The 103,569-nt window shown below is 47.2% G+C and overlaps 15 protein-coding genes across 15 annotated transcripts; 7 read left to right on the forward strand and 8 right to left on the reverse strand.

The window, feature by feature from the left end:
* Window positions 1–3,076: 3,076 nt before the first annotated feature.
* ACET3X_003681 (uncharacterized protein) lies at window positions 3,077–4,111 on the reverse strand (the record flags this gene model as incomplete). The annotated part of the gene is made up of 3 exons (XM_069448983.1): window positions 3,077–3,771; window positions 3,834–3,968; window positions 4,024–4,111. The coding sequence occupies 3 exons, from the start codon at window positions 4,109–4,111 to the stop codon at window positions 3,077–3,079; spliced, it is 918 nt and encodes a 305-aa protein (XP_069310228.1).
* A 2,080-nt stretch (window positions 4,112–6,191) lies between these two features.
* Window positions 6,192–7,323, reverse strand: ACET3X_003682 (uncharacterized protein; the record flags this gene model as incomplete). The annotated part of the gene is made up of 3 exons (XM_069448984.1): window positions 6,192–6,234; window positions 6,291–6,880; window positions 6,937–7,323. 3 exons carry the CDS (start codon window positions 7,321–7,323, stop codon window positions 6,192–6,194), a joined length of 1,020 nt encoding a protein of 339 aa, XP_069310229.1.
* A 4,404-nt stretch (window positions 7,324–11,727) lies between these two features.
* Window positions 11,728–14,149, forward strand: ACET3X_003683 (uncharacterized protein; the record flags this gene model as incomplete). Its single annotated transcript, XM_069448985.1, has 4 exons — window positions 11,728–12,709; window positions 13,509–13,558; window positions 13,605–13,851; window positions 13,917–14,149. The coding sequence occupies 4 exons, from the start codon at window positions 11,728–11,730 to the stop codon at window positions 14,147–14,149; spliced, it is 1,512 nt and encodes a 503-aa protein (XP_069310230.1).
* Window positions 14,150–16,296: 2,147 nt separating this feature from the next.
* Window positions 16,297–17,409, reverse strand: ACET3X_003684 (uncharacterized protein; the record flags this gene model as incomplete). Its single annotated transcript, XM_069448986.1, has 1 exon — window positions 16,297–17,409. One exon carries the CDS (start codon window positions 17,407–17,409, stop codon window positions 16,297–16,299), a length of 1,113 nt encoding a protein of 370 aa, XP_069310231.1.
* Window positions 17,410–17,947: 538 nt separating this feature from the next.
* ACET3X_003685 (uncharacterized protein) lies at window positions 17,948–18,705 on the forward strand (the record flags this gene model as incomplete). The annotated part of the gene is made up of 2 exons (XM_069448987.1): window positions 17,948–18,029; window positions 18,080–18,705. The coding sequence occupies 2 exons, from the start codon at window positions 17,948–17,950 to the stop codon at window positions 18,703–18,705; spliced, it is 708 nt and encodes a 235-aa protein (XP_069310232.1).
* Window positions 18,706–19,157: 452 nt separating this feature from the next.
* ACET3X_003686 (uncharacterized protein) lies at window positions 19,158–21,090 on the forward strand. Its single transcript, XM_069448988.1, has 2 exons — window positions 19,158–19,309; window positions 19,358–21,090. The coding sequence occupies exons 1-2, from the start codon at window positions 19,264–19,266 to the stop codon at window positions 20,539–20,541; spliced, it is 1,230 nt and encodes a 409-aa protein (XP_069310233.1). The 5' UTR covers window positions 19,158–19,263; the 3' UTR covers window positions 20,542–21,090.
* A 948-nt stretch (window positions 21,091–22,038) lies between these two features.
* On the forward strand, window positions 22,039–23,352 carry ACET3X_003687 (uncharacterized protein). The gene is made up of 3 exons (XM_069448989.1): window positions 22,039–22,330; window positions 22,384–22,772; window positions 22,829–23,352. Exons 1-3 carry the CDS (start codon window positions 22,076–22,078, stop codon window positions 23,307–23,309), a joined length of 1,125 nt encoding a protein of 374 aa, XP_069310234.1. The 5' UTR covers window positions 22,039–22,075; the 3' UTR covers window positions 23,310–23,352.
* Window positions 23,353–25,898: 2,546 nt separating this feature from the next.
* On the reverse strand, window positions 25,899–27,617 carry ACET3X_003688 (uncharacterized protein; the record flags this gene model as incomplete). The annotated part of the gene is made up of 4 exons (XM_069448991.1): window positions 25,899–26,198; window positions 26,251–26,356; window positions 26,411–27,025; window positions 27,598–27,617. The coding sequence occupies 4 exons, from the start codon at window positions 27,615–27,617 to the stop codon at window positions 25,899–25,901; spliced, it is 1,041 nt and encodes a 346-aa protein (XP_069310235.1).
* A 1,253-nt stretch (window positions 27,618–28,870) lies between these two features.
* On the reverse strand, window positions 28,871–31,122 carry ACET3X_003689 (uncharacterized protein; the record flags this gene model as incomplete). The annotated part of the gene is made up of 10 exons (XM_069448992.1): window positions 28,871–29,360; window positions 29,412–29,500; window positions 29,545–30,106; window positions 30,163–30,223; window positions 30,270–30,281; window positions 30,338–30,582; window positions 30,629–30,761; window positions 30,812–30,917; window positions 31,001–31,028; window positions 31,085–31,122. 10 exons carry the CDS (start codon window positions 31,120–31,122, stop codon window positions 28,871–28,873), a joined length of 1,764 nt encoding a protein of 587 aa, XP_069310236.1.
* A 1,120-nt stretch (window positions 31,123–32,242) lies between these two features.
* Window positions 32,243–33,782, forward strand: ACET3X_003690 (uncharacterized protein; the record flags this gene model as incomplete). Its single annotated transcript, XM_069448993.1, has 5 exons — window positions 32,243–32,363; window positions 32,412–32,502; window positions 32,550–33,306; window positions 33,353–33,526; window positions 33,573–33,782. 5 exons carry the CDS (start codon window positions 32,243–32,245, stop codon window positions 33,780–33,782), a joined length of 1,353 nt encoding a protein of 450 aa, XP_069310237.1.
* Window positions 33,783–33,820: 38 nt separating this feature from the next.
* On the reverse strand, window positions 33,821–37,275 carry ACET3X_003691 (uncharacterized protein; the record flags this gene model as incomplete). The annotated part of the gene is made up of 6 exons (XM_069448994.1): window positions 33,821–34,228; window positions 34,274–34,472; window positions 34,524–34,672; window positions 34,723–36,561; window positions 36,606–36,767; window positions 36,823–37,275. 6 exons carry the CDS (start codon window positions 37,273–37,275, stop codon window positions 33,821–33,823), a joined length of 3,210 nt encoding a protein of 1,069 aa, XP_069310238.1.
* Window positions 37,276–69,061: 31,786 nt separating this feature from the next.
* On the forward strand, window positions 69,062–72,409 carry ACET3X_003692 (uncharacterized protein; the record flags this gene model as incomplete). Its single annotated transcript, XM_069448995.1, has 4 exons — window positions 69,062–69,287; window positions 69,337–71,764; window positions 71,811–72,339; window positions 72,389–72,409. 4 exons carry the CDS (start codon window positions 69,062–69,064, stop codon window positions 72,407–72,409), a joined length of 3,204 nt encoding a protein of 1,067 aa, XP_069310239.1.
* Window positions 72,410–73,705: 1,296 nt separating this feature from the next.
* On the reverse strand, window positions 73,706–75,175 carry ACET3X_003693 (uncharacterized protein; the record flags this gene model as incomplete). The annotated part of the gene is made up of 1 exon (XM_069448996.1): window positions 73,706–75,175. One exon carries the CDS (start codon window positions 75,173–75,175, stop codon window positions 73,706–73,708), a length of 1,470 nt encoding a protein of 489 aa, XP_069310240.1.
* An 18,646-nt stretch (window positions 75,176–93,821) lies between these two features.
* On the forward strand, window positions 93,822–97,169 carry ACET3X_003694 (uncharacterized protein; the record flags this gene model as incomplete). Its single annotated transcript, XM_069448997.1, has 5 exons — window positions 93,822–94,047; window positions 94,097–94,709; window positions 95,016–96,524; window positions 96,571–97,099; window positions 97,149–97,169. 5 exons carry the CDS (start codon window positions 93,822–93,824, stop codon window positions 97,167–97,169), a joined length of 2,898 nt encoding a protein of 965 aa, XP_069310241.1.
* A 1,296-nt stretch (window positions 97,170–98,465) lies between these two features.
* ACET3X_003695 (uncharacterized protein) lies at window positions 98,466–99,935 on the reverse strand (the record flags this gene model as incomplete). Its single annotated transcript, XM_069448998.1, has 1 exon — window positions 98,466–99,935. One exon carries the CDS (start codon window positions 99,933–99,935, stop codon window positions 98,466–98,468), a length of 1,470 nt encoding a protein of 489 aa, XP_069310242.1.
* Between the last annotated feature and the right edge of the window lie 3,634 nt (window positions 99,936–103,569).

Consider the following 103,569-nt stretch of genomic DNA (forward strand, 5'->3'; position numbering starts at 1 on the left):
CGACCCTGAGGTCGGCACATTCGTCTCGATCCTGCCTCATTCCTTCACGCCTGCGCAATTTGTTTACATGTCCTCCTCCACCCAGGAAACAGACTTCAGCCTTGTGCGACATCTCCGGCTGACCAGTTTCTAGCATTTACAGTACATTTAATTGAGTCTCACCTCTACACACCTTCCACGTTTGTATTGCTCATACTATGAGTGGCTTATCGCTCCTGCGTCATCGAATACTATGGTCAGCTGACAAGGACGTTATGACTGGGGTATAACACATCAGCTGCGAAACTAATGGCGTCTGTCAGTGGCTGTTGTGTATTTGTGTCACCCAGGGCTTACGCGCCGGCGGCTCGCCAGCCTGATGCTTGGGGCGAAAGTGAAGAGTTCACCGGAAAGCCAACGCACACGTTTATTGCGCATGGAATGATGATGACTGCTTAAATGCACGCGTTAGGCCAAATCATCTGGTTGAAGTTCCTGATTTAAGACATATCAGGCTCGGAGTTCCATGTCGCAGAAAGGCAGACGCTTGCGATTCCGACCCACTCCAGATTCCGCGCATTCTCACAGCATGAACGAAACTAGGCTACAAGCTTATCTGGAGCCACTGGCCGGAGACTCGTCTTGGACAGCAAAATGTGTGAGCCGGCTTCTCAGGGGAGTCAAGAACGGCGATTTCGCTAGAATAAATGAAAGCCTTTTCACGAGACATGGCGACGATGTCGCGAAGCCATGGGGTGTCAACCTGGCGATCTGCTATGAGTACTGCGGCAGACACAAATTCCCTATGGTATTTGGAATCCCCTTACCAGTCCCCTCTGTCAAGATCTCGAGTTCCCCAGGTTGAACCGAGCAATCTGGATTTTGGACGGGCGCTGTATGTTTTCGACGCTAAGGTCTCGCAGGTCTTTGATTTCGCAGTCTTTACAGCCGGTGTGACGAATTACTTCCTGCCATGGCTTGGTCTGACGGCGCAACTGCCGTACGAGACGGAGTCCACAGCGAGTAACTTTGAAAGTTTTTGCCTCGCAGTCGGCAGCCCGATGTTGACTACGTTCTCTCTAATGTCAACAGCCATGAACGCGCACACAACCTCGAAAAAGTTCGACGACATTCTCAATAACAACAGGGAGGTATCGCGGGAAATGCGAGAAGCGATATACTCGGCCGAGTACTTCCTTTGTGGCTCTCAGCAGTCTCCTATCAGAATAAACCGGGACAAATTGCGAAAAATATTCGAGGGAGATACAGAGTTACTGCGTAATCGATGGCTGCACCTCAAGCAAGGGCTCCACTACACACGACGGGAATATACCTTCTCCCTCATTGCGCAGACATTCTTTGCAGTTGTTGCTTGGGCTTTGACAATCGCTGGATCATACGTCACGTCACTCGGTCAATACTCTGAAGCACTTTTGCTCTCTTCCGGCACGCTTTGGACTTGGTTAGTTCCAGTAGTCTTGGGTTGGATGGCTGTCGGGACACAATCGGGAAAGAACACGGTACAACACGCGATCAAAGGCGAAATGATCAAGGGAGCTACCCCATTCGAAGCGCTGGAAGCCAGATCCGGCTTCATGAACCCTGCGACAAACGTCTCCGACGCCTTGTGGGGCCGAGTGGAGGGAGATGAAGCTTGTCAGGGCCCTGTTTACAACTATGCGCGTATCTTGACCTACCCAAGGCTACGAGATATCATCTTCTGTGAATTTGAAACGAAAGTGAGATTACCAGAGAGCCAAGGGCATCAACAACTGCCTAACGGGCCTCCGGACAACGATTCTGCTCGTACGACAGCTAGTGACTCACCCTCATCTCGTTTCCAAACTCTTCCCACCGAATTCCAGCGTCCAGGCCGAAATCGCACGAACGGGATCGAAGCCGGCTCATCCACCGACACAACTCCTGATGTCTACCAGCCATACATGACATGGGATGATATCCGCACGAGCTCCACGCTGAAGCGGAACTTTATGGCCTCGAATGCTGTTGCCTTCATTCTTCAGTGGGGCACTACTGGGTCTGCCATAGTCATATCGTATCTGACAGAGGTGCGTGGACTCGGTTGTCGCTCTGGGAGCTACCTGTTGTATGGAGTCCTAGCTACGACTGCCCACATTCTTTTACTAATATCAGTCTTTCTATCGCATCACGTAATGCTTGCATATCAGACGGATCCTCAGGCAAGAAAGAGAGAATTGCACACGGAAACCACAGGCGTAGCGCACAAACTTCCCCGGAGTGTTCACGTCAAGTGGATTGGTAGACTCGCCGTCCTTCTGCGGATCTGCGGTAAATCTATTGCCGTCATCAACGCCACATGGATTATTTTGAGTTCTATATTTGAACTCATCGGGTTTTACAACAGCTGCTGGTGCACTGGAGTGGCCTTGGGGCTAGGGAAGAAGAGTTGGGTCGTCCTCTTTGTTGATGGTGACAGGCTGAGAGAAGAAGCACAGGCATCATGGATCGGCGGGCTTGCTATGAGCTTGTGTACAATGATCTTCACGTACTATGTCTCCAAGGCTTTTGCCAAGGGAAGGATGGTTTGACAAGAGAGAGGGGTCTCGGTCGACATATTCTTTCGCGTCAATTGTTAGTAATACTGATTCGTTTTCGTTTTGTCAGACGTAGAGTCAAATATATACATTAATTACCAGACTTGTTAATAATTAAGCTGGTGCATTAAGCTAGCTATTTAATTAAGCTAAGCTAGAGTAGAGGTATAAAATAATTAAGCTAAGCTAGCTTATAGTAACTTAATTATTTAGCTTAATAAGCTTAATAGAATTAAGAAGGTTAGATAAAATAAGATCACGTAGAGATAAGATTATATAGAGATAAGATTACGTAGAGATAAGACACGTGATCTTAACCCCTTTTCCTCCTCCTTTTCCTTCTCTTTTAGGATATGCTTTAGCTATTAAGCTAAGTAAGCTAATTAATTAAGCTTATTTATTTTAACCTATTAAGCTAAGCTAGAGTAGAGGTACCCACTAATTAAGCTAAGCTAGGGTACCCAGCTTGCTTAGCTTGATTGTTGACAAGTCTGTTAATTACTCATAATCATAAACTTTATCTAAACCTTGATCTCAATCCCCTCCTGTCCCTCACACGAGCTAATCGCCCCAAAATACCACAAATGCGCATCAACATCGACCCCAAAATCCCCCTCATTACCGTTCAAGTTCAAGTTGCCCGTCAGCACATTGACATCCGCCGCCGTGACCGCGACATCATTTCCACTCGTAACATAGTACTCTGGCGAGATATGTCTGTAACCCAACAACGCCGGCGGCAACTTTGGCACGGGATCATTCAAGTGCGTAACACGGTACGTGTTTCCTTTTCCCGTCGCAGAAATATAATCAGATAGCCCTGCGAGCCCGATCTTCGGCGCTCCATACGTATACAAATCGATGGTCACGCCAGTCGATCGCAGATACCCTGCTGCGAGACTGGCGAGTGCGCCGCCGAGACTGTGGCCTGTGGCTACGATCTTGTAGCTGGGGTACTGTCTGCGTGCGGTGGCCAGGGCGGCCAGAACGGGTCCTTGAGCTTCGAGCCAGGAGTTCCAGAAGCCGAGGGAGGAAGAACATGTAGAGCAGATGCTAGTAGGTAGTACTGGGAACTGGATGTTGGTAAGCCAGTTGCGGACGCTGCGGCTGCCGCGGAAGGAGATGACGATGAGCTTGTTGGTTGTGTCGGTTGCGACGAAGCCAGTCACGTCTGAGGCGATGCTGTTTTCGAATTCAGAGAGCGTGGTAGTGTTTGCTGGTTGGGGGTGTTAGTATATGGATCACGTGGACTTGGTAGAGTGGGGTGCTGGTGCTTACCTGCTTCTACGCGGGCGCAGTTTCCTTGTGGGCAGGTGACTTTGGTGTTGGGGCTGTTGTTGTTGCCGAGGCAGTAGGCTGCGGCGGAGTACTGGGAGAAGAATTCCAGTTGGGAGAGGACGGATGTTGATACAGCTGGAGGGTATGTGTTAGTTAGAGTTGACATATATGCCAGTGTTAGACCATGTACCTCTACCGTTGAGTTCAACGGGCACTGCGGTGACAGAGTGAACTGCACCGAGCAACAAAGCGCTCAGGCGGAGAATGGAAGATGCCATCGTGAGGTAGCTGATGTGTTGCGGAGTGTAGCGGATCGACTCTACACAACAAGAATACACCGACGAAGCAAGCAAGCAAACCCAGTATTCGCACGACAGGAGGGGGATAGACCACACGCGAACGAACTGACCTAAAGCCTACCACACAGGCGACACGCAACACTCTATATACAAAAGCCAATTCCCACTAGAGTCCAACGGCTACACCTAAGCGCAGTCCAACGGGCTGATTACACTTCCGACTGTCAAAGCAGAAAGGATAAAAATCAAAATCTACCGCAGCTCTGGATATGTGGACGGCGCATCCCTGTACAAGCGCTATTGCTACAACCCCGGCTCCCGCAGCTGTGGTGTGGGTGTGCCGATCTTGACCAGGATCTGGGATGGTGTCTGCGTGTCACACAACGTGGCTTTACTAAGATTAGCAAGTTCGCCGCTGGATCCAGAGTCGCTGGTAACTTGGTGCAAGCCACAAGAAGCGATGGCATGAACGTTGGGCGTAAGCCACAGAAATCTAGTGTAGGTGAAATTACTCAGCCTTGCGATCTGCTCCGCGCAAACGATACACCTTTTGTGTTGCACAGCTCAGAGTGGATGCAGATTGTGTCTGTTCGCAAGTCCTTCGTTTTCGGTACTCGCAAGCCCACAATATGCCCGTCGCATTACTCGCGTCAACTGCCACTGCCGGCTTAGGACATAGTTGATTACTCGGCGACGTCGATGGAAGCTCGGCGCCTCTCTTTTTGAGCACTGCACGCGAACGCATGATCCCGCACACTGCCGCATGCAGCGTGCGTGCATGGACCGAGGGCGTTTACCTGTTTCCCGTTTGGGGCTGCACACAAACCACCACCACCACGAGCTTGTTTTTTCCCATCCAATAAACGGACATGCCCAAGCATAGAGGGTGTGGTGGTTCTGACATCAGCGATGGACGTTCGCATACCGGGGGACCGGAAAGGCGAGAATGTGATCGTCAGGGCGGACAGTAGAGCTGTCTTTCGATTCGGCCGTTACGCTGTGTCGCTCAGCTGTCGTACATCGTGACTGTCCTCGCCCTCACCGGTACCCCGCGGGAGCTGAAAAAAACGCACGATGGTAGCATGGATACAAGACGCGATGACCATCGCGATTGATGGGGTTGGAAGTTGCGGGGTAGAGTCGTGACGTAGCCACGCCTTTGCGCCCCGGATTCTGCTTCAGGCAGGTACATAAGCATAGCAAGCGACGAACTCCACGGAGCAGACCAGAAGCTCTTCACGCCCCGAAGTATGTGGTGTCGTACAAGCAAAGTTATTCGGTGTCAGCACCATCTTTGCCTTAGTGTTAACACTACGCTGTGCGGGAGGAGCGCGATTGTCGGGATATTGCTATGCGCGGGCGGGCTGACTGTACCCCAAGAAAATGGCGTTCCTAGGTCAGGCCGTCAGCGGCTAACGATATATCTCCGAATCCTTCAAGAACAACAAAGTCGCATGCTTACTTGCGTATGCACCCGAAAGTCAGCTGCCCACGGACATGACTAAGAAAGCAGGCTAGATAACTGACAGTTTTCTTGTTTCTGCAGCAGCGGCGGAAGACGCGAAGAATCCCTCATTTCCACCAGCTGCGACTAGAAGGGCGCTCGTTACGGAGCCCCCCTTTTTCCCAAATCAACAACCCAACTCGCGTGCTTGGATGTACTCTTGCAACCGCGACAACAAGACGATGAATTGGAGGGAAATATAAACAAAAAGGGAAACAAGTTTTTCTCAGCTTTGACTCCCATTGGACAATTGACGGGTGTTTCATTTCCACCGTGCGCGATAGATCGCAGCTAGTCGCTAAAAGTACAAAACTCCGTGCTGCCCGAGTCGTGTTGTGGGGGAAACAAGGGCGATATCGCAGAACCACATGGTATCGCAAGTTTGTGCACTGGAACGTGCACGGTTACAAGGTTAAAGTACGGTGAACAGTCGGCAAAGAAAATGTGGCATCGCGGTATCTTCAGCCCTGTCGCTGCCTCGAACGCAACGCCAAAGGGGGTAGCAAAACGCAAGCCTAGCCCTATGTGCGACCATGTTTGACAAATAGCACGGGCCTACTGCGGTGGGACAAAGGGTTTGACGAGCATTTCACTGAATCTAGAATCTCTGTTAGCACAAGACCTGAATCGCGATACGGTGTGCTGGATACGCACTTTTCGAGCTTCTCCTTGCCCCGCACCTCCTCGACCAACAGCGGCATCTTGACCACGTTGAACTCGTCGTACAGCTCCTCAATCTGGTCCAGGTACTTCTTCTGCATCTTCCGTCGCGCATTGCACTGCTCGCAGGGATTATCTTGCTTGGGGAACAGCAGCTGGTTGACGACAATGGAATGCGTGTCAATCTCGTAGCTGTTGAGTTCCTGAATCATGCGCTCCGTCTCGTACAGCGACAGGAACTCGGGGATGCAGACACACACAAACGTCGTCAGATCCGCGTCCTTGAACTGGCCGTTGACCTCGCCAATGGTCTCGCGCAGGTTCTCCATCTTCTCGACGAGCTCGTCCATGTTCTGGCCGTTGGGCAGGCGGCCCGAGGAGCCAAGGAACGAGTTGAGCATGGGACCGAATTGGCGCGAGAGCTGCGAGACCTTGGACAGCGCCTTTTCCATGACGGTAGGGAACTGCAGGAAGCGCAGTGTGTGGCCCGTGGGCGCCGTGTCGAAGATGATGACTTCGTACGACATGGACTTTACTTGCTTGAGCACTTCGGCAAAGGACATGGCCTCGTCGACTCCGGGGATCTGGTGGCGGTAGTCAGCATTCGTGCCATTGGGACATGTCGTGTGCCTCAACATACGCTAAACGCCAGATCTTGCATCATGCTGCCCATGCCGCCCAAGCCCGCCATGGGATCTTGGCCCTCTTCCGCTCCGCTCGCCAGCAGATCCTGTATACTGCCATTGGGGTCAATCTCCATGGCGCTGAGGTTGTCGAAGCCGTTGACGAGTCGCGCGTCCTTGCCAAACTTCTGGTTGAAGGCGTCGGAGAGGTTGTGGGCGGGATCCGTGGAGATGAGGAGGACGGACTTGCGGTGCTTTGCGAGCTGGATGGCGAGCGAGCACGATGTCGTTGTCTTGCCTACGCCGCCCTTGCCGCCGACGAATATCCACCGGAGCGTCTTTTGGTCGAGGATGGACTGCAGCGTGGGCGCCATGTCGGCGTCGATGAGCGCGGTGGAGGCCATATCTGCGGTCGTCAAGAATGTGTGGCGTATAGTGCGAGTTTTATCGTCTGTGTATACAAGTGGCTGTCAGTGGAATCCTGTGCAGCTCGCGAGCTTCCCGAAGCTTCGGAGGGGCAGCGCGGGCGCCCATCGTTCGAACCGGCGCAACGCCCTGTTCTTTCTTTTTGGAAGGCTCGAAGACTTACGTACGAGTGAATGCGAGGTAGGTGTTGGTAGAGTGAGCGGTTATGTGGTGCGTTGACGCTGCTGCAGTGGTAATACGCGCAAGAAAGTTGACAGAGTGGGAATGCGGGCGGGCGCGTCATGCGCTCGTGCGTCACTGCACAGCCACAAGTGGCGGACATCCCCCGCACACTTGGTCGCCCAGACGCTTCACAATTCACAACAACACTCACTGTATCATCCATGGCGACCTCACATGCGTCACGTGCGACTATAGACATGTTGAAGCTTCCACACGACATCGAGAGTCAATGCTTATGCAAACGCGAGGATTTGGTTCCCATGTCGCAAAAGATACAGCCAACTTGTTTTGTAAGTCATCGATTTCTAAGAACTATACTATCACAGTGGGAATCACTACAGAAATCGTCATGGCAATGCAGGCAATACAAGCGCCCAACAACTACCCTAGGAGCTACCGGAAGTGAGAGCCCATTGGTTGTAATGGTCCGCCATGGTCTCCGCCAAAGGACGATATCTTATCTTCAACTCCTCAACGCTCCTGTGATTATCGACCTTAAACCCTATTCCCACGTTCTTTGAAACTTACCTAATAGAAAACCCCATAAATGGAGCTACAACATACATCATTAACTTAGGCATGTGCTTTGTAGGCAGAACACTTGGCGTCTTATGAATAGGACAGACGGCATTAGTAAATTCTAAGATACTTAAGCTCTGGGCGCTGCTAATAATATATCTACCTTTTGTTGACGTATCTTCTCCCGCAACAACATGTGCCTAGGTAACCTTACGCATATCTACTATAGGAAAGTGTAACTCTAGAACGCTTATTTTGTTTTTACCGCGATATATAGCCTTAACTATGTGTATAGATCCTGGGATAGTTTCAAGAGAAAGAGAGGGGCTGGCGATGAAGCTGGGGTTAATAGTAATAAGTTGCTACTAGTCTTGCGCTTTGTATATCTTCTAGGCTTCCCGCTTGGCGGCGACTTTAGAGAAGCTGTAGGTATTTGTCTTGGCTGTGCTTGTGGTGTTCTAGTGCTCCTCTAATAGAATCTAGTTGTCTAGTTTTTGGACGTTAATGCTGTCGCTGTATATGGCTACAACTGCGTTGATCGTTAGTAAGTTATTATAGGCTACGCTAATATGTTACTTACCTGAGGACGTTAAGACGACTTGCTGGACGCTCTCCGTGTTATTAACGGATGCGAGAATATTACAAGTCCCTTATATAGCTGGTTTGACGTATTCTTTTATGCTATCTTTAATCTGTTGTAGTACTAAGAGGGGCGAGGTAATGTGGTAGACTATATCGTAACTCTGCATTGACTTTGCGAATAAGCTAGGTCTTAGAAGATTAGCTTTAAATAAGGTGAGCTTGTCTAGGGACTGAATTTAGAGATTGAGAAGCGGCTTGCACTTCTTCTTGTTTGCTAGGCTACAAACTGTTGTGTGGACGTTGTGGCTATGTTTGAGTAGTATCTTGACAACCTAGAGTGCGATGTAGCTAGTTACGCCCGTTACGAGTGCTGTCTGCGCCATCTCAGAATTGGTTAATTAAGCTTGAAGAGGTTTGGTGGAACTGTCGATGCTAGGGTATAGAGTGGAGTAGAGGGTAAAATGCAGTGGAGGCGATGATCTTGTCATCAGGTATCCTTATATCCCGAATGAGCCGGCGCATCATTGCACCATTCGTCGTGACTCGCGCCCGGGGTCTACAATCTCCGTGAGAATCCGATTGCGTTGCTTATGACCCAGCGAATCAACACCACGGCCGTATAACCAACCGCTCTCCGGAGCCCAGCTCCATGATCATTGCCGCACAAGGCCTTTACGTGGAGACCCGAAGGTAGCTTTATACACTCGTGGAACGCGTTGATTAATATGTATATCTAGGTACCTGGGGAAGCCAATGACCTCCGATGCCATCTCGCCCGTAAGATACTTTAGCTTCGGCCCAACTGTCGGGATCGGCCACCACGTTGGACCGAGGCCGCGCTAAGAGGAGCGTGAGAGGCGTACTGTGAACCCAAAATTCCTGCACGGGCTCGAGAGTCCTAATGACCGCGGCTTTGTCTTGTTCACTAATCGTGCCTTAGGCAACCTGAACCAGTAAACAGTACCTACGCACATACCACTTTTATGCGCAAATGGCAGACCAAATCACGGCCTGGAGACAAAATGCATGTGCATTCAAAGTCCGATGTTGTCAGAATAAGGTCGGGGACCAAGCCAGTGAAGATCACATGCTTGGTATCTCTTAGTATCTATCAAACGTAAGCAGATCAGAAGGCAACTTCTGGTAGTACCGCGTATATGAAGGTAAAGCGGAGAGTGAAGCGCGACAGACGCTTTCGCTGTCGCATGTATTGCAGCTCAACTCACGGCGTTGAATGATATTGCATCAAACCCTCAGCGGCACGCTCCGCTCGCCAACGTCACTGCGCCAGTGTTGAGCATTCATACGAACCAGGGTATCCTTACAGAAACGGGTGAAAGCTTTGTGGCCCAGCAGCGACTGCCAAATACGGTTCCTGCATCGCTGAGGACTGCGCAGGTGGAATATTACGAGATGCCTGCCTGTGTACCATATGGGAAGGCGTGTTGTGACACAGGCTCTAGTCCGGGTTCCTTTCATTCCGGTAATGCGCATCCCGAGTCTCCAATCTTACAGCGCATATGTTCCTAGTGCTTGAGGACCCTTCTAATTCCTTCTTCTACTTGTCATGAAGTCGCTCTGTGAATGTGTCCCTTTTGGTGTAGTAGGCACCCGGATGTAGCTGATCAGTGTGAGAAACTCGAAACGCGACGAAAAAGCTTTATCATGAGTACAAGTCGCGCAGAAAGCTGGTGGTGGTAACCGAAACGATGGTTCAACTCAAAGAAGAAAGGACGGGTCAAATCACGTCGTGAAAAAGGGAGCTCGGGAAGAATCAGAATGTCATCTTATCAACGGAATGCCAAATGTATGTTTGTAGGGCTATCGAGAAACCCTTTCCATGTAAGGCTGGAATGACTAATGATCGCATCAGGTAGCGTCCGTACGATACGTGCCGCGACAGGTTAAGTACCTTTGTGCTCAACGCCGGGAATTACGTGAATGTAAGAAGCTCTTGTTACTCTGGATTACTCTTCATTATAAAAACTACGTCCGTTACTGAAGATGACATGTGATCCGTGAGTAAGAACGAATAGCAGGCTGGCATTGGGTGGGTACTGCTAAGACACCGCGGGCCGACACCAAAGGTAGTGTTTACTTCCACCGTGCTCGAAGATCTGCTCTCTTCGCACTCGACTGAATCAATAAACACATTTCTCCCAGCGCTTCAACGTCCATTCTTCCTCTCAGCAGTCAATTTTCAACCTACCTACGACTCGCTATACATTTTCAAGATGAAACACATTTCAAGCCTCTCTATGCTCGTCCTAGCCGCTCTGCCCTTCACAACGATGGCTATGCCAGTCGGACAATCATCCAAATCCCTTGTTCAAACTCTTAGCAAGCGTCAGTCAACCTGTGGAGCACAGGTGAGTAGTCTTATCTCTATAATCTTGCTCCGTATCGGCTATCTGTGCGACGTGTAGGAAAATCAAAAGAACACTACTATGAGAAGTGCGATGTCTAGACTTATCCAAACCCAAGCGGTGTGTGTATTACCTGCGTGCCTAGTATACAAATTGGAGTTTTGTGTATTGATGGGGACCGCAACGGGGCTATTAATAACGGCGAATGTAGATCGTTTAATTGCTCGTAGTAGACGGCATAATTCTTATACGTAAGGCGGCTTCTATGAAGCTGTTGTAGCAGGAATCTATGTTATGTGCAAGTAGACAATTCTGGTTGCGTAAGCAGATATTAGCAGAATCCTATTCAACGTTCTACTACTCTAGCGGATTTATGCCTATTTTTGAAGCACTAACAGAGCTGTAAAGTTGCATAGGGAAGTAACTAAATCGAAACGTTGACATGCTCATGAAGGCCCCTGTACTCTGCGGGCAGATGCATTGAAGGATTGCGACGTGGGGGACTGTCATTCGAGCAACGCCGCGCCACCGGCGGTAGCGAAGCGCGTCCTTTGACCGGGGAACTGTACACAACAATTTCTGGGCGCTTCCATGCCCTTCAAAAGGGCGTAGGCATCAGCTCGAACCTACAGATCATTCCTGCAACATCCTCAGTGCGTCGACCGCATAGTGCCATTCTTCTTTGTTTTTGTCATGTCTCTACAATCACACGAAACGAAAGACCTTTTGGACATTGTTGATAGTCTCCGATCTCATGGCATCAACCGATACATCAATCTGCCCGAAATCATTGTGTGCGGCGAACAGTCTTCCGGCAAGAGCTCAGTCCTTGAAGCAGTTTCGGGCGTCAAGTTTCCAAGCAAAGACAACCTTTGTACTAGGTTTGCGACAGAGCTGATCCTGCGGCGAGGCGCGAATGCACCGATCAAGGTTAGTATCGTTCCAGGGTCAAGAGAGAGAGATCGCTCAGAAAGCGACCTGGAGAAGTTGCGAAACTTCCACTACTCTGTCTCGGCAGATGACCTGCAAATTGAAGCGGTTATTGAAGCAGCCAAAGATGCAATGGGTATTTCGCATGGAAGCGACAGAGTATTCAGCTCCGATATCCTTCGCTTAGAGCTGTCAGGGCCTGATCAACCACACCTTACCCTTGTCGACCTACCCGGCTTGTTCCAAGCCGGGAGCCGTTCCCAATCAGATGCAGATGCCGTGACAGTCAAGTCACTTGTACTTTCCTACATGAAGAATCCACGCAGCATTATACTCGCCGTCGTATCTGCTAAGAACGACTTCAACAATCAGTCAATTACGAAACACTCGCGTGAAATCGATCCAAAGGGACACCGCACCCTTGGTTTGATCACAAAGCCAGATACTCTCGACAAGGGATCTGATAGCGAGAGCTTCTACCTGGAGTTGGCGCAGAATAAAGAGGTCAAATTTCGCCTTGGTTGGCATGTGCTACGCAACAGGGACTTCACGACTAGAGACTCAACTACAGAAGAGCGCGACCGGACCGAAGCACTGTTCTTCGAGAATGGGATATGGAAGTCACTTTCGGCAGACCAAACTGGAGTTCATAGCCTGAAGCTAAGGCTCAGCAAAATTCTCAAGGATCATATTGCAGCGCAACTACCGGATGTTCTAGTGCAAATCAAGGATGGCATTCAAGAATGTACAGCAAGACTGGATGCACTAGGTGCTGCCAGAGCCACGGTGCGAGAACAGCGACGGTACCTGCTCCAGGTCAGCCAGTCGTTCAGCACACTTGTCAGAGCTGCCGTGGACGGACAATATTCAGACACTTTTTTCGGCGACGCTTCCACAACTGAAGGTTACCAAAAGCGTCTACGGGCGGTTCTCCAGAATACACTGACAGAATTCGCATCTGACATGCGCGAAAAGGGCCATACCTTCACTATATCAGACGAAGGCCCGACAGACCAACCTCATCAGATATCTCGCACGGATTACATCTCGAAAGTTACCAAACTCATGAAGCAAAACAGAGGCCGAGAGCTTCCCGGCACATTTGATTCACTTATCATCGGGCATTTATTCCAAGAACAACGAAAGCCCTGGGCAGGCCTTATCGATCGATATCTGGAACTTATTCTTTGCGCTGTTCGCTTCGTGGCACGCCAAGCTCTCGTGCACGTTTGTGACGAAACAAGTCTTGTTGGTATATCGCAGCGGTTTATTTACGCCAGATTGGAGAGGTTTACGGCGGAGCTCCGTACTAAAGTAGCGGAGCTACTGAAACCTCATGAGACTGGTCATCCTATCACGTACAATCATTACCTCACGGAAACTGTACAGAAAGTGCAGAGCGCACGTCGAACAAAAGAGATCAAGAAGGCTTTGGAGAGCGTTCTTGGCGGGGACCATACAACGAGTGGCGTCCGCTCTTTCTCGATCAACGTGAACGTTATGATCAACGCACTTGTTTCGAGGACCGAAGCTGACATGAATAGCTACGCTAGCTCTACCGCTACAGATTTCATGGAAGCTTACTATAAAATTCGTATCTTTCTCTTCCTTGTTGTATATCGCTCGCTCATGATTACTAGGTCGCACAAAAGAAGATCATCGATGACTTTAGTGTCCTCGCCATCGAGGCGCGTCTCATCCAAGAGCTGCCCTCTTTGTTTTCGCCAGCCGACGTCATTGATATTGACGATGTCATGGTCTCCAACCTAGCTTCAGAAAGCGAGGAATCGTCAAGAGAGAGGACACGCTGTAGTGAGAAGCTTAAGATCCTAGAACACGGGCATAAAGCTCTCCAGGGAGTTCAGGACATCTCGCCACCGCGACCAGGTGCGTCACTCCGAACATAGACGTTGACAGATTCAGTCGAGGCAACAAAAGCTCACGTTGTGTAGATATCAAGGAAGGCTGCTTACAGAACAGTGTACATTTGGAACACGAGCGCGAGAGTCAGGCACTATCAGAGACTGTGTCTTACGACGAAGAGGAACATCCGCAGATTGCTAAGGAGGGTTCTAGTCCTCACGAAGTCCACAGATCTGGAAATCGATGGGACTCCTCATTCACATTTTCTATGCCGATAGTCAAAGAGAAGGGAGTGGATGGTACAATGCCGGTTGTTTGGTAGGAGAGTTATTTGGCATTCTGACTACCACCGCGATAGAGCAGACTGTTCAAACAGGTTTTTGATAGTACGAGCTAAGCTATGGTTTCACACAGAAATCAAGGGCTACAAGTACTACAGTCTGGTTTAGAGGCTCCTTACGAGGAAGAGATGTCGCAAAGAAAAGGAATCTAGCTCTTGCATTAGCTCTTAGGTGAATAGGAAAGACGTTAAAGGATCGTTTGGCTTCCACAACTTCCCTTCCATAATTCCGTCTGCTGGCAGGTACGCTGGAGCGATCAGTTTCCACTCGGTACCCTCTGGACGAACTACCATAGGCAAGTTGCACCCTTGAAGAAGAACAATTGAGTCGCCACTCCCAACGTTTTGTGATGCAATACCTAGGCGTCCACACTGCGTTTGAAAGAGCTTCTTGCGATCGAGTCTGCGACACAGACCTGCATGCAAGATAGAGCTGTGTCGGAGGAACCCTTCTGTAAAGCTATTGTTGTCCGAATACCCTATTAGCTTGCATATTTTCCGCTTCTCATCTCTCAGCTCGGCATCCTTCTGTACCCACTTCCAGTGGATGCATTCTCTTGGGCTTCTTACGTCGTCATTTCCCCAAATGTCAAGAAAAATATCCTAAAGTAGACCCAGGTATTGTTCTGTAAGTACGTTACTAGGAGCACGGAGGGGTTGAGCAAGGCTTTCGGTCAAAGTGTTTGCTTCAGCTAAAACAGAGGTAGCAGCAAAAGCGATGTGCTCATAAGATACAACATCGATAAGTTCGCCGTACGCGAGTAGCTCCCCCCCCCCTGAATAGAGAGTTTGGCCTCGTTTGAACCGCCCGCTTTGTGATCTGTCCACTTGGCCACTTTGGTGATATGCTGATGGTCTGACCAGTCCGGGCACCAACTAGGTAGGCTAAAGTTTGATACTCCTGTAAGACCTTCGAATACATGGACGCTACGATCGTTGTGAATTGCTGCTGCACTTGCTTCCGAGTATACATCTTCAACAGATCTCGAGTAATTTGGAGATCCTAAATAGACTTGCAGGTGCTGTAGGATACCGTAAAGAGCGAAGACTTTATCTCGTGGCTCAGAGGCCTGGTGGCTACGAGCGTGAAGCAAAATTTCGGAAGCTGGATATGTGCTCGTCCTTAAAGTTGCGCTCGAAACCTCGGAACTTGATTGGAAGGATTCCAATAGCCTTCGATGGAGGATGGTAACTCTCTCATACTGTTTTCGTAAGGAGACAAGCTCTTGAGAATCTGAAGAAGGATGTTCGCAGTACGATTTAGGATGTGGCATCAGGAGGACCGATCTGATATCGACCTCACTACCTGTGTCTACAAGTATAAGACAGCGTTGAGCAAATACAATCTCTTGCAGAGGCCATACTCGAGTGAAGTACGATTGCTGGATCAGCGTACGCAAACGAGGTATATTTTCTTTATCGACTAGGTTTTTTCATGTTAGCATGCAGTACGTAAGCATCATTCCTTAAACCTACCCCGTTGCAAATTGGAATTTAGCGTCGATTCACAGCCCACCCATGGTTCCAAATGACCAGGCCAGACAATGACTCCAGCAGCCTTCTTGTAAATAGTAGCCATCATAGCCACTTGGTGGCTACGCTCTCGCTGAAGACTCTGGTCGATACACAAAGCATCGATCCAATAGAAATCATCTAGCGCACTACAAGCTCCCTTCGCCTTGGTGCAGCGATCAGTATTTCGCCTGCGCAATCTCAAGAGAAGATCATAGCAGTTCTCTGTCACCTGCAGTACCGCAGAACCACACTGAACTCTCTTCACTAGAGCCGCATTACCCCATGTATAAGAGGCGGCCTCGTACACAGGGTTGCCATCCAAGGATGCTTCATACAGGTCAACCCTAGGCACAAAAAGGGTAAACCATTTACAGCAAGGCTTCGTACACCGACGGCGCTCCTCTTCTTCTTGAGCACGCCTATCATTTCGCACGACACAGATGTGTTGAATCTTGAGTAACCTTATCGTGCGAGGTTTATCCTCCAGAGAGGCGTACTGGTATGGGGGGAAGATTCAGAAGGATGTATTTCACCTACCATCGATTTAGCGTCACGACAACATACTGTATGTAGCAAGGAATGCACCAGCAACTATACTAGGTATCCGTTCCTCTTCACAGCTTCATCCCCGCAACCTTGCCCTTCTCAGGCTCACCCTCTTCGTTCTCATAAAGCGGATTGACCTGCACTTCCCTTGCCCACAACCTGAAAGACTTGTCCAGCGTCTTCTTGTTCATGACCGCACAATCCTTAATCTCCTGCGCACTCAGATACGATACCGCTTCTGCATCGCCGCCCGCGATAGCGATCGCGCGTTGCAGAAGTATGCAGTTCTTCTGAGTATATATCGACCGGTACACCGCCTCTTCGATGCTGGCTCCGAACGTCGTAAACCCGTGTTTGTGCTGGAGTACCACAGGGTTCTCCAATGAGAAGCGCGCAGCCAGAGCTGCACCGAGCGTCGCGTTCTTGATCAACAAGTCGTGCTCCGATGGCGCTCGTGCCGTCCCATACAGACTGTCCATTGTAAACACCGAGGCGCCGCCCTGGCCAAGGAAGCCAGCCATGTGGAAGACCGGTCGCACAGGATGCGGCTCTTGCGCACCATGTCCCACAGTGAAGGGAATGACGTCCTCGGAGTGCGAGTGCACCACACAGTTGGTTTTCGGGAACCGTCGCAATATCTCGCCGTGTATGTAGCGCTCGCTGTAGCCCTGTGGTGCGTCGGGATCGACGGGTGTGGAGTCCTTCACCCAGTACGATATGAAGTCGCTCATGTTCTTTACGAGCGCCGGGGCGCCGGGGTCGTATGCGGCGATGATGTATTGCTCTTTGTTGAGCGGGTGTCGCACGGATATGTGGCCGAATGCGTCGACGAGGCCGTGGTGGTGGAGGATGTGGTTTGCGCGAATGAGCAGGCGCAGTTGCTGCTGGAGTTTGGGTGGGATGGACATCTTTTGGTGTTGAGGTTTGCGCTCTATGGGGTGGTTCCCTTGAGCGGTCGCAGCTTCTGGCGATCTTGGTGATGGCGGTCCAGTCTTGAGCGATTCGGCCTTGAGCGACTCAACCCTTGCCTCCTCGATGATCCAGAGTTCGCGTTCTTTTGATGGCTGCAGATAGCCCCGGAGCTGTATTGGGGTGGGTGGATGAGATGCTAGAGCATGTGGATGTGGGCTCTCGGCCTCACGTTTACTCTTTTCAGCGGCGCAAACGTTGCAAAGTACCATCGGTATGTTCAGCACTTATGTGTGTACATGTTTCTAGATGTGAACGACGGAAGCCTTGACTTATGAGGTTTGCAGGCGATGTTTCAAGGCGCTGGCGGGAATAGCAGCCTTTGAAACCGCGGACGCCTTGGAGTTGCTAGCTCTTTAGCTGGCTTCAGGTAGTGCGTCGCAAACTCAACAATAATAGCCGTGACGGAGCTGCGAAACTCGATTGTAGCGTGCGCATAGTGTGCGCGACAACGCCTGAGCATTGTGACATGTTGGTGCATGTGGTCGCGGAGGTGTTGCGGGGAGGAAGTCGGGCGATTGGGCGATGATGAGGGGATCCGATCTCTTAGCGCCGTTAGACTTCCCGCCCGCGACGCCCTTCCGACCCCACATCGAGCTGACGCTACGACCCAGCACCTCCGATACCTGGATTTTGGAACGGATCCTGCAAACGTCCAGGAACAAAGTTTAGAAAGCGACCTCTTGACTGTTTCATCAAGCTTCATCCGCGCAATCGTGTTTCGTTACCCGTCGCATAGCCTCGTCTGGAATGGTGGCCCAATACATACTGGCTGTCGTCGCTGCTGCGGGACTAGCCTTTTGGTATGACTTCAAGAGCTGGCAAAAATTCGGTTCGCAAGCCTCTATATGTCCATGAAGTGTGGTTGTTAAACCGTCGCAGGAACCGGAGGCACACCACCTACTTTGGAAGGCTACATCAAGATCCGGCGCTGGGGACTGTACCTGCTGTATACGCGCCAAAATCTCCTGGATGCCTCACCAATCCCCGATTCAGGTGTTTCCTACATCAAGCCCCAGAAGGTCCCGAATCGTGTTGGCCGTAGACCAGGACTCACGCGTTGGACACTGCCCCAACGCCAGTTCCCAGAAAAGATAACGCCCGGCGCCTCCGCTACACTTCACAATCTGATGCAGGAATTTGCGGAGGCAAAGGCCTACTCGAAGTATATTGAGACGGGTCCAAGTAAGACGGAGGGCGGCACTGGATCAGCCATCTACGTGAAGCCAGAGGTCAAGACCATCAACCCGGTAGCACACAAGATTTTCTTCGAAGTAGCGCACGTACATCCAGCAGAGAACTCACTGCATGTGTATGTGAGTCCCCAAGACGCCAAACTGGTGATGAAAAGAGGCTGGGGACAGCGCTTTCCAGTGACTTGGCTGGCGCCCCCGAGCTGGATCATGGTGTATGCACCCCGGAACGAAGAGGAAGTTCAGATTGTGAGGGAGATAGTGCGGGCTGCTGTATGCCATGCGGTTGGCATGAATGTCGACACTGAGGTATAAAGAAATGCATGCGGGGGAGTTATGGCACATGATGCCGTCGACAGCTATCGTCTTGCCAAGCTCCCTGACTGGAACTGAGTCTTGTAGATTCAGGTCATCCCTAACCCTACTAATGAGTTCTTTCAATATATTTGATGACATTCCAATCGCGTGGGAGAATGTGAAACTGGAGGTTCCGACTAATCCTTATAATTTAGGCCTGTTCACGATATGTGCTTATATTGATAAACAACAACCCCGGGTCATGAACGAGATGACGATAGATTCGGCATTGAGTTGAGCGCTTTGACACAAAAGTCATCATCCGTGTAGGTGGTGTTTGCGTACGGCATTGGGGAGGCGGAGAACCGGCGTCAGGCACTAGCGTGGTTGAAATGACGGCGCCCACCGCTTCGGCTGCAACTGCATCCCACCCACTTTAGCGATATCATGCACATGTCGGACGGTGCGAACGGCTTTGCAGCATGGTACCAGCTTTTTGTTCAATGTTAAGAACGCTCATGTCTCGACGATCTCTGGACCACATTGCTCCCTTATCGCGGACCGCAACTTCTCGTTATGGGTAACGTGGACAAAAACATCAAGGTAATCGTGATCGGCGCCGGTACATGATAGCCTCAACGACATAAATGACGTTGACTAACACAAAAAGGTCCTGCCGGTTGCGCGCTTGCCCACGGTCTTAAGAAAGCTGGCATACCCTTCAGCATATACGACAAGGGTGCGGACGTCTTCCGACATCGCCATTGGGCTTTCACCTTGGGCTGGGCACGACCATACCTATTTGAACTCATCCCCGAAGAGCTCAGTAAACAGATCAACTCTTGTCAAGTCGATCCGTACGTCGACTGCGCGGCACTCGGCGAAGACCGGATCGTCATCTACAACGGCCAAACGCGGGAAGAAGCATTTGCATTTCCGATACCAAAAGCCCGAGAGATCAACATTCGAAGATTGCGTATACTGTTGGCCGAGCAGCTAGATGTCAAATACAGCAAAAGCTTCTCGCACTATGAGTTGAAGGAGAATGGTGGGGTCAGGGTGCACTTCGAAGACGGCTCGAAAGATGAAGGCGACATTGTCATTGGTATTGACGGCGCCATGTCGAAAGTGCGCCGATGCCTCATACCGAAGGACGGCAACATGGACACGCTTCCGTTCGCCTTGATGAACTTCAACGCCTCCTACACAGCGGAGCAAGCGCATTTCATCAAAGATCGTCTTCATCCACTGGTAGATATTGCGATCCACCCTGCAGGACATTATATCCGTGCCAACGTGCTCGATATGCCGGATGAAAAGGACGCGAGTACCTGGACGTTCCAGATCCTGTCAACGTGGCCGCTGAGATATGTTGAAGACCACGACAATGAGACGGATCGCCTGAAGCGCCTCAAAGCGCACGTGAAAAGAGACGGATGGGCTGAGCCCTACAAGAGCGCAATCGAATGGATACCGGATGACACAACGGTATTGCGCGATCAACTGAAGATATGGAAGACGGTTCCATGGGACAACCAAGGCGGACGAGTGACTCTGTGCGGCGACGCTGCGCATGCCATGACCTTTCATCGTGGCCAAGGCGCCAACAACGCCTTCTACTCCGCTCATTGCCTGGTCGAAGCGCTAAAGAGCGTTCAGAGCGGGAGTGCAACCCTCAAAGATGCGGTCACGGCTTACGACGAAAGCATTTGGAAACGTGGCGCGAATGAAGTCCAGATATCAAAGGCGCAGACTTTCTTCACACACGATGGCTTGGACAACTTCATTAATAGTCCTGTCATGCAGTTGGGGACGAAACCAAGTCATGCTGCGAAGACAGAGGGATATCAGTAGCTCGCGAGCCTGGCTAATGTGTGTGCCCTAGGGAGGCGGCGGGTGTTTCGTTCCGGTGCAGCCCACATCGTCATGTTAGCACTGGATTCAAGTAGAATAGTGTATTGCGAGCTTTGACCATTGTCCTTGCCTATCTTGTACAGTCGGGTGCAGTTGTGGCTTTGTGAGGTCTTAGCAAAAGCGGTCCGACCGCTTGTGTAGTATGCTCCATCGATTTGCGACCACGTTGGGAAGTGTTGGAGGAAAAAGGGTATGGCGTTGACAGGACGAGGAGGGCATAGCCAGGCACATGCTGCTTGATGTCGGAGACTAATGCTTGGAGGGGAAGAGCTTCCGACTGAACGCGCATCGCATTTCTCTGGATGATGAGCACTAGGGACATTCCGAGAGTCTGGATGAAAATTTGTTACGTTACACCATCTGCCGAGGCAGGCTAGAGATGTCATCACCGATGGCGTCGAAGCGGCGCCCATTACCGACAGCCTGGATGCATGTCACCCGGCCATGAAAAAAATGGGGTGGGCTATACTAAATCTATTAGGACTAGCGCTTAACATACTCTAAACATATTCTAAATATATTTAGATATATCTATCTTTATTCTTATCTATATATAATGTATTTTATAAGAATAAAGATATGATAGATAATACTAGTATTATCTATCTTAAAATTTAAAAAATCTTTTTTTAGATAGAGATATTAAGAAAAAGAGAACTTATAAAAATATCTAGAATATATTTAGTATATTATATAATCTGTACTAGGCTATGCTAGCGTGCGCACAGACCCGCTTTAAGATTAATATTACCTAATATAGCTAGGTCATGGCCGACCCCATTTTTTCCATGGCTGGGTGACATGCTGCCTCACCGACAGCGGAATAAGCCGCAAGTCGCCAGGGGCTTCTGTCCCGCACGCACGGATCCGCAGATGTCTCTGACAGCGGAGATTCGTGATCCACAGTGACACAGTCGTATCAGACTCGTGCGCGCCACGCAAACATCATAGCAACATTGACAACAAGTAAGTGGCGACCATAAGGACAAAGTTGCGACAAATTCGGAATGCTTGTCGTTGAAATATCCTCAACATATTCGGCTGACTCGGCAAGCCTATGTGGACCAGCCCGGATTTGGAGTCGCCACATGGAGACGGCTGGAGCGACGAAAAACGTTTGACACAATCTTCCCGGACATCTTACCCGCTTTTCAGTCTAGAAGGCATTCTGCGGTTGCCAACCCGCGTCGACTATACAATGGTTGGTTGGCAGCATATTAGGCCCCCGGGTCCTGAGTCAGGGCTCAGTTGCTGTGGATAGGGGATCGTGGATCATCTCGCTCGCTTGCTTGTTGCCCGCCCTGCGGAAATTCCTTCCCCCACATGCCCCTGCGTGCGTGGCGTTCGACCCCGAGTCATGTCCATCCCTATGGAAAATCACGAGTAGAAAGTTCGACAGACTACATAGCCGTCTCCGCTGCGCGATGGGTTTCAAGTTGGGGAAGTCCTCGACACTACCTTTTTGCCGAAAACGATGGCGCGAGACGATCGTTCTGGAGAGTTCACCGGTGTCTTGGGCTTCTTCATCTGTATCTGCACCCTTCTGGTACTGCTCCGATGCTATTGCAAGCTGGTCCTCGTGAAGAACTTCGCGGCCGATGACTACTTTTCTGTCCTTACCCTGGCGTCCTTCTTGGTCTACTGTTCCTCCGCGCTGCTAGGTGTTCACAATGGAACTGGAAAACGACGATACCTCATCCCGGATGATAAGTATCCCGTGGGCATGAAGGTGTGTAGTACCACGTAAGCAGCGTACTCCACAAGGCTAACAACTCGTGATAGTGGTGGTGGACCTGCGAGCCTACATACGTCGCTACCAACATCTTCCTTAAATTTAGCATCGGCATTTTCCTGCTGCGTATCGCCGTTGACAGGACTCATCGCACCATCCTTTGGGTCAGTCTGATCGTCATCCAGCTATACAGCGTGTACTTCTTCTTCCTATTCACCTTCCAATGCTGGCCTGTCCAGTTCTTTTGGGAACAGTTCCGCGGCGGCAAAGGCACCTGCATCCCCTCCAACCTCGTTGTGAACTCCTTCTATGGCTACTCTGGATTGTCATGTGCCGCGGACTGGATATTCAGTATCGTTCCAATCTTCATCGTGCGCAAGTTGCAGATGGACAAGAGAAAGAAGATCACTGTAGCCATTGTACTCGCTTGCTGCGCTGTGTAAGATTGTCTCACCTTCACGCGGTTCAGTGCATCTTAAGCTAACTCAACGCCAGAGGATCTACTGCAACAGTCATCCGCATTCCGTACATAGACGGTCTGAACAACATACCTGATTTCCTCTACTCTACCACTGACGTCGCAATCTGGTCCACCGTCGAGACCGGAATCGGCCTTGCGGCCTCTGCCGCCGCCACTCTTCGTCCCTTGCTCCGCCAGGTCTTTGGCGACATGTCGACGCATGAAAACACCTCCCGCAAGCATTCGCGCATGTGGAATTCGGGCCACCGATCTCGTTCGGGGTACCAGGAACAAGCAAGTCGGCATACCGAAAATGATATTCAGCTCAGTGATCATGGTTCCAAACACCAAACTGTCCACACTGTTCACGTCGTTGGTGGAGATGGATCGAGTCCGAATGGGAGTACGAGCGAGTTGAACAAGGACTGGGCGCAGGGCAGTGACAGTGGGCCGGCTGATGTGGGTGCAGGGGGTCATATGGGGATCATGAGAACAGTAAAGATTACACAACTGTAAGAAGGGACCAGAACCAAATAGAACGATATCGCCTTTCGTCACGATGACACTCATCCTTGCCCCATTATACTTTGTGGAGATGGACTTCTCTGTGAATTGCTTCTTGCGTCATCATGATCACCTTTGTGGCGCAGAGGGCGGGCACTAGTGACGGTAGGCTTGCCGGAGTGGCGCCGATTTTCGGCGGCTTTGCGAACATCGTACGGCTCCTACAATCCAGATCTCCCGCATCCTCTCAGCGGACATCACACCAGCCTTAAAGTAGTGCACGAATTTTCTATTGCGACATTCATCTCAACGCGTGGAGTTCAGCTTCGCGACATGGCTTCTTCGGCCCGCTTGCGGCTTCCCGCGTTGGGTAGCTCCACTCGTTTGGTCCAAGCGGGGACCTTTTCGACCGCAAAGCAATCACGAGCTTCGAAACCATCACTGTTGCTCCATACGATATGCAATATCGCGCATCGTATCTCGCTGTCTGTCCCGTCGGACATGGTCCGGAAGACCTTCTTTCCCTGATTTGCTACTCGTTTGGCTCGCTTCCAACGCTACACTCTGACCGGTCTCGAAGCATGGCTTGTGCGGTGAAAATGCTCGACCAATCGTTGCTCGCAGTGAATCACTCCTCAACATCATGATGAGCACCTGCTCGTCGCGAAACCTCATTGACACGGATACTGCGCTTCACCAGGCGCCTACTGTGGCTTAGGTTGCTTGCCTTCGGTTCGTGTTCAAACTCGTCCGTTTCTCGCCCCCACCTCAAACACGCGGTCGCCCACCACGTAAGCTCGCGCTACTGCGGCCGCTCCCTCTTCTCCCACGAACACTGTCGCTTAGAAGATGTCAAGCGATGCGCGACGCGCGATGCGGCAATGCCCATGAGACCTCACCGCTCGAAATGACCTGTGCCGGATTCAACTGGGGTGACTGCTGCAGTCAATTCTCATACTGGTACGTTCAAGCCATGTATTGCCCCATCGCATGCTTCCGTATACTCGTGCGACACAGCGGTAACACCGAAGTATACTGTAATAGCGGCCGCTAGCCAGGCTTCGGCAATTGCAAGCCTGCATCCTTGTCCACACCCGCGAAGGCCCCAATCACACCATCACGCGCGCTGCCAAGCACGAGCCCATCTGCCTCTTCATCAAGTAATGCGTTGTCGTCTATTCTATTACCTAGTATCTCTCTACGAGCTGTGCTAACATAACTAATACGTTCTTATTATACTCATCCTTTCACCACTCGCACACCACCACAGGTTGCTGATACACTGTTGTATCCTCTCCATCATCCATCTTCCCACAATCCTTCATCTCTGCATCATTCTTCATATTCTCCCCTTTGCACGCGATACCAACGTCGCCGCACCACAGTGTACCAGGATTCCCCCAGTCAGCGTTCTTGTACGTGCAGTCTTGTCCGTGGAGGCCCTTCATCTCGACAGTGCCCGTAGGAAACGGTGGCTTGTTTGAGTCTCGTGGGTCCTTTTCCAATGATACATCGGCTGATATGGCTTCCAGGTCGCACAGCTTGGATACGCCTTGGTCGGTGGCGAAGTAGCGCCAGGACCAGATGTCCTTTTCGATCTTTGGGAGAGGGTGAGGGCCAATCGCGGGGTTGTGATCGATGCCGTAAGTGACCTCATAAGCCTTTTGGAGTAGGACCGTGAGTGCCTTGCCCTGTGGCTGCGCTGGTGCTGGCTCCGGTGCTGCCGAGTCGCTGTAACCATTCGCGCCTGAGCTCTTGTGGTCTTCTTCTTTCGCACCGTTCCATACCACACGAACGTCATTGCCGTCCGGATCCTTGGCCCCGCTTTCTATCCAGCTGGACTTGCCGCTGATGAGATGTTTCAGGATTTCTTGCACCCGCTTGACGCCTGTCAAGCCGTCCCATTGTTCGCTAGTTTCTGCATGTGACAGGTATGTCGCAACGACGCCTGCTACTTGAGGCGCAGCTGATTCCACCATGTCAGAACATATTACATCTGTATTGCGTCCAGGTCGACTTACCGAAAGATGTGCCCGAGACAGTTGCGTCCACTTTCGTGACTTTAGTCATCGCTCTGATCATGTAACCAAGTGCATACACGTCGACGAGGGGCCCGTACTGCGAGAAAGGTACGCGTCCCCGACCCCTGTTGCTAGCGCCGACATTGATTATGGGAAGGTCGGGAGTCTTCAGGATGCTAGGAAGGGTGTCGATGAGCAATGCGCCTTTCTTGGGTGGCATTGGATCTGCTTCGTTCCCGGAAGCTACTACCAACGGCACCCCAAGAGCGAACAGATCCCTTATCGGTTTGTTGTAAAGTCTGTCCAGTTGGAAATCGGCCGATATCTTCAATACATCCGAAGCCACCCAGCCGTAGCCCATAGATCGTGATGTTTGAACAACGCTCTTCAATTCGCGGCCCTTGCTTTTGATGTCGGCTGTGACGAGCTTCAACCCTTCGTACCAGTCCATAGCGTCAGATCGTCTATTAATCTTTACTGGTATCAGAATAGCCTACTTGTCCGTCAGCACTAACACACTACTCATATTTCGAGATAACAAAGCATGAGCCCTTCTCCGCTGGCAGGTCTGCGAGCGAAATCATAGACCACTGGATCGCAGGTAGGTCATCGAAAGCGAGTGGCTAAGCATTCGGTAGCCAAGAGGAGAGGTAAGGAATACGACAGGACCACGCGCGTCTTGCGATAGCCTTGATCGTATGTCACGTACCTTTTTCGCCACACCAAACTTCTTACCAACGGCTTTGGACGCCGTGTTGGTGCCATGGGAGTCAACCTGGGGTGGGGCATCGTCGTCGCCTGCTTCGAGTCCTTCTGAAAGACTGGCTGGGGTTTGGATGATATACCTGTCATCCGTTATGAATTCTTTGCCCATGTCGTCCTATTTCACGAGGTCAGCGTTTGCCATCCTGGTGAGCAAGCCATGCACTTACGCTTTCAACATCTATGTTGACACCCGAATCGATAACGTAGACGTATATGCCCTCACCAGGATCTGGTATGTGAACATAGTCGTGCTTGTCTTTCACATCCATGCCTCTATCAATGGCGTATTAGCTTCAAAAAAGCCTAGGCAACTCGATCGATACTTACTCAAATTGGCTGACATATACCAGAGAGTCGTCGGCGGCCTCCTGCTTTTCCCACTTGCCAGATCTCGCGTTCAGCGCGCTTGGCCTCGCCGTCGATATGGGGGTCGTGAGGGTGTCTTTCTCGTCACTACGCGTGAGAGCTCTTGAGTAATTTAGTCCAGGATCTTCAATCACTTTTCCCACACCCTCATGGTTTTCGACCGCCTTCTTTGCGTCGGCATCCAGACTTAGACCCCACCAAGCTGTGATCTGCCCGTTGTCGCTGAAGTGATATATTTCTGAACCCGATGGAATTTTGGATCGTAAAAACTCCTCGGTGGCATTGGTGTCAGTGCTCCCATCAGGCAACTTGGGGAAGACAATGTAGTGAACCTCCTCGTCCCGGCGGCTTAGTACGCCACTATCTTGACCCCGGTGTACCAGACGAACCGACTCGAGGGCTTCAATGTCTTTGGTGATGTCGTCGCCTTCCGATGTGATGGTCCATGACGAATCGTCGTATCCATCGGTGATGACCACGTTGTCGTCGCGATAGAGGTTCTTTAGCTGGGCTTGGGTATCTGCGGTCTTGGTGTGATCGGTTGCTTCTACCGTATAGCGAGTAACAGCAGGAGTGCTGATTAACTTGTCAGAGGGATCACCCAAACTAGTTGTTGCCAGGATGAAATGGGTGTATAGTAGGAGAATTAAAAGGAAGTGCGTTGTTGATCGTGCCAGTAGTAGATAATGTAAAGAACGTTTGGATTTGAGGATAACGAGCGTATTCCTGAAGTTCTTATACCTCACTGGCCTCCGTAGGTAGATCTGACGTGCCAGGTTGCTTCGCTACCTCTCGCAAGGTATCTTAAAGGCATCATCGAGCTGCGCCGAATGTCTCATCTCGCTGTCATACCATGAAATCATACCGTGATATCATACCGGACTGTGCCATCACCGCAGAGCCGGTTGATACCAGTCGAAATACACCATAAGCGAAGTCTCCCATGGGTTTGAAACAACTTCAGTTCGTGTAGAAGAAGGTTTCGTCGTGCTGACGCCTCGCCTCAACCGTGATTGAGGCGTGGAAACATAGGTAACAGACATCGCGATCGAGGAAACGCAGACCGGAAAAGACGGAGGATCGAGGCGTAGGCCCCAAGGATGTTCTTGAAACACGATTTTGAGGCTTAGGAAAGAAAAACAGCATACTCATTGGATGAGCTCTCCATGCTCTGACGGAGCCGTGGGTTGCCGGGATTGGTGGTGAGAATTAAGTCTAAGAGAGCCGTTCGGAGGTGTCCGTCTGCGGCGTGGTGGACCGTAGAATTGGTCCTTGTTGCAAAGTTCAGACGATGAAGTTGGGGATGGTCAAGAAGCGGGGCAGGGGCAAGTGACGTACAACTTGCTGTGCCGCAATCAATCAGCGCAACCCGATGATAGCTTATGTGGTTCGCGGCCTAGGATACCGTTGGATCGCAGACTTAGCATGCTGTGAAACGTGAGAAGAACAGGTGTGGCCAATTATGTTGGATCGGAGGAAGGTGCTGACCTGCTCCGATCCTATACCCACAACACGCTTACGCTGTCCCACCAACCACTCTTGGTACAACTCCGACACTCGAGAGATTTCTTAGAATGATGTAGCTGCGCGAGTCCCTGAGTTCATGCCCGGACATTGAGGTGCAGCGAGGCAGAAATGGTGCGTCAAACACCACGATCGGCACAAGACTGTGTATGCCAACTCAAGCGATCATTTCAGAGAACATACTGAAGGATTTATGCGCGCCACACGCCCAGTTATCCATCGATGCCACCGACGTCAGACCTCACATGTACGTGGAGAAGCGAATGTTGTAGAGCGCGACGATGAACAGACGACCGACAAGACTGGAACCCCAGACGAACAACGTGTTGGTAGCAAGTCATGCTGAGTCTATAAGCACAAGACCTAGTGAAGAGGCATTCGTGTGCGGAGTGATTGATCATCGGAGAGACGGGTGTTCGAAGTACAAGCAGCCAGCTCATGATGTTGAAGCTATCCCACGGCTTGACTATAGCAAGATCTTCGCTCTAGCGATAGTGGTTTAGCCGCGCCGTGGGGACCTTGAGGACGTAGAGGGACGACAGTCCGCGTACGCCGCCGCCGTCGAGCGACAGCAGGCAAAAGCCGGTAGTGTCACGTGGGGTCGGGTTTGCTACCGTGCTGGGTCGCGAGGCGCATCGCCATCAAGATTCTTAGTGATAGACTGCACTGTCAACGTTGGACGGACAGATCGCGTCCATTGCGGGCGAACGTTCTCCCTCTTATACCTAATGTCTACCTTATATAAACTTATAGAACGCAATGCGTCAAAACAAAAGCGAAGTAGACTATATAGTAAGTAAGAGTAACACAACACGAAATAATGTCTCTACTACTAGAACAACATGAACAAAAAATGGGTGTTGTACTCGAAGTATCATATTTTTACGCACTAGTAAACTATTTCTCCTGCTCTAGCCGTCTAGCATGCTGATTGCTATCGTTCGCGATCGCTATATTGGATTGAGAGGACTCGTTTCTCGATTGAGACGATGACTCTGCCGGGTCCGTCTCTGCAGTTGGCTCTACAGAATCATCTCTGATAAGCCGGTTCAGATCATCTAGATTCTGACTGAAACCGGTGAATCCAGGATGTTTGAACGCCCAGAAGCTACCAGTTCGCCAAAGCCTGGTGACCTTGAGCGCGGCTAAGATAACCAGGACAATAACCTGCGCTGCGTATGCGATGAAGAACTTGCCGACCGTGATATCTGAGTACCACCAAGTCGCACTACCAAACGCAAAGATACACATGCATCCCAGAACTGTAATGATCGCAGGGGCTGGCTGGAGCGACATCAGAAACGCGTGCGCTTTGTTTTCCTCTGACTCGCGTTGGAATCTCGCGTAATGCACGTTATCACCAAGGTCCCTGTCGTACTTTCTTTGGCTGTGATAGATCAGCAGTTGGCAGATCCAGGAGCCGGGGAAAGAAACTTACCTATTCCAGAACTTCAAGTACGCCACACAAAGCGATGCCCACACGACCAGACAGCCGATGCTTGACGCGAGCTGGATGATTTCGACGATCTAAAAAGATTAGCGCGCAACTCAGTTAAGAGGCTGCTACCTACGTATTGGATCTGTAACCTGTCGTTATTGCCGAGACTGAGAAATGGCACCCATATGAAAGACACCCAAGACAAAAGAAGAGCCCGGAGAGGTACCCCAGTCTTGTGATCGACCTTTTTGAATGCCTTTGCCGCCTTTCCGAGCACGCTACTGTCTTGTATACGCAGTGCCATCCCGTATAATGTACGCGACGAGATATATAACGCCGTGTTGCTTGCAGACAACACACTGAAGATGATGGCGCCATTGATAAATCCGTCAAGGTTATTTTTGTCCCATTGTCTAATCGCCATGATGGCGAGGATGTTGGAAAATGAGGCATCCGACCCACTATCGTCGTCTCTTGTCTGGATCTCTCCAATGCCGCCGTAGATTTCCGGTAAATCTGGATTGGTCCATGGGATATTGAGGCATTGACTGAGCAGACAAAGCAGATACATCGATGACGCAATGTAGGCGACGAAACGCGAAGGCCAAGCCAATGATTTTGGAGCAGCTTCAAATGCTGTGACAGAGATAGCTTCTAGTCCGATGAACCCGAAGGCAACAATAGGGATCACGGAACTGTCCCCAGGTCAGCTTCGATCAATGCATCGTAAGCTGCTCCTGGCTTGACTCACCATACAGCAGCGACGTCGTTCTTCGCAAATTCGGGATTGTGTTTGAATCCAGCTTGAAGTTCTGGCAGAGTTAGTGGTATACCAAGAGACACTGTGGTAAGCTGTACCGTTGTTTCGTTCTATCGCGCAGAAGTTAGGATGACAGTTTCCCATGAGACAATGCCTTTCTACTTACTAGTGCCGGCCATGATCCATAGTGCCAAGGTGGTACCGGCAACGAGCAACATCTTCAGAGCTCCACCAACTGCTTCGATCCAGCCGAACCAGTGCACCCCGGCAGTATTTATGACGAGCATGACGATTGGAGACGCGACATAGAAGACCGCCGTTCGGTAAATTTGTCGGTTAGGCCCTCCCCAGTATTCAGATAAGCGCGAAGCGGCCATATTCTGGGCAGCGAAGATCGATGCGTATGTGAGCCTGAAAAAGATCAATATCGATTAATAAAGACCTCAGTGATACTGACCAGTACGCGATTCCAATGGCCCATCCAAAATCCTCATCGATGAATTTGCGAACATACTCAACGACGGCGTTTGGTACAGGAAAGAGCTGGGCGAGCTCACTGATACACTCCGAGACGCAGATAGCAATTATGCCTGATCATAGTAAGTATTGGGAAATCGCCGGTGGTTTTCCTGGAGCCTACTCATAACAAGAAGCGCTACAAGAGCACCTGCTGGACCAGCGACTCGCATAGCAGTTCCGCCATTGCTGAAGATGCCGGCACCAATGACAGTACTGATAATGATGAACTGCGATAGCACACCATCAGCGTTCAAGTCAAGTAAAGTTGAGTTACAGGCCATGAGCCTGATGCCTGTTGACAGGGACGTACAAATATCATCCATCCCCGGAGGCCCTGTCTGATCGTACACGATTAGTACTAGCGCTTGCGGTCCGTTCCGCGGAGTCAACTTACCTTAGACTCTCGTCACGCGGTGCTCGGCGTTCAGGCATCTTGTGCTTGTCACTAATTCAGTCTTTGTGCAATCGGAATTTCCGTGACCGCAGCGCTTACTATATGCTTTGCCTGACGTGAAAGTCAAAGGGCAGGCTGAAGGACTCTTTGCGATCTGGTGGTGGCTGAAGGATCAGGGCGCATCTGGACAGCCCCCAGTCTAACGCATTTCTGGGTAGCGGCTGTCCAGGAAGTGTGTTGTGTGACCGAGGTCTGTTGTGATTGGCTGGCTGTGGTGGCCTCGGCCTTCATGACTCCAGACTGTCAAGCGCTAATGCAGTGATGGCTGACCGGTTCGAGTGTCCTCCATCCGTGGCCGCCCTCTTATCTGTGCCCCTGCAGGACTCATTGTGTATCGAGCGACTCTGCCTGACGCTAGGCGGGCGGGCGCATATAGAGGTGGTGAGGCTCACTTGTGCTGACTCTCGTAGAAGCTTTCCAGGACCATAGTACATCATTCAAGATGGTCCTCAACGTGCTCAGCCAGCAACAGACCCGCTATATCTTGAATCTCGCCGACCTCAAGGCTTTCTTACAGAGCAAATATGGCACCAGCCACAACTTCAACATTCAGGTTTGTACGCCGAACGTCAGAGTGGACGTGCGCGAGCTGACAGTGCCTTCAGCACAGCTGCGACCGATGGTCGTTCGATGCGCCAGAGACTGTGAGTGAGGTATGTCACCGCGTTCCAAACGCATTTTCACTGCTGATAGGTTTCAGGAAGATATAAGGTCAGTCGGTTAATTCTTGTAGCTCTGCGAGCACTTACAAATGCGCAGAGATCTCATCGACTCGATTGATACGTGATGAGCAAGGCATGAGGGCGTCGTGGCAATGGATAGGTAGCGTGATTGGGTGGCTGAACATGTGCGCAGGGATAAGCAAATGGCGTATGTAGCAGGCGCCTAAGTTTGAATGGTAGCTAGGCAGAACTGTGCTTCCTATCAGCGCTGCCTCGAGGGAGCTTGGTGCATGTAGCAAGCCGGAGCTGCAGGCGGACTCGACGTAAGGAAGTGGTTCCGGGATCTAGTCCTCACCGGTGCACCCTGTTTATTAGTCGATGTCAACCGTGACAGCCCTGCAATCAATTCTGCTCCTACTAAACCTTCATTGAAGCAATGATACGTTCTGTTCCGAGAACCCAACAATCTGCGCGTGCTTGGACTTATCCGGCGCACAGGGCTTTGCTGGACGAGAAGAGCAACAAGGTCAGCATCCGCATAACTGACTTGTCCAACGGTGAGGACATGGTTTACAAATCCAAGAAACAGCGCTGACGTTTTGCAGAAAATTATACGTGTACACATTTTACCTCCCCCCAGGACCTTGCGACGGCTTTGACCTGCAAAAATCTCGCTAATACTCGCGTTCGAATAATGTATGTCAAGCCTTGTCTTGAGTCTGAACGAGGACTAAAATTTTCAGTTCTGTTTTCTCAAACAGAACAATAGCTCCCTTGAATATAACCTCAGGGCTACTCGAGCGGGTGTTCTCCGAGTACGACATTGCTCCGGAATTTGCTGATGTAGTCGCCTCGTTTGGTCAAGAGCCCAATATCGCAGAAGGAAGCAGCAACAATGCAACAATACACACAAATGGCAGCGGCGGCTCGATGTTGTCGTATCAGATTCGGTATGTTGAGCAAAATGGTCGCGGTGCGCAGGGTTCCTGGTCCCGTCGCCATACTGGTGTTTATCATGACCATAAAGCCGGGGAGGAACTGGATGTGGTAATCATGCTTCATCCAATCCGGGACCCAGCATTCGAACATGCCATCGCAACGCTGCAAGGTGATACAACGGGGCGTGCGGAGGTCTGCAATAATCCACTTCGACTCCATGAGATCTTGTTCGAGTGTTATATGGACAAATGGCGCTGGTATCTGCGATACCTGGGCGAGCAGTTTAGCAAGGCGAACGACCTCGCAATGGTCATCAAACCAGAGGGAATAGAGCCAAATTCGAGTTTCCTCCGTGTCCAAGAATTGCGCAATACCAACGACCTCGTCCTCCTAGCTCGTGCTGGCTGCGCTGGCGATCTCGATCTTCTCGAGCGAATATGTGTGCTCTATCGCAGAACTAGCGAGTCGACAGACGCTCTTGACACACTTCAATCGAAGATGAGGGGGTTTATAGAGAGTACTGAAGTCTTGAGAGGGCGCGTACAAAATCTGATAGACCTGGTAAGTGCCTAATTGAGCCAATCGATCCGGTATTGACGTGTTATAGGTTGGCTATACATTGACGCTTCATAACCAACTCGAATCTGCAAAAGTCGAGAAGAAGATCCACGATCTGACTGAAAGTCTCAAAAACCTGACGCAGGATACTGTGGATGACAGTGCAACTGTAAAGGTCATCACATTCGTGTCCGCAGTGTATTTGCCGGGGAGCTTCATTGCCGTTAGTACTTAGTCCCTTTGCTTCTGGATATACTGACATTTGGCAGACTTTGCTGGGCATGAACCTGTTTGTTTTCGACGAGCCAACGGGAAAGTTGAGGATATCGCCTGACTTCTGGATCTTCGTTGCTGTCTGGCTCCCTCTAACGCTGATCACTGGAGGCATATACGTATTCATCAAGTTCAGGACGAAGCGAGGTGCTTTAAAACGCGAGACTGGCAGTCATAAACGCTTTCGTTCGACCAGCACCGTATAGCCGATATGTTGAGGATGACTGGTCTGAAGATGCTGGCATCATGTTGTGACAGGAACGAGAGTGATTCGTCCATTTTTGGCGACCGCGATGAGAATCAAGCCATCTCTAGGCGGCATAGAAACCATTCTCATGTCAGCAATGTCATCGGTCGAAATATTGATGTGCGCCCTGAAAGGTCGCATAGCCCGTTCAATGCTGCATCCTGCTCCTGTGATGCGTCGTTCCCTGACGGACGTGCCAAGGATGGAGGTCTCGGTCAAAAGTATGGAAGATCCATCGTAAACATGGACTTTTGATCTTTGACCGACGCTGTCCGTGGTCAGTGAGAATATGCTGCCTGATGTTTCTGCGGGGGTAAAGAGATAGTCGTCTCCATCTAAGCGGATTGCGCATCCCTTGCGGCCGTTGTACGGAAGGACCATGGCGTTAAAATCCCCGTGTGTTCGCTTGGAATGAATCAGCGCAATAAGACCAAGTTCGGAGTCACTTACAGCACGATATCTCCGTCTGCCTTCAAAAACGACAATCGAGCGACCATCCGCATCATTTAATCGCCATACGCTAAGCTCTTCGACTTTTTTACCACATGACCAAGCATAAAGTATGCCTATATCATTGTCTACGGCAGCATGCTTGAACGCATGCTCTACTGTGGTACCGGGTAATACTTGTGGACTCAGGCTCTGCGATCTGTGCGCGTTCAGTTCCGATGTCTCAGCTGCCAATGTAAGAAGACCTTACTTTAGATCAACATAGAATATGTCCCGGTTACAAACAAACAGAACGCGCTCTTGTCTTGCTAGAATTACACTGCGCAGTGTCGATAACCACGAATATTGGGAGGCTGCCCACACCTCGGGCGGACTAGACCCGACTCGGAATAATAGGACCTATAACTCTATCACGACATGCACGATCAGCAATTGACTGTGTTACTGACCTGTTTCACACCTTTAGTGTTGTCGCCCCAAGCTGCGATGAGGCCCGAGTGAACAGACACGTTATCCCAGGAGTTCGCTTTCGGCAATGGCTTAGAGGAATGCGCCAGCACACCTAGATCCGTAGGAGAAATTTGATGGCAACAAATCGTGTACTTCGTCGATTTGGTAAAGATCTTTGACGGTTTGGTGATAGTCGCGACAAAACCGCCAGATGAGCACAGGGCGATGCGCAGGATTTTCGTATCTGGTGTCTGTAAACTGTAGGTTGCTTTCGCAGTTTCTGGCGTACGAAGTACACTATGGTAGCCCGAGTCTATAGTGGATGGTTGTGGTGCTAGAACTAGCCTTTCTGGTTGATCTTGGGGCTGGTTCGGCTGAATGGTATTATCTCTGCTAGTGCCAGTGTTCGTGTTTTGGACATCCGGATCAGCGTAAAGCTCATCGCTTTCGACGCGACGAGGTGGTGTGAATCCTGGATCGTCATCGAGGGGCAAATCCCCCGCTTCAGATTCTGGAGAAGGATCATCGGGTGGTGTGTCTTCGACCTCAGTTCCACCTGTGTGCGTCACGGTCCCCGCATTAGCGGTGTGAGCTCGTACGATGATTCGAGGTGGCACCTGTGCGGTTGCCATAGAGTCTTGCGCAGGGTAGGGCTGCGCAGGTGTAGTTTGCGTATCCGGAGACTGTGGAGGCGGGGTTTGTCTAGGTGGGGGATGTGGACCTGGAGGTCGTGCAGGTGCACATCGTGTGGGTGGAGGTAATGCTTGAACGGCACAATTAGGGCCAGGGCGGAAGCCGTTGTTGAAATGACTTGTGAGATGCTCCATAGCTTGTCGAACTTCTTCGGCGCCCGGCCGCTGCTCGATCTTCAGAATGTCGAAGACTTTTGCAATCGAACATTTGAGGACTCCATGAGCCATAGTAGGTGTTGCCAGATTGTCGGTCATGTTCATTAACCAAGCTTTCATCTCAGGTCGAAGTTCTGGAGTGTGGCCCGAGACCCCTGGGGAGAGATTTGAGCTGGATAACTGTCGGTAGGTGTAGAAATAATCGTCGTTGTGTGTGCCTCGTCGCGCATCACGGAAGTCAGACACCGCAGCTCTTCTACCCGACGAGAAAGCGACGACTTCTGCAAATATGCACCCAAAGGACCATATGTCGCTCCGCCGCCCGACTACCCGCTGTGGTGGTGTGTTGCTCGATCCGTCTGCCGCCCGACTCAGACGCTCCATCTCTGGAGGCTGGTATGCCCCCGCCTCACGTCGCGCATGCGTGTTGAGTGTCAGGTTCTGCTTCTGCTCTACGTAATCTCTGACCGTAACATGGTTTTCACCCTCCTTCTCGTCGGTTTCTTTGAACGCAGAGATCCCAAAGTCTGTGAGTACCCATTTCCCCACTGCCGATGGGTATTGTGGAGAGTCGTTGTCTATGAGGATGTTGTCGGGTTTGAGGTCCATGTGTGCGAAATAAATTTTTTTGTCAAGGGGCCTAACGTCCTCATGAAGCCACTTGAGGGCAGCTGCAATATTTGCGATTTGCTTGTACGTGTCGCTCACGAATTGTGGTGAGTGACAATCAAAGACCGTTTGGAAGTTGTAGACTTGATTTCCCCACTGGTCGTGACCCTCGAGGAGAAAATGATGCAAGTCATACCTGTCCGCCCACGGAAGCAGAATAATATGTTCCCCTTTGTGGAACAATGCTGCTAGGTGAGTTCGGATATATCGGTGACTTGTTATGCTTTCTTTGAGCACACTGAGATTACTGATCTCCTGTCTCGAATTCAGAACAGAACTGGGGTTTTGCGCGTGGAACCGCTTGACGGCAACCACAGTATTCTGCGATTGTAAGTGCAAGAAGATATTCTTCCAGGTGATCATACCTCTGAGGCCTTAACACCAGCTTCCGTGACAAAGTATTTTGGCGAGATTGTAACTTTCGTCACTCTGCCAAATGCGCCTTCCGACGTAGTCGCGTACGCTTGAAACGGTAGACGTCGATCCCGATCGATAATGGTTGGCTCTGAAGACTCATATATCACCACCTAGCCCTTGTCAGTCAAGTTGCATCGTGCGGTACCGTGGGCCAACTGTACTCACGGGGCTGAACATGAATTGCTCAAAATAAAACCGCGTTTGTAATGCTTCGTCTCCAAGATCGGGCAGATCTTGTCGCAGAAGTGGCATTTGTTCGTTGGTGCACAACGGGGATCCATCGTCTCGAATCACGTATGATCTGAACCGGTCGAGGTGTGTGTCGGCACCCAGCCAGACCAGAACAGACAGAAACAAGAGTAGCTTCTCTTGAATGAACGTCACGTAAACTGGGTCCAGGATGTTTGGGTAGAGCGCTCTTTCGATGGTGCCTTCGCCAGACCAGGCCTTCTCTATATCCCCGATACGGATGTAGGCGTTGCTGTACTCACTGGATGCATCCGGAAACCTCTCTCCTCCTATGACCAAGCAGTTCGAAAAATGGGCCTTGATTCGATTGCGGGCAGCCAAGCTGTCGCAATGCGGTTGCTTGTGGTCTGGCGGCGTCGCCTCGGCCATGGTGCGACTGGCATGTCAGTAGTGTCCGGGGGAGTCATTGGGAAGGGAGTCGCTGGGATCTTGCTTGGGATGCTACAGTGCCCGTGCGCGTGACGAGCCACCCCACCATCCCAACATTGCGCGGAGGCAGCATATCACCTAGCTATAGAAAAAATAGGGTCAGCCATAACCTAGCTATATTAGGTAATTTAACCTTAAAAATAGTCTGTGCGCACACTAGTATAGCCTAGTATAGATTATATAATATACTAAATATATTCTTTATATAACGTGTTTCCTAAGTAAGTTAGTAACCTAAGTAAGTTAGTAACGCTAAATTAGTATACTACCTATACGTAATTATTATATAATATCTTAACTATAATAATCCTAAAAGATATATACTAAAGTTAACTTATAGCTTACTATCTCTAATATTAAAGTATAATATATATAAAGTATTAACTAAGCTATAATAATATATAATATAATTAAAAGTATACTTATTTACTAATATACTAGAAAGTATATATAATATAACTATAAAGTAAACTTAAAGCGCCTAATAAGATTAAAAGAAAAAGCTAAAGTCTAGAAGTGTTACAAGGTAACAAGGAATTGCTTCCCTTTTATGCAGGTCGTATGAAGGAAGACTATCGGGCGGACACGATGGACGAAAGTGGATCTAGGGCGGGGCCCAGATCACGTGAAAGGAATAGCATCCCGCTAAGACCTAGCCTCCGGGAGGCCAGTGAGGATCGGGAGGTTACGGCCCTCCTAGGCCTCCCTCTTAGAAGGGAGGGCAAGGAGGACAGGACCTAAGGCAATAAGTATAAGAATGTGTTAGATCTTATTATTACACTCATTGTAGTTAACTTAAATAGTTTATCTCTCACACAGATTGTTAACTAGTTATTCTATCGTTTATGGAATTAGTATTGTTTATCCTTTAGTTACAACAATAACTCTTTTCTACCTAATCATTCCATACAATACCTCACGGACTACCGCTTTAGTCTACCTCGCCTTAGTACGGACCAAGCCTAGAGAAGTATAGCCTAACCCCGTGTAACACTTTAACCACCTTAGATATCAGTAGACGTTTAACCAACAGGACAGCCCAATTAAGATTCAACAATAGCTCATCAGGGAAACGCGCAGAACAACAGGGCTCAGGGTCAGGGACCCTCAACGCCAGCACGCCCTACCCCAGAAAATGATAAGATACTAGAAGCATCCGATAACGAGGGAGAGAACCCTAACGTCACTAAGCTCAGGAATCTTAGGCAACACACAACCACACAGGCTCAGCAGATTACTAAGATGCAGGCAATAATCAATCAGCTTGCAGGGCAACTGATAATAACCCCTAACGAACGACCCGTTGCTACAAAGAAACCTAAGATAGCGTCACCAGAGAAATACGGTAGAGAACGAGAAAAGCTACAAGTATTTCTCACTAACATCGACCTGTACTGCGAGTACAACGAGGTACCCAACAACCAGGAAAAGATCCTCATAGCCAGTACATACATGAAGGATAAGGCTTCCAATTAGATGCAACCCTATGTGGACGATTATCTGCTAGATGCAGAACACATAGGCACCAAAGAAGGAACCCGTACCTTATTCGCAAGTTGGACAGAGTTTAAGCAAGAGATAGGACGCATCTTCAGAGAAGTAGACGCTCAGAACCAGGCAGAGAAGAAGATCACTCGCCTAAGGCAGACCTCGTTAGTATCGGCATACACGGCGGAATTTAAGCAACTACAAGCACGGATCGATTAGGATGATGCGGCACTTCGAACGGTATTCGAAGCAGGCCTCAAAGAGAATGTCAAGGACGGCCTTGTACACCACGATAAGCCCGGGACGCTACACGCTCTAATCGAGCTAGCCACGCGTATCGACAACAGGTTATAGGAACAAAACGATCAGAAGAAATACTTCCGACCTAACCTGCCCAACATAAAGAAACAGCGTAGTAGATTCGACAGGGATAGCGACGCCATCATGACCGGCAAGGTACAAGAGAAGGCCAAAGACAAGAAAACCCGAGGAGGTAAAAGACACGACGGTCTCTCCAAGGAAGAACGCCAGCGGCGTTACGACAACAAAGCATGTCTCCAATACGGGAAGACAGGACACTTCGCTAGGGATTGCGAAGAAGAACAAGTCAAACAGGCAGCTGTCAAGATCCGGATAATCAGACAAGGCACGCCTTACCCGGCCAGGATAGAGCCAGATAACAACCTAAGCGACTTAGACCTATACGAAGAGGCACGCTTAGAGGATAAGGAAGGCTACGAAATCGTCCCAAGAGTTAAACCAGACAACGAAGTTCTCACCATAGGCCAGCCAAAGAAGACTGACTAGAAGGTCAAAGGCACCATCGTGATAGAACGATTAGCCAACAACCAGTATTAGGTATGTAGTAACAAGACACACTACGCCGACGAATGCACGGTTCGCGAACGAATCATGATTACCGGCCCAAATGCCGAAGAAATTAGGTATCAGGCGATACACCAACAACCCTACTTCGATAATCTAATGGTTGAGGTCGAGGACCAAGAAGCCCACGAAGTAGAAGATACCAAGGATCACAAGGATTTGTGTTAGTATGACTGCAAGATAAATTGCGAGTTCCATAAGCAAGATAAGGAGGATTACAGGACAGACCAGGACCGGTGCTGCCACCTAAACCTCTAGGCAGACGAATGTCTAGCAGACATCTGCCATCTACACGAACTAGAGAAAGTGGAGATCTACTACAGACTTCTATGGACGCAATGTAGGAACGGGTGTAACTTCTATCGTAAGCAGCTTAAGGAAGCATATAAGGTAGATGACTATTACTATCGCACCCTATCATCAAACATCTGCGAGGTAGTAGATTGTAAGATTCACGAGGCTAAGAAGGCTCAACTAAGGAAGAGGATCACTAGGGAGGAGATACCTCACCAGAACATTCATTAGAGCTTCTGTTACGACGACAGGTGCTTAACGCACTACAGCTCAAAGAATAACACAGGCTACTTTCCTAAGTACAGGAAAGGTAAGCAGTTAAAAAACTAGGATGCCGCTAGGGACAGGGTCACGCTAGTGAAGGCAGTCCTAAAACGACCCTTAGGAAGGTGCAGGATACTGATAGTCAGGTAAAGTAGCTGCTTACGACCGTATCTATATAGGGACGAAACATCGAGGCGCTCGTAGATAGCGGGGCCGCACGAACGATGATCTTACCTAGAGTAGTAGAGAAACACGAACTACCCTACTGGGTTAAGAAGAACCTAGTATCAGTACTGTTAGCCGACGAGAAACCTATGGAATATAGAAACGGCATGATACGGATGGAAACCGAATTAACAAAGCTACGGATAGCTGGCATAGAGTGCTAAATGAATATCGACATAATAGAACTAGGAGGACTAGACATGTTAATTGGTTATGACTGGCTAGATGCCTATAACCCCGCCATCGACTGGCGAATGAAGACGATACTTAGAAGAGAACCTGTGCACAAGGTTGCTAGAGTACGCTAAAGAGTGAGCCCGAAGGACTAGAGCTTAACCTAGGACGGGAGGTTCGGTAAGATCTCGCCTTATAAGATCATGAGAATCTATGAGAAGGACCCTCAAAGAGTAGGAGTCATATGGATAAGACGAGTCGCGACTACGAAGGAAGGACCCTTACCACTAGAGATACCAAGAGAGTATTAGACCGACGAGTTTAGAGAACTCTTCGAGGAAAACGAAGCCACGGACTTGGTAGACCATCAGGATTAGGATCACGAGATCATCCTAGATGAAGGGGCAAAGTTAAGCCCAGGACCTATGTATCCCATATCGCCCGAGCACGATGCTGAGCTAAGGGAGTACATCTAGAAGAATCTGAAGAAGGGATTTATCTGACCAGGATCAGGCCTAATGGCCTCACCCATCTTGTTCGTAAAGAAGCCTAACGGGAAGTGGCGACTATGTGTCGACTTCCGAAGGTTGAACAGCGTTACTTAGAAGAACTGATATCCCTTACTACTAATAACTGAGCTTATGGATCGACTCTAGGGAGCTAAGTGGTTTACGAAGTTCGACGTTTGGGAAGGATTTCACCGAATTAGGATCAAGGAAGGACACGAATGGATGACAGCGTTCAAAACGAAATATAGACTGTTCGAGTACATAGTAATGCCTTTTGGGTTAACGAATGCCCCGGCAACGTTTTAGTCAGTTATTAACAACGCTCTTCACGAGTACCTTGGAATCTTTGTTATAGCGTACATCGACGATGTGCTGGTATACTCTAGCGGGACGCTAGAAGAACATGTGGAACATGTCAAGAAAGTGCTTAGGAAGCTTAAGGAATACAAGCTGTACCTGCAGCTGGGGAAGTGCGAATTTCACACGAAGGAAACGGAATACCTAGGCTTTATAATATCTACAGAGGGGGTGAAGATGAACCTAAAGAAGACAGCGGCTGTATAGGAATAGCCAACGCCTAAAACAGTCAAGGACGTGCAATCCTTCCTAGGATTTGCCAACTACTACTAGAAGTTTATTAAGGATTACTTAAAGATTACAACACCTCTCTCTGAGATCACGAAGAAGGAAGTTGGTTTCAAATGGAATGAGGAACATTAGGAGGCTTTTGATCGAATTAAGCAGATATTCCTTGAGGCACTAGTACTAGAGATGTACGACCTAAAGCGAGAGACGCGAGTTAAGACTAACGCGTCAGATTATGCACTCAGAGCTGTATTGTCACAGCAGTGCCCAGATAAAAAGTGGAGACTAGTGTTCTACCACTTAAGAAAGTTCTCTGGAGCAGAACTAAACTACGACGTTCACGATAAGGAGCTACTAGGAGTAGTCAATGCCTTTGAACAGTGGGAAGTCTATTTGCTAGGACTACTACACTAGATCGAGGTTTTTACTAATCACTAGAACTTGGCAGGTTTCATGACAACGAAGAAACTCAACCGACGACAAGTCCGATGGGCTGAGATGCTAGCTCAGTTCGACTTTAAGATAACTCACCGCGCTAGAACGCTTAACGGAGCTGCGGATGCTTTAAGCAGGAGATCCGACTTACGTGAGGAAAATCATAAGGAACCACATAACGCCATGTTCAAGAAGATGCCTGATGGCACACTACGTTACAACCAGCCGGAACTAGCTAAGATAGCTAAGGTGGCCGAGCGGGTAGAAACACTTCAGCAGCAGTGGCAGCAGAGAGCGGCCAGCTGGCAGTTCGAGCCTGACGAGAACGGCTCCAACGAACTGTTACAAGACGAGCGAGAGTACCGAGATATGATTCGAAGCGATCGAACATATGTACCCCCACACATGAGATTGAGTCTTATTAAGGAACTGCATAAGTCCCTAGAGTATAGATATATATCGCTAGAAGAAATGGTCAGGCGACTATCAAAGGTGTTTACGATACTACGCTTGCGAGCGAAGGTGCAGGACGTCCTAGGCAACTGTTTAGCTTATTATTAGAACAAACCTAAGAGATATAAGCCCTATAGCCTGTTACAACCCTTACCGCCACTAACAAGACTATAGAGTAGCGTAACGATAGACTTTATAGTGAAGCTCCCGAAATCGTTAGAACTAGGATCTAGAAGATTATGCGACACAGTCCTAGTCATCGTGTATTGTCACACGAAAGGAGCAAAGTTTGTGCCTATAGAAGAAACTATTACAGCAGAAGAATACGCGTATGAGGTTAGTAAGGCACTTATGTTAGAACATAGGATACCTAAAGAATTTATCACTAATCGTGATAAACTGTTCACTTCTAAGTATTAGAATATATTCCTAGCAAAGCTGGGTGTGAAGAAGAAACTATTAACTAGCTTCCACCCCGAAACAGATGGCCAGACGGAACGAACGAACCAGACACTAGAACAGTATCTAAGGATGTACGCTAATAAGCTGTAAGATAATTAGGTTGAACTCTTACTGACAGCATAATTAGCCTACAATAGTACTAGGTCTGCGACGACTAAGTACTCACTACACTACGCGAATTACAGATATAAGCCGGTTACTTATTAAGATCCAAAAGATATAGAGAGTATTATAGTAGGTGCAGACGACAAAGCCCGCTTAATGCAAGGACTGTATAAAGAATTAAGTAAGAATATAGCTTATAGGAACCTTATAACAGCTAAGGCGGCTAATAAGCAAAGGATTAAGGGACTAACCTTTAAGAAGGGGGACAAAGTTTTCCTGTCACGTCAGAACTTGAAAACTAAGCGACTAAGCAAGAAACTGGACAACCTCCGAATAGGACCATTCGAGGTTCTAGAGGAAATAGGTAACATAAACTACAAACTCTAACTCCCACCAGGCATGCGCATCCACCCTGTCTTTCACAAGAAACTCCTAGAAAGAGCACCTCTAGATGCCGAGCTAGCTACCGACATAGAGCTCGAAGACGATAAGTACGAGGTCGAAGAAATCAGGGACCTGCAGAAAATCGGTCATCAGTGGAAATACTTGGTCAAGTGGCTAGGATGGCCAGAGAGCCAGAACACTTAGGAACCAAAAGAAAATTTGACGAACTGCAAGTCACAGGTACGTAAGTACCATCGGAAACACCCAGAGAAGGGAGGACCGGGTCCTCAAGGGAAGAAAAGAATTCAGAAAAAGGATCGAAAGAAGCGTCATCCTGCAACCAGCCCAAGTCAGTCGACAGTCCGGGTAGCGATAGTTCAGTTGGTTGAAAGTCCGTACCAGGGGCAGAGTTCCCCTCAGCTTGCTCTTTCGCGCGATCCTAAAGACTTAAAATAGCGTGATCTCAATCAGCGAATGCTCGCTCTCGCGCCTCAGTCTCTGCCACTTCTAGCCGAAGTCAAGCGACCTCAGCCTCAGCTTGAAGAAGCGCCAAGCGCTTCTCGCGCTTTTCAGCCTTAACCTTCTCCTACTCTTCCTCAGTCACAAATAAGCTACACTCAGCTTTCACTAAAATATAGCCCGCACACTGCCCAGAGGCAGTGTCCACAAAATAACGAAGATTCTTCTCCTTACACCGCTTACAATAAAAGGTTATCTCGTTCCCTTATTAGCGGATATGGTTAGCACGAGCCTAGCGCTGTTAAGTTAAGTTCTAGGTACGGACGCGTCGAGAAGTCTAAACCTTAGGTATAGTCAGGGAAAGTGAGGAAAAGAGGAAAGAGAGGATACGACACCACCAGAGTAGCTATACCTCTACCACCGCCGCCAGACTAGGCGCGGGAAAACGATAATCCAGAGTATCAAGACGATACGCCTAAGAGGGGGGGTAATGTTACAAGGTAACAAGGAATTACTTCCCTTTCATGTAGGTCGCATAAAGGAAGACTATCGGGCGGACACGATAGACGAAAGTAGATCTAGGGCGGGGCCCAGATTACGTAAAAGGAATAGCATCCCGCTAAGACCTAGCCTCCGGGAGGCTAGTAAGGATCAGGAGGTTACGGCCCTCCTAGGCCTCCCTCTTAGAAGGGAGGGTAAGGAGGATAGGACCTATAGCAATAGGTATAAGAATATATTAGATCTTATTATTACACTTGTTATAGTTAACTCAAATAGTTCATCTCTTATACAGATTATCAACTAGTTATTCTATCGTTTATAGAATTAGTATTGTTTATCCTTTAGTTACAACGATAACTCTTTTCCACCTAATCATTCTATACGATACCTCACAGACTACCGCTTTAGTCTACCTCGCCTTAGTACGGACTGAGCCTAGAGAAGTATAGCCTAACCCCGTGTAACAAGAGGGTTCTTAAGTAATCTATATAAGGTCTTATACTCTTAAGGTCTATTATATAAGAAATAGTAAATAAACTCCTTTAATTATAAGGTAATAACCTTATTAGTAAGAACTAAGTTAATAACTTTATTAAGTAGACTCCTAAGCTTTAAAAGTACTAGAGCTAATTATATAACTATTAGTAAACTACTTATAAAGATCTTATAACTATCTAGTATAATAAACTAAAGCCTAATTAGCTTATTCCTTAATAGTATCTTAGTTATATATATAAGGTATATAGTTTATAGTTAATATATTTAAATAATACTTAGACTAAACCCCTAAACCTTAAACTAAAGGATAATCTAAGCTATCCCTAATTAACTTTTAGGATAAAGTAGCTTATAGTTCTCTTTACTATTAAATATAACCTTAGTATACTTATATAATAGCTCTTATAGTATAGCCCTTTATATTTTATATTTAATCTTAATTAGTAGACTTTTACTCTAAGACTTTATTAATATAATATATATTAAGCTCCTTAACTAACTCTTTTATTATATATAAGTAAGTTTATACTTTATATAAGATTAGTATTACTCTATTACCTAAAAGGCTTTTAGATAATAACTAAGTGCTAGCTATTATTATAATAAAGTATTTTATAGGACTAATTCTCTATTAAGAATAAGTACTTAATATAGTAAGTAGATATAGAAATATTAAAAAAAGTATATATTATAGTTATTATTTTATAGCTAAATACTATTTAGCTAGTTTTTATAAGGCCTCTTTTTCTTTATACTATCTTTATACTTAATAGTTCTTTAGCTACTTATACTTCTCTTAGTTCTATTACTATATCCCTCCTTTACTTAAGAAGAAAGCCTCCTCTTCTTTAATTAAAATAACTTTTAGACTTACTACTATATAATAAAATTAATATATAACCTTAATAAGTAGACTTATAAATCCTAAACTAGATACTAAAGTCCTCTCTCTTAATATAATTTACTAACTATCTCTCTTATACCTCTTTATACTAAGTCCTCTAATTCTTATTATAATCTTAATTCTTCTTTACTATACTATCTTTATTCCTTTCTCTTTTCCTTATAGTTCTAAGGATAAACTACTTCTTTTTCTAATAGTCTTTTAAGATTATTAGATATTACTTTAAGCTTAATTAAGTTCTTACTACTATTTACTATTCTTTTTTATTTAATTCTCTTCTTACTCTACTTTAGCTAATCTTTATACTATTTAGAATACCTTTACTTCCTTTAATAGTATAGTATAGATTACTTTTTATATTCTAAGTATATTCTAAATATCCTTTAGTACTAGTAGTAAGACTTACCTTTTTTATAAATCTTAATATTACTTTAGCTTTATTTATTACTAAAGGCCTTTTAGTACTTAGTAACTAAATACTAAATAATAATAATACTTACTAAGAAGATTACCTTAGGGTTACTAGATCTAACTAAATTTTAGTAAGATAATAAAGGCTAATAAGAAATTACTAGTAGGCTTAAGGTTAAAAAATCAAGTGGCCCTAAGGTACTTAGGGTTAACTTTATAGAGGTAAAAAAAAGAATATAAAGAGACAGTTTTATATAGATTTATAGCGCGATTCTAAATCTGCGCTTAGTTTTATAGTTGCGAGTTTAGTCATAAAGTTATCTATAAAAATAGTTTTTAGTAAAGTTTTAGTATTCCTTACGTAATTCTAGCTAGTGCTGTAAGCTACCCTAGGATTTAAAGCTACTATAGCCCTAGAATTTTAGTCTACCCCCTAGAATTTTAGCCTACTACCTAGGATTTTAGCTAGCTACCTAGAATCTTAGCTTACCGCCTAGAATCTTAGCCTACCGCCTAGAATTTTAGCCTACTACCTAGAATTTTAGCCTACTACCTAGGATTTTAGCTAGCTACCTAGGATTTTAGCTAGCTACCTAGGATTTTAGCCTACTACCTAGAATCTTAGCTAGCTACCTAGGATTTTAGCTAGCTACCTAGAATTTTAGCCTACTACCTAGGATTTTAGCCTACTACCTAGAATCTTAGCCTACTACCTAGAATTTTAGCTAGCTATAGTAGCCTTACCTCTATAGTAGGGCTCTACTCTTAAAATTTAGCTTCTTAGGGACTATCTATACTACCTACTAGAATACTAAGTTATTATCTATAAAGACTATAGCGTAGTGCGAAACTAGATAACTTACTTAAGAGATTACTACTCTACTTAGAAAGGAGAGAGGTAGGCCTTAGATAAATTATATTAGATTAGTAGCCTCCTACTTACTAACCTAAGGGATATTACTTCTCCTCCCTTAAACTAGCTACCTATCTTAGTGTTAGGCGCTCTTATCCTAGTATTTCTTTATTAGTATAATAATACTAGCTATTTATTTATTATAATAAGCCGCTATAAGATTTAAAGACACTATAATAAGAAGTACTCCTAGAATTTAAGTAAAGAGGATCGCTAGCTATAGGCCTATATTTAAGCCTAGACGTTCTTCTCTTTAGCTAGTTTCTAGCGCTACTTTTAAGTATAGCCTCTACCTAGTAGTATATTAGCACTAATTTTAACTACTAGTAACGTATTATATATAATAAAAGAAATTTAAGATTTATAGGTAGTCTATACCTAGTTACTCGTAATTACTAACGCTATAGTAGTAAAGACTAACTATACTAGCTAGTTTAAGCGAAATAGGTAGGTAATTTATCTTACCTACTATAATCTTACCTACCTAAGCTAGGTAAGCCGTATACCTAAGAAGAATAATACGCTACTTTAGGGCGCAGTAGACGTTATTAATAAGGCTATTAAGTAGGTAGTTACTAGTCTATCTACCCTTAGACTTAAGAGCTAGCGCTAGCTAAGAAGCGCTAAAGCTAAGGAGGCTAATACCTACCTAATAGCGCGCCTCTAGAATCCTAAAAGTTAGAAGTAGTACGCTAGCTATATAAAGCGCTTTATCTACTATATCCTATAGGTTTACTCTACCTAAGAGATATAGTATAAGGATAGTAGGAGTAATACTTTATCTAGCTAGTTAAGCTTAGAAGAGCTAGACTTAGATATTAAGGGTTAGCCTAGCTCCTCCTATTATTATAAGGATAAAATGTATAACGTAAAGTAGCTATTTCTATAGTCTAGTAACTAGAAAGACCTTACTATACTTTTTTAGCACTTACTACACCTAGACTCTATTAGCTAATAAATTACAAACTTACTATAGCTGTTTAAATCCTTTATCTTCTAAATAGTAGGGGATAACCTATTTTAAAGTAGATTAATCTACTTTCTAGTAGTATTAGGTATTAATAATACTATAAACTACTTATAAGAGGCCTATAATTTCTCCTATATACTAGTAGGAGTTATATACTATACCTATATACTAGCTGTTAAAATTCTACTCCTAGCCGCTTAGCGCCTAGCCTAGTAGTAGGGTAAGCTAGAGAGGGAAAACTTTATTAAGAAAAGAAAATAATACTTAGTTAATAGCTTATATAGCCCTTTTAGTAAGATAATAAGCCTCTTAGCTTACTTAAAGTATATTACTATAAATTCTACTAACGCTCTAATCTTACTATAGTTAAAAGACTAAGGGACTCTCTATATAAGGGGTTAGCTAATTTATTTAAAAGATGTCTAGGCTATAGTTACTAGTGTACTATAGTAGGTAGAAGACTACTTATAGCGCGACTTACTATAGACGTTAGCTAAGGTAGACTACTTTTAGATACTACTTAGGAAAATCTAGGATAATATTACCTTTAGCTAATATAGCTACTCCTTTCTTTCCTACCTAGATAATAAGTTAGCGGGTAGTCTTAAATAGACTATTTAAAAGATAATAGATAGTCCTTAGGGATATAGGCTACGTAACCCCTAGAACTTAGCCTAGTAGCCTTAATTAGTGCACTACTATCTTTATTAGGTAGAAAAGTTCCTTAAATACCTCCTCTTTTTAACTTATATTATAGGAGGGCAGCCTACCTAAGGAACTAAAATTACCTCTACTTACTACTAGAATAGCTATATATAAGACTAGAATATTTATATAATAGATAGCTAAGTAGTTTTTATAAGCTAGTATTATAAAAGCTAGGCGCTATAGGATACGCCTAAGGTAATACCGCGTTTTCTACCCTAGAGAGTTAGTTAGTTATTTATAATATTTCTTACATATATATAGCTACTTACTAAGCACCTAAAAAGTAAGCGACTAGGGATTAGCTATACTAATTACCTCTAGGCTAACGCTACTAGCCCCTAGGAGACTAGTTAACTTAGCGAGATTATTATATATAAAATAAGCCTCTAGCTAGGCTACTAGCTTACTACGCTAGAGTATTACTATACAGCTATTACTATTAGGTAGGAAGTTATTAGTAAGGAATTTAGTAAAGGTACATAAGAGGCCTTAACTAAGGGAGAGTAGGAGGAGCCTAAAATATAGCTAGAAAGTAGCCTTAACCTTTAAGTAGGCCGAACTAAACTTACTAGTACTTTACGCTATAGGGTTAAAATAGGTATTATATCCTACCTTAGCTACTAGTCGCTTTAAATATTCTAGCATTTAAGTAGTAAGTAGTACTACTTTCTCTAGCTATTAAGCGCCTTACCTCTAGCGCTTACACCTAAAAGTGTTAGTAGAAGCGTAATAAATTTAACTAAGACGTAATAAAATTTACCTAGAATAATTACGCTAGGCTAGTACCCTAAAAATAGCGCTACTTCTACTATAATTTAGGTAATATACACTAGGCCACCGCCTATAACTATTAGTAACTCTAATCTAAAAGCACTAGTTTAGAAGGTATTAAAAAGAGAAGGTCTAATTACCTTTAAATTACTTAAATAAGAGATTACTTTACGCGTAATTCTTTTAGGGGAAACACTACTAGTTATTATTCTCCTAATAGGTAGTAGAAAGAGTCTTCTTTTTATAGCACCTACCTACTAATTAAATCCTAGGGTTACTATTATTATAGTCCCGTTTTACGAGCTTATTCGAGACCTAATAAGGTAGTTAGTAGAGGTAAATATACTAGTAACTAAGTAGGTAGCTAGGCGTACTTTAAATGCCCTAGCTACTATAGTTATAGTTAGCGCTAATACTATAGGGGAATATAGATTCCTTACCTTTACTACTATCCTTTCTAAGGGAGGCTAGCTAAAGCGTATTATTGTAGATAAGTGTTATTTAATATTTACTAGCTATAACTAGCGCCTAAAATTAGCCTACCTTAACTAGCTGCGCGTAATTAAGGTCTAGTTTATCTTACTTACTACTACGTAACCCCCCTTACTTAAGTATAAACTTAGATAGGCTATAAGCCTACGTAGCCTATAGTATATACACGCCTCTACTATACGCCCTAATATCTAGTATCTAGTCTAGTAATATTAGCCTAGGGTATTAAATAAAGAGGTAGAGGTAATTAGGCGCCGCTAGTTAGTATAGATCTCTAGTAAGTAAAAAGTAATTATTTATTACTAATATAGGAATTAGTGTAACTTACTTAGAGGGTAGTTAGGCTACCTATTCTTCTATACTAGTATAGAGGTAGACGACTAAAGCTAGGCTCTAAAAACTTAGCTTTAAAATAGGGGGCTTATCGCTACTACTTTATCCCTTAGTACTAGTATTAACTACCCTAATATTATCTATACTCTTTACGTTAGCGCGCTATATAGGATAATTAATTTTACTTAAGAGTCTAGGCGTACTAGAAGAGGAGGTAAGCTTATTAATTTAATTATCCTAGTAGAAGAACCTTAATAGGCTATACTAGTAGTAAATAAGCTATTAGATTACTAGTAGTGTATAGTAGATTAGGGCGCTATTTATAAATTTATCTACACTAGCGTAGGTGTATATTAATAGAATATCCTAAGCCTATATCTAGATAGTTAGTTAGCTATCTATACCTAGATTTAGGTAGCTTATTATAACCTTTATAGGGAGGGTATATCTAAATAGGCTATTACTTTAAGGTAGTAAGCCTAAGAGGAGGCGAAAATTTAAGAAGTCCTAGTATAGTTAGTAAATAGTTATATTACCTATTAGCTTATTAGTAACCTAAACTAGTCTTAACACCTATATCTCTACTACTATAGAGGAGGGTATACTATAGAATTATGCGAGTAGTATAGGGAGGAGTATATAAGATAGACCCTAGTAATATATACCTACTATAAGTGTAGCTTAAGCTAATATTTCTGCGTAATAGGCTAGGATATTACTAAAAATTATTAGTAGCTAGGTATTATAACGCCTATACTATTTTTTATTCTTTAGGAGGGCGGTAATATACTAAGAAGGCTAGGGTATATACTAGATAATCTTCTTAAGACTAATAAGTAGTTTATATAAAAGTATAGTTATTAAAAATAGGGTGCTATTATAAGTAACGCTATAGTTATCCTTACTACTATTCTAACTAAGCTAGAGGTGCTATAGTAGATTCGCAGTAATATATGTCTATAGGCCTCTACCTCTATCCCTATTCCCTTACTATCTTTTATTAATCCTCCTATCTTTCCCTACTCTTTTACTTTCTTCTCCTCCTATCTACCTCGTAACTTATATATATTTTTCTCCTTTTTCCCCTCTAGTAAGGGATGTCTATATACTATAAAATTAATAAATAAAAACTATATAAGTTTTAAAAAGATAGGCTGCTATAGATATCTAGCACCTTAGAGGAAAAGTCTAAGGCGCCTTAGTATAATAAAGATAAGGTGTAGAAACTTTAATAGGCCGCCCTATAGGACTAAATATACTAGCGTAGTAAGAAATATACTATACTATAAAGGCACCCGCCCCCCCGCGTAGATTTATTATAATATCCGCCACTAAAACCTACCTTATAGTAGAGTTCTAACTCTAATATCTCTAATATATTTAGATTTAGATATAGTATAGTAACTTTAATAGGCCGCCCTATAGGACTAAATATACTAGTGTAGTAAGAAATATACTATACTATAAAGGTACCTACCCCCCTACGCGGATTTACTATAATATCTACTACTAAAACCTACCTTATAGTAGAGTTCTAACTCTAACATCTCTAATATATTCGGATTTAGATATAGTATAGTAACTTTAATAGGCTGCCCTATAGGACTAAATATACTAGCGTAGCAAGAAATATACTATACTATAAAGGCACCCGCCCCCCTACGTAGATTTACTATAATATCCGCTACTAAAACCTACCTTATAGTAGAGTTCTAACTCTAATATCTCTAATATAATTAGTCCTAATCTATCCTAGTAGCTATTTATTCTAAAGGGTCTTACTACAGGTAGATAAATACTAAAATAGTAGTTATAGCTATAGTAGAACGCTTTCGCCTAAGAAGTTTAATATCTTTCTACCCTAGTTAGCCTAGATAGGGCTAAGTTTAGGTAGATAATTCCTTAACTTTAGAATTAACGCTTAGGGGTTTACTAATATAAGTGCGTTTTTCGTAGACTCTAGGCCTACTATAAAGCTAGCTAGAGCCTACCTAAGCCTACCTATAGGTCGCCTATCTTAATCCGCAGCTAGAACCTGTAACGTAATCCTTAGAGTTAGTAACTAAGCACTAAACTAGTTACTCCCTTTTAGAGCTACTTTTAAGAGAGATAAATCTACACTAGTAATATACTATAGCTAAAACTATAGGTTATTAAAACGCTACCTAGACTATAAATAGTCTAGGGTTAAATAGACCTACACCTAGGGACCTAATACCTAGGATTTAGGCTATAGACTAAGTCGTAGTAGGTTATAAATTAAGACGCTTCTCTATTACCTAGCTACCTAAATAACTTAAAGCTGCTAGGGTTAGCTCTAACCCTTAGATCTTAATTTACACCTACTACTCATCGGCCCCCTATATTACTAAATTCTACCTAGATTAAGGTTACCCTAGATCTAGGTAAGGGATAGGAAAATAGATAATAGTCTCTACGATTTAATTTTAAACACTTATTAAAGGCTTTAAAGAAGCTAGCTATTACTATCTAAGAGTATAACGCGTGCTACACCCCTAAGACTAGTAGGCTAGCTGTTAATAAATTTAAGGTAAGTCTCTAGTAAGAAGAGATAAAGACACCTAACACTAAGCAGAGCTTAAGTATATAAATAAATAATTAGTAGTTATACCTTTTAGAAACTAAAGGGCGCTACGTACGTTTAAAATTTAGTAATTACTAAATAATATTATTTCCTAGTCTATACTAGCCTTCCTTATATGTAAACCTCTATCGCTAGAGGTCTCTAAAAACTAAACCCTTATTTTTTACTACCTATAATTACTTATAAAGAGGTAATCCTATAATTTACTAATAGGGCAGAAACTTAATTAAACTATCACCGCCTAGGCTGCGAAAAGTAGACACCTATATAAACCTAGAAGAGCTACTGTCTACGCCTATTAGATCCTATTTAAGTAGGTATAATTAAGTTAACTATAACTACGTTAGTAGAGCTATTCGCAGTTTTACTTCCTACTTAAGCCTCTACAGCTTTGTCTTTAAGATAAGTATATACTAACTAGTAGAATTAACTAAGTAATAATTATTTACTAATAGCGCTAAGGCGCTATAGCTAAGCCCCTAAAGGAGCGAAATTATACTAAGAAGGGGATTACTAAAGCTATCCTAATCGCCCACCGTAAATGCGCGTAGGGTATAATTACTATAGGTAACTATTTATTTACCCCTACTAAGTTCCCTAAGGCGTAGTCTACTATAAAGCCTAATTAGCGTTACTACTAATAATAAGCCTATAGTATATACGCCTTAAGAGGAGTACTATTATTATAAGCCTTATATATATAAAGCGTAGATAGACCTACTTTAACGTACCCTAAAGATAATTTACCTATCTACTATAAGGTTTCTAGGGCTTTTTAGTTACTAAAAGTAAGTTTAGGTCTAGTACTTAAAAATCTTACGCTATAGTTTAGGTAGATAACCTAACCCTTTTAAAAACTAGCTATAATTTACTAATTTAAATAGGCTTTCGCTAACCCTTATAAGCTGTTAACAGTCGCCTAGACCCTAGTAGCGCGCTAAATAGAGTTAACGTCTCTAACTACTACCTAGGTAATAGGGCTTATAAATATAAGACTAAAAATAGAATATAGAAGATATAGCTACCTCTAGGGGCGACCTACTATAATAAAGTAATTAGTATAGCCTAATAGCTAACTATCCGCGACCTAAGGATTTACGTAGGTAACTAGCTATAGATAACCTACTATACTAAAGTAACTAGTATAGCCTAACAGCTAACTATCTACTACTAAGGGAGAAAAGTAGGTAGTTAGCTGCGGGTAACCTACTATAATAAAGTAACTAGTATAGCTAAATAGCTAACTTTCTGTAACCTAACACCTATAGCGTACTACTAGCTATAGATAACCTACTACACTAAAGTAACTAGTATAGCCTAACTACTAATATTTAACCCCTAAATTTAAGTAGGTAGCTAACTATAGGTAACCTACTACACTAAAGTAACTAGTATAGCTAAATAGCTAACTTTCTATAACCTAACACCTATAGCGTATTACTAGCTATAGATAACCTACTACACTAAAGTAACTAGTATAGCCTAACTACTAATATTTAACCCTTAAATTTAAGTAGGTAGCTAACTATAGGTAACCTACTATACTAAAGTAACTAGTATAGCTAAATAGCTAACTTTCTATAACCTAACACCTATAGCGTATTACTAGCTATAGATAACCTACTACACTAAAGTAACTAGTATAGCCTAACTACTAATATTTAACCCCTAAATTTAAGTAGGTAGCTAACTATAGGTAACCTACCGCACTAAAGTAACTAGTATAGCTAAATAGTTAACTTCCCCTCCCCTAACTACGTAAGTAGGTAGTTAACTATAGGTAACCTACTATAATAAAGTAACTAGTATAGCTAAATAGCTAACTTTCTATAGTTAGATAATAAGGATAGGTAGCTAGCTATAGGTAACTTACCGCGTTAAAGTAACTTGTATAGCCCTACTACTAACTTCCCCTCCCCTAACTGCGTAAGTAGGTAGTTAACTATAGGTAACCTACTATAATAAAGTAACTAGTATAGCCTAACAGCTAACGTTCTGCGACCTAACACCCGTAGTAGTTAGTAAACTATAGGTAACCTACTATAATAAAGTAACTAGTATAGCCTAATAGCCCCCTTAACTATATAGCTAGAGTACTATCTTTCCTTAAATTAAGGTTACGTTTACGGAAAGGTGTTTTAACTCCTTTAGGCACCTAATAAATTAAGATACCTAATAGAATTACGCTTCGCCGCCTATAAGGATAAAGTATTAGCTAGTTTAACTACCCCCTTTAACTACTAACTTAGCTATTTACCCCCTAGGTTACCTACCCTACTATACTACTACGCCTAGCTATATTACCTTTTTAGCAGCTAACTTAGCTACTCGCCCCCTAAAGTTACCTACTCTGCTACACTACTACGCCCGTCTATATTGCTAACCTTTACCCTCTTGTTACACGGGGTTAGGCTATACTTCTCTAGGCTCGGTCCGTACTAAGGCGAGGTAGACTAAAGCGGTAGTCTGTGAGGTATCGTATGGAATAATTAGGTGGAAAAGAGTTATCGTTGTAACTAAAGGATAAACAATACCAATTCTATAAATGATAGAATAACTAGTTGACAATCTGTGTAAGAGATGAACTATTTGAGTTAACCACAACGAGTGTAATAATGAGATCCAACACATTCTTATACCTATTGCTATAGGTCCTGTCCTCCTTACCCTCCCTTCCAAGAGGGAGGCCTAGGAGGGCCGTGACCTCCTAATCCTCACTGGCCTCCTAGAGGCTAGGTCTTGGCGGGATGCTATTCCTTTTACGTGATCTGGGCCCCGCCCTAGATCCACTTTCGTCCATCGTGTCCGCCCAATAGTCTTCCTTCATACGACCTGCATGAAAGGGAAGCAATTCCTTATTACCTTGTAACATTACCCCCCCTCTTAGGCGTATCGTCTTAATACCCTAGATTATCGTTTTCCCGCGCCTAGTCCGGCGGCGGTGGTGGAGGTATAGCTACTCTGGTGGTGTCGTATCCTCTCTTTCCTCTTTTCCTCACTTTCCCTGACCATGCCCAAGGTTCAGACTTCTCAACGCGTCCGTACCCAGAACTCGACTCAACAGCGCTAGGCTCGTGCTGACCGTATCCGCTAATAAGGGAACGAGATGACCTTTCGTTGCAAGCGGTGTGAGGAGAAGAATCTTCATTATTTCGTGGACACTGCCTCTGGGCAGTGTGCGGGCTGTATTTCGGTGAAAGCTAAGTGTAGCTTATTTGTGACTAAGGAAGAGTGGGAGAAGGTTAAGGCTGAAAAGCGCGAGAAGCGCTTAGCGCTTCTTCGAGCTGAGGCCGAGGTCGCTCGACTTCAGCTAGAAGTAGCAGAGACTAAGGCGCGAGAGCGAGCATTCGCTAATCAAGATCACGCTATTTTGAGTCTTCAGGATCGCGCGAAAGAGCAAGCCGAGGGGAACTCTGCCCCTGGTATGGACTTTCAACTAACTGAACTATCGCTACCCGGACTGTCGACTAACTTAGGCTGGTTGCAGGATAACGCTTCTTTCAATCCTTTTTCTAAATTCTTTTCTTCCCTTAAGGACCCGGTCCTCCCTTCTCTAGGTGTTTCCGATGGTACTCACGTACCTGTGACTTGCAGTTCGTCAAATTTTCTTTTAGTTCCCAAGTGTTCTAGCTCTCTAGCCATCCTAGCCACTTAACCAAGTATTTCCACTAACGACCGATTTTCCGCAGGTCCCTAATTTCTTCGACCTCGTACTCATCGTCTTCGAGCTCTATGTCAGTAGCTAGCTCGGCATCTAGAGGTGCTCTTTCCAGGAGTTTCTTGTAAAAGACAGGGTGGATGCGCATGCCTGGTGGGAGTTAGAGTTTGTAGTTTACGTTACCCATTTCCTCTAGAACCTCGAATGGTCCTATTCGGAGGTTGTCTAGTTTCTTGCTTGGTCGCTTAGTTTTCAAGTTCTGACGTGACAGGAAAACTTTGTCCCCCTTCTTAAAGGTTGGTCCCTTAATCCTTTGCTTATTAGCCGCCTTGGCTGTCGTAAGGTTCCTATGAGCTATGTTCTTACTTAATTCTTCGTGCAGTCCTCGCATCAAGCGGGCTTTGTCGTCTGCACCTACTGTGATACTCTCTATATCTTTTGGATCTCGATGAGCAACCGGCTCATATCCGTAATTCGCGTAGTGTGGTGAGTACTTAGTCGTCGCAGACCTAGTACTATTGTAGGCTAATTGTGCTGTCGGCAAGAGTTCAACCTAATTGTCTTGCAGCTTGTTGGCGTACATCCTTAGATACTGTTCTAGTGTCTGGTTCGTTCGTTCTGTCTGGCCATCTGTTTCAGGGTGGAAGCTAGTTGATAGTTTCTTCTTCACACCCAGCTTTGCCAGGAATGTGTTCTAATACTTAGAAGTGAACAGTTTATTACGATCGGTGATGAATTCTTTAGGTATCCTATGTTCTGATATAAGTGCCTTGCTGACCTCATACGCGCATTCTTCTGCCGTAATAGTTTCTTCCGTGGGCACAAACTTTGCTCCTTTCGTGTGACGACACACGATGACTAGGACTGTGTCGCATAATCTTCTAGATCCTAGTTCTAACGACTTCGGGAGCTTCACTATAAAGTCCATTGTTACGCTGCTCCATAGTCTCGTTGGTGGCGGTAAGGGTTGTAACAGGCCATAGGGCTTATGTCTCTTAGGTTTGTTCTAATGACAAGCCAAACAGTTGCCTAGGACGTCCTGCACCTTCGCTCGCAAGCGTGGTATCGCAAACACCTTTAATAGTCGCCTGACCATTTCTTCTAGCGATGCATGTCCATACTCTAGGGACTCATGCAGTTCCTTGATGAGACTCGATCTCATGTGTGGGGGTACATATGTTCGATCGCTTCGAATCATATCTCGGTACTCTCGCTCGTCTTGTAACAGTTCGTTGGAGCCGTTCTCGTCAGGCTCGAACTGCCAGCTGGCCGCTCTCTGCTGCCACTGCTGCTGAAGTGTTTCTACCCGCTCGGCCACCTTAGCTATCTTAGCTAGTTCCGGCTGGTTGTAACGTAGTGTGCCATCAGGCATCTTCTTGAACATGGCGTTATGTGGTTCCTTATGATTTTCCTCACGTAAGTCGGATCTCCTGCTTAAAGCATCCGCAGCTCCGTTAAGCGTTCTAGCGCGGTGAGTTATCTTAAAGTCGAACTGAGCTAGCATCTCAGCCCATCGGACTTGTCGTCGGTTGAGTTTCTTCGTTGTCATGAAACCTGCCAAGTTCTAGTGATTAGTAAAAACCTCGATCTAGTGTAGTAGTCCTAGCAAATAGACTTCCCACTGTTCAAAGGCATTGACTACTCCTAGTAGCTCCTTATCGTGAACGTCGTAGTTTAGTTCTGCTCCAGAGAACTTTCTTAAGTGGTAGAACACTAGTCTCCACTTTTTATCTGGGCACTGCTGTGACAATACAGCTCTGAGTGCATAATCTGACGCGTTAGTCTTAACTCGCGTCTCTCGCTTTAGGTCGTACATCTCTAGTACTAGTGCCTCAAGGAATATCTGCTTAATTCGATCAAAAGCCTCCTAATGTTCCTCATTCCATTTGAAACCAACTTCCTTCTTCGTGATCTCAGAGAGAGGTGTTGTAATCTTTAAGTAATCCTTAATAAACTTCTAGTAGTAGTTGGCAAATCCTAGGAAGGATTGCACGTCCTTGACTGTTTTAGGCGTTGGCTATTCCTATACAGCCGCTGTCTTCTTTAGGTTCATCTTCACCCCCTCTGTAGATATTATAAAGCCTAGGTATTCCGTTTCCTTCGTGTGAAATTCGCACTTCCCCAGCTGCAGGTACAGCTTGTATTCCTTAAGCTTCCTAAGCACTTTCTTGACATGTTCCACATGTTCTTCTAGCGTCCCGCTAGAGTATACCAGCACATCGTCGATGTACGCTATAACAAAGATTCCAAGGTACTCGTGAAGAGCGTTGTTAATAACTGACTAAAACGTTGCCGGGGCATTCGTTAACCCAAAAGGCATTACTATGTACTCGAACAGTCTATATTTCGTTTTGAACGCTGTCATCCATTCGTGTCCTTCCTTGATCCTAATTCGGTGAAATCCTTCCCAAACGTCGAACTTCGTAAACCACTTAGCTCCCTAGAGTCGATCCATAAGCTCAGTTATTAGTAGTAAGGGATATCAGTTCTTCTAAGTAACGCTGTTCAACCTTCGGAAGTCGACACATAGTCGCCACTTCCCGTTAGGCTTCTTTACGAACAAGATGGGTGAGGCCATTAGGCCTGATCCTGGTCAGATAAATCCCTTCTTCAGATTCTTCTAGATGTACTCCCTTAGCTCAGCATCGTGCTCGGGCGATATGGGATACATAGGTCCTGGGCTTAACTTTGCCCCTTTATCTAGGATGATCTCGTGATCCCAATCCTGATGGTCTGCTAAGTCCGTGGCTTCGTTTTCCTCGAAGAGTTCTCTAAACTCGTTGGTCTGATACTCTCTTGGTATCTCTAGTGGTAAGGGTCCTTCCTTTGTGGTCGCGACTTGTCTTATCTATATGACTCCTACTCTTTGAGGGTCCTTCTTATAGATTCTTATAATCTTATGAGGCGAGATCTTGCCGAACCTCCCGTCCTAGGTTGAGCTCTAGTCCTTCGGGCTCACTCTTTGGCGTACTCTAGCAACCTTGTGCATAGGTTCTCTTCTAAGTATCGTCTTCATTCGCTAGTTGATGGCGGGGTTATAGGCATCTAGCCAGTCATAACTAATTAACATGTCTAGTCCTCCTAGTTCTATTATGTCGATATTCATTTAGCACTCTATGCTAGCTATCCGTAGCTTTGTTGATTCGGTTTCTATCTGTATCATGCCGTTTCTATATTCTATGGGTTTCTCGTCGGCTAACAGTACTAATACTGGGTTCTTCTTAACCTGGTAGGGTAGTTCGTGTTTCTCCACTACTCTGGGTGAGATCATCGTTCGTGCGGCCCCGCTATCTACGAGCGCCTCGATGTTTCGTCCCTGTACAGATACGGTCGTGAGCAGCTGCTTCACCCGACCATCGGTATCCTGCACCTTCCTAAGGGTCGTTTTAGGACTGCCTTCACCAGCGTAACCCTATCCCTAGCGGCATCCTAGTTTTTTAACTGCTTACCTTTCCTGTACTTAGGAAAGTAGCCTATGTCATTCTTTAAGCTGTAGTGCGTCAAGCACCTGTCGTCGTAACAGAAGCTCTAATGAATGTTCTGGTGAGGTATCTCCTCCCTAGTGATCCTCTTCCTTGGTTAAGCCTTCTTGGCCTCGTGAATCTCACAATCTGCTACCTCGTAGATGTTTGATGATAGGGTGTGATGGTAATAGTCATCCACCTTGTGTGCTTCCTTGAGCTGCTTGCGATGGAAGTCACACCTGTTCCTGCATTGCGTCTATAGAAGTCTGTAGTGGATCTCCACTTTCTCTGGTTCGTGTAGATAGCAGATGTCTGCTAGACATTCGTCTGCCTAGAGGTTTAGGTGGCAGCACCGGTCCTGGTCTGTCCTGCAATCCTCCTTATCTTGCTTATGGAACTCGCAATTTATCTTGCAGTCATACTAACACAAATCCTTGTGATCCTTGGTATCTTCTACTTCGTGGGCTTCTTGGTCCTCGACCTTAACTATTGGATTATCGAAGTAGGGTTGTTGGTGTATCGCCTGATACCTAATTTCTTCGGCATTCGGGCCGGTAATTATGATTCGTTCGCGAACCGTGCATTCGTCGGCGTAGTGTGTCTTGTTACTACATACCTAACACTGGTTGTTGGCTAATCGTTCTATCACGATGGTGCCTTTGACCTTCCAGTCAGTCTTCTTTAGCTAGCCCATGGTGAGAACTTCGTTGTCCGGTTTAACTCTTGGGACGATTTCGTAGCCTTCCTTATCCTCTAAGCGTGCCTCTTCGTATAGGTCTAAGTCGCTTAGGTTGTTATCCAGCTCTATCCCGGCCAGGTAAGGCGTGCCTTGTCTGATCATCCAGATCTTAACAGCTGCCTGTTTGACTTGTTCTTCTTCGTAATCCCTAGCGAAGTGTCCTGTCTTCCCGCATCGGAGACATGCTTTGTTGTCGTAACGCCGCTGGCGTTCTTCCTTAGAGAGACCGTCGTGTCTTTTACCTCCTTGGGTTTTCTTGTCTTTGGCCTTCTCTTGTACCTTACCAGTCATAATAGCGTCGCCATCCCTGTCGAATCTACCACGCTGTTTCTTCATGTTGGGTAGGTTGGGTTGGAAGTATTTCTTCTGATCGTTTCGTTCCTACAACCTGTTGTCGATACGCGTGGCTAGCTCGATTAGAGCGTGTAGCGTCCCGGGCTTATCGTGGTGTATAAGGCCGTCCTTGACATTCTCTTTGAGGCCTGCTTCGAATACCGTTCGAAGTGCCGCATTATCCTAATCGATCCGTGCTTGTAGTTGCTTAAATTCCGCCGTGTATGCCGATACTGACGAGGTCTACCTTAGGCGAGTGATCTTCTTCTCTGCCTGGTTCTGAGCGTCTACTTCTCCGAAGATGCGTCCTATCTCTTGCTTAAACTCTGTCTAACTTGCGAATAAGGTACGGGTTCCTTCTTTGGTGCCTATGTGTTCTGCATCTAGTAGATAATCGTCTACATAGGGTTGTATCTAATTGGAAGCCTTATCCTTTATGTATGTACTGGCCATAAGGATCTTTTCCTGGTCGTTAGGTACCTTGTTGTACTCGCAGTACAGGTCGATGTTGGTGAGAAATACTCGTAGCTTTTCTCGTTCTCCACCGTATTTCTCTGGTGACGCTATCTTGGGTTTCTTTGTAGCAACGGGTCGTTCGTTAGGGGTTATCATCAGTTGCCCTGCAAGCTGATTGATTATTGCCTGCATCTTAGCAATCTGCTGAGCCTGCGTGGTTGTGTGTTGCCTAAGATTCCTGAGCTTGGTGACGTTAGGGTTCTCTCCCTCGTCATCGGATGCTTCCAGCATCTCATTATTTTCTAGGGTAGGGCGTGCTGGCGTCAAGGGTCCCTGACCCTAAGCCCTGTTGTTCTGCGCGTTTCCCTGATGAGCTATTGTTAAATCTTAATTGGGCTGTCCTGTTGGTTAAACGTCCACTGATATCTAAGATGGTTAAAGTGTTACACGGGGTTAGGCTATACTTCTCTAGGCTCAGTCCGTACTAAGGCGAGGTAGACTAAAGCGGTAGTCTGTGAGGTAATATAGGGAACAATTAGGTAGAAAAGAGTTATTATTATAACTAAAGGATAAACAATACTAATTCTATAAACGATAGAATAACTAGTTGACAATCTGTGTAAGAGATGAACTATTTGAGTTAACTACAACGAGTGTAATAATGAGATCCAACACATTCTTATACCTATTGCTATAGGTCCTGTCCTCCTTACCCTCCCTTCTAAGAGGGAGGCCTAGGAGGGCCGTGACCTCCTAATCCTCACTGGCCTCCCAGAGGCCAGGTCTTGGCGGGATGCCATTCCTTTCACGTGATCTGGGCCCCGCCCTAGATCCACTTTCGTCCATCGTGTCCGCCTGATGGTCTTCCTTCATACGACCTGCATGAAAGGGAAGCAATTCCTTGTTACCTTGTAACACCTCTCCCCTAGAATAAGAGCCCCCTTAGTAATTTAATCTACTTTTATTCTTAGTAGAGTTAATTTCTACTCTATATATTAACCCTATTAACTTTCTACTATCTCTAAGTCCTCTCCTATATAGTATAGGAATACCTTTTAGCTTAATTTTCGCCTTACGGGGTTAAGGTAGTAGAAAAGACCTTAGAGGTGCGCTTTTTTATATAAGAATCTAGGTAGATATACATAGCCCTATACAAACTATAAGCTAGTTTTAAAAAATATAGAGTCTAGTAGTTTACACACATATAGCGATTTTAGAGAGTAATAAGAAGAAGAGAGTAACTTTAGAACTAGAAAAGGTAGAGTCTAGTAGTTTAAGAAAAGATAGAGTTTAGTAGTTTATATATATATAGTAATTTTAGAGAGTAATAAAAAAAGGAGAGTAACTTTAGAAGTAGAAAAAGTAGAGTCTAGTAGTTTAAGAAAAGATAGAGTCTAGTAGTTTATATATATATAGTAATTTTAGAGAGTAATAAAAAAAGGAAAGTAATTTTAGAAGTAGAAAAAGTAAAGTTTAGTAGTTTAAAAAAAAGATATAGTTTAGTATTTTTTAAAAAAAAGTTTTAATACTTTATTAAAATATATATAAAGTAAATATTATATATAGAAAGGTAGACTAGTTATATAAGTAGCTTATATTTAGGTAAAAAAAAATAAGTAGATAAAGAGTATAAAAAAGTAAGAAAAGGTCTCTTTTTATATACTTTAAGGGAATATACTATCTATGTACTAAATTAAGTAGAATCTAGAAGTATAGCTTAAACTAGTCCTAGTAGAGTCTAGTAATTTAGAGGGAAAGAAAAAAAAAAGAAAAAAAAAGTATCTTCTACTTTAAAAATAAAAGTAGTAGAGTAGTAAAGTTATATTCTTATAATAAGTATAATAGTACTATTAAAATAAAATTAAAAAAAATAATTTTTTTATTTATTAATTATACTATAAAATAGATATTAAGTATAAAAATAAAACTAGTTAAATAACTTTTTATTTAAGTAAGAAAGAAATAGTAAATACTAAAGTAAAAAGAGGAAAAAAAAGTACTTAGCTAAATAGAAAAAAAATAAGCTAGTTTAAAGTTAAGCTAAATAAGGATTAGTTTAAATTAAGTAATACTTCTTTTTACTTTAGCTATTATATACTTTTAATAATACCTTTAAATTAGGGTTATAATTAATACTAATAAAGTAGAGGATTTAGAAGTATATAAAAAATCTATTAACTTTTATAATAAAGATTTTTAGAAAAGCTTTAAAAAGAATAGTAATAATTAAAAATAAATTAATCTTAAGTTACTAAATAGTACTAAGGTTTAAATAGTTAATAAAGTAACTATATAGTATAAATTATATAAAAGAAAGTAGGTAAAGTAAAAAAGTTTATAATAGTTAAAAAATATTAGTAAAAAATAATAGAGTAAAAGCTTTTAAGTATATAATAAAAAAGAGAAAGTAAAAAGAATAGTATATACTAAAAATAGTAAACTATATTAGAAGAATTATTAGTACTATAATAAAGAAAAATAAAGTATTAGTATAATTTTATTATAAGTAAACTATAAAGTAAGTACTTATATTAGTAACTAAAAGATAGTAGATAACTAGTATATAATATAAAGGTACTAGAGGTAAAAAATAATTCTTTAGTTTTAGTTCTCTAATATAAAAGTACTAAAGATAGAGAATTATTAAAGTTAAAGTTAAAGTTAAGGTTAAAGCTAGTATATAATATAAAGGTACTAAAGAATTATAAACTAAAACTAAAGAATTATTAAAATCCTTATAAGTATATAGAATTTAAAATACTATTTCTATAATTATACTAGTATAGTAACCCCTTTTCTTTTATAACTTAAGTATTTTATTCCTTAACTTATTATTATATTAATAATTAGTAGTATAAATAAGATTTAAAATAATTTTATTATTTTAAAAACTAACTCTAGCTAATAATCTTATTAGTATAATATATATACTACTCTATATCCTTTTCTTTATTAAGATTTCTAAAGATCTCTATTAGTATTTATTTATATTTATATTTTTTTAAACTTATATATTCTCTTCTAACTCTCTATTAATAAAGTTATAATATTCTACTTCTAATACTATAGTAGAAAGGAGTTCTCTTTTTTCTAAAATACTATTATTTACTATAGATACGTAGTAGAAGGTCTTAATACTTTTATAATAAATAATTAAAAAATAACTCTTTATTTTAAAAGTCTTAGCTCTAGATAGTAAGTATATAGTTAAGCTATCTAGCTTAGTAATATCTACTAAGAAGCCTAGATAGCCTATAACTTTATTACTAGGCTTATATCTTATATTATAAGCTTTCCTTCCTACTATAAACGTAGAAATAAGATTATTATCTTTAAAAGTAGATTTTATAAACGTATTTACATCTTTTAACTCTTTTTTATAAGAAAATAACTTATTATTTCTCTTATTAAGATAAGAAAGGTTATTACTATTTTTAGAAAATATTTTCTCTATATATATATATTAGTATAACGTATATAGAAATAGAAGAAGAATAATATACCTAAAGAGTATTTTATTATTATTAATATAAGATATTAGAATATATCCTTAATAGAATAGAGAGAAGAGTATAAGAAAGTAAAGATAAAGAGTTAGATATATCTTCTATTTATACTTAGAATATCTATACTTTATAATTATTTACTAAGCTTAAAAGAGGATTAATTTTAATAATAAATACTAGTATTACTATGTCTTTACTCTAGACTCTTCTATTACGTCCTTTTTATAAATAAAAACCTAATTAGTATTATATTACTATAAAGAATATACTATAGAGGTAAACAGTATAACTAGCATAGGGTTAGAGGTAAGAGAGTAGCTATAGAGGTCTACCCCTAGGGGTAAGATAGTATCTATAGAGTACTACCCTTAGGGGCGAGATAGTAGGCGTAGAGTGCTGCCCCCAGGGGCGAGATAGTAGGCGCGGGTTGCTGCAAGTTACTGCAAGTTGCTACCCCCGGGGGCGAGATAGTAGGCGTAGAGTGCTGCCCCCAGGGGCAAGATAGTAGCCGTAGAGTGCTGCCCCCGGGGGCGAGATAGTAGCCGTAGAGTGCTGCCCCCAGGGGCGAGATAGTAGCCGTAGAGTGCTGCCCCCAGGGGCGAGATAGTAGCCGTAGAGTGCTGCCCCCGGGGGCGAGATAGTAGCCGTAGAGTGCTGCCCCCGGGGGCGAGATAGTAGCCGTAGAGTGCTGCCCCCAGGGGCGAGATAGTAGCCGTAGAGTGCTACCCCCGGGGGCGAGATAGTAGCCGTAGAGTGCTGCCCCCGGGGGCGAGATAGTAGCCGTAGAGTGCTACCCCCAGGGGCGAGATAGTAGCCGTAGAGTGCTGCCCCCAGGGGCGAGATAGTAGCCGTAGAGTGCTGCCCCCGGGGGCGAGATAGTAGCCGTAGAGTGCTGCCCCCGGGGGCGAGATAGTAGCCGTAGAGTGCTGCCCCCAGGGGCGAGATAGTAGCCGTAGAGTGCTGCCCCCGGGGGCGAGATAGTAGCCGTAGAGTGCTGCCCCCGGGGGCGAGATAGTAGCCGTAGAGTGCTGCCCCCGGGGGCGAGATAGTAGCCGTAGAGTGCTGCCCCCGGGGGCGAGATAGTAGGCGTAGAGTGCTGCCCCCAGGGGCGAGATAGTAGCCGCGGATTGCCGTAAGGTGCTGCCCTTGGGGGCGAGAGTGACTAACACTCACCGCTAGACTTACAGCGGCCTATGCAAGAATAGACGGCTTCTCGCCTACTTATACCTTGTGTAGTACCTCTCTATTGCTTTCTTACCTTCTCTTATCTCTTTTCCACTTACCTTAGTTTCTGTGTTCTTTCTAACAACGTTGCAATGAAGCGCCCTCTAGCAAACGTTTTAACCAAAAACAGCAAACGGCAGCGTACGAATGATCCAGAGATTGAAGAGACAACTCCTATCCACGAACAAGCTGCGCCATACCTACTCGCTATAGCGAAGTTTCCAATCGATGCGCTTAGCGCAGAATGGAGTTTTGGTGTCAATAGGTCTATTGACACAGCACACCAGCGCCGCCTCTGCGAGATCTTTAACGAAACTGGTATTCTTCGACGAGACCCTAGCCACCAACTGCAGATTGCCTGTTCTAAGGAACACGTAGAGCAGATGCTTCATCATCTGAAGGTGGAATTGCCAGCTCAGAGCACAGTTACTTCTGCCACGTTTGCGGATAAGGAAGGATTGGAATGGCCGTCGTTCAAGAGCTGGAAAAGCGTGACTGGAGGGACAGCGGAACTTATTACGGGTCACCATCGTGTAGAGGCATTCAAAGAGTATCTTCGCCTTCGGCAGTTAGGAGAAGAGGAGAGGTGGTGGGTGTGCCGCATCTACGATAAAGGCGGGTGCCCCTTAACGCGCGTACTGTGAACAACAGCCCCTAACCTTTTTAGACACGCTACCACCAGACACTCGTGTTAAACTTCGGGCGAATCGGGCCGATATTACGCTCCCTGACAATCATGGCCAGATATGGTCCGAGTTAACCAGCCTGTTCTGCACAAACGCCAATCTCTTTCAAGGCTCAAGCAAGTCAGTTGAGAAAGAGATGAGAGAGCATCTTCAGCTTAGTAGCCGCGTCAAGTTCCCAATACGGCGGCTAGTTACCCTGTGGAGAAATCAAAACTGGCAGCCCCTGCTTACGCGTTGGTGTTCTACCGCAATTGGGCAGGCAACGTTTAATCTCTCCACTTTTGAGTGGATGGCTAGTTGTCGGATAGATGACGTATGTGTAACCCGCCGCCGAAATACTCTGACCTGTCTTGCTAATCTACTGTCTAGCATTGGTTCGCTGCGTTTGAGAACGTACTTCGCATCTCTACATCTATTCGAAAGCAGTATGGGGTTGACGCCAGTTTAGCAGACTGGAACACGCTAGCTAGCCTGCCCCAGGCACGAAGTCCCCATGACGTACAAGACCTGTTCTACCCTGGCGAGGAGTTAGACAAGGATCCTGGCCCTTCCCATACGCGCCGGCAGGGCTTCTTCCCAACTCTAAGCAATGAGGCCTACCATGCGCTATACTCCACTGTACTTTCAAAGCCCACACACACGTACACAAACATCCTCGCTCTCTTAAAAACCCCGAAGAAAGAGGGGAAGCTTATGAGGAGTATTATGACCCACGTCAGCCAATGGGTAAACAGCGGATCCGCCAAGGTGTCTGACAGCGACAACAACAAACCCGCACTGCGGAAGTATCTAGTGCCCGTGCTGCAGAGCAGGCATGCCGGCCAGGCTGATCAAAAATCTCTTGACCTCCAACAAGAAGTACTGCAACACGTACAGCAAAATGCGGAAGCATTCACAAGCTCTATACTAGACCGCTATATTGACGAGTACCCAAGTGCAGAGATCAAGAACTACGGCGCACGCTTCCAGCATAAGGTGTGGAGAGAACTGCTGTCAATTGTGACCAGTTTCACAGGGCCAACCTTGCACAACAAGCACTTGGCGTGCCTAATTCAAAGCGATACCTACATAGCGCGAACGCCTACAATCGCACAAATCGCGTGTGATGCTATCTGTCAGGTCCCTGAAGTCGTCAACGAACCTGCGCTCCAGTCTACTAGGGCAGCAAACGACTTGCTAGAGACAATTCAGGTCGCAATCACTGAATGGATGTCTAGACACACTCTAGAAGACTCTGATAATACAAGTCAAGAGGTTCCGCTGCCCGCAAGGCACTCTAACGCCGAGTCTAGCAGAGAGAGAGAGCTCAATCTGACAGTCTCTGAAGCGGCACGTAGCGTTTCAGCACGGTCGAGTTCGGACCAGCTTACCCCAGAGCTAATTTCTCACCCCTCAACTGAGCCGCGCATACCCAAGGCATCCCAGCAGACCAAAGTTCAAAACAGGGGGATTGAGGACTTGAGTCTAAGCGACCTTGCTGCAGCCCGAGAGAAACACCGTCAGAAACGCACCCTTAGCGACCAGGTAGCTGTAAAGGGCAGTGCTTCTCTAAGCGAAAAGACCCGAAAGAAACACCGTAAGAAACACACCCTTGGCGACCAGGTAGCTGTAGAGGGCAGTGCTTCTCCAAGCGAAAAGACTCGACAGAAACAACGAGGGGCTTGGAGGAAGTAATCCGTATCTGACCCTAGCCCTAACCCAATAGACACTGTTCCTCTCCTCTTTCCTCTGCACTGGATATTGTGATTCTCGATCATCATCTATCGATCTACCCTACAAGATCCTCAGCCCTTAGCCAACGTACTATTTTATATAATACTGTTCTTATCATCATGTCTTTAGATCTTGCACAACAAAACGATAGCGATTACGATAACAGCAGTGCTGGAGAGGAGGACGGCCTGTACCAAGATGTGCAACCTGATGAGCACGATAGAGAACCTGACGAGCATGATGGAGAAGAATACCACGAGAGCAGCCTTGGGGACGAAGACGCAATAGCGAATAATCAACTTACCTGGGCTATTGACCACAGCGGAGGTGACCACCGACTACCTGGTGAGTTTAAGAGCATCCTACTTGTACGCATATAGTAACTACGTAGTAGTGAAGGGATTTATCAAGATGATAGACAGCCCCGAATTTAACGGCAGTAAGGCTATTGGAATGCTGCAGAAGCGATACACGATAGACTACGGATCGAGGCGCGTTGGGTCCCGACCAGCCAAGCCTGAGGACAAATTTATCCCTGAGTTCCACCTCGACCTTATCATTATCATCGGCCGGCCGCTCCAACCCATTGTGAAGTTCTCTACGTTCTTCGACCACGTAACAATCAGCTTTAAACACTGGCGAGCTCCATACAGCGCTAAACACAGCCACGGACTGTCGTTTGATATGGAGCATCGTACCTTCCGTCTTGCAAAGGGTGGAACGCGCGAATCTTGGTTTATTGTTATGCACCCTGTCGATAGCACAGTAGACCCTCTTCTGTCAGGCAGCGAACGTCGCAAACGCCGCGAGAAGGCGTCTGAGCACAGCGCTCTCAAACCCTCCCATGCCCTGTTCCTTACGTCGTACATTAAGAAAGTCTTCCTTACAGGCGTATTACTTGGAGAGGGTGTTGAGGCTTCTTGGAAATTGGATGGACCCCAGTCGCAATCGATCTCAATCGTCAAGTGGGAAACGTTCCAGGAGCAGTTCATGGAAGGGTGGCCAGAGTACGTGCGCAAGAACACGCAGGATCCGTTCTGGACTGAGAACCTGCCAGCGTTCCATGCGTATGACTACGGGCAGAACCTTCCAATTGAGTTGTCTACTGAGCAACTCAATAGTCTGCCTAAGGAAACCCGGTTGCGCCCTGATGACGAGACGTCTGACTCTGATGACGAGACGTCTGACTCTGATGACGAGACGTCTGACTCTGATAGCGAGACGTCTGATTCTGGGAATGATTTGTCAAACTCTGGGAATGATTTACCAAACTCTCAGAATGATTTATCTAACTCTGAAGACGCGGCGGCTAGGTCCGAAGGCGGCGCAGAGGGGGCTACGCCCCCACAGAGCGGTACACAAACAGGCGATCCAATTCCCCCGCCGCACGACCATCAACAGCCGTTTGATAACTACACACAGGATCTTCTACGCGCACTAGAGGACAAGTATAGACTGGAGAGCATTGAGACGGTCTCCTACGCGCTAGCGGTCGACATCCACTCAATAGCATCTTCCAACCTCCCTAACGCCTCTAATGACGTCGGTGTCATTCTCGCACCTGCGCGCTGCCTCCTTGCCAATCGCAACAACGTTGTTCGCCAATACCAACACCCGCGCGACTTTACCTTCTACCCTCTTGCCTTCCATCCATCGTACGGCAACTTCTCCTCCGCGCAGCCCCCAGCATTCCTACGCGACAACGTGCTCGCTGTAATGGAGGACAACATGAGCTATCAGAACAACGGTGCGAGCGTGTTGACTAGTGGTTATTTTCAGGCGTACTCCAACATTAAGCGAACTATACGCCATAGCCCCGGCAACTTACTTGCTACCAAGGGCATTGCCACGGCTGCCCTGACGCTGCCAGATCAGGATGGCAACCTAAACCCTCGGGTAGCGGCGAAGCGGCAGCGTTTACTGCGGAAATTGCGAGGCGAACAGACTCCTGATAACCCTACGTCTTCCCAACCGTTCGCTCGCGAGCAACAGCGGATTAAAGCCGCTATAAAGGAAGAACTGTACGCGTTTAGGATGGAGCAAGTTCTGTCTGTGCAGGTGTCGCAGTTAGCTGACGGTCAACGGAATTTTGCGACAGTGCTTCAACCTATCCTCCAGCTAATCCGGTACTTCTCGCTGGAACAACCTACCTACATTGATGTCCTCTTCGCGTTCAAAGAACGCATCTTTCCAAAGGTTCTCTCCTCCTTTGCTAGTCTGTTCGCGCACGCATCAGACGAGTTTTATCGTCGCTTCAAGGCTGCTGGCTCTAAAGGGCTGCCTTTTGCCCTAGCGGAAGGTGTGGCCGCATTCGATCGCCTTGGCAGCTACTGCTTTACTGGGTTCCCCCGGTCTTTAGTGGGCTCAGTGCTCGGGCCTCTCTGCACCATAGAAAGCATTGAGCAGGGTGGGTGGCCGTTTATCGACCCCAACATGCTCAATCTGCAAGGCAGTGGCCATGCTAACCTAGTGCGTTGGCCGCGCATGGACAATGGACGACCTATTATGATGCACGTTGCTTCCATTCGCCACCACTATGGGCCCCAGGTTGCCGCTTATTGTCACAGCGAGGTATGGTTCCGTGAGCTTGGTGGGCTCACAGGTAAAGGGCCTCGTGGCGCAGAAGAGTTCCTAGTAGAGGTGCTCGAAGAGATGTGGAAGCCGCAGACAATCGCTTTCGTAACACACCAATTCTATCGCGCTCTGAACAAGGGCGGACGGGGCAATGCTCAAAGCGTAAGCCTAACAACACTGCAGGCACGACAGGAGGCGCAAGAGCAGGTGACGCGTTGGGCTGAAAGCGAGCACCCCTTCTCTGCAGGGTTCGTGCAATTAGCGTTTCAAATATCAGCCGCTAACACAGTACAGGGAGTACGAGTCGATCTTTCCTGTCTTTTATCCAGAAGCGACTTCGGGTTTGAGAAGCCAGACGCGACGCGACTTTGCGCAAGAGCTCTACTGGGAGTGTGTTAACAGCCATGGCCAATCTAGTAGCTACCTCTTTTCAAAGAACGCGAGCTGGTTCACTGTGTTACGCGCTGCCGTGCAACACGCCAGGGCCAAGGCGATGAAGGAGGAATACTGGATCAGCGCCATAATGTCAGCTCTAGCGGCGTGCCGCATTGACTGTGTGCCTGGTTCATACCATGGCCGATTGAGCTACCGGAGAATGACGCGGCTAGTCGGTAACGTTCCGGCCCCATCCGCTATAGCGGCGAGACCGGGCAGCCTCAAGCGGGCAGCGATTGAGGCAGTACACCAAGCAAAGCGGCGCTCGCAAACAAAGAGTACTATCGACTTTGGTTGCCAAATCCCTTTTAACGCCATCCCGCCGCTAGTTGAAAAAGGTTTTCAGCAGTTGGACGGCCAGTTCTCAAAGTCCGGCATGAATCAGAAGGTTCGTGAACACTACCACAGAGCACGTCAGTGCCTCATCGAGTGCTTAGGTCAGCCAAAATGCGATCTAATGCTCATGTTGGTGTTAACCCTTGCATCCTCTTCAGCTACCCCTACTGTAGCGGTGAATGCGACTGAGTTTTCCAAAGGACCAACCAAGAACTCTGAAATGTTTGCGGCCGCCTTGGTAACAAGAATGCTCTGGTCTCTTCGACCAGATTACTTCCCGTCGGAGGAAGACGATGGTTGGGTGCTTTCGGTACGGGAGATGACGAAGAAGATTGGTAAGACTTCCCTAAGAGAGGCCCTTTTCCCAAGTAAGAAGCATTGCTAACATAGTACTATCTGGGGTAGAGCACAAAGGTTGCAACAACCGCTTCCTTCGACAACTGCAATGGATTCGGGTTACTAGTGGGCGTCGAGACTCCCCAAGGAACAGCGACATAGCGATCAACTATGATTCCGTTCTTGAGAAGAGACGTACAGAGTTAATGCGACTACGGAGCGATGCTAAAGGTTTTATTCAATGCGTGTTTGGTAGTTCTGATTATGCATGGGTTGACCGATGTCATACTATTATACAGGAGTCCCCAGTGTAGAGTAAGCTATTATAGCTTCCACTATAATTTTACATCTTCTCTCCTATAAAACACGTATATACTATATACATCTTCTATCCTATACAGCTTTTGAAGAGATTAATACACGTTACGTAGTGTTATGATTTTTTAAAATATTTCGTATTAACTGTAAATTCAGAAAAACACCAACCCCAATATTAACCGTACTATCGTTGTCGCATGTAATCCGTTTCTTAATCTTAACTGTGTCTCTTCTCTACTATTTACATAATTAACGTAATAGTAAAAAGACGCAGGCACTAGAGAATAGAGCCTGCGAAGTCTACATTGCATTAGTGGCTGAAGTAGCACAGTGTAGAGGCATCCTGTTACTATTCTCCGCAGGCAAAGGTAATAGCACCTTGCGCGGCAACCTTTAAGGAAAAGAGAGGAAGCCGCTATGTGTTTCGCTCTTCTTTGTAGTTATTTGTAGATTTGTAGCCTGCGGTGTTGTTGACTTATCTGTATCGCAATACGACAGCAGCTTCCTAGCAGGCTGTAATCGTCGAGAGCCACGGTACAGCCGGTGACTTAGACGACAGACCTAGCCTAACACTAAATTGGCAAGCTTCCGCAACACGGACGCATACACCCCACCTGCTAATAAGCACCGCTATGACTAGCAACTCTCGTCTACCTCACTACTTCCGTAGAGTGTCGCTAGAAGCTCAGCATTGTGCTCTTCGAGCCCATCACTCTTTTTCCGCAGCGCATAGTTCAGGGTCGTCAGGTAACCCGGTTTATTGTTCAACCTATAGGGCTTACAGGACAGAATAATTCAAGTACCGACATCTGTCGCAATGGCGCCGGCGATGCCGGGATACTTTCCGATGCGTCAGAATCAGTGTCATCTTCGGCTTCGCTGTCTGGAATCTCTGTTAACCCCACCGCCGTAGCTAGCGCATTCGCTTCAATGCTAAGCCTCTCCTTTCCAGCAATCGGCGCACCAGTAATTCCATCCGGCCCTAGCCAGGCTTCGAGGGCCCTGCTTGCCGTGCAAATTTCCGGCCGTTCGCGCTTCACTAGCTCAAGAAAAACATCGCGCTGGTTCTTCCGCAGCACACGCTCGAGCCAATGGTTTGAGACCTCTTCGTGGGGTATGAGCAGCAGCGATCCCCAGCCTAGAGCTTGAACTATGTCGAACCATCGTGTCGCTCGCTTTAGGCGGTAACGAAAGGCTGCGTGGTCAGATTTAGATGGTGATTGGCAAACCAGATGGACCAAATATGTGATAGCCTCTGTTCGTGCCTGGCCCTTCCCGTACCTGTTGCGAGTTCTGTCGTTACTGGCTAGACGATCAGCGACCTGGATTTCGTCGACCTTGCGAGCGTACGCCTTCCCTAGCAAAGCGAAAGCCCAGCGAGTGCCAATGTTTACAGCTGCAAGCATCGTCTCGTACCGTGTGCACATGTCCCAGGCAAAGCAGAATGCATTGTCGGCATCAGTATGAAGTGTTGCGCTACTATCCACTGACTGCGACATTTGCGTCTGGGTAAGAACATAACGATCTACTGGTTTTACCAAGAACGGCGTGCCCTGTTTCCGCCAATTATGCAGGAACTGCGCAGCGCTGTACTGCGAGGTTGCATTTCCAAAAGCACGCGCTTTTGCTAGCATGCTGCAGGCAGTATAGTAGGGTGTTGGCGAGGCTGTATAGAAATCAGCATCTTCCGCGACTTTTTGCTTGAAGATCCAAGAGATCGTCGGCTCATCGTCTGGCGCAATGCTGCCGTACGCCATACGTTCCTGCGCAGGCATCTTCTCAGGCGGTTCCTTTAAGCCTATCGCCTCGAGCTTTATTACACGCGATCTTTCTAGCTTTCTTGTACGCCGTAGCTCTGCAAGACGATTCTTGTTTGTAACTGTTGCGGACCTCTTTACGGATAGAGGCGTCGTCGCACTCTGGTTTTCGCTGTCCTCGTCGCTTGTTCCGCGCTCGTGTCCCCCCTCCGCTCTAGCTGTGTCTTTGCCAGCGTGTACTGTCATAGTGTTGACTTCGCTAGCCCTAGCCGTCGATTCGTCCGCGCTGTCCTCCTGTATTGCTAGGCGGTTTAAGCTGTTGGCACGGATCTCGCTGCGAATAGGCGATGAGGAGGCTGGACGTTTACGGTACGGCACAAGGTCGCCTGTAGCCCTCTGTGCTGATGGCGGTATGCTATCGTCCTTGTCTGAGTCTATAGCCATGCGGTCCTCCGCGATGCCTTCCGTTGGCGTCATTAGCCGCGCTGTAGTTAAGTTTCTAGGCTCTAGAGACTTACTACTAGCAAAGTCCATAGCAGCGCTTGTGAGACGCCCCCAATTTTCTGCGTCAAGTGTGCTGGCACCCAGCGTCTCTTTCAGCAGCCATATCGCATCTAGTGTCGAGTGGGCTATGAAAACCGGCTTGCACGCTTCGTCGTCGCCTACTTCTGGAACGATCCATCCCGCGTATCGTACATCGCCTGGTACACGGCATGGTTCTGCGAGACGACGCGCAAGAAATCTGCTGTAGGACGGGTTAGGTGGGCTGTATGCTAAGTTGTTAGCGACTGTAGCGTCCCACTGTGCAGGAAAGCCTCTTCCGCTGTGTTTATCCTGACAATGGTCACTATCGAGCTGTAACTGATCCATTTTAGAACCAAGGCTGACGCTCTAAGCCAGCGATTAGTGTGTGGGTAGAAAAGTAGTAAGAATAACAGCAGAGAAAAGAAGACGTGGCATGGAAAGCAGGGGGCCAGGGCGTGCCGGCAAGGTGCGGCATATAGTCGCACCGACTAACAAGGTAGAGTACGGTCCCTAATCCCAGAAGAGGTCGCGTCCTTGAGTGTAGAATACATGTTATTTCTCTTTTTAGAGTGCTATTCTTATATAATATTGAATACTAAAGTTTAGTTGTTGAAGACACGAAAGATCTCAAAGAGGTAGTCCTAGATAGGGAGGGTCGCTCTGCCTCGTACATCTAAGAGCGCAGTTCCAAATAATATAACACTAGTATTTGCCTTTAGAGGTGCAGCGTGAAGAAGGTTGGAGCGCCAGCCCTAAGGTAGTTAAAGCGTCCGAATGTTCCAGCTGCAAGGTTGCGATATGGCTTGGGACGCAAGTTGCCGCAACGGTTGGTTGCCAGCGAGGGCAAGTTACGCAGAGACCACGGTATGGCTTCATACACCTACTAACACCTTTTGGGCAACTCTCTGGACTGTCCAAGGTACTGCATGACAGAGTTGTCAACAATCAAGCCAATCAAGCTGGGTGCCCCAGCTTAGCTTGATTAGTGGGTACCTCTACCTCAGCTTAGCTTGATTGGCTTGATGGTTAAAATTAATAAGCTTGGCTTGTTTAGCTTGATTAGCTTAACAAAATTAATCCCCCTTTCAAGAAGCTTAAAAGGGGATAGTGTAGGGGTATCCTTATATAATCTTATCACCACGTGATCTTATCACCACGTGACCTTACTTACTTACTTTAACCTTCTTTATAGAGTATTAATTCTATCAAGCCAATCAAGCCAAACAATCAAGCTAGCTTATAGTAGCTTGGCTTAATTGATTTATACCTCTACTCTAGCTTGGCTTGATTGATACGCCAGCTTGATGCCCCAGCTTGATAGCGATCAAGCTGGCTTGATTGTTGACAAGTCTGCTGCATGAACAGACGGTTGTTGAACCAATGAACAAACTGATTCCTAATGGTTGTCGCTGTAGAGAAAACGTCGAGGTAGGCAGTATACTCAGTCCTGGACGGCACGCTGGGACTCTGCCTTGGCCACTGGTTCCTCAGATCTTCCACGAACGAGTCGATCGCCCTAGTTTGATTCTCCTGAAATGCGGCGTGCAATCCTGTCGTGATGCTGCTGTTCAGTCTCCGATTCTCGCTTTGGTAGATTCGCTTCATTGGAATCTGCAAACGCCTTGGTGTTGCACAGCACCGTGTTCCGAATCGCATTCTTGTTGAAGTCCTGTCCCTGGTCTAGCTCGTATTTCAGTGCAGTAGGTGGCTGTACCGCCGAGAGCTTATATACCCTATAGGCTGCAGCTAGAGCCTGTATCGCATCCATGTCTGACTTTTCGGCGTAAGCCGTCGTACAAAACTATGTCATTAGATCACGATATGGCTTGGGAAGCAAGTTGCCGCAACGGTTGGTTGCTAGCGAGGGCACGTTGCGAAGCGGTTGCGATATGGCTTGGGACGCAAGTTGCCGCAACGGTTGGTTGCTAGCGAGGGCACGTTGCGAAGCGGTTGCGATATGGCTTGGGACGCAAGTTGCCGCAACGGTTGGTTGCTAGCGAGGGCACGTTGCGAAGCGGTTGCGATATGGCTTGGGACGCAAGTTGCCGCAACGGTTGGTTGCTAGCGAGGGCACGTTGCGAAGCGGTTGCGATATGGCTTGGGACGCAAGTTGCCGCAACGGTTGGTTGCTAGCGAGGGCACGTTGCGAAGCGGTTGCGATATGGCTTGGGACGCAAGTTGCCGCAACGGTTGGTTGCTAGCGAGGGCACATTGCGAAGCGGTTGCGAAGCATGGAGTAGTATTTAGTGTGGTAGGTTGCATTCGGCCTGACTCGGAAGACCACGCGCCCGCAAGTCAGGCTGACAGCAGCGCTTCCACTCACAACGTTACCTAGGTACAGCAGTAACTTGCTATTGCTAACAGAGGCAACTTTCTAGGCTTCCTACAGTGGCAGCAGTAGGCAATACGTACAGCGTTACTCTATGTTAGTCTGGTGCGCCTATATCGGTATTGAGTCATGGGATCGATTTTGTACTACAGACTACTTGAGAAAGTTACAGTATGTCTCCGCGATTTCCGGGCAGTCATTCCTTCAAAGTATCTCAGTCTTGCGCCTTTATCGTGCTCTGAAAATAGCCTTTAGCTTGGAGGTTCTTGACTATCCTCATGTCAATGGTGTCTCGGCATCCTTGAGGGGCAGTAGTTGTCAGCCATTCAACGAAGACTTCGGCGAACCTCGTATTAATGCGATGTTGGCGTTTCGCAGCCTGTTCAGCAATATGCGCGTTACTCTGAGGCTCAAGACCATGCAAGATGTTGCCCTCTGTAAGCGATATTGACTGACACATCGCGCCCGTTGCACCCACGAGAATATAGACGCCATCGTCGACCTTGCCGCCCCCCTCATCCCAGACCTTCTTCCACTTGGGTACTTCCTTGTCCCGTGTCACGGCGTTGTAGGCATGAACAACGTGTTTCTCTCCAAACGTTTGGCAGATGTAAGCGTAGATCAGAGCACGTGACAATGTCGAGCTCGCGAGTACGACGTACTTGGCTCTGTACTCTAGGGTTTCTCCTTGGTGTGCGCGAGGACGGGGATGGGGAATGGTCGTCTTCTTGTTGCGTAGCTCTTCCAACGTCTTGTGAATGTATGCGACCTTGGCTGAGCCCTTGCAAGCCTCCAATGCAATGTCCCAGATGAATGAGTGTCGAATTGTGTCGCTGTTCACAAGAGCTGTGCGGAGGTTTTCGTTGTTATTACTGAGACTGCGGTGAGGGTCGAGGATCCGATCTCCGATAAGCTGGTCGGCATCCCAATTGTTGATTGCGGCCATAAGGTTAGGAAAGATGCTGACATGTCGCGCAATGCGGTAGGCCTCGGAGTCTGCGACTGCGCCTGGGGGCATGGTGGGCTTGGACTTCTTGCTGCTCTCTCCCCCTTGGTCTTCCCAGGCCTCCACTTCCTTCTCGTAATGCTGTTTGACCGCGGCTAGCACGCGAGACTCTTCTTGTTCCACGTTAGCGAAGTAACACGCATCGTGCTGCAGATACGTGAAGTTGACAGTAAGCTTTGCTGTGACAACGTTGAGGGGTTTGCGCCAGGGATCCAGACTGTCGGTGTCGCGCATTATGAAACACCACCGAACCATGTCCCGAAAATTGTTCAGCATGTCCTTGATCTCGCCGGACTGGAGTTGCTTGTCGAGCGCGGACTGTACTTTGTTCTTTTCCTTCTCGGTTTTACAACGCTGCATCCCGTCGTGATACTTCTTGTAGCTATTGAGGAGCTTTCTCCACACTGCAGTACAATCTACCCCTTTCAAATTGGCTAAAGCTTTGGCGCCTGGATCGGTGGACTGCTTTTGTACTAACCGCTGGATCACGTGGTCGGCGAATCCTAACACCAGGTCGACCCCGTTCGTGAGAGCTGTGCCCGTCTGACCTACTATACCAGTACGATGATCATTGGGCCTGTAGTCCAAAATGGGGTCGATGATGTGGGTGTAGGTTTGAGTTTTTGTACCCGGGGCGGTATGCAGCTCGTCGACCATGATTATTGCAGCGCAACCAACGAATGTGACCAACCACACCTCGACCCTCACACCTTTGTCGTCTGTCCATATTTGCATGCGACGAGCCTGCCAAGGGCCGAGACCATCAAGCGCAGGCAATCGTGAAGTGTCCATATGCGTCTTGGCGCACAGGCTCAGCTGTGCTCTCAACGCCGCCCTCTTCTTAGTATGCCTCTTGTCGGTCTTTTCTAACTGTTGTTTTAGCCTCTTGTACTGAGGGGGCGCAGAGGTATCGACAAGCGTGCCAAAGATCTTCGTCTTCCAAGACTCGCGAGTTGAGACTATCAAGAACCTAACGCTCGTCTTTTGAGGTCTGAAGTCCGATGTCTCAGGGACGCTGTTTGCCCATTCCTTAGTCGGGTTGTTCAACTTCCACACCTTGTTGTACTCCCCATAGGCCAATCGTGATTTCAACCAGTTAGGGCGACGGTTGACTTCATCCCACTCTTTTGGTGTCATGCTAGAGTAGATGCTGTTCTTCGCACCGCCATAACGCTGTACAATCTCTTCGCCCGTACCGTGCAAGACTATCAGCTTCGGTGGCTTGTACTCTGATCCTTGAGCCAAGTGGGCGCTGCCACCCATGATCATACGCCATGCTTGTACCAATGTTTCAAGGCCTGCTGCACTCGCAACAAAGTAGGTGCATCCAAACAGATTCGGCGTCTCTATCTCGTCTCCGTTCGATTTGAGAGCAGTGTAGGGGAAGTCTGGCGTCGCGCTGATGCCGAGGCGCTGGTACGATCTAGCAAAATTGAGATACCATATGAGGACATCGGTGATCGTCTTGCCCATGCCCATGTCGTCGGCGATGACAAGTGCTCCTCGGTCGCCGGCGAGGACATCCAAGCCATCCTTGGCGCCGACCAACTGATGGGGTAGCGGGTGGAAATCTGGGTTTAAGCCGACCCCAGTTCCGAGGTTGATCTGGTCGCCTTTGAGGTCGTCGAGCGCAAGGCCGAAGGTTTGCGCGGCTAAGTCCCACAAGTCTATGTTCGACTTTTGCGCGTGCGCAAAAGCAGACATACCATCCATCTTCACCTTCATAGTGCTCGAGAAATGCGCGTTTGCCTGGGTCTTAGCTTGTTCGTTCAATGGGGGTTGTTCCGGTTCGCCTTCGTCTAACATGCATTCTTCTAGCACCTCTTCATCGTCTACGAGAATGTCCATGTTGTTACTAGACTCGCTGTCACTAGAATCGCTGCTACCACTATCGTCGCTGATATGTATTGGGTCGTCTAGTCCGCTACCGTGGTAGCTATTAGAAGGGAAGGTCTCGACAAACTTGAGAAAGGACTTAGGTGCGCTGGACGGTGGTTTGGCAGGTCTGGCGAGCGGTAGCAGATTCACGGGTGTGAACGACGAGGGTTGAAGTGTGCGGGGGAAGGCGATGCTGTTATTCCTGGACATGTATGACGAGAACGGACCTACAGGATGCTGCTTGTGTGCGCTGTTGCTAGGTGTGGATTCTTCCCTCGACCAGGATAATGGATGTATGTTGGCCGCCAAATCTAGTATCTCCTTGAGTGTCTTGGGTGTAAGCTCCTTACTTTCCGGTGGGACGGCTTCGGAGGAGGCAACTTGCATGTGGGTGGCATCTTGTTGCTGGTCACCTTGCACCTCTGCTGGCGGGGCGGGCTCGGAGGAGGCAACTTGCATGTGGGTGGCATCTTGTTGCTGACCATCTTGCACCTCTGCTGGCGGGGCGGGCTCGGAGGAGGCAACTTGCATGTGGGTGGCATCTTGTTGCTGGTCACCTTGCACCTCTGCTGGCGGGGCGGGCTCGGAGGAGGCAACTTGCATGTGGGTGGCATCTTGTTGCTGACCATCTTGCACCTCTGCTGGCGGGGCGGGCTCGGAGGAGGCAACTTGCATGTGGGTGGCATCTTGTTGCTGGTCACCTTGCACCTCTGCTGGCGGGGCGGGCTCGGAGGAGGCAACTTGCATGTGGGTGGCATCTTGTTGCTGACCATCTTGCACCTCTGCTGGCGGGACGACTTTGGAGGAGGCAACTTGCGTGTCGGTTACGTTCAATCTAACCGTCGTGACAAACACTACGGCTGTGCCAGCTGGGATTTCTCGCATAGCAAAGTTGAATCCACCTTGGCTTCCAATTCCGATATGCTGATTTGCTCTTGGAGCGATAAACAAGCGGCCCTTGAAGTCGAATCCATCGAGTCCTAGGCCTTGCGCAGTTTCGTAGCATTGCTCAGCTTCGTCGCGTAGTTTTTCCCAGTTGGGGATGCCCTCCTAACATATGTCACTGAATTCGACCATGCTGACTACTTCGCTGATCTCTCCATCCTTTACGGCGCATATATGTACCTGTGTGTCGAGATTTGAAGCGGTTGGCATGGGAGGATTAGCAGGCTTGTCGTTGTTCGGAGTAGGCGTGAATCCTGTAGGAACGGTTCTGGATCGAGAGCGCTTAGGTGGGTGGTCTTTGGAGTTGTGCGTTGATTCTGGCGATAACTCGCGCTTTTGGAGTGTAGAGGTTGCCGTCAAGGGGTTGGGGGTTGGGGCTTTAGCATGGTCGCCTTCCGCTTTACGCTTCCTCAGGCGATTGAGAGAATGTGTGATCAACTTGCTAATCGCCATTGTCCTCCACGCCTTGGGTTCGTTGCGGAAGTCGGGTACGGACTTCCAGACCAGGGCGTGTAGGTTCTTGTTCAGGTCTTCATTGGCAGTGTCGCTGAGCTTTGCTGCACCTCGATTGCGTGCATCGGGGTAGTTGTCCACAAGAATCTTGTCAATCGTCCTGGCTATCTCCTTTTGTCTGGTGGCGTCGTCGATGCCGAAGCCGCGGAAGATCTCTGTTTGGTTCCCCGAGTAGCTAAGGGAGCTGGGGTCGCCTGCCGGTGGATGGGCGGGTGACTGCGTGTTATCGTCCATCCTAGTCACCCGTGGTAGAAGGTGTATGCAGGTTGACGATGCTGCGGTACGTGGTGGGTGGGTGGTGTTGCGGCGAGCGTCGCAACGTTCGTGTTGTGGCAACATGCGCGAGGAAACAGCCGGAGAGCGGTGAAAAGTGAAAGGGGAAGCTCCCAGTAATTTTAGCCTCGTCGCCCGTACTGAGCCTAGTAGAACGATGACCAGGAGTAGGGCATAGTATAGCCACCCGGTTCTGGCGTGAGCGCTCACTGTTGAGCATTGCGGGTACAGCGCACAAGACTCTGACGCGGGCTCACGTTGCGTACGCGCGAAACAGAGAAAGTTGATAAAAGATATGGGGATCACCCGAGTGTATAGAAAGCGAGCAGAGGGAGAAGAGAGACAAGGAGCAGGGAAAGTAGGGAGAGACATGGGGATCACCCAAACGCAGTTCTGGCCGTCATCGTGAACTGAATCGAGCATAGAAGTTGATAGAACCAAACAAAAGAAAGCGAAAAGAGATATGGGGATCACCCAGCCGTAGGACTAACTGTAGTCGCGAAGGAGAGAGCCAAGACGTAGCCGGCTACACGCTGCGCATTGCTGTGGCCTTGACGCTCGCTAGATCTCCCATTCACCTTGGCATGTCCTCGCTTATTTGTATGGCCGGTCCGATAGTTATCTTCCTATTGCCCAAAGGTCGACTGGCTGTCCACTTCTGTCTCTTGGTACCAACTTGTAGAACTCGGGTGATCCCCATATCCTCTTCGCGTCCCTATCGTTCTCCATCCAATCCTTCTTTTCACGTGTCTTTATCTTGCTCCTCGCTTCCTCACGCACAACCCAAGGTGAGCAACGCAAAATTTGCTTGGCGTTAGCGTCTCTCGCGCTCGCGCTACCTAGTCCTGCACAAATAACACTTTCCTCCACACCAACTACTTGACACCTTCCCCGAATTGCTTCTCTTGAAAGCAAACCACTCTCAACGTCGATATCTCTACCTACCCATTGACCCTTGTCGGTAAGTTGTTGTGGCCTCCTGTTCCGCTGATCGATTGCTAACGATGTGCTGTCCGTATAGAAACAAAGTCTCACCTACCGTTGAAACTCTGTTTTTGCATATCGTCCAGCATGGCCGACCAGTCTGTCATGCACTACATGGTCAATGACCGGCCGACGTCGGCGCCGCATGATACAGAAGTCTACGACCAGGGCATTGCTGTCTTGGAGGCACCCGGCAAAGACTCTGTCCAGCTCGGAGGCCTTCCCGACGCCCCTGACCGAGAGAAGCACGCCTGCTTCACCTGCAAAGAACCAGGCCACAGGGCCAAAGATTGCCCCAAGAAGCTCGAACAGCAAGCGTGTTCCAACTGCGGCGAGGTTGGCCATGTCTACCGCGACTGTCCCACGAACGAGTGCTTCAACTGCGGTGGTCACGGGCACCTCTCCAAGCAATGCCCTAGTGAGCCAGCAGCAGACCAGGGCCCTAGGTGCAACGGCTGTAACCGTCTCGGCCACGTTGCCTCGGATTGCTTCTATCCCCAGCCGATCAAAACCCGCAAGTTTCGTGCTCCTAAGGAGGACGCCTCCAAGGAGGACGTCTCCAAGGAGGACGTCTCCAAGGATGGCAAAGACGAGCTTCCTCCTGCCCAAACCATGGCCCCACCACTGGATAAACCTAGCTTCACAACAAAGTTATTCACTCGGAAGATCCCTCACTATGTCTCCTCCGTTAGTGTAGAGATGGATATTTCCTATCCGAGCGACGACGCTAGTATCACCCTCCGTGGCCACGCTCATCGGGCAGCCTCCATTACCCTGACAGCCCACAACATCGTCAACTGCACTGTACTTCCCATGAAGATCACCGATGAGTTCTTCACCTCAAGGGTTTCCCAAGAAGATGTTAAGCGAGCTGCTAGTAAGCTTGCACTCAGCGAACTAGGGATGCTCCTACACTTCCGCTTCGACCTCCAAACCGAACAACCTGACGGACAACCTCTGAACTCCCGCCCCCTCTACGGATTGGGGTTCTTCTCCCACCAGAACTTTGGGATCTTCGATGAAGTCATCCATCGTGCTCGCGATATCCTCGAGAATGGCGGCGAGGGCACCGTGCTGCACTTCTTCACGGTCGCCACAGAGTCAGCACAAGAGCGCATGGATACCGTGTACAAAGAGATGCAAGCTCAATACAAGAACGACCCGATTCTGCTCTACTGGAAGGACTGTCGTGTCAACCCTCAGACTGGCATGGAGATCTCTGTCGACAAGCAGCCGAAAGGATTCAAGGTCCCTCCCCAGTGGGCATTCCAGAACAACACACAGTACGTCACCGTGCACTACCAGAACCTTGTCCACGAACTGCGCAAGGCCGCCAAGCAGAAGGGTTTCGAGATCACCGACACCAAGATTATGAAGGTTCGCGGCGGCGGTGACCGGTTATACTACGCCGAGCTCAGGGTACCAGAGGGCGCCAGCTACCGCGAGGGCGCCTTCGTGGACATCCAGTTCAGTCCCTACCAGGAGCAAGCGGACACCTGGCGATTTGAGATCAAACCGTCCGCAGGCATCACGCCCGCTAGCTACATAGGCGGCTTTCTCTACCGCCCTCGCTTGGGTGCATCCTTCGCCGAGCAGCCCCTGTTCAAGGAGGGCGTTCACTACAGCTGTGCATTTAACTATCGTACTTTGCCTGAAGCTGAAGAGGCATTGCGTAAGCTTCGCGGCATCTACGTCTTTGCTCGCTTGAACCCTGCCACCGTGGGAATTAAGCGCCAGATCAACGCCCTTAACCATTACTTCCGAGGCGGCGATGCCTTTAGCGATGTCACTCAAATCCTCCACAACTCCTACCTTCGCTTCCCAGACGACAAGATCGTGGACTACTTCGCCGGCATGTTCGCGTATTTGGGAGACAACGGTGCTAAGGACAGCATCATGGAGCGTCTGAACCGCTCACTCCAACCCGACGTTTTGCAGAAGCTTCGCGCCCTTGCCGGTGGTGTAGCGCTCATCCAAGGTCCTGGTGGCGTTGGCAAGACACGCATCATCGAGGCTCTGGCTGTTGCGCACTACGAGGCTCAACAAACTGGCGTTATCCATGGCCTTGGTCGCCTTGCTGCTTTCTGGGTCACGTCGCCGTTGAACAAGCAGCTCGACGACGCTATGCTCAGGATCTACACGGCCTGCCTAGAGCGACGGAAGGAGCTCAAGGCCGCTGGCATCCAGGCACGTTTCCCTATCGTAATCCGACGCCATATGAAAGAGACGGAGACAGCGGTTGTTCGCAAGGAGTCCGAAGCTGCTCGCAACGTCCTGCTAAAGAACGAGAAGCCGCCCTACTTTGAATACATCGAAGAAGAGCACTTCACCAAGGACCAGCTGAAAGAGCAGGCAGCGGCTTACCAGGAGAAGTCCAGTGAAGACAGGCGGACCATGGCGTTCCTTGACGCACTGACAGTGGACTCGCAATTCCGCATCCTTCTTGAGACGTCCGAGACAAAGTCGTCTTTCACCGACAAGCGACTTCAGTTGGAAATGCTGTCGGAGGGTGCGTGGGTTCTGCGCCTCGCCGGAGTGCCGGAGCGTAATGCCGATACGAACGAGTTAGTGGTACACGAAATCGCCCAACCAAAAAAGTACCGCGATTTCCGTTTTCAGCTCGACCTCTATGCTTCAGGCCAAGAATTCGACGCCGATGACATGCGCCGACTGACTGCTCTCACCAACGAGATCATTAGGGACCTCGCTCAACTGGCCGTAGCCATTGGCATGACCTCCGACGTAATCTCGCAGCCGCGTACTCATACGCTCGAGCAGCCGTATGCCGTTCATCACGACGAGGCTGGCAAGTCAAGCGAGTCAAGCACGCTCGCTCCTCTCGTGTACACGCACGCCTATAATAACGAGGGCCCGCTGATGGTCGAGCGCAAGGCCATAACACCCCACCTGTTCTTCGGCGATATCCATCAGCCAAAGCCTTCTGCTGCCGGTGGTTCGGAGGAACGTCACGTCTTCAGTGATCAGCAGGACCTACCTTTCTTCCATCGTGCGATGCTAGGCGGCTGTACCACTATTTACCTGCACACACAGTACCGCTTCAATTCCGACATCAACGCTCTCACCAACCACATCCTTCCTCGTGGCCGTATGGAAGTGGCCCCCGGGGTAGATGACCGGGAAGAAAACATTCGCGCCATGGAGATCGCGATGGAGCAGTTCAACATTTCCTCCGGCCATCGCGTCATCTTCGTCAGCGTCAAAGGTAGCCACGACATCGTCGGTGCCACCAAGTCTCGCTACAACAAGGACTTCATTCCCTATACCCTCCGGGCCGTCTGCAAGATGATCGCTGGCGGGTTTTCTGGTAAGCAGGTCGCTATCATCACCCCGTATGTAGCGCAAGTTGCCGCTATCCGCTTCGTATTGGCTAGATTCATGGAGCACTTAGCCAATCAGGTTGACGAGGAGGAGCTGTTCAAACTTAGCGTCCAGCTGCGAGACGTCGAAGTCTTCACAGTCGACAAAATGCAGGGCGCCGAGAAGGAAGGTATTGTATTCGACACCACCAACGCTGGCGACCTCGGTTTCGTCAAGCATACCACACGAATGCTCCTAGCCGTTGGACGCGCGCGTTCCCTCCTCGTTATCGTTGGTAATCCTGTGAGCGTCCTCGCCGAATACACTGGTGCGACCGACAAGGACAAGCGGTACGTCAAGCTCGCCTACTACAAGGTTTGGAAATGGTGCCTAGACCGAAAATCCGCCATCCAATTGCACGTTGATCCAGAATTGGCTCAAGGTTGGTGCGAGTTCAACCCCCCGTTCAATGTCGCCGAGCATATAGAGGCCTTCGCTGCGGGCTCTCAGGCCACTGAAGAGCCCATAAAGATGTTTCCCGATGCCAACTACGGACCTCTCCCCACATTTTCCACAGCCTCCCCCGTCGACGGTGATGGAATTGATTTCTATTCCGGTGGAGATGACTGGAATCGGGATGACGCCAAGGACAAGCCAGAGGGTGAGGATCACGCCGACGATGGTGGAGACGAAGCCAAGGACAAGCCAGAGGGTGAGGATCACGCCGACGATGGTGGAGACGAAGCCAAGGACAAGCCAGAGGGTGAGGATCACGCCGACGATGGTGGAGACGAAGCCAAGGACAAGCCAGAGGGTGAGGATCATGCCGACGATGGTGGAGACGAAGCCAAGGACAAGCCAGAGGGTGAGGATCACGCCGACGATGGTGGAGACGAAGCCAAGGACAAGCCAGAGGGTGAGGATCACGCTGACGATGATGAGGATCACGCCGGCAATGATGAGGGTCACGGTGGAGATCAGTGCAGCAACGTAGCACACGACTGGAACCAGTACGATTGAAAAGGTTCTAGAGACGCTGGAGGTGATTTGGAGATCAAGGAAGACAAGCCTCCCAGTAGGATAGTGTGGGACTAGGCTAATATCGATCTCTTCTTGTTCTTTGAAAGCCAGTACGTAGTAATGAAGAGAAGTAGTAGAGTAAGAGTTTATGCGCTTACTCTATTCCTCTTAAAGTGATAATACACTGTATCAAAATAATAAACGTGCTGGTAAAAGACGCAAGCACAACACTGTTGAAAGACACTGTAATAAATCGCGGTAAAGGTGTGTTTCCTAAACACCTTGAGTTCACCGTATGCAGCTGTATATGTTTGACAATAGATGGGTTGGAAGTAAAGCCCTGAACTTCAAGCGGTTCTGGAGAGTTGCGGCTACGTTGGGGAGAAGAGGAGTTAAGGCAGAAGAGGATTTTGGAGGAGAAGTAATAATATACTGTATGTAGAACTTATACGGGTGTATAAAGCTGTAATATGTAGTATAGTAAGGTACAATAGGTGGTACAATAGTTGGTAATATGTACTATAGTATGTTGTATTATACATTACGATATATCACGGTTGATGTTGCAGCAAGTTGAGGTTCATGTTGCAGCAAGTTGCGGTTGATGTTGCAGTAAGTTGCGGTTAATGTTGCAGCAAGTTGAGGTTCATGTTGCAGCAAGTTGCGGTTAATGTTGCAGCAAGTTGCGGTTCATGTTGCAGCAAGTTGAGGTTCATGTTGCAGCAAGTTGCGGTTAATGTTACAGCAAGTTGCAGTTAATGTTGCAGCAAGTTGAGGTTCATGTTGCAGCAAGTTGCGGTTGATGTTGCAGCAAGTTGAGGTTCATGTTGCAGCAAGTTGAGGTTCATGTTGCAGCAAGTTGCGGTTGATGTTGCCGCAAGTTGAGGTTCATGTTGCAGCAAGTTGCGGTTGATGTTGCAGCAAGTTGCGGTTGATGTTGCCGCAAGTTGAGGTTCATGTTGCAGCAAGTTGAGGTTTATGTTGCAGCAAGTTGAGGTTCATGTTGCAGCAAGTTGAGGTTTATGTTGCAGCAAGTTGCGGTTGATGTTGCAGCAAGTTGAGGTTTATGTTGCAGCAAGTTGAGGTTCATGTTACAGTAAGTTGCGGTTAATATTGCAGTAAGTTGCGGTTGATGTTGCCGTAAGTTAAGGTTGATGTTACAGTAAGTTAAGGTTCATGTTACAGCAAGTTACGGTTTATATTATAGTAAGTTAAGGTTTATATTATAGTAAGTTAAGGTTTATATTATAGTAAGTTAAGGTTTATATTATAGTAACTTTTAATAAATATTAAAGTTAGTATTACCTAATCTTTTAAAAATTTATATATCTATTAGTATAAATAGTTAGTAATCCTTTTACTATATCTTTAAAAAATATACTTTCTACTAAATATATTTATAATAATTAATTTTTTTCTTTCTTATTTATTATTTAATAATATTACTATAGAAGTAATAAAACTAGACTACTTTTACTTTATAATAATAAAGTAATAAATAAAGAAAAAGTATAAAATAAAGCTAGTTAAATTAAATTTTATTTAAATAAGTAGAATAATAAATACTAAAGTAAGAATAAAGTTATTAAGTATTTAATTAAGTAATAAGTAAAGATAGTTTAAAGCTATATTAACTAAATACTAGTTACTACTAAGTAAGACTTTCTTATATTATCTTTATAAAAGAAATTTATACTACTATATATAAAACTTAAATAAAGATTAAGAATTTATAAAGTTTTACTATAATTAAGAAACCTTTTAAAAAAAGTTATTTATTTTACTTAACTAAGGGTAAGTATATAGTATATAGTAATATATTAAATAAGATTTTTTTACTTTTTTATTTATCTATATTCTTATATAAAGGTTTACTTAGATTTAATAACTTTTAACTACTTTATAAAAAGAAGAAAAGAGTATAACTTATATTTAAGATAAAGATATTTATAAAGTAAAAGAATAAAATATTTAATACTTTAAAATAAAAAATATTTTATAAAAATTTAGTATTTTTTCTTTAAGAAAAAAAAGTATAATAAAGTATTAGTAACTACTAAGTATAGTTATTTAAAAAATAAGAAGTAGTTTTTTATAATTTATTATTTTATAATAACTAGTTACTTCTAATTAACTTACTATATAATAAGCTAAAGCCTAATTAGCTTATTCCTTAATAAGATCTTAGTTATATATATAAAGTATACTATTTATAAAATCTAAGTAGTAAGTAGTTTACTTAGATTCTATACTAGTATACTAGATAAATAATACTCTAAGCTACTACCTCCTAAATAACTTTTAAACTATAGCTTTCCTTAACTTCTTTTCTTATTTAATAAAATAATAGTATACTTATATAATAGCTCCTTAAGTATAGCCTTTTATATACTACTTCTAACTATATAGCTATTTTTAATTAAGTAAACTAGTAGAAAGAAATAATTTTAAAAGTAGTATTTATTAAAAGTTAATAAAAGATTTAAGGTAAAAATAAATTTTTTTTTATTTTATTTAAAAAAAGAGTTTTTAAGTATTTTAAGTAATAGTTAGTATAGTTTTTTAAATCCTTTATTACTAATAGTAAGATTTATTTCTAAAGTATATAGTTTTATTATTTATATTACTATATAGCTAATAATACTATAGAGGTAAACAGTATAACTAGCATAGGGTTAGAGGTAAGAGAGTAGCTATAGAGGTCTACCCCTAGGGGTAAGATAGTATCTATAGAGTACTACCCTTAGGGGCGAGATAGTAGGCGTAGAGTGCTGCCCCTAGGGGCGAGATAGTAGGCGCGGGTTGCTGCAAGTTACTGCAAGTTGCTACCCCCGGGGGCGAGATAGTAGGCGTAGAGTGCTGCCCCCAGGGGCAAGATAGTAGCCGTAGAGTGCTGCCCCCGGGGGCGAGATAGTAGCCGTAGAGTGCTGCCCCCAGGGGCGAGATAGTAGCCGTAGAGTGCTGCCCCTGGGGGCGAGATAGTAGGCGTAGAGTGCTGCCCCCGGGGGCGAGATAGTAGCCGTAGAGTGCTGCCCCCGGGGGCGAGATAGTAGCCGTAGAGTGCTGCCCCCAGGGGCGAGATAGTAGGCGCGGGTTGCGGCAAGTTGCTGTAAGTTACTACCCCCGGGGGCGAGATAGTAGCCGTAGAGTGCTGCCCCCAGGGGCGAGATAGTAGGCGTAGAGTGCTGCCCCCAGGGGCGAGATAGTAGGCGCGGGTTGCGGCAAGTTGCTGTAAGTTGCTGCCCCTAGGGGCGAGATAGTAGGCGTACACGTAGCGCTAATGTTACTGTCGTTATGCTTGGTGAAATGCTGTGTCTGTAGATCTAATGAGTGAAATTGCACCTCCGCCTGTCTACTCTTCGTAGATGGTGCGTATAGTAGTATCTAGATAGTAGATGTAGAGTGCTGTAAGTTGCTGCCCCCAGGGGCGAGATAGTAGGCGTAGAGTGCTGCCCCCGGGGCGAGATAGTAGGCATAGAGTGCTGCCCCCGGGGGCGAGATAGTAGCCGTAGAGTGCTACCCCCGGGGGCGAGATAGTAGCCGTAGAGTGCTGCCCCCAGGGGCGAGATAGTAGCCGTAGAGTGCTGCCCCCGGGGGCGAGATAGTAGCCGTAGAGTGCTGCCCCCGGGGGCGAGATAGTAGCCGTAGAGTGCTGCCCCCGGGGGCGAGATAGTAGGCGTAGAGTGCTGCCCCCAGGGGCGAGATAGTAGCCGCGGATTGCCGTAAGGTGCTGCCCTTGGGGGCGAGAGTGACTAACACTCACCGCTAGACTTACAGCGGCCTATGCAAGAATAGACGGCTTCTCGCCTACTTATACCTTGTGTAGTACCTCTCTATTGCTTTCTTACCTTCTCTTATCTCTTTTCCACTTACCTTAGTTTCTGTGTTCTTTCTAACAACGTTGCAATGAAGCGCCCTCTAGCAAACGTTTTAACCAAAAACAGCAAACGGCAGCGTACGAATGATCCAGAGATTGAAGAGACAACTCCTATCCACGAACAAGCTGCGCCATACCTACTCGCTATAGCGAAGTTTCCAATCGATGCGCTTAGCGCAGAATGGAGTTTTGGTGTCAATAGGTCTATTGACACAGCACACCAGCGCCGCCTCTGCGAGATCTTTAACGAAACTGGTATTCTTCGACGAGACCCTAGCCACCAACTGCAGATTGCCTGTTCTAAGGAACACGTAGAGCAGATGCTTCATCATCTGAAGGTGGAATTGCCAGCTCAGAGCACAGTTACTTCTGCCACGTTTGCGGATAAGGAAGGATTGGAATGGCCGTCGTTCAAGAGCTGGAAAAGCGTGACTGGAGGGACAGCGGAACTTATTACGGGTCACCATCGTGTAGAGGCATTCAAAGAGTATCTTCGCCTTCGGCAGTTAGGAGAAGAGGAGAGGTGGTGGGTGTGCCGCATCTACGATAAAGGCGGGTGCCCCTTAACGCGCGTACTGTGAACAACAGCCCCTAACCTTTTTAGACACGCTACCACCAGACACTCGTGTTAAACTTCGGGCGAATCGGGCCGATATTACGCTCCCTGACAATCATGGCCAGATATGGTCCGAGTTAACCAGCCTGTTCTGCACAAACGCCAATCTCTTTCAAGGCTCAAGCAAGTCAGTTGAGAAAGAGATGAGAGAGCATCTTCAGCTTAGTAGCCGCGTCAAGTTCCCAATACGGCGGCTAGTTACCCTGTGGAGAAATCAAAACTGGCAGCCCCTGCTTACGCGTTGGTGTTCTACCGCAATTGGGCAGGCAACGTTTAATCTCTCCACTTTTGAGTGGATGGCTAGTTGTCGGATAGATGACGTATGTGTAACCCGCCGCCGAAATACTCTGACCTGTCTTGCTAATCTACTGTCTAGCATTGGTTCGCTGCGTTTGAGAACGTACTTCGCATCTCTACATCTATTCGAAAGCAGTATGGGGTTGACGCCAGTTTAGCAGACTGGAACACGCTAGCTAGCCTGCCCCAGGCACGAAGTCCCCATGACGTACAAGACCTGTTCTACCCTGGCGAGGAGTTAGACAAGGATCCTGGCCCTTCCCATACGCGCCGGCAGGGCTTCTTCCCAACTCTAAGCAATGAGGCCTACCATGCGCTATACTCCACTGTACTTTCAAAGCCCACACACACGTACACAAACATCCTCGCTCTCTTAAAAACCCCGAAGAAAGAGGGGAAGCTTATGAGGAGTATTATGACCCACGTCAGCCAATGGGTAAACAGCGGATCCGCCAAGGTGTCTGACAGCGACAACAACAAACCCGCACTGCGGAAGTATCTAGTGCCCGTGCTGCAGAGCAGGCATGCCGGCCAGGCTGATCAAAAATCTCTTGACCTCCAACAAGAAGTACTGCAACACGTACAGCAAAATGCGGAAGCATTCACAAGCTCTATACTAGACCGCTATATTGACGAGTACCCAAGTGCAGAGATCAAGAACTACGGCGCACGCTTCCAGCATAAGGTGTGGAGAGAACTGCTGTCAATTGTGACCAGTTTCACAGGGCCAACCTTGCACAACAAGCACTTGGCGTGCCTAATTCAAAGCGATACCTACATAGCGCGAACGCCTACAATCGCACAAATCGCGTGTGATGCTATCTGTCAGGTCCCTGAAGTCGTCAACGAACCTGCGCTCCAGTCTACTAGGGCAGCAAACGACTTGCTAGAGACAATTCAGGTCGCAATCACTGAATGGATGTCTAGACACACTCTAGAAGACTCTGATAATACAAGTCAAGAGGTTCCGCTGCCCGCAAGGCACTCTAACGCCGAGTCTAGCAGAGAGAGAGAGCTCAATCTGACAGTCTCTGAAGCGGCACGTAGCGTTTCAGCACGGTCGAGTTCGGACCAGCTTACCCCAGAGCTAATTTCTCACCCCTCAACTGAGCCGCGCATACCCAAGGCATCCCAGCAGACCAAAGTTCAAAACAGGGGGATTGAGGACTTGAGTCTAAGCGACCTTGCTGCAGCCCGAGAGAAACACCGTCAGAAACGCACCCTTAGCGACCAGGTAGCTGTAAAGGGCAGTGCTTCTCTAAGCGAAAAGACCCGAAAGAAACACCGTAAGAAACACACCCTTGGCGACCAGGTAGCTGTAGAGGGCAGTGCTTCTCCAAGCGAAAAGACTCGACAGAAACAACGAGGGGCTTGGAGGAAGTAATCCGTATCTGACCCTAGCCCTAACCCAATAGACACTGTTCCTCTCCTCTTTCCTCTGCACTGGATATTGTGATTCTCGATCATCATCTATCGATCTACCCTACAAGATCCTCAGCCCTTAGCCAACGTACTATTTTATATAATACTGTTCTTATCATCATGTCTTTAGATCTTGCACAACAAAACGATAGCGATTACGATAACAGCAGTGCTGGAGAGGAGGACGGCCTGTACCAAGATGTGCAACCTGATGAGCACGATAGAGAACCTGACGAGCATGATGGAGAAGAATACCACGAGAGCAGCCTTGGGGACGAAGACGCAATAGCGAATAATCAACTTACCTGGGCTATTGACCACAGCGGAGGTGACCACCGACTACCTGGTGAGTTTAAGAGCATCCTACTTGTACGCATATAGTAACTACGTAGTAGTGAAGGGATTTATCAAGATGATAGACAGCCCCGAATTTAACGGCAGTAAGGCTATTGGAATGCTGCAGAAGCGATACACGATAGACTACGGATCGAGGCGCGTTGGGTCCCGACCAGCCAAGCCTGAGGACAAATTTATCCCTGAGTTCCACCTCGACCTTATCATTATCATCGGCCGGCCGCTCCAACCCATTGTGAAGTTCTCTACGTTCTTCGACCACGTAACAATCAGCTTTAAACACTGGCGAGCTCCATACAGCGCTAAACACAGCCACGGACTGTCGTTTGATATGGAGCATCGTACCTTCCGTCTTGCAAAGGGTGGAACGCGCGAATCTTGGTTTATTGTTATGCACCCTGTCGATAGCACAGTAGACCCTCTTCTGTCAGGCAGCGAACGTCGCAAACGCCGCGAGAAGGCGTCTGAGCACAGCGCTCTCAAACCCTCCCATGCCCTGTTCCTTACGTCGTACATTAAGAAAGTCTTCCTTACAGGCGTATTACTTGGAGAGGGTGTTGAGGCTTCTTGGAAATTGGATGGACCCCAGTCGCAATCGATCTCAATCGTCAAGTGGGAAACGTTCCAGGAGCAGTTCATGGAAGGGTGGCCAGAGTACGTGCGCAAGAACACGCAGGATCCGTTCTAGACTGAGAACCTGCCAGCGTTCCATGCGTATGACTACGGGCAGAACCTTCCAATTGAGTTGTCTACTGAGCAACTCAATAGTCTGCCTAAGGAAACCCGGTTGCGCCCTGATGACGAGACGTCTGACTCTGATGACGAGACGTCTGACTCTGATGACGAGACGTCTGACTCTGATAGCGAGACGTCTGATTCTGGGAATGATTTGTCAAACTCTGGGAATGATTTACCAAACTCTCAGAATGATTTATCTAACTCTGAAGACGCGGCGGCTAGGTCCGAAGGCGGCGCAGAGGGGGCTACGCCCCCACAGAGCGGTACACAAACAGGCGATCCAATTCCCCCGCCGCACGACCATCAACAGCCGTTTGATAACTACACACAGGATCTTCTACGCGCACTAGAGGACAAGTATAGACTGGAGAGCATTGAGACGGTCTCCTACGCGCTAGCGGTCGACATCCACTTAATAGCATCTTCCAACCTCCCTAACGCCTCTAATGACGTCGGTGTCATTCTCGCACCTGCGCGCTGCCTCCTTGCCAATCGCAACAACGTTGTTCGCCAATACCAACACCCGCGCGACTTTACCTTCTACCCTCTTGCCTTCCATCCATCGTACGGCAACTTCTCCTCCGCGCAGCCCCCAGCATTCCTACGCGACAACGTGCTCGCTGTAATGGAGGACAACATGAGCTATCAGAACAACGGTGCGAGCGTGTTGACTAGTGGTTATTTTCAGGCGTACTCCAACATTAAGCGAACTATACGCCATAGCCCCGGCAACTTACTTGCTACCAAGGGCATTGCCACGGCTGCCCTGACGCTGCCAGATCAGGATGGCAACCTAAACCCTCGGGTAGCGGCGAAGCGGCAGCGTTTACTGCGGAAATTGCGAGGCGAACAGACTCCTGATAACCCTACGTCTTCCCAACCGTTCGCTCGCGAGCAACAGCGGATTAAAGCCGCTATAAAGGAAGAACTGTACGCGTTTAGGATGGAGCAAGTTCTGTCTGTGCAGGTGTCGCAGTTAGCTGACGGTCAACGGAATTTTGCGACAGTGCTTCAACCTATCCTCCAGCTAATCCGGTACTTCTCGCTGGAACAACCTACCTACATTGATGTCCTCTTCGCGTTCAAAGAACGCATCTTTCCAAAGGTTCTCTCCTCCTTTGCTAGTCTGTTCGCGCACGCATCAGACGAGTTTTATCGTCGCTTCAAGGCTGCTGGCTCTAAAGGGCTGCCTTTTGCCCTAGCGGAAGGTGTGGCCGCATTCGATCGCCTTGGCAGCTACTGCTTTACTGGGTTCCCCCGGTCTTTAGTGGGCTCAGTGCTCGGGCCTCTCTGCACCATAGAAAGCATTGAGCAGGGTGGGTGGCCGTTTATCGACCCCAACATGCTCAATCTGCAAGGCAGTGGCCATGCTAACCTAGTGCGTTGGCCGCGCATGGACAATGGACGACCTATTATGATGCACGTTGCTTCCATTCGCCACCACTATGGGCCCCAGGTTGCCGCTTATTGTCACAGCGAGGTATGGTTCCGTGAGCTTGGTGGGCTCACAGGTAAAGGGCCTCGTGGCGCAGAAGAGTTCCTAGTAGAGGTGCTCGAAGAGATGTGGAAGCCGCAGACAATCGCTTTCGTAACACACCAATTCTATCGCGCTCTGAACAAGGGCGGACGGGGCAATGCTCAAAGCGTAAGCCTAACAACACTGCAGGCACGACAGGAGGCGCAAGAGCAGGTGACGCGTTGGGCTGAAAGCGAGCACCCCTTCTCTGCAGGGTTCGTGCAATTAGCGTTTCAAATATCAGCCGCTAACACAGTACAGGGAGTACGAGTCGATCTTTCCTGTCTTTTATCCAGAAGCGACTTCGGGTTTGAGAAGCCAGACGCGACGCGACTTTGCGCAAGAGCTCTACTGGGAGTGTGTTAACAGCCATGGCCAATCTAGTAGCTACCTCTTTTCAAAGAACGCGAGCTGGTTCACTGTGTTACGCGCTGCCGTGCAACACGCCAGGGCCAAGGCGATGAAGGAGGAATACTGGATCAGCGCCATAATGTCAGCTCTAGCGGCGTGCCGCATTGACTGTGTGCCTGGTTCATACCATGGCCGATTGAGCTACCGGAGAATGACGCGGCTAGTCGGTAACGTTCCGGCCCCATCCGCTATAGCGGCGAGACCGGGCAGCCTCAAGCGGGCAGCGATTGAGGCAGTACACCAAGCAAAGCGGCGCTCGCAAACAAAGAGTACTATCGACTTTGGTTGCCAAATCCCTTTTAACGCCATCCCGCCGCTAGTTGAAAAAGGTTTTCAGCAGTTGGACGGCCAGTTCTCAAAGTCCGGCATGAATCAGAAGGTTCGTGAACACTACCACAGAGCACGTCAGTGCCTCATCGAGTGCTTAGGTCAGCCAAAATGCGATCTAATGCTCATGTTGGTGTTAACCCTTGCATCCTCTTCAGCTACCCCTACTGTAGCGGTGAATGCGACTGAGTTTTCCAAAGGACCAACCAAGAACTCTGAAATGTTTGCGGCCGCCTTGGTAACAAGAATGCTCTGGTCTCTTCGACCAGATTACTTCCCGTCGGAGGAAGACGATGGTTGGGTGCTTTCGGTACGGGAGATGACGAAGAAGATTGGTAAGACTTCCCTAAGAGAGGCCCTTTTCCCAAGTAAGAAGCATTGCTAACATAGTACTATCTGGGGTAGAGCACAAAGGTTGCAACAACCGCTTCCTTCGACAACTGCAATGGATTCGGGTTACTAGTGGGCGTCGAGACTCCCCAAGGAACAGCGACATAGCGATCAACTATGATTCCGTTCTTGAGAAGAGACGTACAGAGTTAATGCGACTACGGAGCGATGCTAAAGGTTTTATTCAATGCGTGTTTGGTAGTTCTGATTATGCATGGGTTGACCGATGTCATACTATTATACAGGAGTCCCCAGTGTAGAGTAAGCTATTATAGCTTCCACTATAATTTTACATCTTCTCTCCTATAAAACACGTATATACTATATACATCTTCTATCCTATACAGCTTTTGAAGAGATTAATACACGTTACGTAGTGTTATGATTTTTTAAAATATTTCGTATTAACTGTAAATTCAGAAAAACACCAACCCCAATATTAACCGTACTATCGTTGTCGCATGTAATCCGTTTCTTAATCTTAACTGTGTCTCTTCTCTACTATTTACATAATTAACGTAATAGTAAAAAGACGCAGGCACTAGAGAATAGAGCCTGCGAAGTCTACATTGCATTAGTGGCTGAAGTAGCACAGTGTAGAGGCATCCTGTTACTATTCTCCGCAGGCAAAGGTAATAGCACCTTGCGCGGCAACCTTTAAGGAAAAGAGAGGAAGCCGCTATGTGTTTCGCTCTTCTTTGTAGTTATTTGTAGATTTGTAGCCTGCGGTGTTGTTGACTTATCTGTATCGCAATACGACAGCAGCTTCCTAGCAGGCTGTAATCGTCGAGAGCCACGGTACAGCCGGTGACTTAGACGACAGACCTAGCCTAACACTAAATTGGCAAGCTTCCGCAACACGGACGCATACACCCCACCTGCTAATAAGCACCGCTATGACTAGCAACTCTCGTCTACCTCACTACTTCCGTAGAGTGTCGCTAGAAGCTCAGCATTGTGCTCTTCGAGCCCATCACTCTTTTTCCGCAGCGCATAGTTCAGGGTCGTCAGGTAACCCGGTTTATTGTTCAACCTATAGGGCTTACAGGACAGAATAATTCAAGTACCGACATCTGTCGCAATGGCGCCGGCGATGCCGGGATACTTTCCGATGCGTCAGAATCAGTGTCATCTTCGGCTTCGCTGTCTGGAATCTCTGTTAACCCCACCGCCGTAGCTAGCGCATTCGCTTCAATGCTAAGCCTCTCCTTTCCAGCAATCGGCGCACCAGTAATTCCATCCGGCCCTAGCCAGGCTTCGAGGGCCCTGCTTGCCGTGCAAATTTCCGGCCGTTCGCGCTTCACTAGCTCAAGAAAAACATCGCGCTGGTTCTTCCGCAGCACACGCTCGAGCCAATGGTTTGAGACCTCTTCGTGGGGTATGAGCAGCAGCGATCCCCAGCCTAGAGCTTGAACTATGTCGAACCATCGTGTCGCTCGCTTTAGGCGGTAACGAAAGGCTGCGTGGTCAGATTTAGATGGTGATTGGCAAACCAGATGGACCAAATATGTGATAGCCTCTGTTCGTGCCTGGCCCTTCCCGTACCTGTTGCGAGTTCTGTCGTTACTGGCTAGACGATCAGCGACCTGGATTTCGTCGACCTTGCGAGCGTACGCCTTCCCTAGCAAAGCGAAAGCCCAGCGAGTGCCAATGTTTACAGCTGCAAGCATCGTCTCGTACCGTGTGCACATGTCCCAGGCAAAGCAGAATGCATTGTCGGCATCAGTATGAAGTGTTGCGCTACTATCCACTGACTGCGACATTTGCGTCTGGGTAAGAACATAACGATCTACTGGTTTTACCAAGAACGGCGTGCCCTGTTTCCGCCAATTATGCAGGAACTGCGCAGCGCTGTACTGCGAGGTTGCATTTCCAAAAGCACGCGCTTTTGCTAGCATGCTGCAGGCAGTATAGTAGGGTGTTGGCGAGGCTGTATAGAAATCAGCATCTTCCGCGACTTTTTGCTTGAAGATCCAAGAGATCGTCGGCTCATCGTCTGGCGCAATGCTGCCGTACGCCATACGTTCCTGCGCAGGCATCTTCTCAGGCGGTTCCTTTAAGCCTATCGCCTCGAGCTTTATTACACGCGATCTTTCTAGCTTTCTTGTACGCCGTAGCTCTGCAAGACGATTCTTGTTTGTAACTGTTGCGGACCTCTTTACGGATAGAGGCGTCGTCGCACTCTGGTTTTCGCTGTCCTCGTCGCTTGTTCCGCGCTCGTGTCCCCCCTCCGCTCTAGCTGTGTCTTTGCCAGCGTGTACTGTCATAGTGTTGACTTCGCTAGCCCTAGCCGTCGATTCGTCCGCGCTGTCCTCCTGTATTGCTAGGCGGTTTAAGCTGTTGGCACGGATCTCGCTGCGAATAGGCGATGAGGAGGCTGGACGTTTACGGTACGGCACAAGGTCGCCTGTAGCCCTCTGTGCTGATGGCGGTATGCTATCGTCCTTGTCTGAGTCTATAGCCATGCGGTCCTCCGCGATGCCTTCCGTTGGCGTCATTAGCCGCGCTGTAGTTAAGTTTCTAGGCTCTAGAGACTTACTACTAGCAAAGTCCATAGCAGCGCTTGTGAGACGCCCCCAATTTTCTGCGTCAAGTGTGCTGGCACCCAGCGTCTCTTTCAGCAGCCATATCGCATCTAGTGTCGAGTGGGCTATGAAAACCGGCTTGCACGCTTCGTCGTCGCCTACTTCTGGAACGATCCATCCCGCGTATCGTACATCGCCTGGTACACGGCATGGTTCTGCGAGACGACGCGCAAGAAATCTGCTGTAGGACGGGTTAGGTGGGCTGTATGCTAAGTTGTTAGCGACTGTAGCGTCCCACTGTGCAGGAAAGCCTCTTCCGCTGTGTTTATCCTGACAATGGTCACTATCGAGCTGTAACTGATCCATTTTAGAACCAAGGCTGACGCTCTAAGCCAGCGATTAGTGTGTGGGTAGAAAAGTAGTAAGAATAACAGCAGAGAAAAGAAGACGTGGCATGGAAAGCAGGGGGCCAGGGCGTGCCGGCAAGGTGCGGCATATAGTCGCACCGACTAACAAGGTAGAGTACGGTCCCTAATCCCAGAAGAGGTCGCGTCCTTGAGTGTAGAATACATGTTATTTCTCTTTTTAGAGTACTATTCTTATATAATATTGAATACTAAAGTTTAGTTGTTGAAGACACGAAAGATCTCAAAGAGGTAGTCCTAGATAGGGAGGGTCGCTCTGCCTCGTACATCTAAGAGCGCAGTTCCAAATAATATAACACTAGTATTTGCCTTTAGAGGTGCAGCGTGAAGAAGGTTGGAGCGCCAGCCCTAAGGTAGTTAAAGCGTCCGAATGTTCCAGCTGCAAGGTTGCGATATGGCTTGGGACGCAAGTTGCCGCAACGGTTGGTTGCCAGCGAGGGCAAGTTACGCAGAGACCACGGTATGGCTTCATACACCTACTAACACCTTTTGGGCAACTCTCTGGACTGTCCAAGGTACTGCATGACAGAGTTGTCAACAATCAAGCCAATCAAGCTGGGTGCCCCAGCTTAGCTTGATTAGTGGGTACCTCTACCTCAGCTTAGCTTGATTGGCTTGATGGTTAAAATTAATAAGCTTGGCTTGTTTAGCTTGATTAGCTTAACAAAATTAATCCCCCTTTCAAGAAGCTTAAAAGGGGATAGTGTAGGGGTATCCTTATATAATCTTATCACCACGTGATCTTATCACCACGTGACCTTACTTACTTACTTTAACCTTCTTTATAGAGTATTAATTCTATCAAGCCAATCAAGCCAAACAATCAAGCTAGCTTATAGTAGCTTGGCTTAATTGATTTATACCTCTACTCTAGCTTGGCTTGATTGATACGCCAGCTTGATGCCCCAGCTTGATAGCGATCAAGCTGGCTTGATTGTTGACAAGTCTGCTGCATGAACAGACGGTTGTTGAACCAATGAACAAACTGATTCCTAATGGTTGTCGCTGTAGAGAAAACGTCGAGGTAGGCAGTATACTCAGTCCTGGACGGCACGCTGGGACTCTGCCTTGGCCACTGGTTCCTCAGATCTTCCACGAACGAGTCGATCGCCCTAGTTTGATTCTCCTGAAATGCGGCGTGCAATCCTGTCGTGATGCTGCTGTTCAGTCTCCGATTCTCGCTTTGGTAGATTCGCTTCATTGGAATCTGCAAACGCCTTGGTGTTGCACAGCACCGTGTTCCGAATCGCATTCTTGTTGAAGTCCTGTCCCTGGTCTAGCTCGTATTTCAGTGCAGTAGGTGGCTGTACCGCCGAGAGCTTATATACCCTATAGGCTGCAGCTAGAGCCTGTATCGCATCCATGTCTGACTTTTCGGCGTAAGCCGTCGTACAAAACTATGTCATTAGATCACGATATGGCTTGGGAAGCAAGTTGCCGCAACGGTTGGTTGCTAGCGAGGGCACGTTGCGAAGCGGTTGCGATATGGCTTGGGACGCAAGTTGCCGCAACGGTTGGTTGCTAGCGAGGGCACGTTGCGAAGCGGTTGCGATATGGCTTGGGACGCAAGTTGCCGCAACGGTTGGTTGCTAGCGAGGGCACGTTGCGAAGCGGTTGCGATATGGCTTGGGACGCAAGTTGCCGCAACGGTTGGTTGCTAGCGAGGGCACATTGCGAAGCGGTTGCGAAGCATGGAGTAGTATTTAGTGTGGTAGGTTGCATTCGGCCTGACTCGGAAGACCACGCGCCCGCAAGTCAGGCTGACAGCAGCGCTTCCACTCACAACGTTACCTAGGTACAGCAGTAACTTGCTATTGCTAACAGAGGCAACTTTCTAGGCTTCCTACAGTGGCAGCAGTAGGCAATACGTACAGCGTTACTCTATGTTAGTCTGGTGCGCCTATATCGGTATTGAGTCATGGGATCGATTTTGTACTACAGACTACTTGAGAAAGTTACAGTATGTCTCCGCGATTTCCGGGCAGTCATTCCTTCAAAGTATCTCAGTCTTGCGCCTTTATCGTGCTCTGAAAATAGCCTTTAGCTTGGAGGTTCTTGACTATCCTCATGTCAATGGTGTCTCGGCATCCTTGAGGGGCAGTAGTTGTCAGCCATTCAACGAAGACTTCGGCGAACCTCGTATTAATGCGATGTTGGCGTTTCGCAGCCTGTTCAGCAATATGCGCGTTACTCTGAGGCTCAAGACCATGCAAGATGTTGCCCTCTGTAAGCGATATTGACTGACACATCGCGCCCGTTGCACCCACGAGAATATAGACGCCATCGTCGACCTTGCCGCCCCCCTCATCCCAGACCTTCTTCCACTTGGGTACTTCCTTGTCCCGTGTCACGGCGTTGTAGGCATGAACAACGTGTTTCTCTCCAAACGTTTGGCAGATGTAAGCGTAGATCAGAGCACGTGACAATGTCGAGCTCGCGAGTACGACGTACTTGGCTCTGTACTCTAGGGTTTCTCCTTGGTGTGCGCGAGGACGGGGATGGGGAATGGTCGTCTTCTTGTTGCGTAGCTCTTCCAACGTCTTGTGAATGTATGCGACCTTGGCTGAGCCCTTGCAAGCCTCCAATGCAATGTCCCAGATGAATGAGTGTCGAATTGTGTCGCTGTTCACAAGAGCTGTGCGGAGGTTTTCGTTGTTATTACTGAGACTGCGGTGAGGGTCGAGGATCCGATCTCCGATAAGCTGGTCGGCATCCCAATTGTTGATTGCGGCCATAAGGTTAGGAAAGATGCTGACATGTCGCGCAATGCGGTAGGCCTCGGAGTCTGCGACTGCGCCTGGGGGCATGGTGGGCTTGGACTTCTTGCTGCTCTCTCCCCCTTGGTCTTCCCAGGCCTCCACTTCCTTCTCGTAATGCTGTTTGACCGCGGCTAGCACGCGAGACTCTTCTTGTTCCACGTTAGCGAAGTAACACGCATCGTGCTGCAGATACGTGAAGTTGACAGTAAGCTTTGCTGTGACAACGTTGAGGGGTTTGCGCCAGGGATCCAGACTGTCGGTGTCGCGCATTATGAAACACCACCGAACCATGTCCCGAAAATTGTTCAGCATGTCCTTGATCTCGCCGGACTGGAGTTGCTTGTCGAGCGCGGACTGTACTTTGTTCTTTTCCTTCTCGGTTTTACAACGCTGCATCCCGTCGTGATACTTCTTGTAGCTATT

The sequence above is a fragment of the Alternaria dauci genome, chromosome 2 (assembly GCF_042100115.1).
Source record: "Alternaria dauci strain A2016 chromosome 2, whole genome shotgun sequence".
In the NCBI taxonomy this organism is placed as follows: domain Eukaryota; kingdom Fungi; phylum Ascomycota; class Dothideomycetes; order Pleosporales; family Pleosporaceae; genus Alternaria; species Alternaria dauci.

Coding starts and splice junctions, on each gene's coding strand:
- ACET3X_003687 (XM_069448989.1), top strand. CDS start 22,076: ATGGCGCGAGACGATCGTTCTGGAGAGTTCACCGGTGTCTTGGGCTTC. Junction 22,331..22,383: donor AGTATCCCGTGGGCATGAAG/GTGTGTAGTACC, acceptor AACTCGTGATAG/TGGTGGTGGACCTGCGAGCC. Junction 22,773..22,828: donor GTACTCGCTTGCTGCGCTGT/GTAAGATTGTCT, acceptor ACTCAACGCCAG/AGGATCTACTGCAACAGTCA.
- ACET3X_003686 (XM_069448988.1), top strand. CDS start 19,264: ATGGGTAACGTGGACAAAAACATCAAGGTAATCGTGATCGGCGCCG. Junction 19,310..19,357: donor GGTAATCGTGATCGGCGCCG/GTACATGATAGC, acceptor TAACACAAAAAG/GTCCTGCCGGTTGCGCGCTT.